Source organism: Prionailurus bengalensis, chromosome C2, assembly GCF_016509475.1.
Source record: "Prionailurus bengalensis isolate Pbe53 chromosome C2, Fcat_Pben_1.1_paternal_pri, whole genome shotgun sequence".
Taxonomy (NCBI): Eukaryota; Metazoa; Chordata; class Mammalia; order Carnivora; family Felidae; genus Prionailurus; species Prionailurus bengalensis.
In genome coordinates this window covers 3,336,420-3,477,367 of record NC_057350.1, presented here as the reverse complement: position 1 = coordinate 3,477,367, position 140,948 = coordinate 3,336,420, and the positions used below count along the sequence as shown (strand labels likewise).

At 56.2% G+C, this 140,948-nt stretch overlaps 1 protein-coding gene across 2 annotated transcripts; it reads left to right on the top strand.

Annotated features, from left to right (window-relative positions):
• The first annotated feature begins 37,390 nt into the window (after nucleotides 1-37,390).
• PDE9A (phosphodiesterase 9A) lies at nucleotides 37,391-126,679 on the top strand. 2 transcript variants are annotated; one of them, XM_043593526.1, is made up of 19 exons: nucleotides 37,391-37,667; nucleotides 66,003-66,073; nucleotides 67,687-67,764; nucleotides 71,969-72,012; nucleotides 99,767-99,821; nucleotides 101,095-101,165; nucleotides 104,695-104,779; nucleotides 110,671-110,752; nucleotides 112,536-112,610; nucleotides 115,216-115,302; nucleotides 115,764-115,868; nucleotides 116,188-116,270; nucleotides 117,405-117,561; nucleotides 119,765-119,878; nucleotides 121,768-121,872; nucleotides 122,538-122,666; nucleotides 123,811-123,906; nucleotides 125,344-125,458; nucleotides 126,531-126,679. In XM_043593526.1, the coding sequence occupies exons 1-18, from the start codon at nucleotides 37,599-37,601 to the stop codon at nucleotides 125,440-125,442; spliced, it is 1,605 nt and encodes a 534-aa protein (XP_043449461.1). In that variant the 5' UTR covers nucleotides 37,391-37,598; the 3' UTR covers nucleotides 125,443-125,458; nucleotides 126,531-126,679. The 2 variants fall into 2 exon arrangements, with proteins under 2 accessions (XP_043449461.1, XP_043449462.1); XM_043593527.1 differs by lacking the exons at nucleotides 37,391-37,667; nucleotides 66,003-66,073; nucleotides 67,687-67,764; nucleotides 71,969-72,012 and adding an exon at nucleotides 90,357-90,594.
• The last annotated feature ends 14,269 nt before the right edge of the window (nucleotides 126,680-140,948 follow it).

Genomic DNA, 140,948 nt, shown 5'->3' with positions numbered 1-140,948 from the left:
AGTCCTCTTGTTTGACAATTCTATGGTTTTCGGTTCTGCACAGACACCCTAAAGACATACGGCCCAGTCGCGCAAACCACTGGCCTCCTAAAATCAGCACCATTTAGACAGGATGGTAAGTGGTCACAACGCCAGAGAGAAGATCTCTCCCATCTTGACCTCTCCTATCCTTGCCCTAATTTCTCTGGATTAGTAATGCCCACCATCTGTGGGCACTCTCCTTCCCAGCCAGGCCCTGTGTTTATCCTCAGGGTCCCCATGCCTCTCGTGTACCATTGCTGGCCCTCAAATGGCGTTGGAATTGTTTGTGTTAGTCTGTGTCCACATTAGATGGCGACCTCTACGGGGACAAGCTGTGGTCAGTGCCCAGCACACACTGACCTTCCAAAGAGCATTGCCGATTGAATGAGTGAGTGGACCAATGGGGCCTTCACCTGTCAGTCCCCATCCTTCCCAAGGATGTTGCATACAGGTAGGTCTTAGATGCAGGACTTAGCAGGTATAACATGCTCACTGCTGTTGAATTTGAAGATATGACATCCCTCAGCTCCCTTGTTCCTACTTCCAGTGACTGAGTTTGGTAAAGGACGGATCGCCGCCATGTTGAAAACTCCAACTGACATTTGTCTCTCTCCTCGGGTCATCCCGGGGCGGCAGGAACCTTTCAGCCGCTGGTGAGGTGTGCCTCCCGTCAGCCTCACGGAGGCTGGTGGCATCTTCCACATCCCAGACACTGGTGACATGATTCGTTCATTCTTCAAAAAAGAAACACGGAGTTCCTGTCAGGAGTCTGATGCCACGTCGGATGCCATGGAGATTTCTGAGATGGGTAAGATGTAGTCTGGCGCTGGAGGCGTGTGCAGTGCGCTAAGGGGGTGAAATGTGATCGAAGTCGGGGACACCGGCAGAGACAAGTCCAGAGGCTACAAACCCGCTCCGTCGGTACCACTGAGTCACGATAATTTCAGCTCAGCTCGCTGTGATTCGGGGCCATGTCGCCTTCACTTCCAGCCCAAGCCATGCTTCCAAGTGTGGGGGTCTTAAAAATACTGATTATTCTATTTCAATTAAGCTTCTGTCATCTGCATTTCCATTTTGGGACAAGCTGCCACTCACCGCTTCCCTGAAACGCATGCGGATGCGCTCAGGCTAATTTAGGGGCGGCTGGATAATGAGTCACGTTGGAGAGGAGCTAATGAGAGCTGTCTGCTTTGAGATGCTCCCGAGAAGGGATTGGCCCAGTTAGTGTTTGTCAACTTTACAACCTCCCTGCAGGGCAATCACCCAACCTTCCATGTGGTTGGTCTTCAGCCCAGATAATCCTATGCCCTGGGTTTCAGCATCCACCCAGGGTGAGCCTTTTGCAAGACAGATTCCCGGGCCCGCCCTCCGAGATTCTGGGTCCTTTGGTCTAGAGTGCGGCCTGGGCATCAGCATTTTAAAATACTCCCCGGTAGATATCCACGGGCACCCAGAGTTGAGAATCATCGCTCTTCTGGAAGACCCTATGCTGGGGACCCTGAGCCCAAACAAATTGTCTTCTCCTGGACTCAGCTTACACCCAGGTCTGGAGCACATGTCTCAAAACATCTTCGCTTGAATTAAAATATTGACTTCTTCGGAAATTCTTTTATTTTTTTAATGTTTATTTATTTTGTGAGACACAGAGAGCAGGGAAAGGACAGAGGGAGAGGGAGAGAGAGAGAGAGAATCCCAAGCAGGCTCCATGCTGTCAGCACAGAGCCCTACACAGGGCTCGAACTCACGAACCGTGAGATCATGCCCTGAGTCTAAATCAAGAGTTGGAAGCTTAACCCACTGAGTCCCCCAGATGCCCCTCTTTCAAACTTCTCGAACTAACTTAGCTTATTTCCCTTGAGGAGCTATTACTTCTTTCCGGAAACCATATAGTGAAATGGCTGTTTCTCATATCGACAGACATATAAGGTGAAATTTTGTATAAAACAGATACCCTTACCACACATGAGATTAACCAAGGCCTTTGGCACCTAGTGATGTTTTCAACATCTGCAGAACAAGGAACCTGAAACCTCTCTCTCCCACAGAACGGGATGCACAATAAGGAGATGTAGGAGTTGTGCCCCATGGCACCCTATAAAACCTCGTCCCGAGACCAGCCCAGCCTCAGCCACAGAGCACAGAAACCACTACGCCTTTGATGGCCAAAGCCTTCCAAACACACACGATGGGAGACCTTGAAGCGAAAAGTGGAGTTGGATGGTCTGGATGTGGAGTCAGACTGTGGATTCCATTTGGAACGTCACTGATGTCCCCACCTTGGCCATTTTTGGTGCTAAGGCTGCAGTGTGCCTTTCTGTCCCAGCATGGCTTCTCCACACCCTGAATTGATTGTTTCCATTTTTTCTTGTTTTCGCTGATGACACTCATGAATAACTGGCCGTCCTTTGTGATGACTGTGGCCCTGGGCACAGATTGACCCCGAGGGAGAGGAAAGCTGAGCCGCGTGGTGTCTAGCAGGGTCCCCAGCACAGACACCCTGGTGTTACCCCATTTCCCAAGGTCACCCCCACCTCCCTTGTCATTAGCCTCCCCGCACAGAACACGACCTCAAAGGAAGAGAATTGATGGGGCCTTTTGATCCTGAAACAAATATCCCTCCCTCAGGTTGACTGTCATCCTGGCGTCGGGCACCAGCCCCCGCTGGCTCCTGTGCCCTGGGGCCCTCAGAGAGTTGTTGCCCGCTGATAGCCCCACATGCTCCCAGATTTGACATCTGGATAGGGTGCCTCTGACACGTGCCCTGCAGGGCGCTGGCATCCTGGTCTCTTCTGGTCACTGTTAGCGCTTTGTCTGTACCTCAACTGTCACCTGGTGCGGGAGGCCAGCCCCTAACTCCTCCTTCTTCAGGGAGCACCTATTAAGCTCCGATTTCCTACAAGTATGCACTACGAAATGCCACCTTCCTCCCCTGCTCCCGCTCTGCCATAGCAATACAGCCAGGCCTACTGCATAGACCCGGCTAGGTTGTGCCTCACACAAGGGTGCTGACCAAATGGGCAAGGAGGGTCCTACAGACAAGCAGCTCATCTCATAGCACTGTCACCAAATCTGTGAATGGGCACCCATTGGTCCCCATAGGGAAGGGACACCTTTTGGTGTCCATAGGGAAAGGGTACCCATTGGTCCCCGTAGGGAAGGGGCACCCTTCAGTCTCCATTGGGAAGGGGCACCTTTTGGTCTCCATTGGGAAGGGGCACCCATTGGTCTCCATAGGGAAAGGGTACCCATTGGTCCCTGTAGGGAAGGGGTACCCTTTAGTCTCCATTGGGAAGGGGCACCCATTTGTCTCCATAGGGACGGGGCACTTTTTGGTCTCCACAGGGAAAGGGTACCCATTGGTCCCCATAGGGAAGGGGCACCCTTCAGTCTCCATTGGGAAGGGGCACCCATTTGTCTCCATAGGGACGGGGCACTTTTTGGTCTCCATAGGGAAAGGGTACCCACTGGTCCCCATAGGGAAGGGGCACCCTTTAGTCTCCATTAGGAAGGGGCACCTTTTGGTCTCCATTGGGAAGGGGCACCCATTGGTCTCCATAGGGAAAAGGTACCCATTGGTCCTCATAGGGAAGGGGCACACTTTAGTCTCCATTGGGGAGGGGCACCTTTTGGTCTCCATTGGGAAGGGGCACCCATTGGTCTCCATAGGGAAAGGGTACCCATTGGTCCCCGTAGGGAAGGGGCACACTTTAGTCTCCATTGGGCAGGGGCACTTTTTGGTCTCCACAGGGAAAGGGTACCCATTGGTCCCCGTAGGGAAAGGGCACCCTTCAGTCTCCATTGGGAAGGGGCACCTTTTGGTCTCCATTGGGAAGGGGCACCCATTGGTCTCCATAGGGAAAGGGTACCCATTGGTCCCCGTAGGGAAGGGGTACCCTTTAGTTTCCATTGGGAAGGGGCACCTTTTGTTCTCCATTGGGAAGGGGCACTTTTTGGTCTCCACAGGGAAAGGGTACCCATTGGTCCCCATAGGGAAGGGGCACCCTTCAGTCTCCATTGGGAAGGGGCACCCATTTGTCTCCATAGGGACGGGGCACTTTTTGGTCTCCATAGGGAAAGGGTACCCACTGGTCCCCATAGGGAAGGGGCACCCTTTAGTCTCCATTAGGAAGGGGCACCTTTTGGTCTCCATTGGGAAGAGGCACCCATTGGTCTCCATAGGGACGGGGCACTTTTTGGTCTCCATAGGGAAAGGGTACCCACTGGTCCCCATAGGGAAGGGGCACCCTTTAGTCTCCATTAGGAAGGGGCACCTTTTGGTCTCCATTGGGAAGAGGCACCCATTGGTCTCCATAGGGACGGGGCACTTTTTGGTCTCCATAGGGAAAGGGTACCCACTGGTCCCCATAGGGAAGGGGCACCCTTTAGTCTCCATTAGGAAGGGGCACCTTTTGGTCTCCATTGGGAAGAGGCACCCATTGGTCTCCATAGGGAAGGGGCACTTTTTGGTCTCCATTGCTGAGACTAGGAACCTGAGACTAAGTGATGTTAAATGACTCCCTGGTGCATATCTGCGTGCTGGTTCATGTCGCAGCAACGTCTGGGCAAGCATGTGAACGCAATCGTGAATTGACACGTACACGTTTCAAGAAACAAGGGGTCCACCACACCATCTTCTCCCAATCCCGTGGGTCAGCTGGGAGGACCACTCCCCTTCCCTTACAGCCCCACTGCCTGAGTGCGGGATGCTGGTGCCAGCTTAACAGCACGGAGTGGATGGATCCTGGGCTCAGGCTCAGTGAGCAGGAAGGGCCTCTCCCACCGGCTTCAAGGCCACTGTCAGGGCTAATGCTGTGCGTCCACTGCCTCGGGCCAGGGGGTACTCAGAGGTATTTGGTTCAACATCGTTCTGGGTGTGTCTGCAAAGGTGTTTCTGGATGAGATATGCATTCGAACTGGTGAACTGAGTAAAGCAGGGGGACCCCTCCCCAGCATTGGGGGGCCCGTCCAGCCTGTTGGAGCCTGAAGGGAGAGCAAAGGGCGGAGAGGGCAGACTTGCCGTCCGCTTGGCTGTTGAAGCAGAGACATCGGACTTCCTGGCTTTGTACTAGGTCTCACACCACCTGGACCTCAGGCCTTTGGACTCAAACTGGATCTCACCACCGGCCTCCTGTGTCTCCAGGCTACAGACACAGGTTCAGGGACTTCTCATCCTCGTGATCACGGGCACAGATTCCTTATCATAAACACATATCATCTGTCCTTCTGGAGAGCCCTGACGAATCCGCCCGCCTGCCCGGACTCCGTTCTATGTGCCTTTGACCCAGACCTGCCCCGCACCCTGTGGGGTGGGCCCCACACAGGGCGGTGTTGGAGAAGCCTGTCTGCCTCTCTTACTCCACGAGGAAGAACAGAAGAGAGCTCCCCAGGAAGCAAGTGTCAAACCGGCTTCTGCTCATGAATGTAAGATTGCCAGGCCCGGGAGCGGCGGGAGCGGCTCCCTTCTCCCATCTGGTGCCCGTGTCACATTCACAGAACAAGCCAACCGCGGATGGAAATGCCCGGCAGGAGAACTGCCCATCTTGGGGGCCATCAGGACAGGAACCCCGGGGCACACGAGTGCCCCGAATTTGCATCTCTGTCACGGTTGACGCACTTACCTCTCTGAACCGCGGGGGTCATCACGGCTGATGGAGGTCGTGGCGGCCAGAGTGTGGTTGGACAGGAGACATCCAAGGTTGGACGGGAGACAGCCCTGGGCAGTGAGGCCCTCACTGCCCTGTCCAGAAGGATCGGGTCCCCTTTTAATTTTTCCCCCTTTTGGTATGTGGGTCTTTGGGCAGTGAATTATTTTATGCTGGGTTTTGACCTCTGCATGAAAGACTGAGAAACAGGTTTTTTAATGTCTGTGTATTTTTGTGGGAGAGAGAGAGGCAGAGCACGAGCAGGGGAGGGGCAGAGAGAGAGGGAGACACAGAATCCGAAGCGGGCTCCGGGCTCTGAGCGGTCAGCACAGAGCCCGACGCGGGGCTCGAACCCACGAACCGTGAGATCACGGCCTGAGCCGAAGTCGGACGCTCAAGCGACTGAGCCACCCAGGCGCCCCACAACAGGTTTTTTAAATGCTGAGTTGGAGTTGGTTGGTTGGGTTTGAAGATACGGCCCTGTGTTGAGGAGGGAGATCTGTACCAAGTGGCTCGGCCTCCTTGGGGAATGCTTTGTCTTAAACCCACCCTCCCCCTCCTGCGTAAGCTCCAGCCTGTGCTCGGATCACCTTGTTTTCCAAGGACTTGAACGGCTGTGCTGTTCTCCCTTAACAAAGGGGGCGAGGGCCCAGTGTCTGTGGATTCCAGGCACCTGCGCTCTCCTTTCTCTGAGACAGGGAACCTTGTAGACGCTTCCGTCGGGCCCTCGACAAACGTCCCCTTCCCTCTGGCACTCTGACGGCACCCCAACACGGCCACGTAACGAAAGAAGGGTCGACGACAGCACCTGACGCCCTCCTAGCCCCTCACGAAGACCTTTGCACCGGCTCAGACCGTGCGATCCGCCAGCAGCCGGATGTTTCTACGCAACGGTTGCTGCCTGATCCGGTCTCAGGCTTCTCTCCGGGTCTCTCTGGGTGAGACCTGGCCCTCTCCCAGATCCTGCAGGTGTACCCTCAAAACAGCCCACCCTGAACCCGCCTGCCCTTGTGCCCTGGCGTGCCCAGAGCACCTGCAAGCTCATGCCTCTACCCCCGGCCATGTTCCCTTCCAGTGCTTATTGCCTTGGCCATCTTACAGAGCCAGGCACCGGTAGGATCACCCAGGGGTCAAATCTCACTTCCCACGTGGGAGCTGTATCCCTTTGGGCAGTTCTTTAACCACCTTGGCCTCAGTTTCCCTTATTGTGAAAGAAGAGTAAATAAGGATGATGTTTTAAAAGGTACACGACTGAGGGGCGCCTGGGTGGCGCAGTCGGTTAAGCCTCCGACTTCAGCCAGGTCACGATCTCGCGGTCCGTGAGTTCGAGCCCCGCGTCGGGCTCTGGGCTGATGGCTCAGAGCCTGGAGCCTGTTTCCGATTCTGTGTCTCCCTCTCTCTCTCTGCCCCTCCCCCGTTCATGCTCTGTCTCTCTCTGTCCCAAAAATAAATACACGTTGAAAAAAAAATTAAAAAAAAAAAAAAAGGTACACGACTGAGAACAAACTGAGGGTTGATGGGGAGTGGGAGGGAGGGGTGGGTGGGGGATGGGTAGTGAGGAGGGCACCTGTTGGGATGAGCACTGGGTGTCGTATGGAAACCAATTTGACAATAAACTTCATATATTGAAAAAAAATAAAAAAAATTAAAAAAATTAAAAAAATAAAAAAAAATAAAAGGTACACGAAACCCCTGACACTTCCAGGTATACAATAGGTACTCGATAAATGTTTTTCTTCTCCACTACCTCCCCTCTCTGCTGTGCCCGTGAATCTTCCTAAACTACCAGCCGGCTGTGAACTGAATTCTGTCCCCCCAGTCCCCCCACCAAACTCATAGGTTAAAGTCTTAACCGCAGGGTGGGCGCATTTGGAGAAAGGAAGCAATAAGGTTAAATGGGGTCCTAAGCGTGGGGCCCTGATCCCGCAGGACTAGCGTCCTTGTGAGAGTCGAGCAGAGCGAGCTCGGTCCCTCCCCCACCCCTACCGCAGTGCACGTGCTGAGGAAAGGCCACGTGCGGACGTCTGCAAGCGGAGAGTGAGCTCTCGCCAAGGACCAACTTGCCTTGGGCAAGTTAACCTTGGACGTCCGGCCTCCGGAACAGTGAGGAAATAAACTTCTACTGCTTACGTTGCCCTGTCTGTGGGATTTTGTTGTGCCTCCCCGAGCAGACTGAGACACCCTGACCACATTAGCCTCTTCCTGCCGATGGTTTCTCCCAAGTGGTGAAGTCGGGCCCTGGGCCGGCAGTGAAGGCCTTGCCTGGAGGCTGACCGAGCCCCTGTCCCCCCAGAACCTAGAGTCCGACGGTGGATGTTCCGGAAGAAATGCAGGAGGAGGGCGAGCCGTGAAGGACAAGCTTCAGCAAGAGGTCTTTCGGTCTCCCTTTGTTTATCAAAAGCAAGCCTGGGGTGTTGACTTTACCTTTATACAGACACGGCGGCCCTGTATCATCGGGCCAGCCTGTGTCCTCTTACAGGTGGTTTCTGAAAGGCTGACAGTCAACCCTCTCCCTGTGTTTAAAAGGTCCCTGCAAGCAGTGCGACCTTTACGGTCACAGTATAGAGGCAGCTGCTACTGGGAATCTATGAAGCCCAAGCATCGTTCAGAAAGGGAGATGCATGAGGGTGCCTGGGTGGCTCAGTCGCTTGAGTGTCTGACTTTGGCTCCGGTCATGGTCTCACAGACCATGAGTTCGAGCCCCGCGTTGGGCTCTGTGCTGATGTCTCGGAGCCTGGAGCCTGCTTGGGATTCTGTGTCCCCCTCTCTGTCTCTGCCCCACCCCAGCTTGCTCTCTGTCTCTCAAAAATAAACATTTTAAAAATAAAATAAAATTGGGGTGCCTGGGTGGCTCAGGCGCTTCAGCGTCCGACTTCGGCTCGGGTCATGGTCTCACAAATCATGAGTTCGAGCCCCGCACCGGGTTCTGTGCTGACAGCTCAGAGCCTAGAGCCTGTTTCGGATTCTGTGTCTCCCTCTCTCTCTGCCCCTCCCCTGCTCATGCTCTGTCTCTCTGTCTCTCAATAACAAATAAACTTAAAAAAAATTTTTTTTAATAAAAATTTAAAAATAATAAATAAAATAAAATAAAATAAAATAAGGGATCTTTTTTACGACACCACCCCTCTTATAGACTACAAGCTCAATATGTCCAAATGCAGTGAGCATCCTTATCGTCACGGAGACATGACCTTCTGTCCCCAAAGTGGTTTGGGAATATGCCACTGCTTCCTTGGTGGCCTTCTAGGGGTTCGCCTCTTAGGACTTTTCACAGCTGAAACGTTTGGAATCATGTACAGGAATTTTAAGAAACTCAAACTCATAGTCCATATGTTCACGTTAAAGAATTTACGGATATTTGGGGTTTGCCGTGTTCATAATTGCAATACAAGGGCTGCCTGGCTTATTTTGTTCAGTTAAAATAGAAGTGACTGATTAGGCAGAAATTTTACTAAATTTATTCCAGCATGGGAACAATCAAGAGAACTTGAGAATCTCCACGTCTACAAGGTTAATTTCTTACCTAATTAGATCAGCAGGTAAGTTTGGCTTGTTTGTTAATCAAATAGCTGAAGCAAGAAAAGCCACTTTGCTAAACCGACACGTGCATTCAGAGGTGTTTGACGTCAGTTCATATTAAACAAGGGCCTAGTTAAAGGAATTACTTCCAAACTTATCAGCTGAACTTAGATATAAGGATATAAGCTATTTAAATTCCGAAAGATAGAAGCTAGTTATTCAAATTCTCCACTTTGATAAGATGAAGATTTTTTTTTTTTTCAACGAAAGCCAGTTTCTGAATTATGTTTTCTGTATAAAAGCCAGCCTCGGGAGTGCCAAATCCCTCACATTTAACACAAGACGGAACATGCAGGAAGGAGCCAGCCACGCACTGAACTGTGAACGCGCTCGGACCAGGAGCCCTCGACAAGAGCTGATGCGGACTGGGGGGCCCGGCTGGGGGCTTTTCATCGGGACTCAGTGAGTGCGTTTGCCGCCAGCCCAGCTCCCCGGGCCTCCTCAGCCCCTCCCGCTCATGGGCCCTTTCCTGGCACCCGGCCTGCCACCCACCTGCGGCCCCCCAGCTTGAGCACCCCCGTCTCCCCATCCTGCTGCCCCGCCCCACGCTGTACCTCTCCCCTGCCCGTGCTTGGGAATCGCACACTTTTCCTCCAGTCCTCACTGTGGTCAAACGCAGAATCCGAGGCTGAGCAGGAGGAGGCCACCCATCTTCCCTGTCCACCAGGTGGCCGAGGCAAGGCAGGGGAGGGGAGGGGGGGCCTGAGCTGGGATCTTGCACCGCGGGACATCGGCTGCACCTGCTGGAGAAGCACCGGAGGGCCCCCCACCCCCCGGGGAAAGCAGGGTCACCAGTTGCTGTCCAGGGTCCAGGCTGAGACCCGAGGGAGGGAGGCCCGAGTCAGCCAGGCCCAGGGGCCCGCAAGCAGCACTCCTCCCCCTCCTCCTCCTCCCCCTCCTCCCTCTCTTCCCCCTCCTCCTTCCCCCTCCTCCTTCCCCCCTACTCCCCCTCACTCTCCTCTCCTCACTCTTCCACCTCCCCCTCCCTCCTCCCCCTCTCTCCTCCCCCTCCTCCTTCTCCCTTGCTCCTCCTCCTCCTCCTCCTCTCCCTCCTCCCTTGCCTTCCTGGTGGCAGTGTCAGGAACCTGAGTTCAAGCTCCAGCCACACCCAGCTCCCCGCACGCCCCCACCCATCCCCAGTTTCATGTCCTCTCTTCTTTTAACTCCTTATTGAAGTCTAACCTGCATAAAGCTAATGCACAACTCCGAAGAATCTAGTTTTATGAACTCGCCCCATGAACGCACCTGTCAACCCCGCCGCCCGCGGTGCCACGGGCCGGTCCTTAATGCCGCCGGTCACGGGTGCCTTGGCGGCTCCCCGCTCGGGGCTAAGATGGACGTGGCACTGTGAACGGTGTCCACGTCTTCGGCTCCCACGCGAGCGCAGCTTCCGTGGGTTTATAAGGTATCGGGGGGAGGGACGGCTGAGTCCTAGGGGCTCCCGGGCTCGCTGCGTGCCGTTGGCCCGTGTTCCAGAGCCACGTGGCAGCTTACGCGCCCCCCACCAGCCGTGCGGGAAGGTTCTGGTTGCTCCTTGCCCTCATACCCACCCTGAGGGCGCATTCCAGACCTAGGCTGGGCGCCTCTGCTGACTAATGAAGGTGGGCATCTAGAGAATCCGGTGCGGTCCTCCCCACGAGTGACCCCTGGCGCGGGGATCCCCGCTCCCAGACGACGGGTCACCGTGGCGCTCAGCGGGGGCTTGGAGGTCCCACCCCTTCCCGAGGTCTTGGCGGCCAGAGGGACTTCCGGCTCCCGGTTTAGCGGTCCAGAAAGCGGGGGAAGCGGGGAAACACCCGGATGTGTCGAAGGAGACCGCAGGCAGGGCACCAGCACGGTGTGGCGGGTGGCGCGTCCTCAGGGAGCGGCGGCTGCTGTTTCCCGCGGATCAGCCAGGCTCTGGACGCCAGCCGACCCTGGCCGAGCTGATCAGAAACGGAGGTGTTGAAGGGAGGTCGGGGGACGTGCTCCGTCTGCAGGAAGACGGCAGAACCGGGCAAGCGTCCGGCAAGAGCCAGAGCCCCACACGTGGTCTGCCGAGGACGCTGCAGCGGATGCCCCCGCGGGCCTGGACACGGCCCCCCAAGCTCCTGCCTCCTCCTCCAGGAAGGCTTCCCCTCATCCCTGCTTCTGGCCTGCACTGGGCACCCAAGGTCTAGGTGAGGGCCCCTTCGTGGCCGACCTGCCGTCACGTGGCCCCAGCTTCCCTGCGAGGAAAGGGGCTCAGGGGCTGATCTTCCCGGAGGCGATAGAAGTTCCACCACCCCAACACGTGTGGAGCCCTTAGGCTTTTGCGAAATATTTTCGCCAAAGCAGGCAACGGAACAGAACGCTATACGCAAGTTTTAAATGTGCAGATGGCGATAACTGAAACGGGAAAGAAGCGAAGCCTTAGCTCTGTGTGTGTAATACTCCGCGGCCGGAAAAGCAGGGGCCGGCCCGGCAGGTGGGGGCAGTGGGAGAGGAAGCCCTCACACCGGGCCTGCCTCTAACGGGCTTTGCAAAAAGCAGCGGGACCCGCAGTCCCGAGAACACGCCTCAGTGCCCAGCACTTAGGGTTACGGCTCAGCCCCACCCAACGACAGTCGCCCACCCGACCCTGCACCGCACGCACGCCCAGGCTGGGTTGTTGGGTTTTCTGTGTTTTTTTGTTTTTTTTTTAGCTTATTTATTTAAGAGACAGAGAGAACCAGCAGGGGAGGGGCAGAGAGAGAAGGAGAGAGAGAATCCCAAGCAGACCTGACACGGGACTCGATCCCACGAACTGTGAGATCGTGACCCGAGCCGACACCAAGAGTCAGACGCTCAACTGACGGAGCCACCCAGGTGCCCCCTCTGCTCTGTCTTCATGTGACATTCTCCCTGTGTGTCTGTGTCCCCTCCTTATAATGACACCTGCCATGGGATGTGAGGGCCACCCTAAATCCAGGATGATCCCATGCGAGATCTCTAACTGAATGACATCTGCAAAGACGCTTTTGCAAATAGGGCCATTGGGGTTCACGCAGAAGCTTGGCTTCCACCAGAGTCAGGGAGCCTCAGAACAGGTCACCACAGCGGGGTCCCCAGGCCCACCTACAATACTTCACTTTCTAGGATCTTTTCCTGCTGACGCCTGGAGCCCAGTTTGTGAAATCAGAAAGGAGGCATTTGCCCGCTCTTCACAAATCCAGCAGAGAAGCAGCTCAAAGTTGAAAGCTGTTCAGATTATATTCTCTCAGCGCGTTTTCGTGTAAAATGGCGTATGTGTTCCTTCCCCACCGAGGGCCGCGAAGTGACACGCGGTCTGTCCCAGGCGCCCTCATCTATGTGATGCTCTGAGGGAAAGACGTCACTGGTCCCCCAGGAAGCCAGGCCCAGGCGGCCGGCCAAAAGGATGCTTTGGGGGAAGAGCCCACACTCGGGGGCTTGGCTCTTGCCTGTCTGGGCCACCGTCAGGGCCTCGGCCATGGTGATTTGATGTGGAACCCACCCAGCCCCACATGGGAATCAGATGGGCAGCTGGGCTGGTTTCCCACGGCCTCTGAGGCCCCTGACCGTGGTGAGATCCTGATTCCTGCCAAGCTGGGAAGCCTTCATGAGATGTGCCTGCCATGAAAGACACCAAAACCGTGAGAGAACTCCAAACTATGAACAGCAGCGGCCGAAAGTCTAATCCGAATGATACCTCAGTGCCGGCCCATCCCCCTTTGCCTTCATCCCTTGGGGGCCACCAGCCCGGCCACTGGCCGCCCCCCACCTGCCTTTGATACCTGAGCAGTGCTGTGCCAACCTGGAGTAGACCTGAGACAAAAGGAAGCATATGGACCCCATACGCATGTTTTTTGGAGTTGTAGCTGGTTGTTTTTCCCCAGAGCGCTAAAGCAGTCGAAAAATAACGAAAAGCTGAAAAGTAGGTGTATTAAAAGTCACAACCCGACTGGTGTATTGAGATTGAAACAGAATTTGGGGCGTCTGGGGCGCCTCGGCTCAGGTCATGATCTCACCGTTTGTGAGTTTGAGCCCCGTGTGTTGACAGCTCAGAGCCTGGAGCCTGCTTTCGATTCTGTGTCTCCCTCTCTCTCTGTCCCTCCCCCACCCATGCTCTGTCTCTCTCTGTCTCAGAAATAAGTAAGCATTAAAAAAAATTTAGATTGAAACAGAATTTATTATAAGTCTATTTCAAATCAAGTTAATTAAAAATGATTTAAGATTACCGCTTAGCTAAGAGAAATCGTCAAACCGGGAAATTCTTCCCATTAAACATCAGATTAGCAAACACGTCCACTTTGGATATATTATTGATGCGTTTGCTTCGGGAAAGCCAAGTGCAGTGCACTGAATGGTGGTCTCATCCCCCGAAAAGATAGGTCTACCTGGAACCTATGAATATGACCTTATTTGGAAAAAGGGTCTTGGGGGGGTGTGATTAAATTACAGGTCTGGAAATGAGAGCATCCTGCATCACGCTGGGCCCTAAATCCAAAACAAGTGGCTTAGAAGAGAAGAGAAGGGGTGGGACACGCAGGGAGGACAGTGACGTGGAGAAGGAGGCACACAGCCACAAGCTGAGGGCCACCAGGAACTGCCAGCACCCAGCCAGCAGCTGGGACAGAGGTTGGAGCAGACTGTCCCTCAGAGCCCGGAGCGGCACCCAGCCCTGCTGACACCTTGATTTCGGACTCTCCCTCCAGAGCCTGGAGAGAATATATTTATCTTGTTTTAAGCCACCTAGCTTGTCACAGAAGCCCCAGGAGAGTAATACACCAGGGGTTCCTTTTATCCCCCTCCCCCGGCTCCAATATGGTATGCTGGTACACCAGGTTTTATTTAAAACTTCAATACTTTGTTTATTATGGATTTTTTTTTCAACGTTTATTTATTTTTGGGACAGAGAGAGACAGAGCATGAACGGGGGAGGGGCAGAGAGAGAGGGAGACACAGAATCGGAAACAGGCTCCAGGCTCTGAGCCATCAGCCCAGAGCCCGACGCGGGGCTCGAACTCACGGACCGCGAGATCGTGACCTGGCTGAAGTCGGACGCCTAACCGACTGCGCCACCCAGGCGCCCCTATTATGGATTTTTGTGCATTTTAATTTTTAAAATATCTTGCCTTGGGGCAGCTGGGTGGCTCGGTCGGTGAAGCGTCCGACTCTTGATTTTGGCTCAGGTCATGACCTCACGGTTCATGAGATCTGTCCCTCTCTCTCTGACCCTCTCTGACTCTCTCTCTCTCTCTCAAAATAAATGAATAAACAAACATTTAAAAGCAAGTAAGTAAAATACATTGCCTCTTTTACATGGATCCAATGAGCAAGCACGAGGCTGGTTGAAGAAGGAGATCAAATTAGCTGATATCCATAAGATGGGTCACCCATGAGCCCTGAATATTGGGATGCCCCCACATCCCCCGGTGGATACTTATGTTGGATACAAATATCTTCACACTCTGCCCTTTCTGCAAGGTCCACACATATCTCCCCAGGACGCACTTCGTCATCAGGTTTCTATTTGCATTCTTTCCACATCTCTGGAAGACTGGCCAACTTTTTGCCACTCCGCGCGAGCCAACAGAGACCTGTCACCTTCAGTGAGCTCTACATCTCATGAAGTAGGCAACTAAATGTGTTTCATGTGTTTTGTGGTGTTCCGTCCACCAGGAAGATTTCCATCATCATTGTCTTTTTTTTTTTTAATTTAAATGCAAGTTAGTTTACATATAGCATGATAATTTCAGAAATAGAATTTGGTGATTCATCACTTACCTCCAACACCCCGTGCTCATCCCAACAAGTGCCCTCCTTAAGGCCCATCATCTATTTAGCCCACCCCACCACCCAACACCCCTCCAGTAACCCTGTTTCTTCTCTGTATTCAAGAGTCTCTTATGTTTTGTCTCCCTCTCTGTTTTCATATTATTTTTGCTTCCCTACCCTTATGTTCATCTGTTTCGTATCTTAAAGTCTGAATGAAGTCATATGATATTTGTCTTTCTCTGACTAATTTCACTTAGCATAATGCCCTCCAGTTCCATCCACATAGTTGCAAATGGCAAGATTTCATTCTTTTTCAACATTGAGTGATATTCCATTCCACTGTGTGTGTGTGTGTGTGTGTGTACATATATCCCATCTTTGATGGACATTTGAGCTCTCTCCCATACTTTGGCTATTGTCAATGGCGCTGCTATAAACATTGGGGTGCATGTGCCCCTTCGAATCAGCACACCTGTATCCCTTGCATAAATACCTAGTAGTGCTATTACAGGGTTGTAGGGTAATTCTATTCTAATGTTTTGAGGAACCTCCATACTATTTTCCAGAGTGGCTGCACCACTTTGTATTCCCACCAGCAGTGCAAAAGAGTTCCCCATTCTCCACCTCCTTGTCAACTTCTGTTGTTGCCTGAGTGGTTTATTTTAGCCATTCTGACAGGTGTGAGGTGGTATCTCATTGTGGTTTTGATTTGTATTTCCCGGATGATGAGTGATGTGGAGCATTTTTTCATGTATCTGTTAGCCATCTGGATATCTTCTTTGGAGAAGTGTCTATTCATGTCTTTTGCCCATTTCTTCACTGGATTATTTGTTTTTTGGGTGTTGTGTTTGATAAGTTCTTTATAGATTTTGGATACTAGCCCTTTATCTGATATGTCGTTTGCAAATATCTTCTCCCATTCTGGCGGTTGCCTTTTAGTTTTGCTGATGGTTTCCTTCACTGTGCAGAAGCTGTTTATCTTGAGGTCCCAATAGTTCATGTTGGCTTTTGTTTACCTTGCCTGCAGAGACATATCAAGTAAGAAGTTTCAGAGGTTGTTGCCTGTTTTCTCCTCTAGGATTTTGATGGCTTCCTATCTTACGTTTAGGTGTTCCATCCATTTTGAGTTTATTTTTGTGCATGGTGTACAGAAGTGGTCCAAGCTCACTCTTCTGCACCTTCATCATTGTCTTTTAAGGCTGTGCCTTGGTTGCACCACATTGCCACTATTCCCAGCTGGTGCCAGCACCACTTGCAGACCCTCTCTTGGCCAGGCCCTTGCTGCTCCTTCTCCACTGACTGGCCATAGGAAACACCCCTGGTGGCCACAGGTGTGGGCCAAGGGAAAGGTGATGAAGGGACGCATGGATCCCATAGAGTCCGAGCTCTCTGCCATGCAGTTTATATATGCCTTGTGGTCTACTCATGCCCAGGGTCTCCCATGAAAACTTCCATTTTGTAATGGAATTCTGTTGTGTGTATCCAATTTCACGGTTGGGCCACATGACCAGCTGGTGAGCTTCTCTTTCAGGGGCAGCAGCACTTGCTGGCCACAAAATGCGTTGCCGTTGGAGGCGGTGTAGTACAAGTGGGTGGCTGGGACTTCCTGCAGAGCAAGACTGGTAATGCTCAGAAGCACTGGGGGCGGGGCTTGGTGTAACCGGCCAGCCACCAGGTAGTCAGCTTGTCCCAGTGGGGAAAATGGGGGACACCACCCTGGTCTCAGGTCAGCACTCAGCAGGTGGTAGGAACCAGGTCAGCTTTGGGGAGAGGAGAACCATGTGGCTGAGCCCCCGTGCGTGTCCCCCAATCTGCCATGTAAATGGAGACTGTTAACGATTCTCATTACGGATCAGAACACAAAAGAAGGCATTTTCCAGGCAACGGAGACAAGTCTGGTGCCAGTAGCTATGCTGATTCTTCCAGTAAAGATACATCTGAACCGTGGTCATCATCACCTCTAATCAAGTTCGTGAAAACATACTATCATGCTCTAGGATCCATCTAACTTTTGTACCAGCTAAGCAGGTATATTAAATGGGCTCGTGGTACGAATCTTCACCCTGGAATCTCCCAAGTCTGCTGGTGCCCCAACTTTTCAGGTTCTCAGGGATACAGTTTTGGGTTTGAGTCATTATTTCCCAGGGGTATGGTGTAGAGGGTATGGTGCCCTTCTACCAACACAGACATTTGGCCAGTTGCTAAATACTTGGACCGAATGTCTGTGCCCCACCCCCACTACCCCAAATTCATATGTTGAAGTCCTAAGCCCCCAGTGCAATGGTATTTGGGGGTGGGGCCTTTAAGAAATAATTAGGTTTAGATGAGGACATGAAGATGGGCCCTCATGGTGGGGTTGGTGTCTTTATAAGAGGAAGAGACACCAGAACTGGTTCTCTCTCTGCCATGTGAGGACACAGTGAGAAGGCAGCCATCCCTGCAAGCCAAGGAGAGAGGCCTCACCAGACTGAATCTGTAGGCACCCAGATCTCAGACTTCCAGCCTCCAGAACTGCGGGAAATAAATGTCCATTGTTTACGCCACCCAGTCTGTAGTATTTATTAGGGCAGCCCAAGCTAAGAAATTAAGCATATTTATTTCTACTACTATATATTCTGGGTCTGGGGAAATAATCAGGAATGGATCTGTAAGTCCACTGGACTCCGTGTGAGGTGAACTTGGACCAAGACTCCATGATCGCCGTGCCAAAATCTTCCACTTTTATTAGTGGACCACAGTGTCCCTTGGGGATCAGTGTATGTTCCGTATCGATATCTAATTACACCCAGAGGGTTGGCCGATGCCCTAGCCCCAGGACATGGGCACTGCTAGGGAAGGCTTGAGGAAAGGGCCACAATACACACCTGTGCCTCATTGCAACACACCTTCTTCAAAGGAAGACAGCCTCTCCATCAGGGCAGGCACCCAGATCTGTGAACTGACTTTAGGTCCAGATTGGGTAATGGGTCACGCATCCCTACTATGGTTATTTAAGTTGGATCTCTGCCAGTCAATTTAGAATTTGAATTTTCCATAAACAGATTGAGATAGATAGACAGATGATATAGATGATAGATTAGATAGGTAGATAGATGATTGATAGATAGATAGGTAGATAGATAGAGAATAGATAGAAGATAGAATTTCCCTCCTTAAACACATACCTCTTGAGAGAGGCTGTTCACCTGTTCCATTTCTAGTAATTCCGTGATCAGTTAGCCACTGCTGCACATCCTACTTGTCCAAACACTCTAATGACTACCCTTCCTATTTGGATATGGAAGTGGAGCCCACTTGTATCTGATGGGTAAGCACTTGGCCTCTGCCCCTCCAGGACCCTTCTCAGAAATGCAGAGTCACAGGCTCACCCGGCCCTTCTGTAGGCCATCACTGAGTCCAGGCTCTGATGAGCAATCCAGTAGAGCACTGGTGAAGACAATACATTTAACCACATGTAACCAGTGGTTCCAGCCCTGGCTGCCCATTAGATTCTCCTGGGGAATGTTTACAACTCCTAATGCCCTACCACTCCAGATCATTACATCAGAGGCTCTAGAGGTGACACTCAGGCTCTGCAGATGATTGCCGTCCGCCCCTGCCCCAGGTCAGTGGGTTGGGTGAGCCTTTGTAAGCCTCATATCCCCACTGGACCTTACACCATCAGAGTCCCCTCACACCTGCTCCCTTGGTTCCTGCTGATCATCTGTCACAGTCCTGACCCGCTCCGTGGGTAGGCTGCCTCTTCCCTCCCCAGCAGGACTGTGTTGAGCTTGCCTCTCTGCTGCTCAACCCGCCGTCCGGAGCCCAGTGGTAGCACCAGGAGCTTGTTAGGACCAGCCTCCCAGGCCCTGACCTGGACCTGCTGAGTTGAATCTGCATTTTAACATGACCCCCTGAGGATTCACACACACGTTGAAGCATGAGACAGGAGAGCTGACCCCACTTTCATTTGCACCTGGTGGGAATGGAGGTGTTTGGAGTGGGGAGAAGGAACAAGGAGACTCAGCATCAGCTCAGGGGGCACATGGCCCAATCTAGTCTTGAAAGGTTTTGGAGCAGAGCAGGGCTGGTGTCCTTGGACAAGGGAGGGGATTGCCTCAAGGGGGAAACGGGGTTCAGGGAACCTGGAAGTTCAACATTTTCAGCTCTTACGTGTCTTCATCCCATGTGTTGGGGTCCCTCTCTTTGCCCATCAGGGCCCTTATCTCATGCGTGTCCAGTAATCTAAGTTTTTCCTTTCTCTAGGGAGGTAGGACGAAGCCAGGAGATTAAACTCTCCTCAGTCATCACTGTTGCCCTAACAGGGGCTTCTGTCCCAGTGCTTTGCCCTCCCCACGTCCTCCAGTCCATGCTGACACCAGTGATTATCAGAATCACCAAGAGGCCACTGTGCCTGTGTTTACCTATGTCATTTCCCTTGGCAAGGGGACTGCTCCTGGGTTCCTCGAATATATGACCAACCCATTCCCAGATCCCACTTTGAGGATCTGTTTTCTAGGCCCCTACTTGTACTAACTATATTAGCAGTCAAGATCCCAACAGGAACCAACTCCAGAATCAAGGTAATTTGGGGGTTATTTGGAAAAGGACTATTTATAAAGGTGTGGGCAGGCCAGGAGGTAACCTGGAGCTGTTATCACCCTGTCTCAAAGGGGTCATAAGGAGGGGGCAAGCATTTAGCAGGAGCCTGAAAGAAGACAGCCATGTATAGTAGGACACCTTGAGCCAAGTAGTGACCTTCAGTCATGGGAAACAGCAGCCTGATGAGAGCAATGTCACACAGACCAAGGCCTTGACCTCTTCCTCCAACTCTGAGCTTCTGGAAGGACTCCCTGTTGGCTGAACCCCACCAGAAGCCAGGAGAGAAAGGGGCCTGGTGTGTTCACATGGGTCAGCCCCAGGACAGGTGAAGAAAAGGGACAGAGAGTGGACTCAGAAGGCATTGTCCTGTAGCACCATGCTGCAGACTTGCAGGTCTTTGTGACACTCAGTATCATCACCAGGCTGTTGTCTCCAGATTGTTACCATAGTTCTTCTCCCTGCTGGAAAGCTCTGGCTCCTGCCTGCTCCAGGCCAGCTCCATCTTCACTTGGGCTCAAGCCAGCTGCCATCTCCTCAGACGGTCTCTTGACCCTCTACAAACCACAGGGGTCCCCACTCTCTAAAAGGTAAGCCTCCTACTGGCACTGTGTCTCCCACAAAGTAAGTACTCCATGAATATGTGTCCACTTATCTACAGGACTTCTGTGATTGAATGTGCTGACATTTGCCCAACCCAAACCAAACATCTGTATTTATTAATTCATCCACCCATACATCTGTGATCCATGATTCAGGCATCCATGCATCCATCCATAGATATAACCAAGTATCCATCCATCCATCCATCCATGCATTCATCCAAGGACCCATCCACATATCTAAGTGTCCATGATCTATCCATTATCCATCCATCCATCCACTCGTCCAAGCATCCATACAGCTATCCATCCATCTCACCATCCATCCACCCATCCACCTATCCACCCACCCATCCATCCATCTATCCATCCATCCACCTAACCATTCACTCATCCATCCATCCATCCATTCACCTACCCACCCACCCACCCATCCATCCACCCACCCACCCATCCATCCACCCACCTATCCATCCATCCATCCATCCATCCATCCATCCATTCACCTATCCACCCACCCACCCATCCATCCATTCATCCATCCACCCATCCATTCATCCATCCATCCATCCATCCATCCACCCATCCATTCTTCCATCCATCCATCCAACCATCCATTCATCCATCTATCCATCCACCCACCTAACCATTCACTCATCCATCCATCCATTCACCCATCCACCTACCCACCCACCCACCTATCCATCCATCCATCCACCCATCCACCCATGCACCCATCTACCCATCAAGCCACCCATCCATTCATCCATCCATCCATCCATCCATCCACCCATCCATTCATCCATCCATCCATCCAACCATCCATTCATCCATCTATCCATCCACCCACCTAACCATTCACTCATCCATCCATCCATTCACCCATCCACATACCCACCCACCCACCTATCCATCCATCCATCCACCCATCCACCCATGCACCCATGCACCCATCTACCCATCAAGCCACCCATCCATTCATCCATCCATCCATCCATCCACCCATCCATTCATCCATCCATCCATCCAACCATCCATTCATCCATCTATCCATCCACCCACCTAACCATTCACTCATCCATCCATCCATTCACCCATCCACATACCACCCACCCACCTATCCATCCATCCATCCACCCATCCACCCATGCACCCATGCACCCATCTACCCATCCAGCCACCCATCCATTCATCCATCCTTCCATCCATCCATCCATCCATCCATCCGTCCATCCATCCATCCGTCTATCCATCCAACCACCCACCCATCTATCTATCCATCCACCCACCCATCCACCCATCCATTCATCCATCCACCCATCTACTCATTTAAGATATATTCTCTTATCTCTTTCAGCACCACCATCACTTTACCAGGTGCCTGTGGCTAGTGACATGAACCTCTTTAACTTCTCTGACTTCTTTTCTTGGAGGTTGTGTGAAGAAACACACAAAGTGACACTGAGATGCAGATACCCTGGAGAAAGCTTTGCCTCTTAGGTCACCATAGCCCATCTCCACACTAAGGCAAAGTAGCTCTCTCTCTGACCAAGGGTCCAGGATGAACACTTTCACACCCACCATGGGATGGGCAGGCAGGGAAGCCCTAACTGGTTGTGGCAGTTTTTCTTATTCTCCACCCCCAGTTAAAGCAAAGAATAGAAGGCAGAGAGCTCTGGGGCATATCGTCTGGGTTTTATTTGTTCACTTAAAGATAGCTTTTTTTTTTCCTGTCTCCATGAGGCAGCTAAGTAGATTTAACAATGATTCATTAAAGTTCTGTCTACAGAACATCAAATCTGTCAGTGGAAAGGTTTACATTGTCAAATTACTAGATATTTATTCCACAGAGTAACTAACTTTTCCACTGAAGCAATGGTTTTCTTGTTCTGTAATACTCATACCTTAATAATGTGCTATTACATAACATATTAATAACATTCTGCAAACACCATAACTCAGTTAAGGAGCATTTCTAAATAAGCCTTGCATGACTTCCCAAAGATGTTTGCCTTTTCTAGTTAGATGGCATTTCATGCACCATTTTCTTTCTCAAAGCTGGAAAATGAGCGGAAAGCCAGGATATAAGCCACCTTATGGAACAGGGCAAATGACGTCATTTGTTGGTAACGTGGGATGTGCATTATTATTACCATACCCATGTGCCTAATAACGGCATCCCTTAAAGGAATCAATCTGGGTTACAAAACGATAAAAATGAATGTTTCCAGACTCCTGAAGGACTGTGTGTTTTCTTAAGCCACCGTTAAGAGGTTTTCATGGAGTAGGTCATGGAGGGTGTATGTGTTTTCTAGGCGGGGTGAGATTAATCAGCATGCGCCAGAAGGCAGATACATGTCGACTCCCCATTGGTGCTAAATGGGCTTGGGAATAGGATCTTCCGGTACATGCACACATGTACACACACACACACACACACAGGAAAGCTGCCTCTAATGGCCCACGTCTCCTTCCCAGAACCATCAATCTCTGAGCTCTGTGATCTCACTTGCAAATTCTGTTAAGAAGCAATGTCTCATCCTCATGATGGGGAAAGGAGCATGTGACAACAAGGGGATGCCATGTTTCAGCTCTGTAACAGAGAGGTGTAGGGGAACGCAGAGGACAGCTTGCTTCACTGGGCAATCTGCAAATGATAGCTTGTATGTCAACAGAAAACCAATACTGAGGGTTAATTTCTACAAGGACGTCCCATATGCCCTGAAGGTTAGTGTTGGGCTATTTTGGGGGGGAGGGGGAGAGAGAGAATCCCAGACGGCTCTGCACTGTCAGCACAGAGCCCGACGTGGGGCTTGAACCCATGAACCGTGAGATCATGACCTAAACTGCAATCAAGAGTCGGATGCTCAACTAAGACCCTCAGGTGTCCTGTTGGGCTATTTCTGAGCAAAGTCCTGAAGCTGGCTCTGCTGACCTACAAAGCACAGAGACTGCCTCTTGGCCGCAGCTGCCCCCCACAGAGGGCCGACCACAGCCCACAGGGTAGCCTTCTCCAAGCTCGAGGCCCAGCGGGTCCCAGGAGGACAAAGTGACAGCAAGGGCTTTAGCACCGGCCTGCGGGAGACCTGCCCCAGGAGCAGACCCCGCCCCACATACTTTTATAAAGCTGTGGGTTTCACCAGGTGGGCTCCGAAGGGCCCCGCTTAGGCTAGCTGGGGCTGGCCTGGGGACGCAGGAGGGGCAGGTCACTTTGGATGAAGGGCAAGGTGAAGGCTACCTTTCAACAGTGAGCTCTGACGTTGCCATTTCAACCTTGGGCCTCCCACCAAGAGGTCCGCTGCTTCGTTCTGAATCAGTGCGCGTTCCTTCTCGGCCAGCATCGTCTTCATTTTTATACCTGCCTGGGTGTGAGGCCTTCCCTGGCTGGTCTGGCAGGTCCCTTCCCAGCGTGTCTATTCCCTCACTAGCCTTTGATGGGAGCCACTTGCCGCCCGCACAGGAAGCTCTCACGAGAACATCCTTCCTACTGTCTCTGTCTTTCCACAGACTCCGAGTCCTGCCCCAGCCTGGGCAGGAGAAGGGCACCCGTCCAGGCCCTGCATCGCACGCGGTGCAGACAAAGAGCTGCACGGCCCCTGAGCTCCACAGAAGAAGGCTAACTCCCCAGACACTGCCGGGCAGGGAGCCTGGGGCGGTCCCGGAGCCGGGCAGCTCAAGCCATGTGCTGGGTCACCCTGGCAGCCTGCCCAGCTGGACACTGCAGGGTCAGATGTCCCCCTCCTCACCTCTGCATCCGGGTGGCCCGGCCCTGAGATCCCGCCCACCCCAACAGCAGGACCCGTGGATCCCGGACTTGAACAATTAAGCAAAGGATGAAGGGCAGCGGGAGCCAGATTTCCCACCATGGCCGGTGGGGAGGGGACAGAAGCAAAAGGAGGGGCCGGAAAGATCCCTTTGTGTGGTAATGGGTTAAAATTGAAGATGCCAGTATGGTCGCATCTGATGCAATATAGATACAGAGGCTGTGAGTCTGTGCCTACACACGGGTCAGTATATCCACATATACTTTCTTGCTCTGTCAGTTGAGGCAGCCCAGAAGCAGTGAGCCCACCCAGCCCGGGTGTTGGTCTCATACACCATCCTCCAGTCCGAGGCCCCAGGGCTCCCGGGGAAATGGCTGATCCAGGACTAGGGCAGGAATTACACGAGATAAGCCGAGTATCTTGCAGCTGTAGAAAGTAAGGAATTAGGAAGGAAAGAAGGAGGGAGGGAGGGGAGGGAAGGAAGGAAGGAAGGAAGGAGAGAAAGAGGGGGAAAGAAAGAAAGAAAGAAAGAAAGAAAGAAAGAAAGAAAGAATAAGGAAGGAAAAAAAGAAATTCAGAAGGGAAAGAGGGAGGAAGGGAGGGAGGAAGAGCCCACATACAGGAATGTCAAAGGGACCCAGGAGCCTATTGGAGGAGCTCCCAGTGACCAAGACTGGGACAGTTGGAGCAAGAAAATAAACAGTGGGTTATAACCCAGAGAAGAAACTGAATATCCAAGAGCCCGTACAGAGAAAACAAATGGTTGAATAAACAAATACGTAGGGGGAGAGCAGGCCAATTTCCCACGCAGAAGAATTCAGAACCCCTTCTGTGAATGGACGGGGGCCACGCCTCACTCTCCTCCCGCGCAGACTGGGCTCAGTGACCTCCCCCCAAAGAGGACACTGTGGGAGGGCACGATGGGGTGGCTTTGCAGGGAAGCCGCCTGACAGACATGTCCCAGCCCGGGGATCGGGCTCGGTGCCGACAGTGACGGGGCGTGTTGACAGCACGCGCCCTGGTCACGACACGGTCGAAATGGCTCTTAACCTCTGTGGCCTTCCTCCCCCTGCGCACACCCCAGTCTCATCATGAGAAAAACACCAGCCAGATCTCAGCGGAGGGGCGGCACAGCTGACGAGGGCTTCTTAAAACTGACAAGGTCGTCGACAGCCGGGAAGGTCTGAGACACCGTCACAGCCCAGAGGTGCCTCAGGAGACCTGATGACCGAATGTAAGGGGACTTCCTGGGTGGGATCCCGGAACAGACCAAGGATATTAGGGAAACAAAATAAGACAAAAACGAAACAAGAAACCCTGACCAAGGCTTGGACTTGCCACAAGAATACAGTTATCAAGGGGGTGCCTGGGGGGGCTCAGTCGTTTGAGCGACCGACTTCGGCTCAGGTCAGGATCTCACGGTTCGTGGGATCCAGCCCCACACCGGGCTCTGTGCTGACAGCTCGGAGCCTGCTTGGGATTCTCTCTCTTGTCTCTCTCTAGCCCTCCCGCAGTCGTCATCTCTCTCCCTCAAAATAAACAAACTTAAAAAAAAATGTTTTTTTAAAGAATACGGCATCCATAGCCGCTCACTGTGACAAGTGTAGCTCACGAAGAGAGGGCACTCCCAACGGGGACACGGTGCAGGGTATACGAGAGCTTTCTGTAGGACCTTTGCAAGTTTTCTGTAAGCCTGGAGCAGTTCCACCATAAAACCTTGGTTTTATAAACGTCATGAACTGTTCAGCCTGTGACTCACGGGTCGTATTGCCTGGGCAGTGACCCAGACACCTCGGCCCCTGCTGCAGTGACTCACGCTGGGCCCCGTGTGGCCCTCCGGGTTCCCTCCGGGACGCTGCTCACCCAGCGTCCAGGAAGGTACCCTCTGCTCGGGTCACAGGGCCGACAGGACGGGGGCTCCGGGCCGCCAGCCAGCCCTGGCAGGGGCCTCAGGGGGAAGGGGCGTTGGGCGGAGGGGAGACAGATGGATAGACAGACACAGATTGAGATCCGGATCAGGGCAAATCCAAGCGTCCTGATACCCCTGGATGTAAGGAAGCCCTGCTCCGCGCCTCGGATCTGACGTTTTACCCTGCGTGCCGTCCTGTGCTTTAGAACAGGGAGAAATCCGGAAAGCCATGTCTCGCATCGTCGAAAAATTGGAATTTTTATGGGGCACGTCCAGAGGAGAAGCTCAGACCGTGTGCCGAAGCACCGAGCTTTCGTCTACACGGTGGCTGGACCCCCTTGAGTCCCCCTGGCGTGTTATGCGGCTGAGGACTGGCCGGCCCTCGGAGGGCACCGCGGAGTTTGCTGCTAGGCTACTCTGTGCTCGAGGGGAAGGAGGGGCAGGAAGTAGATTCTCCTGCAGAGGACACCGACGACACCCCAGGCGTGTCCTGTGACCACAGTTACAGAACTCCTCCTGTTCAAATGCCACCGAAATGCGGACGGCTGGTCGCCAGGGAGATGGCCTTTGGGAAGGGTGGCTCTGTGCACACAGGCGTCCCAGCGGGGCTCTGGCCGATGCGTCAGCGGGATGGGCTCCTTTCCTGGAAGGCGGAAGGCGTTGGGGGGGATGGGAAGCCCTTGCCGGGCCCCAGGTGATTCTCATTAAGGACGGAAGTGACCCCGGGGGCGGGGGGGCCACCCTCCCAGCAGCCACACTTCGCTGGGCGTTAGAAATTTTCTGTCGTGTTCAACTTGCTCTCAAGGGGCCTCTTTAGCAACCCTTAAACCTCCGCTGCCCCGAGGGGGACAAAACCACCACTGCCATGGCAACCGTGATCTCGTGCCTGTCATACAGCAACCGAGCCTCACAGGGCTTCCACACAGCGGTGTCAATTCTATCCACATACATTAGAAAGCACGGGGCGCCTGGCATCCGACCTCGGCTGAGGTCATGATCTCGCGGTTCGTGGGTTCGAGCCCCGCGTCGGGCTCTGTGCTGCCAGCTCAGCCTGGAGCCCGCTTCGGATTCTGTGTCTCCCTCTTTCGCTCTCTCTCTCTCTGCCCCTCCCCTGCTTGTGCTCTTTCTCTCTCTCCCTGTCTCTCAAAAATAAATAAACACTAAAAAAATATTTGAGAGAAAGAGAAAGAAAGAAAGAAAGAAAGAAAGAAAGAAAGAAAAGAAGGAAGGAAGGAGAGGAGGAGGGAAGGAGGGAGGGAGGGAAGGAAGGAGGGAGGGAGGGAAGAAGAGAAGGAGGGAGGGAGGGAGGGAAGGAAGCATAAAGAGTCAGGACGGGGAAGAAGAAAGGCACGGATAGTCATGCCAGGTGCTGTATGTATACACCTCTACCATTTAATCTTTGCAAAGGCCCTGTGGGCCCATTTTACAGAGCGGAAAACTGAGGCTTAGCAATTCAGCCAGTGTTGCCCAGCAAGGAAGAGCTGGACTCCTGGTCCCAGGACCCGCGGCCCTGGTCAGCCCGGCCTCCTCGCACACGTCACTTGCATCCATGTCAGCCAGCTCTCGCCGCAGCTTTTGATCCTCCGGTGGCTTCCGTCACACCTGGAATAGAGCCCCAAATCCTGCCAAGCCGGCCTCTCTGACCCCTGCCCGCTCCTCTGCCTCCCCCGCCCGACCCGTCTCCCCACCCCAGCGCTGGCTGCGTCTGGCTTCTCCTCGTCTGGCTCTCCTTTCCGACGAGTCTCCTTCACTTGACTCAGTGTCTGCTCAAATGTCACCTCCTCCGTGATGACTTCCCTGACCACAATATCTACAATGTCAGCCTAAGAAACTCTCTATCCTCTTTCTCTGCTTTATTTGTCACGTTACGGGTCTTATCTCTGTCCTGGTGTTGTACATCTATTTATACGACGTCTTGTATGGTGTTTCCTCCATTGCCTATCTCCCCGCCAGAATACAAGTCCTGGGGCAGGGGGGTGTTTGTGGTCGGTTTCCCCACCAGAATATACGTCTCAAGTTGGTGGAACTGTGCGCGCCTTATTTACTGATAGAGCTTTCCTCCAGCCGCCCCGGAGAGAGGGGCTTAGACTGTGCGTGTGTGCGGGGGGGGGGGGGGGGGGGGGGGGGGGGGGGGGGGGGGGAGGCGGGCGGCAACGGTGTGTCTGCTTTTGTTTTATATCCTCCTCTCTGTCTGCCTCCGAGCTCATCAGAGAGCAGAACCAGCCCCACAAATCTTTGCCCCAAGCCTGCTCCAGGCTCCCAGCTCCCTGCCCTTGGCCCCGTGCTTCACCTCGACCGATGCTCGGTGAGCTTTATTTGCTGTCGTCTGAACCGGGCTGGACCCAGAGGTCGGAAGGCCTGATGGATCCCGTCAGTTCACCTGCTTCACGCTTGGCCTTCGTGAGGTTCCGGTCAGAAACAGGCCATGAGAGACGCCGGTAAACCCTTTTGATTCCCCCCGTCTCCCACCTCGCCTAATTTCGTAGTGGAAGCTTCTTGGAAAATCTCCAGGCTTATCTGGTCCACTGATCAAGAAAAATACTCTCCTTCACTTAAGGGTGTCATGATGGTGGTAAGAATAAGCCAGGGGCCCGGCAGCCAGGGGGAGGAAGGAAGGAAGGAAGGTAAGAAGGAAATCCACTGGTGTGGCGGGGGGGTGCGGAGGGTGGAGGGGGGCGGGAGGGCAAGTTAAGGGAGCTGTAGAACCAAGCAGGGGTGGGGGGTGTCCAGGGGGTGATAAAGCTGTCCTCTGGCAGCCATAACCCAGCCCAGCTGCAGTCTGGAGAGACGGACTGGAGGCACCTTTCTGAGGGGGGGCGGCCCAAGGCGCACGAGCCGACGCCGGGAACTTCACCCGGTCCCGGGCTCTCAGACCCAGATGATTTAAATGAACAAATACCAGTAACAGCTCAGTTGCTAAGAAAGAAAACAAAAAAAGGAACGGGCTTTTCCTACTGTTAAGATCTCTCTTTGCCATCACGCTACCGTTTGCAAACTCTAGTCTGGCACCTGTTGGCGGAGGGGCGCGTTGGGTTTCTGCGCTTGCGTTTGGCGGAAGCTCGAGAAGACACCGGCAGGGAGGAGCCGCGTCCCCCACCTGCCGGGAGGATTCGGAGGCCCCTCCCGTTGGCCTCATACACCTCTGGTTTGGGTCCCGTGGGAGAGAGAGGGCGGCTCTCGGGTCAGGGGACAGGGAACCTCCAGCTCCTGTGGACAGGCGGGCACTTAGGAAATTAACCACAAATGCACAAGAGGCGTGGCCAGGGCGGGACTTGGAGTTCACGGAAGAGGTTCTTGCACTAAAATGCGTACCGGCTCTGACCCCTTAGAACTCGCATTGGGCGGATCTTTAAGGTACCCCAAGGCGTTGTGGAAGCCATCCAAAATCACAAGCCTCGCGCTCAAGGACCACCCAGGAGGAATCCCATTGAGCCGGAGTGCTAGGGTCTGTGGACACACACCGTCGGTAAATAACCAAGGACAGGTCTGCATAACAATGACTCTGGGCCCTATTTCTGGAAATGACGTCATCGGCCTGCCGTGGATCCCACCCACGGCCACCGGGTCAGCCTGGGCCGGGAGGTCATTTGGGTTCTCGGACCAGCCTGGATCCTGACTTAAAATTCTGCAGGTGCCCCACACGGTCACCGAGGGAGCTGCCGCACGCAGGGGGCGCGAAGGACCCACTCGGTGGCCCAGCACGGTCTCCAGCACCTGCCCAGGGGCCCGGATAGAAAGAAGCCAGCGTGCTGGGCGGGTGTCTGGGGCAGCCATGTCCCCACTTGCCAAAGATCCTGGGGTGACGGGGGCCGAAATGAGGGCAGGGTGGGTTGGCAACATTGGACCCCCCCCAGGTGACCCCGGGCCGGCGTGCACGAGCCCCCACTCGGCCCACCTTCACACACCCGGAACCTCCTCTCGTTTTCAACGACGAGCCTGGTCTGTGCCCTTCTGGCAGTTAACACAGCTCTGGGAACCAGAACGCGCTCTCCACTCTGCCCCCGACCCGATCACACGGAACACGGTCCAGAGAGACTGGGGGTCGCCTCACAGGCCGGCAGCCCCCGACCCAGGGCACGTGTCAGTCAGTCACACTCACCTCCGACCTCGGAGCTCCTCGCAGAGAACGGCCTGAGACGCCAGCCAAGGTCCCTCGAAAGGGTTTGCAACTCGAAAACGCACAGCAGTCCAAAGGGTGGGTGGCGGCCGCGGTCAGCACTGGTCTGTGCGACAGGTCGGGGAGCATGAAGCCTCGGTGGAAAGTTGGGGGGGTCTGCCCGGCAGACCTGCGCAGGGACAGGTGAGGGTGCCCCAGAGAGCCCACCGTCAGCTGTCAGCTGACCAGGCCCCGGGGCTGCAGTGCACGACTCCTGAGCTCCCGGTGTGCCCCTGTCCAGCTCCGCAGGGCAGACGGGAACCAAGTTCACCCCGAGGCTGGAGGGCGAAAGACGCCCTTGCAGGGTCAGCACGAGGCAGCCTTTCCGTCCTCGGAAACGTCACCGTAGCCAAGGCGTCGAGGATGCACGGTTGGCTCCCAGGACCCTCTTAACGTCCATTAAGGGCAAGGCCAAAAATTCAGCACAGGCCACGTGCAGAAGGAAGGCTGGCCTCTGAATCACACACGGCCACTCGTTCCTTAACGGGGCGCAGTTTGTCCACTCAGCCCCAGGGGGAGGGCCGGCCCCCATCGGGAAGACCCCCCACAACTCAGTCTTCCCTCCTGACGTCATAATTCAGCGGAGAAGACGGTGGTAGTCACCACACCCAGCACAACGCGGCTTATTCCTGACACGACAACCACACGGCCCTGTGCTCCTACTGTGCGCCAGGCCCTGGGCCCGCGGACTCCCACGCGTCGGCCTGTGCTCCCGACTAGTCTCCAGAGGGCTCCGGGCCGGGTCGTCCTCCCCATTTGATCGGTGAGGATCCCGAGGCACAGGGAGGGCACGTAAATTGTCCAGGGCCACATGTGGGATCGCAGAGGTGTGGTGGGTCTCAGGGCCCCAGGGCAGGAGCTCCTTGCCTGGCTCCCGAGGTCAGGGGGTTCAGGGAAGTTGGCACCGTGTAGGTGACCCCTTAATGGAACTTGAAAAAGAGGTGATCAAGGGGAGGAGACAGGGAGGGACGTTCTTCTCGATGAAATGAGGCGCAAAGTCACAGATGCGACAGTGAGTTTCTGGTGTCTCCTTGGTGTGGACGGACAAGGACAGGGCAGACAGATGCCAGGGACGATACCACACTGGGAGGTGAGGAAACGTCCCCAAAGAGGCCAGTCAGGGAAGTGACAGGGCCAGACTGGCCCAGTAGGAAGGTCCTGGGGACACGTGCTCCAGAAGCATGACAGGGGCTGGGGAAGCAGGATCCCCGGGAGGAAGCCGCTAAAACGGACCAAGAGAGGGGCACCTGGGTGGCTCAGTCGGTTAAGTGTCTGACTCTGGATTTCGGCTCAGGCGATGATCTCAAGGTGCGTGAGATCGAGCCCCGGGTCCAGCTTTGTGCTGACAGCACAGAGCCTGCTTGGAATCCTCTTTCTCTCTCTGTCTCTGCCCCTCCTGCTCTCTCTCTCTCTCAAAATAAATAAACTTTTTTTAAAAAGAAGGAAAATGGACCGAGAGAGAGAAAGAAAGAGGGCCCGGGCCAGCCAGCTTCCCACGGAGGCCATCACTGTCCACGAGGAGCGGGGGAGGAGGGAGGCCCACTGAGGGCCCAGGGAAGCAGGGTATCTCCACACCGCACGGTAAACCAAGGGTCCCATGGCACAACATTTGTAAATGGGATGTGTCCTCTCCTATCCAGCCACTGCTAAGACGGCGGGAGGGGACCCGTCAGTCTCGCTCTACACAGTCACCTGATGCTCCCCCTTTGCCCAATTTTATGGCAACAATAACATCACAGAATGTAAAAGTGTTTTGAAAAAGGCAATGCCCAGGGGCACCTGGGTGGCTCAGTCGGTTAAGCATCCGGCTTTGACTCACATCCATGATCTCACAGTTCAGGAGTTCGAGCCCCACGGCGGATTGTCTCTCTCTGCCCCTCCCCCACTCACGACGTCTCTCTCCAAATAAATAAATAAACTTTAAAAGGAGAGGGAGAAAGAAAAGAAAAAAAAATGCCTAGAACCCTACCCCCTGAACACACAAGCATTTCTTACTCCCTTTCCGAACCAGTTCAGCTCTGTGGTGGTTTTCGCAGAGCAACCCCGGTGTGCCAACTGTGCAGCCCGGGATGGTCCTCTCCCCGGCAGGTGTCCAGCTTATGCATGTGGCTCGTGTCCCACGGACGGATGGTATGTGGGAATGAGCAGCCTGCGTGCAAACGCCTCTGCGGATCCTGCCGCATCGCTGAAGGTTCTGCGCGTGACCTTTCCCTGGGTCTCCACACGCTCGTCATGATTTACCCTGTTGGATTCCCCTCGGCAAATGTGCCACAATTAGTTAGCCTGTGCCAATCTTTGGAAATGCAGGTCATTTCTTTCTTTCTTCTTTTTAAAATTTTTTTATTATAGATGGTACTTCCTTTCCAAGCTGAAAGGAAACCCAGAGTGCCCCCCAGAAGACTAAGAAGGGCCTTGATTCTTTACACACCTAAGAAGCACATTATAAAGACACCATGAATAAAGCTGAGAGATAAGCCAGCAACTCGGAGGAAATATTTGTAAAATACACGATGGCCGATGAGCTGCTATCCTTTGCACACAAGGAGCCGGTTAAAAAAAATCAATAATAAGGGATGCCTGGGTGGCTCAGTCTGACTTCGGCTCAGGTCATGATCTTGCAGTTCATGGGTTCGAGCCCCCCCACCGTCGGGCTCCGTGCTGACAGCTCGGAGCCTGGAGCCTGCTTCGGATTCTGTGCCTCCCTCTCTCTGCCCCTCCCCTGCTCATGCTCTGTCTCTCTCTCTCTCTCTAAAAAAGGAATAACCTTAAAAAGAATGTATTTTAATCAATAATAAAAAGATTTTTTTAATAAAACAAAGGGCAAAGCAAATGGATTTGCCACAGAAACACAAACGGCCCACAGTCCGGAGAGACGTCTCCCCTCGCTCGTAAGCACAGACATGCAAGTCGAAACAAGACGTCTCTTCCCTCTTCAGACTGGAAAACAAACAGGATTAAGTCGATCTTATTTTGCGGAGAGTGTGGCGACACGGCACCCCCGCTTTCTGACGGCGGGCACGTACGTCAGCCGCACCGTCACAGACGGCAATCAAGCAAAATAAAAAATTGAGCTGTGCACACACTCCCACCCAGAAGTCTGACTTCCAAGAATGAGTCGCACAGAATAACAGCACAACTACCCAGGGATACACAGCGGGTTCTTTTTGCACCACGGGCAACCACGATGTGCTGGGAAGATCTCCAGGCCCGTCCCGTGGAAAACCGGCGAACGAGGGAAGAGAAACGAACGTACGTGTGTCAGGGACCCGCGGGGCGCGGGTTCGGAAGAGGGGACGTCCCCACCTCCGGATCCGGATGGGACTTTGCCTCTTCCACTGCACCGTTTGAAGCATTTACAACCGGTCATAATTCTGTAATCGCCAAAGCCATAAAAAGAAACAAGCTGATGTGGGTATAAATCAAACGCCAGGAACGCTGGCACCCGGATGGCTGCTGCCTGCACGTGTCTCCTCCCTTTGCCCCGGAGCTCGGGGCAGGCCGGTTCTCAAACTCTTGGCGCATCCTGCCGAACGGCTCTCCGCGACGGTGAGAGCCGTTTGTGGGGTATTCGGTGCGTTATGTACGTGTGAAGCAGGCGGGTCCCTCCGAGAGGCTGGCGGTGCGGCTGTCAGAGTGTGACGCGCCTGATCTCTGGGCAGTTCATCCGTTTCCCTGCCCCACGGTGCTCCCACAGTCCAGGGTGCTCCAATCCCCCTTCATAAGGCCGCTTATGTGTATGGGGGGCACTAATACACTCCGCTTGTTCAACGTGCTCATTCGGCGCCCCCCCCCCCACCCATGGTTCGGAAAAAGAGTTGGCAGAGGAGGCGGTTGGATCCTTTTCAGAATGGTTATTACCAACACCAGGTAGACCCAAGAAAGAACAGGCAGGCGGTGTCCTCAGGGCACAGCAGCCCGCTGACCCATTTCCCCGCCCCGCCTCCCAGTCCCAGTCCAGGCGCTCCGCCAGGAGCCAGCGCTGGGCGCTGCTGGCCACAGGGGAAGACGCCGTGCCTGGCCCGGCCACTCCGGACACGCGTCTCCCTCTGCGGTTGGATGCATCCTCTAGACTTTTCCCGAGTGCCCGAACCCCCTTCCTCATCTCTGCATCCTTGCTGGAGACTGCCCACCCTGAAGGGACAGGGCAGACCCTCTCTCCTCCCCGTGTGGCTTCGTCTCCTTGAGCCGGAGATGAACAGCTGTGGGACCCAGGGACCGGGGCCCGGCCTCTCCAGCCCCGGTCTCGGCTCCGTCCCTGTCATCTCCATTTTGGCCCTGATGCCTTACTCTGGCGTCTCCCTCGGCACAGTCCTTGTGGCAGATTAAAAGGTAGGTTCCGCGCACAGGAACGAGCTTGAGTGTGGTACCCGAAGAAATGTGGTCGACGTGCGGGCCAGAGACAGAGGCTGGACCCAGCCGTGGCTCTCAGACGCGAGGGGGGACTTTGCGCCTCTGGGGGCTCCTCTTCCCCCTTCCCCGTGAGAGTCGGGCAGGATCTGGCACTCGGACCGCCCAGACAATCATAAGCTTCCTTCCCTGGGACTCCCCCTGGGACTAGGCGAATGCAGCGGCCAAGTTCCTATAATGCTCTTGGGGCTCCTGCCCCCCGCCCCCAGCCCACCTGGCAGAGGCAGGCGGTTTCTTTCGTTTTTGTCTCGATTCTGGGAACTTACGTTGGCTGCATTCCTGGTGGCCAAGCCAGGGTCGGGAACACAGGTCAAGGACACCGGGGCGACGCTTGGGCTGATTTGGTGCACAGGGGGGAGAGCTGGCCCCTCCGAGCCTACCCCAGGGGCCGTCCAGGATGAAGGAGCGTGAATTTAGGCAGGGCCACGTTATATAAAAGGGAAGGAGAGCAAAAAGCAGAAATAATGCCAACCTAAGCAATGAGCAGAAAGGAAAGATCTGAGCAACCTCCCAAGTGGTTACAGGTTCCGGCCACTTCTCACGGCCCTGGTCCAACCACCAGTGTTCTTAGCAAACGCTAAGAACCGTAGGGGTGGGTTCTCGGCTCTCCCTGCCACAGCCCTGCTGGCCAGCAGCGGGATGATCCTGTCCAAACACCAACACTCGAGTAGACCACATCCCGTGGGGCTGGCCAAGGAGAGTGCCACCGGGTCACTTGCACGGTCCACGTGGGGGCCCGCCGCCCCCTCGTCTCTGGGACCTCACTTCCCACTCCAGGCCCCCTCTGTCCACTCCCTCCCGCCCACCGGCCGCACTGGCGTGGAGGCTCTCCACCCTTCGCTAGAAGGTTCTTTCCTTCTGGCTCCCCGATGCCTGTGTGCTGTCTACGTCAGCTCCCCACATGCCCCAGTTTGTATCTCCTTCCCCCGTGACTTCTCTCCTTCTCACTCATCATGACCCCACAGGCCACAGGTCACATTTGTCTGTCCCGTCTCGTCTGTGTCCCAGCGAAACGCCAGCTCCTCCAGGCCCAAGACCGTGTTTCTTCTCTCCTGACCGCCAGCTCCTAGAGACGCAGCGACGCACAGTGAAGACAGTGCTGGCTAGATCCGCCGGCCCGCTCGGGAATAAGGTGACGGCGGGTAATCCTCTTGGGCCCCCAACGGCAGCAGGCTCCCTGAACGAGAATGTGTGTGCAGGGCCGGTCCAGGAAACACTGAGGAGAGTGATTATTATTCTGAATCCAGACCCAGCCAGCCAGTGTGAGGACACCCCCCCCCCCCTCGCCCGGGACGCCGGGAGCAGTCACAGAGCCCCACGTTCCGATCTGGGACCCAGAGCTCCGTGGAGAGCCGCACACGGCCTTTCCGGGGCGCCAGAGGGAGATGATTGGAGAGGGTCAGACCAGATGACTGTAAGACACAGAGAATAAACAAGCACCGGGCTAATGAGCCATCTGCTGGGTGGTGAGATTCCCACACCACACAGCGCACCAGCCCCACGGACCCATCGCTGGCTTAGCCCAAACAGCATCAGAACATTCGACAACAAAACTGAACCATGACAACAGTGCTTGCTCCAATTTTCTGGGGGCACGTGATCACAACTGTGAGTCAGGTGACCGACGACAGCCACCCAAACGAGGCCACCCCCGCACCAAAGTTCCCTTGCTGCCCTCTATCTCCCCCTAGTCACTTCTGAATCGAGTCTCGTGTGCCCAGGCTCTGACGTGGCCCCTTCGCTGGGCTGGAGGCCAAGGCAACGCTACGGGGACATGAAGCCACACGTGCCCGACTGTCCAAAGGCTGAGTGAAGACCACTTTGCCTAAAGACGATGAGCCCCACCTTCCCCGGGGCTCCAGCCTGGCCAGTGCTCCGCGTGGCTGGGGTGGGGGGGCTCTGGAAAGCCTGGGCACCAGGTGAAAACCGGGTGGCCAGAGAAGGCAAAGGAGGTGACCGTTGGCAGTGGTCAGGCTGGCTCGGGCCGGCGTGGAGGGCGGGAGGAGCCTGTGTGCACCGGGCCCTCTCAAAAAGCAACACCCGGTTTTCACCAGCCTTCCCCCCATCGGGTTCCCACTGGGAGATCCCAGAGAACTGGGAGCCACAAAGGAGCCCCCACTGTGGTCTGCAGATCTCTCGCTGCCTGAAATCCCTTCTCTTTCCCTCCTGCCTTTTCCACACTCCCTGTAGCCACGAACCAGGTGTGGGGAGGGTGGGCAGAACAGCGCGGAAACCAGCACAGAGCCGGTGGCTGGGTAATCCTCACTCTGGCTCCAGTAAGGACAGAAATAAAATTGCCATTTCAGCTCTGGGTGCAGCTGGGAGAGGCTGTCAGTCCCGAGGATGTACGGAAAACTTAGGCGAGGGATGTGCATGAATGAGAAGCAACTTTTCTCATTTCCTCGTCAAATTAGGCGAGGATAGCAATCGCAGCAGGGGGAGGCTGAACCCAGGGGAGCTGCCCGATGTGAAATGGGGCCCGGGGTTGGCTAATGACTGCAGGTAGCCTGGGGCGGGGGGGGGGGGATGCCCCCAGTCCCTGATGTGTTTGATTAGCCACCTGGGGCAAAGGAGTCACTATGGGCAACTGTCCGTGTGGGGAGGTGACCAGCCTGCAGCCAGAGGGGGTCGCTATGGGATTTTCTGGCCGGCGGAGGGGTGACCAGCCGGCAGCTAGAGGGGGTTACTGTGGGAATCTGGTCACATGGGGAGATGACCAGCCTGCAGCCAGAGGGGTCACTCGCTATGGGCACCTGTCCAGAGGTCACTTGGAGATAGGCTTCTCTCTTGGCCTGGTCCCCAAGGAGGCTGGAGTCAAGCGGAAGAAGAGGGGGTGTGCCCTAATGTGGGAAGGGAGGGAAGAGGGAGGAGGGAAGAGGTGGGAGGAGGAGGGAGGGAAGGGGAGGAATCGGGAGGGAGGGGGAGGGGGAGGAGGGAGAGAGGAGGTGGGAGGGAAACGGGGGAAGGAGGAGGGGGCGGAGGGAGGAGGGGGGAGGCCGAGGCCGGAGGCGGAGCACGAGCCTAGACGCGCCCGCCAGAGGCGGCGGCAGAGCCCGCACCGGTGCGGCGCGGCGCTCTGGTTGGCTGGTCTCCTCCTCCCTCCCGCCGCCGCCCCCTCCTCCCTCCCACTCCCCGCCCTCCCCGCGGCGGCTGGCGTCGAGAAAGTACAGTAAAAAGTCCAAGTGCAGCCGCTCGGCGCACAAGATGGGGTCCGGCTCCTCCAGCTACCGGCCCAAGGCCATCTACTTGGACATCGATGGGCGCATTCAGAAGGTAGCCTCCTCCCCGCCCTTGCAGCCCCCGCTGGGTGCCCCCACCCCTGTGCTCCGTCCGCGCCCCCCACCCCCCCTCCCCTCGTCAGCACCGTGGCCCCGCGATCCCGGGCAGTGGCCCCTCCCCGGGTGAAGGGCGACGCGCGGGGGGAGGGGGGGTCGCCGCGGCGGGTGGGGGACCGTCTCGTCTGTGCGTCCGCGCGTGGTGGGTCCGGGCTGCAGCCTCTGACAACTTGGGCTGGGGGACGGCGGGGCCCTGCGGAGCTGGCATCCCCACGCCTCGGGCCCCGTGGAAAGGGGACGACCCACGCGGGGGTATTTTTTCCGCCTCATGGGCAGAGCTTTCTCTGTAATAGATCTCATCTGGTTGAGTTTGCATGTTCAGAGGGCTGATACGTTAAGCCTTTCATTTCGCTCGAAACGACCCCCAAGCAGACACCGCGGAGCCAGTGGGCAGCGATGGGCAGCCCTGGGGGATGTGGTCCCCGCGCAGAGATGGTGACCGTGGCACTGAGGGTGACCGAGTATGCCGCCTCCCCCTCCCCCCACCCCCCCCCCCCAGCCAGGAGCAGTGCCTCCTGCCCAGTGGGGAGCAGGTGCGGAGGGGGGATGGGGGTCTTAGAGAGAAGCGACCCTCGTACCTGCCCCCACTCCCTCCGTGTCCCCTCCCAGGCAGGCGGTCAGCTCTGACCGCAAAGGGGGCTCCCTGAGGCTGCTCATCCCCCCCACCCCCCCACAAAGCGACAGGCTCTGTGGTCCCTCTGCCCTTCTCTGGAGACATGAAGCCCTCCAGATGTCCAGTGACCCTAACCAACTTGAGTCTCATAGGAGAGGCTTCTGGGACAGACCCCCCCCCCTTTGTCCCGGGCCCCTCCCTTTCTAAACCCCTGGCCTGAGCCCAGAGAGTCCTGGACCCGTGCCTCTGATTGGCAGAGAGGGACAATAAGAAAGCTGGCTTGGAGGGGGGATTTTCAGCTCTTCCTGAAGGCCCCGGGGGAGGGGGGGAAGCCACCGTGAGGCAATGACTCCCATTCTTCAGCTGCACATTTCACGGAAGCCCCCGTAGCTGCTGTCTCTCCCCTTCTCTTCTCCAGGACCCCCCACCCCCACCCCTGCCAGGAAGCCAGGGGAGGGTGTCCCCGCCAGTCACAGAGTAGGCAGGGGGCAGGAGAGGGTCTCTCCGAGAGATCTGGAGTGCCTCTACCAGCTTGCCAACAAGCCACCCTACCCTCACTGCCACTGTCCCCATGTCCGTCCCGGGGACGTGAGAACCCACCCTTCCCCCACCCCAGCCCGCCCTGGTCGAATCAGAGAGCAGGGAACAGGAAGCATCTGCAAGGGCAGGCTGGCAACCCTCTCGTTTCATGAGTGCTGGGCAGGTGGTCAGGACGGGCCTCCGGCCCCCCGACTTCCAGGACTGGGCGTTTGCCGGACCGCTCAGGAGCCTCAACGGCCTCCTCAGAGGAAGAAACGGCCCCGCGTCAGGTGCACGCACACGCAGCCCCACACACGCACTTACACGCGTGCACGCGTGCTTCCACGCACAATGTGCGCACGAAACCATGCGCGCACACAGCACACACGTGCACAAACACAAACCCGCACACCCGCCTGCACACACACGAGCACACGCTCTCCCGCCCTGCCGGATGAGACTTCTCTGAGGCCGGCCCCCTCGATCTTTCGAAAGAGGTGAGATGAGACCCTGCCGCCGGGTCAGCACTGACAGCTTCTCCCCCAGAGCTTCCCAAAGGTCTCCCCGAGAAGCTGGATCGGAAGCGGGTGAAAGGCGGAAGGCAGGTGTCGGAGGGTGCGAGGGGAGGGCTGAGTCTGGGGGCTCCGCCGGCGGTGCGGGCAGGCTGGCATGTAGGAGCAGACGCACCTGGGGTGCTGGCGACTTCCAGAAGGCAGCCCTTGAAGGCACACCCGCCCTCAGGAGCGGGGAGGCCGCGGCCGGCCTCCGAGGGGCCCGATCTGCTTCCCCGGGGCGGCTCCACCCCTTCCCGTGGTTCTGAGCAAGTCCCCCCGCGGCGGAGCTGGCCTCCGCATCCGAAAAGTGGGACAATCGCATCTGCTTTAGAGACTGGCCTGGGAAGCAGCAAGAGCGGGCGACCAGAGCGCCTGGGGCTGCGGGACCAGGGTGGGCATCGGGCGCCCACCCCCGGCTCCGGCCACGAACGGCCTCTGGCCGCGGCGCGCAGGGGAGGGGAAGTGCGGGCAGGCGTCTGCAGCGCCTGTTACTGTTCCTCGACCTTGCTCGGAGCGCTCTGCCTTTGCCCTTGACGCTGTTGGAGGCTCGGCTGGACTTGCAGCCCTGGGCAGAGCCACGCATTTGGGGTTTCCAGGCACGTGCCAGAAAATGACAATGGGCCACTCACCGCACGCCCAGCAGCACCGTGGGGACGTCAGACGTGTCTGCCGAGAGCGCTTCCAGCGGTGTTTTCTGTGGCTGCGCCCTCCTTCCTTAAGGTCACAGGCGCCCGGTTGATTGTGAAAGGTCCCCGCGTGCTGGCCGTGCTCTGTCTCCCTTTAACCCAGCAGAGCCCTTGTCCCCCACCGAAGGCCGTGGACACAGACCCCACGTTGCTTCCAAGGGGAAAGCGTGATGGGGGGACGGGGGAGGGGTTGAGGCGCGTGTCTTCTGGCGTTTGCGCTGCTTTGCCCCCCTGGTCATCAGTCCCGTGGCTCCGCCTTATTTCTGCCCTGTGCTCCGCGACTCACCCGGCTCTTGGTCACTGCACGCTCCCCCCAGAGAGGGCACAGATGGAGGGGAAGAACGCCCTCAGCAGTGACCCTCGCAGATAGAACCGGGTCCAACAGAGCTTAGGGGGATCGTCCGGAGTTGTCCGAAGGGAGGCCGCCTTCCCCGTCCTGGGGTGATGAGGCCGGGGCGTCTCAGGTGCCCGGTGACACCATTGCAGCCATCGGACAGTTGGTTCAGTGCTTTTTGACATGAAGGCAACTCCAGACGCGCACGTCACATACAGTCCCCGGGGCATACAGTGTGACAGCAGCAGTGGGAACTGGGGGGATCCTCGGACCGCCTCGGGGAATCGATCTTTCGCCTGCGAGCTTCCCGTCAGAGGCTGTGCACAGTGGGCTCGGAGGGCACAGGTGGCTCTGCTTGGGGCCCGCGCCCCTCCGGCCCCCCCCCCACATACACACAAAGACAGCACACGGAGCCAGGCCGACCGTGGGCCACACTCTCAGAGCCTCCCCCCTCCGTCCACATGGCCTGGGCGCGGTCCTTAACCTCTGCGCAAGGTGCGCGAACTGCCAGGGCTGCTTGACGTAGAATCAACGGGACAAGGCGAGTCACTTAGCCCGCTGTCCGGACGAGCTGTTGAACAGCTACCGTGTGCTGAGAGCTGGGTCCGGCGTGACCGTGACACCCACGATGCCGTTCCCCCCCGTGATGGCCTCACAAATAGGCAACCACAGCTGCCACAGGGTGCCCCGGGACGGACAGAAGGACACGGGGGCGGGGCAGGACGTGGGGGGCTTAATGGATACGTTCCCTTCCTTGGTTTAGACTGGCTGGGGTCGGGGGGCGTTTCGCAGACTGGGAAGCCTCAGGATGACCCGGATGGGGAGCCGCTGGTTGGCTAAGGGGACGGCCTCACTCACCTCCACACACCTGTCCCCATCACCTCTCCTCCCCTGCACCAGATGAAGCCGTCCCCTGCTCGTGTCGAAGGGGGAGCGGTGTCCTCAATCCTGGATGGCTGGGAACCCCTGCTCCAGAGGACTCTTCTCTAGAAGCTAATGCTGCTTGTCTTTGCCCAGACGGTTGGCTTTTTTCTCTCCTCTGCGGCCCCGGGCCTCAGTACCTCTGCCTCTGCACTCATCTACCGCGCCCACGGAGAAAGGGTGCGCTCAGCTGGGATGTCCAGGGGATGGCAGGATGATACAGGTGACGTTGGGGAGGTTGAGGGGCCCCTGCCTGGTGGCACATCCAGGCATGGGTTTGATGACCTTACGGAGAAGAGTGAGGCGTTCATGTGACCCTTCAGCCTGGCCTTGGGCTTGGGCTGGTAAGAAGCCTCATGTGGACAAGAGTGGGCCTCCCGGAGCTCCCGAGGATAGAAGGGGCCACCTCTGCTGGTGCATTGCCCTGGGCTGGTGGCTCCCTCAGGGACAGTCCCCTGCCGATGGCACCCTGCCCGGCCCGCCCTCAGCCCCCACTCCGAGCCATTGCATTCTTGTCCCAGCCTCCCCGCAGCTGGGACCCCAGCCTCGCTCTGAACCTGGAGCCCAGGTCCCCAGACGCAAAGGGCCGCTTGACTTGGTGAAGCTGTGTCTACTCTAAAACGAGGGAACAAATGAGAAAGCCCGAAAGCGGAGAGCGGTGTTGGAAAGTTCTTCTAGTATCTGTGAAAGACTGTGCTGGGCTCACCGATTGCTGGTCGCCCCACCCGCTGACTGCGGTCCCTCCGCCCCAGTGCACCCGGCTGTCCTCCCTTCTCACCAGGAGCCGTGGTCCCCGGAGCCTGGGCCTGCAGTGCCTGGGTCCCGTTGAGTCCCTGCGGCTTCCTCTGCGGCCAGGCCTCCAACAGCCCTGCCCGCCGTCCCTCTCCCCGCCGCCTGCCCCCCTGTGCCCGCCACCCGCCCTGCTCCAGCCCTGCACCCTCCAAGGGACTGCAGGCTCCTCTGCCTTCCTTTCTTGCCTTGGGCACAAACAGCTACTGCACTCCTTTAGGGCAACCCCACCTTCTCTTTTGCGAAACGTGGAGCTGCCCCCCCGCCCCCCCCCCCGCATGTGGTCAGCACGGCCAGGCCCGGAGACCCCCTTTGGGGTATCTCCCCCCTTCCTGGAAAATATGTCTGTCTTGCCACCTGGTAGAGCCTGGTGAAATTGTCCTTTGGAATCTGAGATGCGTGCACCTGCCCTGCCCACGTGCAGAGCCGACGACGGAGGGGCCTCCGCTCCGTTTGCGCAGGACCGCGTCCACTGGCCGCGCGACCCGTCGCGAGTTCTCGGGGCCTGGGCACCGCTGTTACCCCTGCACGACCGCCAGGTGACGGCGACTCCCCGTGGCCATCCTCCAGCGCAGTCTGCTTCTCTTCCTTTAAGTGTTTGTAACTTACGATATTTAAGTGGATACTTGAAATGGTAACATAAGCTAATCGCCAAGTTCGGAGACGCCCAGGTTCGGAGAGGGTCTCCAGCTGGAGATGGTCCGGTAGTGAGGGGGGAGGAGGCGTTTTGCCTCCAGCTCTGTCCCCCTGGGCTTGCGATGACCCCTCTGTCTCCAGCTGGGTGGGAGCTGGGAGGGGGGATGTAACAAGAACTGGGGTGTCCGGTCTCTTACTGGACAAGTAGATCGACCAGACACCTCTCGGAGAGGAGGCCTGTCCAATCCTGTCTAGCCTGAGGGCACCGACGAGTCAGGGAACCACTGGTCTCCCTCCCCCTTCCCATTCGCCATGGCCCGAAGGTCTCTTAAACAGAAGGACGCGGAGATCTCTCAGACGGCCTGCAGCTCACCCTGTCTTGGAGGGGTGACCGCACAGAGTGGCGAGGACCACGGGCCCCGCAGACCCGGCTCTGTAGCTTGACCGCCAGGAAGCCCGAGGGAAGTCGCCTTCTCCTTGCTACAGTGGGCACGGCAGAGGCGCCCCCATGGGGTGACCGCGGATGGCACCAAGTGACAGGCAGAGTGCCCAGGGCGGAGCCGGCCCCCCAGGGAGGCTCACGTCCTGTCCTGATAGCAGCCCCCGGCCCGGCACCCCCTCCCCCGCCACCCCCTGCCCCTCCCTCTGCCCTGGGAGACCGCGGCAGGAGCCGAAGCAGCACTCTTGTCACTTGTCCGCATCTCTGTGAGGCCACCGCGAGCCTGAACTCAGCCCCCAGGACCCCGGGTGCCTGCTGGAAACACGACCCCTGGAGCCCCGAACGGCCTGGGCCAGCGGCCTCCCCGTGGCCTGAAACACGTGCGGAGCACAGCTCTGGTCTTCAGGGAAGGAAAGCAAGAGCAGAGGAAGGGCTTGGTGTCCCATCAGACAGCTCACGTGACTTGCAAATGAAAGACGAATCAGGGACGCGGCCGAGCCGCCTATGTCAGTGCCGTTGACGGGGAGCCCAGGGCCCAGCCCGGCGGTGGGACGGCAGGGACCGGGGGGGGGGGGGGGGCACAGGCAGCCGTGGCTCCCTGGAGGCTGGGTCCCCACACCCTGGCTTTGCCTCCTGGGAGTGGTGGGCACGTCCCCAAGGCCCTTCCCCCAGCAAAAGGCACAGGCCGAGCCGCCTACATCCAGCCCCCGCTTCCTCGGCTGCGGATGACCCAGCGGCAGCACTACTGGGAACTGGGCCAGGTCTTTGGCTGGAAGGGATAAGAGAGTCCCCGGAAGATGCGGAGGGCCCCCCAAGTATCCACCTCGACAGCAGCCCGCCAGCTGATCTTGACCCTAGGAAGGATGTCCCCGCGCATCCTAACTCCCCCCTCGGGCACGCGGACTACCAGCTGAGAGGCGGCTGCCTCGAGGCACGTCCAGGCCCAACATTCCCATCCGCCGCGGAGGCACGAGCTCCAGGCTCGAAGCCGGCGCGGTTTGCAAGTTAGCGACCCCGGCCCCGAACTGGAGCTGGACCCACAGCCTCTTACTCGGCTCCCGGGGCCGTCTCCTCCCGCTTGGTGGTCGAGCGTCTGCGTTCCCAGGGTTCCGGATCTTTCTGAGCAAAAAATATCCTAAGCGCGCACGTCAAGAGCCACCTGCGGGAGCGCGAGGAGCACGCGGCGTCTCTCCCCGGGTGTGTTGGGCACGCGGCCACGTGGCGGGAGATGGCCCCAGACGGTTGCAACCTCAAAAAAACAAATGTCTGTAGTTGACGGTGTGGTTCGCTTGCCTTGAGCGCACCCTCCCTGTCCTCCCGTCCCCCCTCGCCCCCACCGCGGTACCACGCCTGCCCCCCGAATCCCCAAGCTGATTGCCCGAGGGGAGCGTTTGCCTGAACAGAAGCAGTACCCCTAAAAACACAGTCTAGAGCATTAAAGTAGAGCCAGAAAGTCTCATCGAGTTAGCTTTAGGTGCCCTGCGTGACTTTTTTTTTTTTAATTATAGCAAAATACATATAAAATTGGGGGCGCCTGGGTGGCTCAGTCGGTTAAGCGTCCGACGCTTGATCTCGGCTCAGGTCACGATCCCAGCGTTTGTGGGATCGAGCCCTGCATCAGGCTCTGCGCTCACAGCACAGAGCCTGCTTGGGACTCTTGCACACATGCGCACCCTCTCAAAATAAATAAGTCAACTTAAGAAAATAATGTATAGGGGCGCCTGGGTGGCTCAGTCGGTTAAGCGGCCGACTCCAGCTCAGGTCACGATCTCGCGGTCCGGGAGTTCGAGCCCCGTGTCGGGCTCTGGGCTGATGGCTCAGAGCCTGGAGCCTGTTTCAGATTCTGTGTCTCCCTCTCTCTCTGCCCCTCCCCCGTTCATGCTCTGTCTCTGTCTCAAAAATAAATAAACGTTAAAGAAAATAATGTATAAAATTCACAATCTTAACCACTCCTGGCTGTGGAGCTCTGGGGCATGAAACAGATTCACAGTCAGGTCACCAGCATCCCCACCGACCATCCTCCCCGACTGAAACTGTGTCCCCAGTGCATGCCGCTTCCCCAGCCCCCGGCGCCCACCCTCTGCTCCGTCTCCGTGGACCTGACTCTCCGGGCCCCTCGGACGAATGGAATCAGTCCTTGTCCCTCTGTGCCTGGCGTGTTTCCCTGAGCACGATGTCCTCGGGGTCCGTCCACGTTGTGGCATGGGTCCGCTTCCTGACTCCTTAAGACTGAATAACATCCCCCTGTGTGTATGGCCCACGTTCTGTCTCTTGGTTCCACTCTCGGTGAACCTGCTCAGCGTGCAAAGCGCGGGCCGTGCTGTGGTGGCACTCTTACTGTCTTTTCTGAGAAGCGTTGTCCTCCCCAAAGCCCTCCGCCGTTTCCTGGCCGCAGTGGCGTTAATCGAGGACGTGGTGTGTGGTGTGGCCGTGACCACACCACACGGGGACGGTAAACAGTTCGGGGAGGGTGGGCGCTTCCCAGATTCAGTGACGCTCTGTCCACGTACCGACAGCATGATGTCACAGTCCAGAGCCCGGATTCTGGGGCACGCAGGCAAGTTCCTTACGTGCCTCGGTGGCTCCATCCGTGAAGGGGGGGTGGAGGGAGCGTCTCCCTCGGGGGTCGTTCGGATGAGACACAGGACCGTGTGTCCAGTGCCGAAGCGGGGCCAGTCCGTGGTGAGTGCCGCGTAGAGCCCTCGCCGCTTGTATTGATCTGTTGAGAGTTTATCTATTCACGCTGCGGACGGAAGGCAGTCAGATGCCCGTGTCTTGTTGGGAGGGCCTCGCCGAGACCCCCGGCTTCCCGCTGCGGGGCGGCAGGTGGCTCCCGGGCAGCTGGCCGTCAGTCCCCGCGCCCGGCCCGTGTCCAGGCGCGCTCTGTGACATGCAGAGATGCTTCTCGCCCAGGGACACCGTGCTTCCCGGGGCAGCCCTACGTCCACCCTCCTGCCCCCCAGCCTTCTCACCGAAGAGAGGACCCACACTTGCCTTTCCTTTCTCTTCTCGCCGGTTCAGAGGTGGGGCCACGGGGACTGTGGAGAGGGGGGAGGGCGGGCGGGGTGGCCGCTGACCCTGCCACGCCCGCTGCGCAGGATGAGCGGGGACAGCCTGCCCCCACCCCCGGCCGCATTAGGGCTCCAGGCTCAAGCTGCATTGGTTTTGCCGGAAGGGGTGTGGGTGCCGCAAACACTCAACAGTAATTGTGCTGTTGAAGCGAGCGGGCCTCGGGCTCACGGTGTGTGGCTGGTCGCTGCCCGGGCTGCCCGCGGGGGGCTGCTGGCCACACCTCCCCCCATGGGCCCTTGGCCCCCCATGTGCAGCCCGGGGGAGCACCTCAGCCCTGGGAGAGATGGGAGGTGCTTCGGGGAAACAAAGTCAGAGCCTACCCGTGCAGTGGCGGGAGTTAGCGGGACCTGGTACGTTCCCCGCTCCGTTTAGCCCAGAACACGGCCGTGAGGAAAACTGCCACCCTGTCCTGCAATCGGCACCACCAAAGGGACGGTCGGGGTAACGGGCATGGTGTCCAGATGGAGTCTGGTCACCCTGGAGGCCAGTCGCCCACTGGGCCGATTTGTTTTGTAAGCAGAACGGTTAACGGAGCCCTGGAGCCCGGTGATTCAGGCTCTTTATCCTCCCAGCTTCTGCCTTCCGGGTGTTTTTTTTTTTTTAAACTTTTATAGTCTTACAAATGCCAGAGAGAGAGGCAGCACCCAGTACCGCTGACATTATCCTCTAGAATCTTCAGTAACGTTGAATTTACATTCGCAAGAGGGGCTAACCCCCGGGTGCTTATGGAAAGGCTGGCTGTCCACCGAAGCCGCTGGGTGCTGGGCGTGGCTGGGGAGCTGAGCCATTTCCAAAGTGTTGGGGGGAGACCCCCAAAATGATGTCTTTGCCCAGAGTTGCGTTATATAAACTTCACACAGAGAACGGTTAAGATGTGAGCAGTGCTTAAAGGTTCATACATCCCCTCAGATCTCTAGAAGCTTCTGAAGCCTGAGACATCACTGCGGAGAACAGAAAATCCGGAGCTCAGAACAGACACCAGAAGGGCTGGGAAACAGGACTCCAGAGATGGCCGTGGCCTGCGGAGCCCTTAGGACTTTAGACTCGGCCCTCGAGCCGCCAGGGTGCAGAGCTGTGGTCCCATCCCAGCGTGAATTTGATCCCATTTCGTGGGTGTTGTTTGGAAGGCTGAGCCCTAAGCAGCAGAGGAGGGAGGTGGCCTCCGTGCCCCCCGACCTGGCAAAGCCAGCCCAGAAAATTCCAAGGAGCCGGGGTCCAGAGAGGAGCTTCCCCTAGCAGAGGAGTGAGTAGGGAAGTGTAGGAGCAGTGAATTCCCCGCCCCCGCAAATATTTCTGGAAGCAGTGTGGGGTGGCCCAGGGCTGAGCAGGTGAAGGAGGTGGGCATCAGCGTCGGGGTGCTGCATGGACACGTGGGCAGGTATTATGAAGGTCGGCGGGAGGTAGGGGGAGGCGCTGAGAAGCGACAGGTGGGTGGGGAGAGGGCTTTCTTGGAGTCAGAATCAGACCTGCCCCCCAGGTGCTGCCTGTGTTAGAGCCCTAATCAGTGTCACCAGTGCTAACGCCGTGGCCCTGAACGAGCCTGGAGGGCTGTGGCTGGGCGCGCCGGCTCCCACGGGCTCCTGTCCTGAAGGTGTAGACGCGTCACAGGCCACCCCACACCCTGCGCCCCACCTCTTGCCCGGAGCACCCTGTTTCTTCCAGCTAGCTTCCTGGCCTGCAGCTTCCCCCCGCCCCAGGGCTTCCCCTGAAGCCCGGGGCCTCCCCAGGGATGGGGACCCTGGGTCTCCTGGGTGTTGGTGCGGGAGCAGCCGAGGCCGCAGGCTGGAGGCAGAGCCCCTGACCCCCCGGTGTGGGTTTCTGATTCGGCCTCAGCCCCTGCAGTGAGCCCTCTGTGCGTCCTCCAGAGGGATCCAGGAGCAGGCAGCTTGAGAGGACGCCCTGGAGCGAGGCGGGTCCAGGCAGCAAACGGACCCCTCCTAAGGGCCAGGCTCTCCTTCTGGAAGAAAGAGTCGGGGAGCTGGCGGCTTTCACGCGGCTGCTGTGAGCCCCAGGCATCAAACTAAACAGTGAGCCACGTGCGGGCCTTCGGAGACACGGCCCCCGGCTGAGGTTCCATCGCGGTGACAGGCCACCCCCAGAGTCCCATGGCGTTGAGCAGAAACCCTGACCTTTGCAGGGACGTGTGGCAACCACCCAGGAGGCACGGGGCGTTTCAGCCTGGCGGGTGGAGGCCAGCCTCTGAAGACAAGAAGCAGGGCCGGGGGGCCACTCCAGCCACCTCGGCGGCAGGCACGCAGCCCACTGGGACCAGCGCGAGGACCCTGGTGCCCACACCCAGAGTCCCTTGTTTTCTGGCAGGAAAACCATCCTCGATTTTTCTAATGAAATCTTAAGGTCATGAAAAGGAAAGGGAAAAGAGGAGACCCCGGACGCAGGAAGGAGGGACTCCTCCCCCGTGCAGATGAGGGCCTCTGGATCCCTCCGCGCCGGGTGGCCACCCAGCTGCCCACTTTCTCCCACGTCTCCGATTTCCATGCCCTTGGCCTCGGCTCACCAGGGTGGCTGGGTGAGGGCGTCTGGCCCCGCCTGCCCGCGCTGTCCCCTCCCTATGCCGCTGCCCGCGTCATCCTCAGCTCGTGACTGATGCCGGATGAGCTGTCCCCATCCTAACCTCCAGTCCTTCTGGGAGTATTACAGTTATTTCAAAGAGGATTTAAAGTTATATTTGGAGGAGCGTCATGAAAAAGAACTTTGAATAAAAACATGCCCCTGCCTCCGTTTGCCTGCCTTCCGCGCTGGCAACAGAGTGGCCTTGTAGAGGGAGTGGTGTGGTGCAGGACGGTCCCCGTGGCGTCACTGGCGGGAGGGAGCGGGGTTTGCCCGAGGCCGGCCCCCCGGAAGGTGGACGGGAGGACGGAAAAATGTGACCCGCTTCTCCGGGTCGTCCTGGGCTGCCTCTGCTCACGGAAGCTGTGGGTTCTAGATTCCATGCGAGTTCGGGCCATCGTGTGTCTCGAGGCGGCCAGAGGTGGTGAGTGATTTCTGGGGTTCCGTGCAAATACTTGGATAAGGAGAGAATGATGGTGCGCGGATTCCTCTCAAGAGAAGTCGCGGTCCCCTGGTGTGATGCCCGGGAAGGAGGCTGGAGCAGGAAGGGGCGTGAGCCTTCCGCCTTGACGGGTTCTCCTCAAAGGGCTGCAGGACCCGGATCCCCAGGGTTTGCGCCCCGCTCCTGACCTCAGAGCCAACACCTGCCATTCGGCCAAGGCCTCTGGGACACCGTGCAGGACCCGCTTCCCGGAACAGCCCCTCCGCCCGTGCACTTCTGCCTCCCCCCCCCCCCCCCCCCCCCCCCGATTTCGTTCCTGCTGGGACAGACGATGGAAGTGATGCCGCTCGCTTTCCAAGGTGCCGGAGCTCCGGGTCTCCCTGGGGAGGGTTTTCCTGACTCCCAGGCTAGGTCTGGTTGCCACAGGGCTTCCCCACGTCTTTTCACCCTGCCCCGCCACCCCCTCGCCCCTCCCGGATGCGGCTGAGGGCTGCAGGCTTGGGGGTCTCCCGTGGGTGGCCCTTCTCGCGGCCCCTCCCCCCGGGCACGAAGGAGCCCGGGGCCCAGGACGGTCTCGCTGGCCGCACTCAGCCTCCTGATACAGCCGAGCCCAACAGAGCCCTGGGGGACAAGGGTGCAGGTCGGGCAGGAGAGCCAGGCAGGGGCCCAGGGAGGGGACACGGGACGGTCGGGCACCCTTGAATGGGACCCAAGAAGTAAAGCAATTGTCCACCGGAGAGACACCTTCAGAAATGTCCCCACACAAAACAGTCCTTGGAAGGGGACTCCACCCCCACACATTTCTTACCCGTTGGGCTGTCTGCTCTTTGCATTTTCCGTCCCCTGTGGTCCATTATTTATCACGGCGGAGACTGGCCTCAGACACCAGAAGTAGAAAACGAAACAGAGCAAGCCGGAGAGTGACACGAGGGGTGAATGGATCGGCCATGACAAATGGGTTCAGCGCGGAGGGGGCCGTGGGCCCTCGCAGACACAGGCGCAGGGAGAGGGGCCCTGAAATCCTGCCGAGCCCAGGCCCGGAGCCCGAGCTGGAGGGCTGTTTAGACGGTCTGGGCGGCCGTGTCCTGCTGATGAACATTGTCAACCAGGACAGGAGTTCCCATGGATCCCCAGGCTGCTCTTGTCCGGCCTCCCCACCCAGGCCCACATCGGCCCCTCCAGGAGGGGAGGGGCGGGGGGACAAGGTGATGGGTCCCCTCTCTGGAATCCGGCCCCCCCGGCCCCTCCTGGGGTGTGCCCCCAGTCATATCCGCACCCCGTGCCTCACACAGCCTCAAGGATTCCTATTCTCTGCAAAGAGAGTCCAGTCTTAGAATGGAGGCCAAGGACACAACGGCTCCTGGGACGACACCAGCGCATTCCCACTGTCAGCGTCACTGAAAACAGCACCAATTTATTCTCTCGCGGTTCTGGAGGCCAAAGTCCAGGATCAGCACCATGGGACCCCCATCAAGATGCTGGCAGAGCTCCCCCCCCCCACCCCCAGAGGCTCTAGGGGGAAGCATTCTTTGCTGCTTCCTACTTCGGGGGGCTGTCAGCACACTTTGGCTCGTGGCCACACACTCCAGCACCTTCCGAACTCTCTGTCTTCACATCACTCCTCCTCCTGTGTCACCTCTCCCTCTCTGCGGCCTCGCGATTCGGGGGTTTCCCGTACGGCCCATCCAGAGAATCCGGCTAATCTCTTCCCAGGATCCTCAATCTTACCGCGTCTGCTGAGGCTTTGCCTCGGAGGGCGGAGAAGGACACCACAGGGCTCTTAGCCGCCCAGTTGTACGTGTTTCCGGCCTCGGATTAAACCACAGGCCCTTGTCTCCAAGGCTCCTCACATAACGGCTGTTCCCCAAAGCTGGCGGGATCATCGGTCTGGAGACCGGACGGGGCGCAGTGGGGCGGTCACACCTTCCCTGCACCTGCGGCCCGGTGCATCGTGCTCCTTGTGGCCTCCCGTCCCTCAAGGCCGGCCCTCCTTCACAGATGGGTCACATCTGCCTTTATTTGTGCGTGTGATGACGTCACTGCCTCCCCTGCCTGCCGGCTGCCCGCACACTCCAAGCAGGGTCCTACATTTCCGTCTACTCTACTCCCACACCAAATTTTGCTGTTCATTTTCACGGAGTTAACTCATGCCGTGCTGAGCAAACGTGCCTCCAGACCCGTTCACTTAACAGACGAGAGGGCCCCCCGTGCGTGCACGGGAGCCGAGAGGAGATGCCTGGTGGGCCGTTGGCCGTGCGCCCGCCCCCCAGCCCCCTCCGCCACCGTGGCCCCGCTTGCTTATCCGGCAGCCCTGGGATCAACAGACTGCAGTTCGCATCTGGCACAGACACGCGTGCAGCTGTAGGATCCTGACCCTCGGATTCCACGCCTGTGCCACGGGGATAGTCCCTGCCCAGCACACATCCGTCTCGCGCCCACAACGTAGCAGGGATTTGCAAGTATCTTACAAGGGCGACCAGTGTCTCGACTTCCCCGTGTTGCAGAGGACGACAGCGTGCCCACCAACCTCAGGGCGCGTCAGAGGCAGAGCTGGGGCCGAACCAGGAAGGCTGGCTTCAGGTTCCGCGCGCCACAGCACAGACCTCAGGGAAAGGTCTACCCATGGGGTGCGAGGGTCACTCCAGCCCTCGGGCTCGGTGCGGCGACCGCCCCGTGGGGGCCTCCCGGCACCTCGAGGCAGGTGGAGCTGTGTTACCCTCACTGTGAGGATGAGAGGACCCTGCAGGGGCAGGGAGGGTGGCATTTGGGGGATTCCCCTTGTGTTTGCTCCCAGCTAGCCCTCCCACGATTCGGGGAGACTTTGTGCCGCGTCCGAGGGCGGTCGTCAGTAGTTCTGGGTGTCCTTCGTCACCCTGAGCCGTCGCGTCCTCACCCCTCCCCGCCGACCATCGCCCCTCTGCCGGACACTCACGCACGCCCTTCCCCTCCATCGCCGCTCCCTCGCTGTGTGACTCTGGAAAAGTTCCTGACGCTCTCTGAGCCTTCCCATCTACAAAACGGGAAGAAGGATACCCACCCTCAAGCGTACTTTAAGGATCAAAGGTCATGAGCGTTCTTCACCAAATCGCGCAGGGAAAGGAAAGGGGACCGTGTCTCACACACTCACACACGTGTTTGTTTTCAATTCGGGATCCAAAGCTGGCCCACACATTGTACTTGTTTGCGGTCTCCCTAAGCCTCTTCCTGTCCGCGTGTTTCGTGCCCTTTACGTTCCTTGCCATTTATTTGGAGATGAACGCTTGCTACTTCTGATCCTTAAAGACACAGACACGGATACAGGCCCGGGTACAGACCCAGATATAGAAATACAGATGCACCTGCAGCTATGACGCCCCGAAGGATGATAAGGCAGATTGTTGTTAGTTTTCCTTCCGTGTGAATATCGCCCCGTGGCTGTCTTGAACCGTAAGAAAGGATCCCGTAGGTTAGGGATCCACACCGACGTGCATACAGATGAAGCCATATGTCTACCCTGGGTTTTCAGTCACCCCGCGGGGGAGATGTCGGGGTGCAGGTGACTCGGGCTGGGCCTGTGCTGGTGGCCGTGGGGGTCGGGGGCCGCGGTGGGGCCCCGCTGTCGTGCACGCTCGAACGTTTCCAGAGCACAAAACTTCTCTTCTGTAGAGGAATGGATGTAATGAGTCTGACACAGACTTATAAATGGTAGTTTCTGCTGTTACTTTATATTCTCTTCAAACGCAGTGACCAGAAAAATACCTCCTAACTTGGAAAGGGAAGCGAGGCCTGATAGAGAGTTTATTTTAGCGGATTGCCTGACAGTTAACTGTAATCCACTCTGTGGCATCATCCTTAAGGGTTCGAAAACAAGGGCCAACACAGTGAATGTTGTGCTCACATTTACATGACTGTAAAATTTGTAATTAGAGGTGAATTGCAGACAGATTGCAGACAGAGATAGACGGAGAGAGAGGTAGACGGCCCACACGCTTCCTCGGCGACACGTGTTTATTTCTTGCGTATTTAAAAACATAAAATGTGGGATTGTGGTCTTGGTCTCTTTTTAGCCTGTTCTCTATATTAAACACTTGTAATTCTTGGGCACTAAAAAGCCGGTGGAAATTCGTCTTTTAATTCCCTCAAAGATAGAAAAGTTGTGAGTCCAGGGATGGGCCGTGATTTGGCCGCTTTGTGGGCTGTGCGGGTTGGGCTCTAACTCCTGGAGCTGGGGCATGAGATCCGGGAGTCAGACTGAAATACCCTGGTTTGCTTTGAAGGCAGACAAAGCCTTATAAAAGCTTCTAGAAGCGGATGTAAACCTGAGTAGGTTCTAGGAACTACAGAAAATAAGTCACAGTTTGATAGACGAAAGATAAGGAATTTGAATTGGTTTCTTTTCCTCTGGGAGAGGAGCCTAAGTCAATATGCCATCAGAAGTACCGATATTTGAAAACAAGGCAAACGGAGGACGTATACGCCATTATGGGCAAGTGACAGTGGCAGAGGCCAAGAGACCACTCCTGCTTCCGTGCAGACCGCCCCTAGAGGTCTCCGTTCAGGAACAGCACGCGGCCCTGGGTTCAGAGCCAGGCGGGCCCAAGTTTGCATTTGGGACCACGCTGGCCAGGCCAGCTTCTTCTCTCTCTGTGGCTCGGAGCCCTCATCTGTGACAGGGGTGATGATGATGTCCCAGGGTCACTGGGCTCAGATTCTGGCTCAAGAAGAGTCGTGATCCTGTCAGGTCGTGGTGACGGTGGTGGTGGTGAAGATGTGATGACAGAGGTCAAGGTGGAGGTGATGGCGGAGGTGACAGTCGAGGTGACGGTGGTGGCTCTGGCATCATCAGGGGTGTGACACAAACCAGCGGAGGCAGATTTCAGCCCCAGCTCATTTGCAGAGGCCAACGCTTGGGCGCCAGTGCTCCCGGACCTGATGGGCAGATCCTGTGCTCCGTGGGAGGCAAAGAACCGCCCACAATTCTGCCCTCGGGGACCTCATCTTCCGAAGACTTTCTTCCCGTTTAACGAAGACAAAACGAACCCGGACCAGAGCCCAGCAAAGTCTTCTCAACTCCTGCTTGGTGATTCGGTGAACTAATCCACACACATCTGCGTCGATCTGACCCCAGGTTTCACTGCACTGTGGGTGTAGTTGCATGTGGTTAATGAGCAGCACAGGGACACCAGAGCGATGGAACCTGCTCTGTGACAGCTTTCCCAAGATAACACGTCCTTTCGCGCCACACTCTGCTGAAACACCCAGGAACGCCGACACGTCGAGGTCGAAGCTGTGTGCCCTTGCTGCCTCTTGCTTGTGAAAATGGCCCTTCACGAGGGGTCAAGGAGGAGCCTCCCCAGCCCCATCCCCAGGGAAGGGTTTCAGAGGGCCCCTCCTGTGATCACAGCGGCCACATAACTTGGCACTTAGTGCACACCAAGCTCTCCGTGTGTCATGATGAACCTTCCTGACATCCCAGAGGCACAGGAAAACTACTTTCCTCACTCTGCGGGAGAGTCAGAGCCTCAGAGCGGTGAAGAAATCTGCCCTGGGTTGAGCCGGTGAGAGGAGAGGCTGGAGGTGAACTCACGTCTGTGGCTCCTCCCTGCTCACCCCTCTGCCCTGCATGGGCCTGGAGCAGTGCACAACACCAGCGTCCAGCCAGGGGTAATCCAAGGGATGTGAGACAGCTAAAATGGCCCACACTCCAGGCAAACCAGGACCTGCCGGTTCAGACCAAGCCAGCTGAGAGCAGCCGCTCACCCAGCTGACTACTCGTGGCCAGACCCACTCACTCTGCCCTGATGGCCAAAGAGTTAGTGCTGTGATTTGCACAGTGCTAACAACCCATCTGGTCCCCCCCCACACACACACAAAATTTTACACACAATCCTAATATGTGAAGCTTATATAAAGTTAAGTGACATGTGTTAGTATCCATTTGTCCTGTAAGTTCACATCTACAGCACGCAGTAAAGAATGAATGGGAACAGAGGGGGTCCCTGCGTGAGCACGGGGGTTAGAATCGGGAGCTCGGGGCGGCATCCACCAGCTAACGGCCTCAGGGTCAGTTAACGTCACTGGCCCCAGATTTACTGGCCCCCAAGACACTCCCTGAGGAGCGCACCCTGGCCCACACTGTCCTGCGGACGTGAGCAGGGCTGTGTGGCCCCGTGACTCGGGGGCCAGGACTCGGCCTTAGGACAGCGGTCACGGGCGGCCTCGTGGGGGCCAACCCAGCGGACCTGACCCCAAAGATAACGTGTCCCCCCCTCAGATCGTTGACACTTAGGTTATTACAGCCGAGGGTTTGCCTTGTAATTACATCTAAAGGAGTTTGAGGCGACCTACTGGAAGGAAGGAAATCTGAATCAGGGGTTGCCAAGACCCCGTCCTGCGCCCCCGTGCCCCAGGGCGGCTCTGGTCAACCAGAATGCGCGCTTCAGAAGTCAGCCGCTTCCCGGCCTGAGCCGGTCTCGGCCCATCTGTTGGTCTGGACTCTGCAGTCCCCTGAGCCTCATTGCAGCTTCCTCAGCAGGAGGCCCCGGGCCTCCACACCCTTCCTGGTCCCTGGTCAGCAGGGCCCTGAAGATGCATGGGTCTGAGGGGCGTTCCAGTAAGGTCTGGAGCCTAGGAATTCTTTAACAGGGAGTCCCAGCCCGTGGGGGAGCACCTGGCTGCGTCTCCAGCACTCAGAGCACCTGCTGGGGACGGGAGCACCACCACCCCCCCCCCCCCGCCTCCCCCTTCCGGTTCCCTGACTCGGGTTTCCTCCGGGTCCCAGTGCCCCGTGGGGTCCCTCCAGGCCCCAGTTTTCTTTCTCACCTCATTCTGCCCCAGGAGGCACGTGGCCTCGTTCTCTGCCCCGGATTCTTGCTCTGCCTTCCCCCCAACGCCTTCTCTGGGTCCCCCCACCCCCCGCCGGCTCTGCACCCTGCCCCCCATGTTCCCCTGGTGCCTCCCTCTCACGCTGGTTCCCACACTCCTTGCTGAGTGCTATTTAAATTCTGGGTTTTGTCCTCTGGTTAATTTCCTCATCTGCTTGGCGTAATGCCAAAGAATATTCTTTCCGAATAAAAAATGGTAAAGGCCGTTATTTGTCTCCTAAGAATTCTATGTAAATGCAGTACAGCACGTGCCCTCGGGGGGGAATGTTCATAAAGCTACTTCTGTTATCAGTTACTAACCTCAGCTTCCAGATCTAGATAACTCTTGCTTGTGAAAGCCCTGCAGAGTCGCTGTAGAATATTTGGAAAACGCAGAGCATATAAAAAGAAAAGAACCCATCGTGCCACCAGACGTTTCGGGACCTCTCCTGAGGCTGTGTTCTCGTGTGTGTGTGTGTGTGCGTGTGTGGCTCTTTTTTGTTTACATAATTCCTTACCCTGATCATTTCACTCAGCATTACGTCAGCTGTACTTTCCGATAGAACGTGAAGTCGTCTTCAGAAACATGATCTTAGTGCCAACATAATGTTCCGTCCTGGAGACTGGCTCAAATGGAGTCATTTCGTCGTTTATGTGATATTTCTCCTAATCCCGTTTCTCTGCAATAAATAACAGGAGAGGAGCCTCCCTGGCCGTGGCTCTTTGCTTGCAAAGCGGCCGCGCAGGTCAGGGCTTTGGCTCGCCGTAGGCGTGAGCTCACTCGTGAAAAGGGCCCGAACGGTGTTAGAAGGGCACTTTATAAATGCTCTTATTATTATGTTCGCTGTTATTGTTTCCCTAAGAGCGGTTCCTGGAAACGGCTTTCTGGGTCGGAGGGCACGCGTTTGCCAAACCCCTTTCCCCCAGGGCCGTGTGGGTGCACATTCCAGACGGGGCGCCCCCTCGCGACCCCCGGCCAGAGCTACCGCACAAAACCTCTTGATAGGTAGACACACAGTTGTAGCAGAGAATACAGAGAGGGGCGCCTGGGTGGCTCAGCCCTTGGAGCATCTGACCCTTGGCTTTGGCTCAGGTCATGATCTCACGGTTCGTGGGTTCGAGTCCCGCACCGGGCTCTGTGCTGACGGTGCGGTGCCTGCTCGAGATTCTCTCTCTCCCTCTCTCTCTCTCTCTGCCCGTCCCCTGCTCCCTCTCTCTCTCTCTTTCTCAAAATAAAGAAATACACTTAAAAAAAACCAGAGGGAAACCCAGTTTCCCTCGTGGCAACTTCTTGCAAAATTATAGGAGTGTCACAACCAGGACGTGGACGCTGAGTTGACCCAACACCTCACTCAGATTTCGCCCGCTTTATCGTGCTTGTTTGCGTGTGCGTATTGAGTTGTATACGTGTTTGTCAAACGTACAGATTCTCATTGCCACGCCCCCTCCCCGATCGCCCCTTTTGAGACCCCACCCCCCACTCATCCTCCCCTCTCCTGCCGCCACCCACCCAGTCCCCAACTCCTGGCTGACGCTAATCTGTCCTCCGTGTCTAAAGTTTTGTCATCTCAGGGGTGTCATCTGAATGGAATCACACAGTATGGAACCTTCGGGGATTGGCTTTTACTCACTTGGCACGAATCCCTCCGGATTCATCCGGTCGTTGTGCGGACCCGTAATTTGTTTCTGTTTCTTGCTAAGCGGTGTTCCGTGGTGTGGACGGACCCCAGCGTGCTGGCGTTCACCCGTTGAAGGGCGCGTTCGTCGCTTCCAGATTTTGGCCGTCTACCACTGTTTCACCATTGTCAATTTGGTTATTTCCTCCTATTTTCTTGGAGGCCGATATGGCTATTTTTAGAAGTCCGTACCGTTGTTTTGGTGGAGTACAGATTTCTCATGTCAGCGGGACATTTATAATTAATGAACATCATCATCAATTACAAGAGTAAATACAAGTTAACACTGAGATTTAAAATGCCCCGGGGGGCTGAGATCAACAGCCAGTGTGAACAGAGCGAGGAGGAGTGCGGGGGGCGGGGGGGGGGGGGGGGGAGGGGTGCCAGAAGCGAGCGTCCCAGAAGCATCCATCCAGTTCTGATTAACCAGAGGAGGCCACACGGAACATTCCCTGTGTGGAGAAGCAGAGCTCACCCGTTGCTCCACGGGAAGGGGGACTTGGTGGAAGAGGAAAGCGTCTTCCCCCCCTATGCTGGGACCCCAGCAATGTGGTGTCCGTGGCTCAGTATCCTCAGCGGAAGCCCGTAAAATCCCTTGGGGGGCAACACTGCAGGAGAATCGTAATGAGGACAATTTTGCCTGCGATTCGTTACCCCCAGGTTCTAAGCAGCTCTGTGAAAACTGTTGCTAAGGCAATTGAGTAAAAAATTTCACAGGCGCCATACACGGGAACAGCAAGACAATGAACGTGATTGCATGTTTTACAACAGCCAACCCCGAAAGCACGACATATCTGACACCGAGAGTTTTTTGATGATTTTCAGGGGTTCCGGGGACGTTTTCCGTGCCTTTGAAAGGCGACTAACTGGTTTGCCAGCTTCATGAGACTGCCCGCGCCCCGATCGGGATGGTGGCCGGCCTCGCGGAGGAGATCCCCGGGGACGCTCAGCTCCCTCGGGAGGCCACCCCCGCCACCCCCACCCTGCCCGGTCCCTGGTCCCCTCCCGACACAGATTGAACTTTTCTTCTGCGATAGTGGAGGTCGCCGTCTTTCCCAGGCTGCAAAACTCAGCCCAAACCCACGCAGCCACTTGGTTATTCTACTTGTCCGGACGGGCAGCATTTCGTAATGCAAAACCACAGATACCTGCGCAGGAAACCCAGCTTCTAGTGGTCGCTGACTTCGTGCCAGTCCACCCGAGAATGTGACAAGCCCGGCAAGAGTCGTTCTCAGCAGCTGCGGGGAAGCGCCTCGGCCGGGCCCCCGCCTCCCCGAGCGGGTGCGGGACACCCGGAAGGGCGCGGCGCGGGGCCTGGGGGGCACCCCCAGGCCTGAGCCCTCGGCGGCCCTCCTACCTGCCCGAGCGCCCGACGGCTCCCAAGAGGGGGTCACTTCCTCGGAGACGGTGCCAGCCACAGCTGGCAGAGCAAGGCCCGCGGGCAGGACGCCACAAGTCACGTGTGTGAAGGCCACGAAGACGCCGTCAGCCCGCTTCTGCGCACCTGCCCCCTCCGGAGCACAAGCGCCCACCCGCCCTGCGGCCCTCCCGGGGCAGCCGGGCTGGTTCTGGGCACCGGGACCGCGGGGCCCAGCCCGGGGCTGTGCACCCCCCCACGCTTTGTAAAGGAGAGCGGATGGTGGACATTAAGGCCAGCTTTCCTCAAACATTGCTTTGTCTGGGAATCGCACGTGAATGTGTCATGAGGCATGATACATCCTTCAATGGTCCCCGGTATCTGGCCAACGTGGGATGCAGCACCCCCCCACCCCCCGCCACGGCATTTCCTGAGCGTCCGCCACCCGCTAGACCCACCCCAGGCTCTGGGCACAGCAGAGCGGGACACGGACGGTGTGGCGGCCACGGCCACCTGTGGTCAGGGCTGGGGTGGATGTGGAAGCGGGGGCCGGGCCTGCCTTGACACGGCCAGATGCGGAGCAGGGCTGGGAGCCCGGGGAGGGGTGGGGACGTGCGGGGACCGGGGCGCACACCAGCCACCGCCTCCCTCCGCTGGAGTAGGAGCTTCGTAAAGCCTGTGAGTCACAGCCTGGCCGCTGCCCGCGCCATGCACACTGCTGCCGACTTGAAGAATTGGCCACCAAAAGTGTCTCGCCAGGCCAGTCCCTCCATACTGTTGGGCGTAACACCACACCTCTCAGGTTCACGGAGCCAGGTGTGGTGACGCAGGAGTGGTCCGGGTGAGAGGTGACAGCCGGAAACGGGAGGGGGACACGAAGGAACACTGGCAGCTTGCCACTGGCCGAGGATGAGGAAGCCCAAACTGCCAGGCCCTCTGAGTAGGGGAAAGAACCTTCCGGAAAAGGTCCGGGCTGCCCCCATCTGTGGGTGAACGCCTCATCACCTCTGCTGGTCTCGCCGAAGCCTGGAGCCCCCACCGCACCCCGTCCCCGTGTCACTGCTGGCCCGCGTCCTGTTTCCCAGTCAGTGCACCCGTCGAAATCCTGTTTCTGCTCCAGAGCATCCCAGGCGGCTCGTCACTGTCACTGGGGTCTCCTCTCCTCGCGAGATGCCCGCCCACATCCTCACCTCACGCTTCCTGCCGGATACACAGCTTCATCGCTCCGTGGAAGGTCCTGGTTGAAAGCTCCCGGAGGGGACTTGGGAACAGCGCTGTCCTGCGCGTGGGTTTGCAGGCAGACCACACACAGAGTGCCCTCCGGGAGCCGCGGTTCAGCCACGATCAAATCTTCACCCACCTAGCGTTGTAGTGGGGAACTCGTTTGCCTGGAGCTGGCGCTGTGGCCTGGAGTCCCCTTCCCCCCCCTGCCTTTGGCAGGCAAGCAGCGCAGTGTGTGGCTGGAAGCCGGGACCTCGAGGGGCCCTCCCCGCACTCTCCCTCCACAAGCCTCTGAAAGGGGAGCCCGGGGAGAGCGGGGAAAACACAGACCAGGGCCCTCCGTGAACAGAATCACATTCTGGGAAGAGGCCTCTGGACCCAGAATCAGAGAGAAGCCACACCCCGTCCTCTAGAACCGGCCCATCCTGTGTCTGTAACCCGCAGACCACCCGGACGCGGGTTTGGCGGCCGATGGCCACCCTCTCTGCAGCCACCAGCCCTGCTCCTCTAAGTACATCGGTCAAGGTGCTTTTGATACTTGGAAACAGAAGTGGGGTTATGTCAGTTCAAGAGGCTCAGGGTTCGTGGTGGACGGATGTGAGGAGGTGCATACGGGCGGGTCCCGATCTGGGGCTGCGGGAAATGTGCTGGGCAGCTAGCGGGTGGGGATGCCCTGCGCTCTGACGGGTGTGCATTGGCCACTGCCGTCCCTGTGCCTTGAACCTGAGTCCCCGCCTGTAAGGACAGGCCCGGAGGACACCTGTCAGGAAGGAGCCCCGCTCAGCCAACCTGGCCAGAGCCCCGGGTCTCAGCCCTGGGCGGCCCGATAGGAATGGGTCAAGGCTGGTCCCAACTGTGAGCTGAGCCAGAAAGTCCAGTCAACCTGGGCTCCAGTGACACCTGCCTCTCTTCCTCGTCCTGACCGACTTGATCAGTGCCACAAAGCAGCAGGACCGTCCTGCTGTGAGCTTGGGGATCCCCCTCCCAACCCCTGCTTCCGTCTTTGCCTTTCTGGAGTCAAGCGTTGCTCCCTCCCCAAGAAACAGTGAAGCAGAGAACTGGGTTTGATGTTCCTTCTTCAAGCCCTGGAAATCCCACAGGCTGTAAATTTGAAGTCCTACGAAAACAAAACTGGGTGCCGAACAAAATGGAGCGGGAGGTCATCCGGTGCGTTTGGCAACGCGGAGCCCCCGGGAGACCGGCACCCAGAAGTGCGGGATTCCAGAGCCACCAGGAACCGTGAGGTCCGTGCGCAGTGGAGACGGCTGGCGTTGGGGTTGTGTGGAAACACGGTGTCCGAATGATGCCTTCAGCCACCCGCCCTCCCGTGTCGCTCCTCACGGACCCGAGAGCAGGTGCACCTGATGCGATCGGTGCCATCTGCAGAATGGCAAACCGAGGCTCCAAGGTTACCGTCTTCCCGGTGAGGGGTGGGGAGGGCGAGAGAGGAGCCGGTGGGCAGAGGGAGTAGCCGGTGGGGACAAGCCCTGCCCTGCCCTGCCCTGCCCTGTCGCTGGAAGGGGGCTGGTGTGAATGCAGGCACCGAATGACACCCACGACCTGGGAGTCTGGGTGCTGCGGCCAGGTGTGTGCACGGGGCGGGGCGGCCCTGGACGCGTTCCGACCGCCACTGGCTGGCGGGGCCTGAGGGGGCCTCTTTGGCTTTGATCCCGGCATGGGGCTGGGCTTGTGGCCCCCGTGCCCCTCATCGGTTACGCAGCAGCAGGAAGGTTCTAGACACGGAAGCTCCCGCTGGCATCACGGGCCCCAGCTGAACAAGAAGATTAGCATCCAGCAGGCGAGAGATGGGTCCTCGTGTGTTTCTCGTGTCTCGCTCTAACATCACGGTGCTGCCAGTCAAACCGCGTGAAAGGGTCTACTTACGAGCGTCGGTCGCTGCCTCGAGCCGGACGGAAATACGAAATCTGTGTTTTTCTGCGGGCTTGCTCCCCGTACATCTCCCGTTTACATTTCCTGTTTCCAGCACTCTTTCTTGGCTGCACAAAAGGGCAAAGATTTGCAGAATGATACGGCGCGGGAACCAAAAGCCACGGGGCCCCCTGGCAAGGCTTCCCGGGGCGGGGGGGGGGGGGGCAGTCTCCCGAGCCAAACAAGCGTCTCCCACAGCCAGGAGCACCTGACCTCAGCTGGGGAGCCTCTCCTGCCACCAGCGAAGAACCCCCGTCCCAGCCCTGCCACCATCAGGCACGCCCGTCGCTGTGCCCCAGCCCCTCACCTGCTCGTGGCGTATTCGGTCAGGGGAAAGCCTGGCTATCACACACGTGTAAGACGGCCCCACATCCAAGACGTCATTAGCTGAAGGGGGGGGGGGACTAAGAAGATGTCACAACCAGCACAAAAGGGAAATCCAAGGACCATACGCCTGCGTGTGGTAATCTTTTTTTTTTTAATGTTTATTTATTTTTGAGGGAAGGACAGAGCGTGAGTTGGGGAGGGGCAGAGAGAGGGAGACCCAGAATCGGAAGCAGGCTCCAGGCTCCGAGCTGTCAGCACAGAGCCCGACGCGGGGCTCGAACTCACGAACCGTGAGATCACGGCCTGAGCCGGAGTCGGACGCTTAGCCCACTGAGCCGCCCAGGCGCCCCTTGCGTGCGGTAATCTTGAAGCAGAATCACAAGTGGACGCGGCGTGACCTTCCAGTGGAGACACCCAGCGTCATCTGTTTTCTTTACCCCGGATTTCCTTCCGGCCTCCTGGCCTATTGTCAAAAATCACCTCGACGGGGGGTTATTCTGGGTCTGGAGCAAGGCTGGCCTCGCTCGGTGTGGCCGGGTGGCTTCCACGGGGCAGCAGGCGGGCCGGGGCGCCTCGTGAGCCTGCCTGACCTCGTCTCAGCGGGAGACCCCATACGTGCATTTTTTCAAGCTTCTGTTATTAGCTGTCCCGAGGCTGGGCAGGCGAGCAGGACAGTGTCTCTCTTCCAGCGGCCACAGGCGGCACTTAGATGCCGGTGAAGCCTCTGCAGACAAGCACAGGACACGCCCCCCTGGACCGCGTTCCCGTCCACCGATTGTGGGCTGAGTGAGCCCATGAAGCTGTCTGTGTCCCAGCTAAAAAGAGTCACGGTCTGAACGCTGTCTGAGCGAGGCCGTCAGAAGCCCGTCCCCGGGAGTCTGCCCCTTGGCGTGGAGGTAGTTTTCGTCCCGTTCTCTGGGGCTCCGAGGTGGCCCTTCCGGGCGGAATCGCAGCCTGGCCTCTGGCTGATGCAGAGACACGGCATAGACGTGACTCTGCCCAGTTCTGCCCGTTCCCACAGAAGAGAAATTTGAAGCGCAGAGAAGCTTGCCCAGGGTCGGAGAGGTCAGAGGCAGCGCGTCAGCGTCCCCCAGGCGCCCCGGTTCCCACGCTGTCACCCCAACCGCTGCAACAGGAAATCCCCGCCCGCGGGCCGGCTGTGCTGGGCAGGGTCAGAGGAGCCCTCCCCGTCTCAACGGGCCGCGTTCATGCATCTTCGGGGACACTGCTGTCCACGCCCCTCCTCAGTCCAGCCTCCAGGAGCCCACGGCGGAAGCTGGCTTTCCAGAAGAAGCCGGAGAGAAAGAATCTCGGAGACTGCCCCTGCCTGTGAACGCTGCAGGCTGGCACAGGGCCCCTACCCGCTGTGGGGAGCCGCCGTGCACATGAGCCACGTGGGAGGCGACCTCTATGAAGGAGTCGCGTCTGCCCTGACAACACGGTGCCCTTCTCCTGGTCTGAGGCAGCCCACCCAGCCCACCCAGGTCCCCGGGAGGGACCTTGCTGCGGTCAGGCAGGGAGGGAGGAGCACGGGGCTCACGGCAGCCGGGAGACCCCCGGCTCCTAACCCGCAGTTCCCGGGGCCCAGCCCAGACCCTCTGCCCCAGAATCCTCGTGCCGGGGCCCAGACATCGGCATTCTTCCGCCGAACACACCCTTGGAGGAACATCTCGTCAGCAGGGCCAGGGGGGGAAGTGACTCTCCGTTCCCCTCTGCGAACGCCCTCGCCTGCCTCCTTTGTGCACCCCTGCCCTTCACCGGGGCCTGGAAGAAAGCCCCCAGTCAACCTCACAGAGGTTCAGGACGAGAACGTCAGAAGTGGTGCTGTGCCGGTGGGCGAATCGCCAGGACCCCAGACCCGGCCCTGCCGCCCCTGCCCGCTCACGGCACGGCCAAAAAAGCCGAGGCATAGACTGTGGCGCTCGGGCCTGCGCCGGGGTCACTGGGGATGCGCCGTCGTGAAAATGCGGGCCTGGCACACGTCAGATAAAGGCGAGGCTCCTCTCCCGGGGGCGGGGAGGCTTCGTAATGCAGCCAGCAGTGGGGGGAGGGGCATCCAGAAGGCAGGGGTGGCGCCGATCGGAGGGCCCGGGGAGGGGCGCCACGGCCTGGAGCGAAGCGGGGGTGGCCCCCGGTGAGGCCCCAGGCCGGAACCCCCCCGCAGCCAGCTAGGACGCGGGCACACGGGCAGCCAGAGTCCCTGCTGCACAGGAGAGTGGCACGGCCGTGTCCGAGTCCCAAGGCTGGGAGCTGGGGCAGGACCAGGAGCGGGGACAGTGCGGGGGCCACTGCAGGTCGCCAGGCTGAGCCAGGGCGGCGGCCACCAGCGCGGGGCGGGCCACCAGCGCCGTGACTGCGGGTGCAGATAGGCCGGCGGGGAGAGGGCGCGCTGGCTGGGCCTCAGCGTGGCCAGGCCAGCAGCGCACGGCGAGTGGCGTTGGTCACAGAAAGGCGAGGTGCACGGGGGAGAGTATTCACTGTGTCCTGTAAAGAGAGACCCAGAGGGTCTTAGAAGAGAAAGTGGTGCTCTGGGCACCGGAAGATGCCCACCCATCCCAGGGCTGCTTCTCGCCACGCAGGGATGAGGGGAGGGGCGGTCAGCCAGGGACAATGTGGAAGGAAACGTCCAGTGGGTGGAGACGGGGGCTTTGCCGTGGACTGTCCACACCCCGTCAGCCACGGAGATCGGCCGCTCCCGGGGAGGGATTCAGAGCAGCGACTCACAGTCGGGACCCCTTGGACGGAAGACGCTGATGCAAACGTGTCCCCCCCCCCCCCCGTTCCTGGGGCGGGACCCCCCGGGCGCTGTGCACCTGCCTGCGTGCTACGTGTTTTGCTGTGGAGACCGCTGGTTGGCCGGTTCGCTTTGGCTTTTCCCGTGGTGATGCCCCCTTGGGTTTAGTCCTACAGCCTCAGCCCCCCGAAGTCCACAAGGGCAACCATTTTTTTATCTAAGTTAATCGCCTTTAACAAGCTTTTTTCCATAACAGTCTCCAGGAGTCATCGGAGACTCCCCGCAATGCCGTGTCACGAAACCGAGGGGGTCAGCCTGTGCGTCAGACGTCACCGATGGTGACCGTCACCCGCAGGTGTGCGCCACGGGTGAGAGCTTTACCTCTCGCGACATTTTCCAAGACACAAAGAAAAACTGAAGTTTTCACAGTCCGCGTGGATGGGCTGGATGAAAACACATTCTTACAGCATTCCCGTGCCCACAGTTCTATTGTCTCTTTTTACGGTGAACCTGCTGGCTGGGCGGGAGGCAGGGCTGGAGGCACCTGACGTCGCCATGGAAACCGGCACCCCGCCCCGCCCGCCCGTCACCTCCCTGTTGCTTGTGTCTTACAGGTGGTTTTCAGCAAATACTGCAACTCCAGTGACATCATGGATCTGTTCTGCATTGCCACCGGCCTGCCTCGGTGAGTGATCCGGACGCCCCACTGCCGGCCAGGCCTCGCCAGGCCAGTGCACCTTGAGGGGAAGGCGCCTGGGAAGGAAGGGCGAGCCGCCAAGGCTGAGGACGACAGGTGCACCAGGGCCCGGTGGGCTCGGTTCACACGTGGGAGCCCTTTCGGGTCCGTGAATGAGACCCCGCGGGCCTGGGCCACGGCCTGTGTTCATGGAGGAAACCGCTGGGCAGAATTAGGCAGAAACCACCGTCTTCCAAAGGGTTTTTTTCCTTTTATTTATTTGCTTTCCAAGAAAGGCCAAGGGAGGGTGGTTGTGTTTTGGCTTTAACACAGGTGAGATTCTTCTGTCTCGGGACGGGGTCTGGTGGCCACGGGGCAACGTTTGGGAAGACGGGTTGAGAGTAGTTGAAAAGGCCAGTGACCCCCTCCCAGAATCATCACAATTCCAGAAGCGCTGTTTCCCCCAATCAACAGTCTGAGTGCAGTCTTTCTCCTGACTTTTTTTTTTAATATTTATTTATTTGGGGGGAGAGCGCAGGCAGGAGAAGGGCAGAGAGAGGGGGACACAGGATCCGAGGCGGGCTTTGCTCTGACGGTCTGACAGCAACGAGCCCAACGTGGGGCTCAGGCTCATGAACGGTGAGATCGTGACCTGAGCCGAAGTCGGACGCTCATCCGGCTGAGCCACCCAGGCGCCCCTCTCTCCTAACTTTCCGATTGTAAAGAGTGGTCAGGAGTGGCCGTGGCGTGGCATCTCACTCCAGAGCTGTGGCCCCGGTCACGGGCCGGGACGGAACACCAGGAGCGTCTCACAGACAGGGGAGGAAATTGCGTGCCTGGAATGACAACGAATGGCAGTTTTTAGCTGCAAAACTGGCCCACAGTCCCGGGCATCTTTCCCTGACCATTCTGCTGAACAATACACGTGTATAATTCTTGAGGACAACCCGGGATCTGGGCATCACCCCCCACAACCCCGTGCACGCCACAGAAGGGCAGAGAAGCTTAAATAACATGGCCAAGGCCACACGGCTTAGGCGAGACCCCAGGGACGAGAGGTCGGGAGAAGATTCAGCTCACCCACTCGAAACTGCTTCGTAGGAGAGCGTGCCCCGCTTACACGGGCCCCCACAGGGCGGTCGGGGAGCAAACCGAACTCGTCATTGGCCAACATAAACGCTCCTTGCTGTCTGGCTGCCGTCTCCTGGATCTCCCGACTCCGTAACCTACACTTCCTCCGATTCCCATTTTAAATTACTTAAAAACGGGGGCACCTGGGTGGCTCGGTCGGTGAAGCAGCTGACTCTTGATTTTGGCTCAGGTCACGATCTCACGGTTTGTGCGACGGAGCCCCGTGTTGGGCTCTGCGCAGACAGTGCGGAGCCTGCTTGGGATTCTCTCTGTTCCTCCCCACCTTGTGCTCTCTCTCTCTCTCAAAATAAAATAAACTTTAACAAAAATTATTTTAAGTTACTTAAGAAAGGACAAGGTAAACCCCACTTGGAATTACGCACGGCCGCTTGCGTGTTACAAACGCAAGTGTCGTGTCTGGGAGCCGGGCTGGCCCCGGGACCCCTGTTGCCCTTTTGCGCGTGGGGACGCTGACACGGTGTATCTTCCAGGAACACAACCATCTCTCTGCTGACCGCGGATGACGCCATGGTGTCCATCGACCCCACCATGCCTGCCAATTCAGAACGGTAAGCGGCAGCCGGCCGGCCTCGGCAGCTCGGGGTTCTGGGGGCGTCTCTGACGCTTCTCTACACGCGCGGGAGGGGCTCTAGGTTGTCCTTGCAATTTGCTGCTGTAGGAAAATCCGAATTTAAGCCAAAGATGGGGTAGGGGTGGGGCGGGGGGCGAGGGAAGCTTGTTCCTTTGCAGACCAGTCCCTCCCCAAGACAGTCACATTTGCAACAGTGCTCAGGAGGGCTCGCTCTCAACAAGAGTCCTCTGAGGAGCCACGGATGGGGAAACTGAGGCACGGAAGGCAGGTGAGGAGCAGTGAAGCCAGGTCCTGGGGCCCTGCGCTGACGGCCCCACTGTCTGCCTCCAGAAGGTTCCCTGACCACAGCCCCAGGGGTGTTGTGTTCACACTGGAGCAAGATCTGATGGTGGCCCGGTGCTGCCTGCCCAGACCAATGTGCACAGGAGGTGGGGGGGGGGGGTGGCCTGGGGGCCTGAGGAGCGGTTGCGGGTGACCTGGAAAGTGAAAGGGACATTTGCAAACATGAACATCATAAAATCGTCCAAGCCCGCCATGTGGTGGGAAGAAGGACAAGGCCTCTGGGCAGGGGCCCCTTCCCTCCCTGAGCAGCCCCCTGGCCCAGCCACCTACCGAGTCCCCGGGGCCTCCACTCTGTGTCTGCATCTGGGCAAGGTGGGCGAGCAGGGTCCACGGGGGATGCCCCTCAAGACACCCCCCCCCCCGCCGCCCCTCTCCCGCTCCTGCTTCCCACTGAACATCTGCTCCGAGGGACATTTGTCACTCCGGCCATTGGGCTGTCCCACCTGATGACTGAGCCCTGCCGGCCATTCCCAACCTGAAGGAGAAAGCATGCCCCAGGCGGGCCCCACTTGTGCCCCAGCAGCTGGAGGGCCCACGGTGCTTAGTGACAGTTGGAAACATTTGGGCTCCATGTGATGGGGTGGTCTGAGACCCTCACTGGAGGCCCCCAGAAGGATCCCCCCACCCAAGGTGTGTGCACACCTGAGCACCCAGAGGTGCCCCGGGCTGGGTGCCGGGTCCCCCAGGCCCTGCCCAGGGCGCAGACCCTCCCCCGCACAGCTTAAGGCTTCAGTGCAAGGAGCCACACGAAGCCGCTGGGAGGCACAAAGTCCTCGACCGTCCTCGTAGCCACACCGTCTCTCAGGCTCGGTGAGCCGTGGTGGGCGCTGTCCTTCTCCACGCACCCAGTTGCCTCCGCCAGGCCTCCCCTCCACCGTGCCCATCGGTCTTCCCAAATTCCGCCCGTCGGGAGCTTCTGCCCCACACCCTCGGGCTCTGATTGCCAGCCGCGGGCTCCCCGGAAAGAGCGGCGCCAACCTGCTCCCCAAAGACTCCAGCGTGAGTCCCGTAAATCACGGCACACGCTCGGCCAGATCGCGCTTCAGGAGCTGAGTCTTGAGCGACCTGTCACCCCCGACGTCCACAGACTAGACTGACCTTGGGGTGGGGGGGAGGCGTTCCACTCAAAGCAGCACAAGCTGGTCTCTGAGCGAAACGGCATTTCTCCTCAACAGCGGTTTGTCCGTAGCTTGTCTGTCTGTACTTGGTGGCTTCCGAATGTCTGCTTTGTACTTTATTCTGCACCAGTGGCTCTCGGCAGGGGAGGCGTTGTTCCCCTGGGGACACTGGCCAGTGTCTGGAGACACTGTGGCTGTCACAACTGGGGCGGTGGGCGGAGAGTAGGGCTGCTGCTACCCATCCCACTGTGTGCAGGATGGCCCTACCATGCTCAGGATGGTCCCACTGTGTGCGGGACGGTCCCACTGTGCACGGGACAGTCCCACTGTGTGGATGGTCCCACTGTGCACAGGATGGTCATACTATGCACAGGACAGACCTACTGTGCGCAGGATGGCCCTACTATGCGCAGGGTGGCTTCCATGCAGAGACCCACTGCCTGAAACACCAGAGGAGCCGAACTTAAGAAGCCCGGGTTTCTGTGCTCTCTGGCATTTTCTTTCCAGAGCTACCCGTCCTGCTCACAGGTCACCAGCCCCCCACCAGCTGCACAGGAGACTTCCCGTCCTCCCTCCCCTCCCTGCCCACCCCTCAGGTCCTCACGCTCTGGATCTGGGCTGGGGCCCCAGAATTTGCTGTTCTCTCGGCTCCCAGGTGGAGGTGGCGATGCTGGGTGGATGCCACTTCCCAGGTCCCATCCCAGGGGCCCCCAGACCCCGCCTGCCCCAGGTCTCTCCAGGCCACTTCTCCAGTTGCCTGGGGGTCCAGTGCCGCTAACCCAGTGACTTGCAGCCCTCCCGCTGATCAAAACCACCAGAGAGCATCGCAAAGGCCCTGAGGCCCAGACCCCGCTAGGACCCGCCCAGTAAATGTGAATTTTTGAGGGATTTTTTCAGTGTCACCAGGTGATTCCAGTATACAGCCCTGGGGGAGAGCCACTGGTATAGAGTGTGGAAAACGTAAGAGACCGCCCTCGACCCCAGGTCGGTGCTCACCAGAAAGCCGTGTCCACCAGACACAGGGCTTTCCTCTCTGGGAAAGTGCTGGAATCTTGTTTCTGCCCAGCAAACAGTGGCCAAGTAGGCCGTGCATGTGGTCAGGCTGTCTCTCCAGCGTCTTCCACTTCTGAAGACATTCGCAGCCGCTCGTCGCCTGCTTGCTTCCCCAGCCTCAGACTCAGGAGCCATCTCACGGGACAGGGCTGGTGCTGGTGCTCCTGTGATTGTCAGCTTTCCAGGGTCTCTTCTCCAGATTCCGAGGGCTCGTGACTGGCCACCTGGCTACTGATGAGAAGCGGGGTCCCGGTGGCCCTCAGGCCGATACTTTTGGGCTCATTTCAAAGCAAATATCGTAATCGTCTGAGTCTTCCTTCAAAATACGTTTCCCCTTAATGCCTTCTTTAGATGCTCCCAGCCAGCCTTTGCTTTGGACTGTCCTACCCCTCCTCCGGGCTTTGCGATGCACAGACGCCTGGTCTCTGCCTCCAGGTGCCCCTCAGCCGAGCCCCGTGCACCTTCCAGGAGACTCGGCCCCAAAGACAGCTTCATCGCAGTGCTCCCGGCACGGCCTGCTTCGGGGCCTGTTGGCCACAGGACATTGTCCAGATGCCTCCAGTGCATCCTCAGCCCCCTGTTGACTGGGGCCAGAGAATTTCTAGAGCTTAGCCATTCAAGCAGTGCAGGAACACCTGGCCCTCTAATGCGTATTTGAACGCGGAACGTTACCTCCGTGAGGACAGGAGCATTTTTGTCTTTGTCACCTGTACCTGACCTGTGAGCCCTCCGGGAACAATTTATTGAGTAACGACCTGAACACAGGACACGGGACGATATCCCCACGGGCTAGTAAGGTTTCATGTGGTACGTTTGTTCCTAAATTCTTGCGCTGAGTCAAGGTCATGTGATGGCCTGTGAAGATCAAGGATCACGCGTGGGCCTGTTAACCGGTCTTGCCAGGACTCCTTCCAAGGCTGTGACCGTCCATACTCCCCCAGTGATGCTTTTTCACCTGCTTCCCTGTGTCCTTGCAGCCTGCCTGTCACAAGGTTTTGCAATTTTGCTTAAAAAAACAAAAAACAAAACACAAAACCAAAAACCCAAACAGCCTCTCTCTTGAGGTTCCTCTTTAAAAAACTATTATGAGCTATTGCCTATGCTTTTGAACTATTTTCTGTTGGCTCAGTCGTCTTTCCCTCCCCCCGTCCCTTGCTGTAAGTCCTGGTGTGTCAGGGGCAAACCTTCTGTGTCCATCCCCTCGGGGCCTCGTGATGACCGGGGATGGCGTCACCAAGATGCCCGTGCGTGTTCACCCGGGCGGCTGACACCACCCGCTCTCGTGCACTTGGGAGATGTGGCCGTCGGGAGCTCGGACCGGGCCAGGGGCAGAGCGCCTTCCCTGTGCGAGTCAGGTGCTGGCACGGACGTGGGCACAGGAGCCCTTCCCGGCGGGATCCCGCACCCGAGCGTCAGTGGTCCCGATCGCCAAGTTTGTTGAATTCACCACACGTGAACATCAGAGAGGAAGTTCATCATTTAAATGATATGTTTAAAGTGTTCGGAATTCTTCCGAACGAGGAAGCTCAGAACAGCCAGAGAAACTAATTTCAGAAAAAAACCCTAATCCGCTGGATTCCAATTTCTCCCGAGTGCTTATCTCCCGTACCAGGCGTGCTGGGAGCACCTCGGATGGCATCTCACAGAGAACTGTCTTCTGTCTTGCAGCACCCCGTACAAAGTGAGACCGGTGGCCATCAAGCAGCTGTCTGGTAAGGCCCTGCTATCATTTTTAAAATTAAGAGAAAAAAAAGAAGGCTCCAGGCTGCCCCTGTGATTGAATATATATTAGGTAAGCATTTGAACGTAAACCCTGTGCTGTTACCGAATCTGAAGCCCTGTGTTACGCTCCACCCTTGACGACCCCTCGGGGGCCTCCCTCCCAGGCCGTCCCCACGGAGTTAGCAGACCCTGGGTGACAGTCCGCCCCTGTCTTCCTGGGCGCGGAGTCTGGCCTGCGCGCTCAGACCCATGAGCCGCCAAGTCCGCACGTCAGGCCGTGGGCCGTCCGCGGCCCCCAGCCCCCAGCCCCCGGGACGCCGGGTGCGGTCAGTGGTGTTACGGTGGTAAATTCCCATTTCCTTCTGGATCTTTTCTCTCTCGTATTTACGTATGATTCATGCAGAATACAATGTTCCCATTTAAGTGCATATTTTGATGAGCTTTGAAAAATGCATACCCCCTTGTAACCGTTCCCGAAACCAAGACGCGGAACATTTACGTCACCCGAAAAGGTTCCCTTGTGTCCCTTCCCAGTTAACCGCCCCCCCACCCCTGCCCATGACCCCTGGCCTCTGTCAGCAACCCACCTGCTTTCTGACCCCGTAGATTTAGCTTTTCGAGAGCTTTGTATAAAAGAGATTACATAGGATGCCTCCTGCTTTTTGACTCGGCCTAACGGCTTTGAGACTTGTGTGTGTGTCAGCTGCCCCAGTGGTTCATTCCTTTGTATCGCTGGGTAGTGTTCCCTGGTGTGGCTGGACCCCAGGGTGGTTCCCCACCCATCTGTTGAAGGACAGCGGGTTATTCCCACTCTGGGGGCTTTTAGGGTCAGGCCGCCATGAGCATTCAGGTGGATGCCTTCGTGGGGACGGACGTTTTCATTTCTCTCGGATCGAACGGGACCACTAGGTCGTAGCGTTAAGTAATTCGCCGAAGAGCCTGCCATCGGTTTTTCCAAAGTGGCGGCACCGCCTGACCCTCCCACCCACCAGGGGTGAGCAGTCCCCGGCCGCGCTCGGAGTCGTCAGTTAATCATTCTAATGGGTGTGGTGTGATATTGCGTGTGGTTGGACTTTATGCTTCCCCAGTGACTAATGATGGCGAATGTATTTACTAACCGGTCATAAATCTTCTGTCATGATCCGTCGTGGTAGGTGACTGCTTTCCTTATTATTGAACAGTGCGTGTCCCTGATTTATTGGAGACCCACACCCTTAGGCAGACCCGTATCATAAATATTTTCTCCCAGCCTGGAACTCGCTCCTTCGCTTTCTTAGCCGTATCTTTCAATGAGGAGAAGTGTTCCATTCTGATTCGGCCCGGATTATCAATTTTGATCTTTTTATGGTTTGTGCTTTTCGGTACCCTCCCCGAGAAATCCTCGTTCGTCCCCTCCCTGTGAGGTTTTCTGCCGTTCTCTCTCCCGAAGGTTTTGTATTTTTAGTTTGTCCCTTTAGGGCTGTGATCCCTTGCAAGATGACTTTTGCGTATGGCCTGAGACAGAAGTCGAGGTTTATTTTCCTTTTTAAAGTGTAAAGTTAATTTAATTTTGATTTTTATAAGGTTGATGGCCACAGAATAGAATTTTGAAGCCACCCATCCCATGCAGGCCGGGATGAGGCACTTATGTGTCTGCACCTTGTCTCATCTTTAAGGTGACAGTTGTCAGGGCACCTGGGTGCTGGGCAGCTCAGTTGGTTAAGCATCCGGCTTCAGCTCAGGGCATGATTTCACAGTTTGTGGGTTCGAGCCCTGCATCGGGCTCTGTGCTGACGGCTCGGAGCCTGGAGCCTGCTTTGGATTCTGTGTCTCTCTCTTTGCCCCTCCCTTGCTCGTTCTCTCTCTTTCTCTCTCCTTCTCTCTCAAAAATAAATAAGTATTTAAAAAATAAAAAACAGGAAATCTTCTGGATCTAAGGGGAAGAGTTTTCAGACTTGCCACCAAAAATCACATCCATCAAAGGAAAAATTGATAGAGGTGCCCGGTTGGTTCAGTCAGTTAAGCATCTGACTTCGGCTGAGGTCATGATCTCACGGTTCGTGGGTTCAAGCCCCGCGTCGGGCTCTGTGCTGACAGCTCGGAGCCTGGAGCCTGCTTCGGATTCTGTGTCTCCCTCTCTCTCTCTGCCCCTCCCCGGCTCATGCTCTGTCTCTCAAAAGTAAAAAAATGTTCAAAAAATTTTTTAAGTGACAGCGTTTACATGTGGGCACTGATTGCTTTAAATTTTTTTAATGCTTGGGGCATCTGGGTGGTTCAGTCCGTTAAGCGTCTGACTCTTGGTTTCGGCTCAGGTCATGATCTCTCAGTTCATGAGTTCAAGCCCCACTCGGGGCTCTGTGCCGATAATGCCGAGCCTGCTTGGGATTCTCTGTCTCCCTCGTTCTCTGCCCCTCCCCCACTTGCACTCTTTCTCTCAAAATAAATAAATAAACTGAAAATAAAATAAATGTTTTGAATGCTTCAGTAGCTCTTTGAAAACTCTTAATTCAATTCTCTTGATAGTAGATGTTAGAATAAAATAGGAGTTCTAACTTTTTCTAGAAGGAAACTTCCTTTTTTAAAACAAAAAGCAATCGAGCCCTTGACTTGATAATGAATGTGACTTTTTTTTTATTAACTCAACCCCACCCTTTATTCGGATTTCACCAGTTTTTCTCTGGATGTCCGTCTTCTGTCCAGCATCCAAGCCACGGTGCCGTCTGTGTCACACTGGCCCTTGGGTCTTCTCCATTGGCCCCGTCTGACAGGGCCGTCTGACTCAGACACTTTGGAGAGTCTATAGAATGTCCCCCAGGCTGGGTTTGTCTGAGGTTTTCTTCAAGATCAGCCAAAGGGTATGGATCTGGGGAAAGAATGAGGGGGCCCACGATAGCCCTTTGAATCCCTGGCTTCCCCACTGCCGAGCTGCTGTTGTCCCCTTCCTTACTCTGCTCTTTGGAAGGACGTCGCTCAGTCTAGCCCACCTTCACGCGGGGCGGGAAAGGACTGAGATTCATTCTCTCTGCATGGATATCCATTTGTTCCAGAACGTTTGTGGAAAAGACAGTCCTTTCCCCCCATCGAGCTATCATGACATCTTTTGTTGTTCCGGGTTCCTTGTATTTTCAAATAAATTTTAGTATCAGTCTGTCAGTTGCCATGAAAAAAAAAAATTCTTTCAGTGGGACTTTGAAATTGTACTAAATACACAGAACAAGTTGAAAAGAGTTACTGTCTACATTGCTGAGTCTTCTGATTCATGAATGTGGTATCTCTCGATTTATTTGGGTTTCTTTTAATGTTTCACAATAACATAGTTGTCAACGTAAAGTTCTTAAATCTGTGTTAATAAATTTATCACTAAGTGTTTAATATTTTAATGTTACTGTCAATGGATTTTTATTTCAACTCCCAGCAGTTTTTTGTTTATAAGAAATATAATTGGGAGCGCCTGGGTGGCTCAGTCGGTTGAGCGTCCGACTTCGGCTCAGGTCATGATCTCGCAGTTCGTGAGTTTGAGCCCCGCGTCGGGCTCCACGCTGACAGCTCAGAGCCTGGAGCCTGCTTTGGATTCTGTGTCTCCTTCTCTCTCTGCTCCTCCCCTGCTCACGTGCTGTCCCTCTCTCAAAAATATATAAAGATTAAAAAAAACAATTAAAAAATATATATAATTGGTTTTGTGTATTGATTTAGCTAAGCTCATTCAGTACACCTAGTACCTTTTTGCCGATTTCCTATGATTGTCGACATCTGCAGATAGAGAATTGCTTCTTCCTTTCAGACTGGATGTCTTTTGTCTCTGTTCTCTTTCTTGCCTTGCTGCTCCTGCTGGGATGTCTAATAGGAGAGAAGCACATGGTGTGAGAATGCATATTCTTGCTCTGTTCTCATCTTAGAGACAAAGTGAAGCTTTTCACCATCGGTTATGATGTCAGCTATAGGGTTTTTCTGTAGATGCCCTTTCTCGGGTTGAGGGTTTTGTGGGGTTTTTTTCCCCTTAATTCCTAATTGGTTGAGAGTTTTGATCATAAATTAGTGTTGGATTTTGTCAAATACTTTTTCTGCCTCTATTGAGATGATCACGTTTTTTACTCCTCTGTTCTGTTACTGGTGGACGTACTGATTGATTGTAAAACTTTAACCTTGAATTCCTAGTGTAAACTCCATTTGGCCACGGTCTACTATCTTTTTGCTTTGGATTCAATTTAAATACGTTTTGTGAAAGGTTTTTGTTATCTGTATCAGCAAGGATTCCATAGTTTTACTTTCGTACAGTATGTTCATCTGGTTTTCGCATTAGGGTGATGCCGGCCTCGTGGGAAGTGGGGAGGTGCTCCGCCCTCCTGCTTTCTGGAAGTTTGTACAGAGATGGCACTATTTCTGCCTTAAATGTGTCCTAGAATTCACCAGGGAATCCTCTGTGCTTCGAGTTTCTTTGTTGGAAGGTTTTAAATTATGAATCCGGTGTCTTTAAGAGACAAGTATGCCCAGGTTTTCTGTGTACTTGGAATGAACTTCAGGAAGTGGTACCCATTCGAGCAGAGATTTCATCTAAGAATTCTTAGATGTTGGCAGGATGGAGTCTGGGAAGTGCTGGTCATCCCCTTTATGTCCATGGCATTGGCATGAACTCTGCTTTTCCATCCGAGATACCCAGAAGGTAGACCTTCTCCGTTCTCGAGTCAGTCTGATTTATACATTTTCTTGATTCCTTTTTCCAAGAGCCAGCTTTGAGCTTCATTGGTTTTCTCCATTATTTGGTTCCTCTTTCACTGATTTGTCCTCTCATCCTTTTGATTTCCTTTCCTTCCTACCCACTCCACATCTAGTTTGCTCCTCTTTTTCCAGCTTCTGAAGGCGGAAGCTTAGATCATTAATTTTAGATCTTTCTCTTTTTTCTATAATAATTCGAAGCTAACGATAGCCCTCTAAATATAAGTTAGCGGTATCTCATAGATGTCGATGCGTTTTCGTTTTTATTCAGCTCACAATATTTTCTAATTTACCTTGGGGTTCCTGCTTGGATCTATTTGTTATTTAGAAGCGTGTTGTTTAATTTGCAGATGGTTGTGTATTTTCCAGTTACCTTTCTGTTACTGATGTCTCAGTTCATTCCACCGCGGTTAAAAGTGGACCCTTGGGGCGCCTGGGTGGCTCAGTCGGTGAAGCGTCCGATCTCGGCTCAGGTCATGATCTCACAGCTTGTGAGTTCGAGCCCCGCGTTGGGCTCTGTGCTGACAGCTCAGAGCCTGGAGCCTCTTCAGATTCTGTGTCTTTCTCTCTCTGCCCCTGCCCCGCTCACACTCTGTCTCTGTCTCTCAAAGATAAATAAACATTAAAAAAAAAATTGTTTTTAAGTGGACCCTGGATGGCTTCTGTCTTTTCTAATGTATTGGAATGCATGGTGTGGCTTGGGGATTGTTCCGTATACACCTGAGGAGCATGTGAACCCTGCTGTTACGGAGCGGAATATGCCACCAATATCAGTTAGGTCGAGTGAGTTGATAGGGTAGTTCAAGTTTCCTCCGCCTTCATTTTCTGTCTATTTGTTCCATCAATTGCTGAAAGCAGGGCGTTGAAATATACAAATGCCTTGTAGATGTATCCATTGCTTTTCTCAGTCTGTCAGGTTTGCTGCATGTGTTTCCCTTCCTGTTATTGGGTGCGTACTTGTTTAGGATTGTTCTGTACTCTTGATGGATCGATCCCTTTATCCTTCCAAAAATGTGGCCTTTGTCCTTGGTACTATTCTTTGAATGTCCTCCTTGTCTCATATTAATGCAGCCACCCCAGCTTCCTTAGGCTTTAGTGCTCACATATTATACCCTTTCTATCTTTTTATTTTACTGTGTCTGTGCCTCTGTATTTGAAGCAGGTTTCTTATTGGCAACATTTATCAATCTTGGCAATTTCCGCCTTTCAACTGGAGCCGTGAAACCATTTACATTCAAAGTAATCATAGATACAGCAGGGTTATCCTGCTGCTACCTTGCCACTCCTTTTGGCTTATCTCATTCATTATTTTTTTAATTTTTTTCTCTCTTTTCCTATGTCTTCTGGATACTGACCATCTTTTCTCCACTCTTGGTCTCTAAACTGTACTTCTTTGTCTCTTCTCGGCTGCCCTTGGTTTCACAATCGGTATCACCGACGTATCACAGTCTTCCTTTAAATTGTGTCCTGCCACTTCTTGAAGGAGTGGGGTCTCAGAGCCGTGTGCTTGTGTGTGCCCCCACCCTGTGCTCTATGTCATACATTTTACTTGTGTGCTACATATGTTTTTAGGCCCATAATCCACTGTTACTCATTTTTTGCTTTCAACAGTCAATTATATTTCTTTGTATAAATCCACATTTGCTTTTTTTTTTTTTTTTTGCTATATTGTTGATCATCTGGATTTCGTTTTCTCCCATTAAAGAGTGTGGGTTCTGTCCTGGCAGGCAGTTCAGTTACTTACAATTCAGTTTGATGCCTTTGAGACCTGCCTTTAGGCTTTGCCAGGATGGTTGTAGTGGACCAGGATCCAGGGATAGTTCAGTCCTACTGCTAAGGCGTGATGCCTCCAGGGTGTCCCTTGAACTCCTGGAGATAAGGTTGGGGGTGTCAGGGGCTCATCATGTGGGACTTTGAAGGCCCATCAGGAGGCTGTAATTCCCGTAGGCAGAGAGGAGCATGGAGGCAGCGGGGGTGGTGAGGAGTGGCCAGATTCTGGTATGCTCTCTTTTTTTTACTATTAGTGTTTATTTTTGAGAGAGAGAAAGAGAGTTGTGAGCGAGGGAGGGGCAGAGAGAGAGAGGGAGACACAGAATCCAAAGCAGGCTCCCGGCTGCAAGCCGTCAGCACAGAGCCCGACGGGGGGCTTGAAGTCACGGACCGCGAGACCGTGACCTGAACCGACGTCAGACGCTTAACCGACTGAGCCCCCCAGACGCCCCCAGATTCTGGCGTGTTCTGAGGGAAGAGCCCTGCTTATTTCCTGAGTGGACATGGGACATCAAAGAGGAGTCAGAGGAGCCCACAGAGTCACTGAGGGGATGGAACGGCACCCCCCACGTGGGAACAGGCTGAGGGCATCTGGCACACGGGAAGAGAAGGTGGCTCACGTTGGGACATCTCCGCACGGTGTGGCTGTGGGCACCAGTGTTGAGTAGATGTGACTAGAGCCTGCGGCTCCCCCGTCCCCCAGCCCTCACTGGGGATGTGCCGTGGCCCTGCCAGTGATGGTGCTGGCAGTGTTTGCAGCCCGGGCTCCGTGAGCTCACCAGGGAGGCAGGGAGCTAGCACGAGGGACCCAGGATGGGGCCCCGGGACACCACACTCGGGCACAGGATTCCATCGGAAGAAGGACGCTGGCCGCTTGTCACCATCCCGAGTGGAGGGGCCAGAATAATGAAGCCTTTGAGGAATAACGAAGCAAAAAACAGGCCGAGTGCGCAGCCGCCCGGACAGGAATGAGCTTCGGGAAGGAAGCCTGGGGGGCGTGGCAGGCGTGCCCAGGTGTTTACAAGATTGTCTCTGGAGGAAGAATAAGGAGGGATTTTTGTGTAACTTCGGGGCCCAACTTGGACCCGTGGAAGTGGGTCTGTGCTCCTTAAGGGAAAGAACTTAGCAAAAGCTGGAGTGCACCTGACCGTGTGGGGACTCACTCAGCCTCCCGCGGGAGCTGGCACAAAGGCATGTGTTCTCTGCAGTGACGGCGAGCGGTGTCCTCCAAACGTGCGCATCCCCCAGCACCGTGAACACCCGCGCGGGGCGGTCCGCGCTCGCCGTCTGCACACTGATGGGCAGGCTCACACCCTGGTGCACGAGGACCCCTTGTCTACAAATGCACAGTATCCTGGGTTTTCCTCTGGGAAAAGAGTTGGTATCAGGTAGACCCCCGTGGTCCGAGCCTTCCTGAGACAGGTCAGGGAATGGCGCTGTGTCTTTCCGTCTGGAGCTTTTTCTGCGAATGGGAACTCTCGGCTCTCGGCAGGAAATGCCCCTCCTTCGCCCACGCACCGGCGCCCAGCCCGGCCTTGCTTCCAGAGCCTCTCAGCCTCTCCCAGGGTCAGTCGTCAGCCCCGGCCTTGCCGCCCTGAGTGTGGCGGGAAGGAGCCCCAGCTGCCCGTGAATCAACAGGCCACAGTCACAATGGCAGGAAAAAGGTCAGGAAAGGAAGTAGAAGCCTGGGGTCCAGACTTCCATGCAGCTGCTGAGGCCCCTGGCCTGGCCTTTCCTGGGGGTCGCCGTCCTTCCCGCTGGCCCCACGTTTTGGTCAACGCTCCTACCTGGTCCTGGGGGAGCCCTGGTCTCTCAGGGCGGCGACAGCTACGTGTTGAGAGCCACGCTTCTCCAGGGGAGCGTCTTCAACTTTAGGACTGACAGCAGGTCCCCCCGTTCCCTGCCCATCCCTAGGACCAGGACACATCGCACCGCCCGGCTGCACCTCTGCTGGCCTCTCATCCGGCGGGCCGGTGGGGGCGCCCCGTGGGGGCTGCCCCTGAGGCTGGCTTTCATTTCTGTCCCCCTGGGCAGAGATCAGGGGTGACTCCAGGCCTGGCCTCCAAGAGCTTCCTTGTCCTTGTTCCCAAGGACAGACAGAGAAAGTGAGCTGTAAAGACACATCAGAAGCACCCCCACGGAGCCTGCCTGTGGTTTTGCAAGTCACAGGTGACAGGTCGCTGGGGGGAGTGACAGGTGCTGGTCGTGCCTTGAACGTGGCCCAGAATTCCAGCAGGCCACACGCAGCCCTGTCCACAGGGCGTTCTCCTGCCCTTTTCCCTCCCCAGTTTAGTGCGAGATTCAGGGAGTCCCTGCCAGAAGGGCCCGTCTGGATGTCCCCACGTGTGCTTGTCTGCTCGGGTCTCTCCAAGACACCCAGCGCCCCAGACTTGCTCGCCACCACTTAGGGAACAGGAGGCACAGTGCCTGGGACTCACCCTGGCTGAGTGGTGGCTTGCTGAAATCCCAACACCGCAGAGCACTGCGGTGATGGACCCCGGAGCTGTTCTTCCAGGAGGGGACCAAGTGTATGCAAGGGCACCGCGGTCCAAATGCGGAACTCACACTGGATTCCGAAGACTCCGTACGGATAAAAGAACGTGCAACACCTCGCTACTCGTTCTCCGATTGCACGTTTTCCTTGTGAGATAGAAACACGGAATGCGCCGTTTTCACGTGACAGATTCCATGGTTTCGAGTACATTCATTTTGTTTTGTGCAACCACCACCACTGTCTAGATCCGGAACATTTCCGTCACCCCGCAAAAAACTCCCGTGCCTATCGGCAGTTACGCCCATTGACTTCATCCCACCCCAACCCCCCCAACCCCCCCCCCCCGCCTCCGCCCGGTCCCTGGCAACCACCGTTGCTATGGAGATGCCTGTTCGGGATGCCTCCTGTGACGGAGTGCGCGGCCTTGTGCGTCTGGCTTCTTCCCCTGAGCAGCGTCGTCGGGCTCCTCGGTGTCGTGCTGCGCTCCAGTTCCCGGAGGAGCCACGTTCTCGCGAGACGTTGGGCCGCGTTTTTTCATCAGCTGACGGCATCGGGGTGGGTTCCACTTAGGGCTGTTGCGAGTGACGCTGCAGGGAACGTGGGCGTGCACGTTTTCATGGGATGCACGTTGAGATGAGATATATTGGGTCAAATAAAATACTGGCATTTTTTCAAAGTCCAGCCGGTGCCCAGCAGCGCAGAGCGGAGGCCGCTGGTGCCACGGGCGCCCACGGCGTCCTCCCACCCAAGCTCCCGGCCTGCCTGTGGACCTCCCGTGCACAGGGCCCACCAGAAGTGGGGAGGGCTTGCCGCCCCGGGAGCAGTCCCCGCCTCGAGAGGGGGCCAAGGGACAAATGCACCTCGGCGCCCTTGCCGGTGCTGGGAGACCCTCTGAGGTGGCCGTCACGGTTGCCCAGGGGACCCCGTGACAGGCCTGTGCTGACTTGCCCTCCATGCACTCTCTTCTGTCCCTTGCCTCGGTCCCACATGCCCTCCAGGGCTTGCTGGGGTCCCTGCTGCAGCCATCTCCCCATCTGTGGGTCGACTTCCAGGCGCCAACCTGAGAGCTGTCCCCAGTCCCTTGTCAGTCGGGTGAAATGGCCTCAGGACGGTTTCCTACCACACGGCGCCTCAGTTTCCCTGCAGAACAGGGAACCCACCCCGTGGGTTCTTGGGAGGACAGATGACAGAATTCATGCACAGTGTTTAGCCCGGCGCCTGGCATGTGGTAGGTGCTCAGTTAACGGTAGCTGTCGTCGGTAATGACCCAGGGGCTGCAGTCACGCCTCTCTGGCACTGCTGACGTTTCCTAGGACAGGAACGGCCCTGGGGTCGAAAACGGCACAGGTCGCTGGCTGCTGTCCCCTGCGAGTCTGGTGCATGCCTGGAGATAAGCACAGCGTTGCTGATGAGACAATAATGCTCTTCGTAGTATTTTCCATCCTTAGCTCCGCTTCCGCCTGAAGAGCCTCCCGATCACGGCCTCGGTCACCCTGACGTGCGCCACTCCTGAGACACAAAGGATAACCAGCCCTGCTGCCCTGCCGCCTCCAAGGGGCTTACCCCACTCCCTCGGGGTCCTCACGGGATTGCACGACCCGGTCCCACCAGCAAAGGCAGTGGCACCTAGCACGTCGCTGCCAGACACGCGGGCATCGCACAGTCATTCGGGGCCTTGGGGACCTGTGTCCTGCCCCCAGAATTTGGTGACGCAGAAATGGCGGGGTCCGAACATTACCTTGAGGACCTCAGGGAGGCTGCCGCTCCGAGCGCTGTCTGCCTCTGGGCACGCGTGAGGACCTGGCAAAGCCACATACGCCCGCATCCCGTGTGGCTGAGACACGCGCACGCCCGAAGCGCACAGTTTGATGAGCTCGATGACAGCACCCACGCGTGTAACCCCCATCCCACTGAGATGAAGAGCAGTTCTGTCACTCTGAAAAGTCCTCCGTGCCTGCTTTCAAGTCAGTGCCCGCTCGGGAGACCGCTGTTCCGACTTCCATCAGCACAGACCACGTGGTCCTGGTCCTGGAGTTTCTCGGGAGCGCAGTCATTACATAGATGCTGTTCCGTATGGGGGACTCTGTCGGTGTCATGTTTTTTAGACGCGTGCATGTTTTTAAGACGCATGCGTGTAGTTTATTAACTTCCATGTTGCAGAGTAGTGTTCCACTGTGAGTTCCCCGCCGCTGGCTGTCCTGTTGAGGGACGCTGGGTGATTTCAGCATGCACCGCTGTAAAAATCGTACAGATCTTACCGTAGGCATCCCTGTCCGTTATCTTGGGCCATAACCATGAGCGATGTCGCTGGTTCATATGGTAAATGGATGCTTGGCTTTATAAGAAACTGGCCAACTGTTTGCCCCAGTGGTCGTGCCGCATTACATCCCACCAGCCGTGTGTAGGTGAGCTGGGAGCTCCACGTACAACCCAACACAACGTCTCAGCTTTTAAGTTTTTAGACATCAAGTAGGTATAACATCATATTTCATCATGGTCTTTTTGGTTTTGTTTATTTTTTTAATGTTTATTTATTTTTGAGAGAGAGAGTCAGGAAGGGGCAGAGAGAGAGGAGGACACAGAATCCAAAACAGGCTCCAGGCTCTGAGCGGTCAGCACAGAGCCCGACACGGAGCTCAAACCCACGAACCTCAAGATCTTGATCTGAGCCAAAGTCGGACACTTAACTGACTGAGCCACCCAGGTGCCTTTCATCATGGTCTTAATTCACATTTCTCAGATGACTTAATGACTGTTGAGCATGTTTTTACATGCTTATTGGCTGTTTGAACATCTTACTTTGTGAAGTGTCTGTTCTATGTGTTTTGCTCATTTTGTAAACAAGTGTGTGTCTTTTTGTTTTTGTTGTTTTTATCACTGGTTTGTAGGAAACTCTCCATATTCTGGATATAATTCATCTGTCAGATATATGTATGTCAAATATTTTTTCCCACTTCATGTCTTGCCTTTTTAATTTTCTTAATGAGGGCATTTGATGAGCAGAAATTTTTAACCTGATAAAGTCTAATTTAACAAGTTTTTCTTGTATATATTGTATTTTCTGTGTCTTCCCTACGAAACTTTCTCCTACCCCCAGGTAGAAGAGATAAGATAAATTTTTAGGAGATTTGAGAGTGATAGCTATTATATTTTGGTCTATGATCCATTAAAAATTTTTTTAATGTTTATTTATTTTAGAGACAGAGAGACAGAGCACAAGCAGGGGAGGGGCAGAGAGAGCTGGAGACAGAATCTGAAGCCAGTTGCAGGCTCTGAGCTGTCAGCACAGAGCCTGACGCGGGGCTCCAACCCACGAACCGTGATATCATGACCTGAGCCAAAGTCAAACACTTCACCGACTGAGCCACTCAGGAGCCCCAATCTGTGATCCAATTTAAATTAATTTTGTGTGTGGTGTGAGGTAGGGATCGACCTTTTTTTTTTTTTCCCTGTATGTATATTCAGTCATCATAGCACCACTTGTTAAAAAGACTTCCCTTTTTCCATTGAATCACTTAGACACTTTTCTAGAAAATTATTTGTCTCCATGCATGGGCCTCTTTGTAGTCTTTCTGTTCTGTTTCATCCACCTGTGTGTCTATCTAGACACCAATAACACACTGGTTTAACTGCTAGGGCTTGAAACCAGGGAGCCTTCCACATTTGTGTTTCTTTTACAGTTATTTTGGTTATATGGGCCTTTTTCTTTTCCCTACAAATTTCAGAATTAAGAATCAACATCTCAGTTTCTTTTTTAAAAAGCAATCTATGACTTTGATTGGGATTGCGTTCAATACAGAGGCTAGTTTGGGAAAGCTAACATCTTACCAATACTGAGTCTTCTAACCCATGAACATGGTACACCCTCCACTTACTCAGGTTTTCCTTAACTTGCCTCAGCAAAGTTTTGTAGCTTTCAAGATGAAAGTCCTGCATATCTTTTGTTAAACCTATTCCATGGCATTTTCTGTTTTCCAGTGTAATTGCCCAGGGGACCTGAATTTAGTTTTCCATTTGTTTTCTGCTCATTATTCTAAAAATACAGCAGATTTTCGTATATTGACCTAGTATCTTCTGACGTTGCTTAATTCATTTCTTAGCTCGGGTAGTTATTTTCTAGATTCCTAGGATTTTCCATAAAAACAATCATATCTTCTGATAATAGAGACACTTTGACCTCTGTTTGTTTTCTATCTCTTTCACTTGTCTTGTGGCCCGATACAATTAAGTAAAAATGAGGGCAGGCACCCTTCCTTTATCCCAGCCTTAGGAGAAATGCGTTCACTCTCTCCACCAAGTGTGACATGAGCCACAGGTGTGTTGTAAATGCCTCTTATGCGGTTGAACACGTCTTCTTCCCCTAGGTGCTAATAAACATTTTCCATCAAATGTTCTTTGACAAAATTCTTGGTAAACTGCATCAGGTGTTATATATTTGCATCTGTTGAGATGGGTTGCGGCAATCTTTTTATTCCTGGGTTTCTAATGTTTTTTTTTTTTTTATCATAAACAGGTTTTAGATTTTGTCACATACTCTTTCTTCATCTAGTGGATGATCATATGATTTTTCTCCTTTATTCCGTTCAGATAGCGAATTACGTTGACTGATTTTTAAACGTTAAAACAACTTTGTTTTTCCATGATTGCTGCACTTGTATTCCTTGAAAAATACTTAGGAGTGAGTTTTTTAAAAGTATACAGGATCTCTACCCTGATGTAACATGTATTCTCTTTTACGTATTGCTAAATTTGATTTCCTAATAATATTAATAATTGTTAAGGATTTTTGTGTTAACGTTCAAATGGGATATAGGTCTGTAACTTTTTTCTTGTAATGGCTTTGTTATGTTTATATATGGTTATAAAGGCCTTATAAAACATGTTGAGAAGGGCACCTGGGTGGCTCAGTCAGTTAAGCGTCTGACTTGAGCTCAGGTCATGATCTCACAGCTCATGAGTTCAAGTCCCATGTCAGGCTCTGTACTGACAGCTCAGAGCCTGGAGCCTGCTTCAGATTCTGTGTCTCCCTCTCTCTCTGCCCCTGCCCTGCTTACACTCTGTCTCTCTCTTTCTCTCTGTCTCTCAAAAATAAGTAAACATTAAAAAAAATTGGGGTGGGGGCACCATGTGACTCAATCGGTTAAGTGTCCGACTTCATCTCAGGTCATGATCTCGTGGTTTGTGAGTTTGAGCCCCGCGTCGGGCTCTGTGCTGACAGCTCAGAGCCTGGAGCCTGTTTCGGATTCTGTGTCTCCCTCTCTTTCTGCCCCTCCCCCACTCACACTCTGTCTCTCTTTCAAAAATAAAATAACGTAAAGAATTGCACGCTCTTCTAACTGAGCCAGCCAGTCGCCCCTAAAAGTAATTTTTTATGGTTACCTACATGTATGTCATTTCGGGTGCTTGTATTTACCCCTGTAGATTCCAACTTCTAACTGGTGTTTTAGGCCTTCAGCCTGAAGAATTTCTTTTTTCTTTTAACATTTCTTGCAATGCAGAACTGCTAATGACTGACTCTGTCAGCTTTTACTTATCCAAACATATTTCTGTTTTGCCTTCCTGTTGAAAGATGGTTTCTCAGGGTATAAATTCTGCATACATGGTTTGGTTTTGGTCTTGTATTTTGAGGGAAGTTCAAAGATGTTGGATCCTTTTTTTCTGCCTTCGTCGTTTCTGACGAGAACTCAGCTTTTCCTTTATCATTATTCCCCTGCAAAGAACGTGTCCTTTTTTTTGGCTACTTTCAAGGTGTTTTTCCTTTGTCTTTGGATTGCGGCAGTTTGATTATGATGCACCCGGCCCCGGTATTTTTGTTTGTTTGTTTGTCCTACCTAGTATTTATTGAGTATCCATGGTCTGTAAACTCGGGTTTTCTCCAAATTTGTGAAATGTTCAGTTTTATTTCTTGGAATGCATTCTACGTGGCATTCTATCTCACCTTTCCTTCGGAGATTCTAATTGCACGTATGTTAGGAATTTGCTATTATCCCTCAAGTGGTTGGCTCTGGGTGTTTTTTTAAATGTCTTTTCTTTGCTGCTCTTCAGGTTGCATAATTTCTGTTCATCAGTCCTCAAGTTTCCTGACTCTTCTGTTCACTCAAACTGCTGTAAGCCCATCCATGAATGTTTGGAGATATACTTTTAAGTTCTACAGTTTTCATAGGATTCCTCGTCATAGATTTCTGTCTTGAGAGTCTCTATTCGGTACTATCCACTAACATCCTTTTCTCACAGTCCTTGGACATGACTATAATTTTGCTTCATTAAAAGTTTGGTCTGCTAATTTCAACATACGCATCATCTTGGGCTTCTGGGGGGCGATTTTTCTTCTTGACTGCATATCACATTTTCCTGTCTCTTTGCATGTCTCTTTTTTAGTGTAGACTTACACTACGAATAATACATTGCAGAGACTCTGGATTTTGTTATCTTCCTCTGAAGAGTGTTTGTTTTTGTTCGAGCTGGCAGCTAAATTGTTGAGTGATCACTTTGGTTTGGGGGGAGTTGTTTTGGTTTTTTTAAGTTTATCTATTTTGAGAGAGAGAGAGAGAGAGAGAGAGAGAGAGAAGCCTGGACTCAGACTCCAAGCTTTGTCTCCCATATGGGAGCACTGATATAGACATATCAGTGCTAAGCTCTCTCACCCTACTAGGCACATAAATGTGTAATTCAGAGATGGATTAGGGAAGGAACAGGGAGTTCTTACAGAACTGGTCACTCCCAACCACAGACTTCCTTCTTTGAGAGTTATCCCTTTCATTTCCACTTTCTCTCTGACAATCCTAGGCTCTGCCCTCTGAACCCTCAACCCCGTGAACCTGCAGCTTTCTGCTTACATTCTAGCCACCCCACACTGCAAGCTCACTCCACAAAAGAACTTAGGAACCGTCTTCCTTCCTTCTCTAGCAGCCCAGCCATGGGGATGTACCATAGTTTATCCAGCTAGTCCCCCATCATGGATATTTATGTCGCTTCCCATCTTGGGCTGTTACAAACAGTAAGTTAGCCATTTTCCATTCCTCTTGCTACAGCCCCTACAACCGTGTGCGACGTGTTCGAGTCCATAGATGGAGCGAAACCTTTAGTCTGTCAGTCTTTATAATCTTTAATAGATTTTTGCAAAAGCCTTGTCTTTTCTACTATAACCAATTCATTTATTGGACCAGAGTTTCTCCTGCAGAATTCTCCCCAAAATTAATCTTGTGACATTGTTTTGATATGTGCAGGTTATCATACGGTGGACAGAGTCCCAGCAACATGTACAGTCCACTGCTTGTTGCCAACTTCAAATCCCTCTGGGGCATCCTCACTAGAATATCATACCCACACCCTTCTACCTCAGAAACACAGCGCACCTCATCAACCATGGGGGAGGGTGTTTCTGAGAGAGGAGAAGTGTGTGCGGAGTATATTTCCCGCATGGGTGAGCGCCATCCCGCCCCGTCTTCACAGCCCTAAATGGAAACATGACCCAGGTAGGGCAGGATGAGTTTGGCCACATCATGACTCAAGCTGCTCGCTTTTATCACCCAGCCACATCGGGTTACCCAGAGGATTAAATGACCGATCTGTGCAAACCACGTAGGACAGTGCCTGGGCCACAGGAAGAGCTCAGTACAGATTGTTGTGGTTGCTGCAGTCTATAAAACAATAAAGGAAAATTGCACTGCTGGCTGCCCCAGAGGGAACTCCCCTCACGGGTAAGTTGTCTTGCAAACCAAGCCTAAGGAGGAGAGAGGGGCAGAGAGAGAAATCGTGTCCAGACATCTGGGATCAAATTAAACTATGCAGAACACCAAGTCCCCCTCTCCAAAACCGGAAGGGGAAAAGGTCCACCCTGTTCCTGCCCCTGAGGTGCCATGGGTCCCTAACGACCCTGCACGTAGCCCGGGCAAGACGGTAACAAGATACGCTCCAGAGTTTCAGATGTGGTCATCAGAGTCCTTCGGGCCACCTTGCTTTCTGTTACATCTGACGGCTAACAGGAGACAGAGGAATCACTCAAGGTCACCACCAGTCACAGGGAAGTGTCCCTTTGGCTGCTGATAAACATGAGTGATTTCTCGGTCGGACAGACCCTGGAAAGGGCACCTGTGCCTTTAAGAAGCAAGGTGAGTTCACTGTTAATCATATATCTTTACTGTGCTCCTGGGTTATTAGGGAAACATCCTCATTCTGCATGTCTGTTTTATGATGTCCATAAACACTGAATTGCCGACGGCTGTGCCCTGGGCCAGAATGTCCTCTGCCAGCTAGAAGGGCTGGGGGAGGGACACCAGAGCAGGGGTGAGTTCACCCCTCTGCTTCCCTGGAGAAGGGTGGTGACGCTCCGAGAAGGAGGGACGGGGCAGGGGATGGGCAGGGGCGGGCGGGGACTCCCCTTCCCTGTCCCCCGAGGCAGAGCCCTGGGCAAGAGGGACAGAAATGTGCACCTTCACTTCAGGGCCTCGGGGCGTCTCTTTGGTTTTTCCCCAGCACGAAGTAAGATACCCTTTTCTGAAGGGAGAGCACGAGAGTCTTGTTTTGTAAATGCTCTGGGAGAATGTCTCCAGTCCGTGTTTCTGGAAGGATGCTCAGCGTCTCACCCCACTGCTCCCGGGTGAGACTGACGAGGGGAAACACCGCTCCCGCGTCACAGGAGCCGCTGGAGCACGGCAGTGGCATCGTGCGACACCGGCCCGCTCATCCGAGAGATGGTTCTGGCCCGAACTCGCAAGCACCCCACACGTGCCGGGGGTCAGTGGCGGGGCCGAGGTCCCCGCGCCGCCTGCCCTCGGATTGCGGGTTTGGGGGCCGGCGTCCTAGGGCGCGATTTGCGGTCACTTGCCCAGGGGAGAAAGGCACAGGTGCAGACCGGCTCAGGTGTGTGAGGGAGGACGAAAGCCCGGCCGTCACCGTTATTCTGTTCAGGACAAGATGGAGAAGCGCCCCGGCCAGCTCGCTGCCGATCGGGTTAGCGCATCGTGTAAACCACCCCTTAGAGGAGGAATTATCGGTTGGGCTGTGCTGTCGATCAGTTAAGCCAGATTTCCATGTCGTTCCGTGGGGGGGGGGGGGGGGGGGGGGGGGGGGGGGGGGGGGGGGGGGGGGGGGGAGACTCGGGATTTATCTGAAACAAGTAAACAATTCCTGGAAGGACTGGGAGAGGCAGGGGCGGGTTCCGAGAACCGTGTGCAGCGGCCGAGGCGTCGTCGGGCAGCGGGCGGACTCTGCCCTGGTCACTCGCGGGAGCCGCTGGGTAAACGGCGTGGGGGAGGGTGCCCGGCCTGCCCCCGGGCGTCCCCTTGGCTCTGTCCCGGGGGCCGGGTCCTGGGGCCACTCGAGCGCAGATCGGGGCCTGAGGCTGCGCTGATCTGACAGCGTCCTGGCAGCCGGACCCGGCCTCCGCCAACCTCCGGGGTTGCCCTGGAACCAAACCAGAGTCGGCCGTGGGAGACAGTCTGCCAGCCACGGCACGTCCCCGCCGGCGCCGGCCGCCTGGGAAGCCCCCGGACACGCGCCCACGACGCCCTGAAGGCAGCCCAGACCTGGCGAGGCGACGGGGAGCCTGCCGAAGCCTGTGTCCTGAGCGCTGGCCGTCGGGGCAGCCAGATCCTTTGCCTGTGCTGGAGCCACGGTGAGCTGGGAGCAGCGGTCTCCGCACGGCGAGCAGGCTGCCCGCGACTCTCAGCTGGCTCTCCCCAGCCTCCGTCGCCTGGGGCGGCGGTGGTTCATCCGGGCCTCCCGTCCCCTCGGAGCCTCCTTTCCACACCCCCGTTTTCCAGCCCCGAAGTGCCCGGCCGTCCGCGTCGCTGCTGGTTGCTCTCAAAGCGATTCAGAAATTCTCAAAGCTGGGGCCCCTGGGTGGCTCCGTGGGTCGAGCACCCGGCTCTTGACTTCGGCTCAGGTCATGATCCCGTGGTTCGTGGGATCGCGCCCCGCGTCAGGCTCTGTGCTGACAGCTCGGAACCTGGAGCCTGCTTCCGATTCTGTGTCTCCCTCTCTCTGCCCTCCCCCGCTCATGCTCTGTCTCCCTCTCTCTCTCAAAAATAAACGTTAAGAAAAGTTTTTTTTCAAAAAAAGAATTTCTCAAAGCAAAAGACCTAAATATGCTTTAATTTTTAAAATTCAATATGTGCCATGCCACATTTAGGAGAAAGAGGTAAGTTTCCTATATAGTGTCAGATTTTTCTGAGTCCCAACCGGGAAGGTTGGGAATAACTGACATTTGTGATTGAAACTGCTTGCTGCTCCCCCTGATCCAGGGGTTTAGAGCCATCAGAGGGTTCCAAAGTTGCCAACGGAATGCAGGCAGGATGTGCCCCCCATCCGGAGCTCAGCCTGTCCCCAGGGGCTCACCAGGACAGGCACTGAAAGGAAGAAAGGGTGTCCAGGAGGGCTCGTGGCTGTCAAGGACCCGCAGTGATTTAATGACAACGGCATCCGATGGCTCCCGCAGGCAGCGCTTACCGTGGGCCCGGCGCTGGCCTGAGGACTTCCCACACACGAAATCACAGTTCATTTTCAGTTCTGAAATCCACCGGGAGGAAACGCTGGCCCGCTGTAGGAGTCCCAGCGAGCCTGGTGGAGAGGGGAGGCATCCACTTCCTGATCAGGGCTGTTTGTGGATGTGCGGGTGTGGTTGGCCTTTGCGCACATGCATTTTTGCCTCCTTCCCCTTGCAAAGAATGCAGGCCATGTGAGTATCTAAAGCACGCGGGAGCCACGGTGCCGTGGCGTGATGGTGCCCGGCGGCTGTAATCACCCGGAGCTTGGCCTCCTCTCGGGCCCCCTCTGAGAACAGCAGACGTAGAGGCCTGAGTTGGGCTGACGCATAGCTGTTAACAGAGACCAGAACACCCGTGTCCCCCCTGGGACTGAACGAGAGATGAGAAGGTGCAGGATGAGGGGACAAACATCTTTACTAGTGCTTTTGGGCTGGACATTTGATTTAGGCATTAAAATCCAGAAATGCTCAAAGGATACGATGTCGAGAGTCCAAAGGAAACAGGAAAATTGCTCCTTAACTTTTCTATTCCATTCTATCATATTTTTTTTATCAAGCTTTTTATTTTATTTTTTTTTTTTTTGAGAGAGAGTGTGTGTGGGTGTGTGCATTTGATCAAGGGAGGGACAAAGGGAGAGAGAGAAAGAGAGAGAGAGAGAGAGAGAGAGAGAGAGAGAGAGAGAGAATCTTAAGCAGACTCCACGCTGAGCGCGGGGCTCAGTCTCAAACCTTGAGCTCGTGACCTGAGCCGAAATCGAGAGTCAGATGCTTAACCGACTGAGCCACCCAGGCTCCCCTTAGCTTTTTATTTTATTTTAATTTTCCTTAATGTTTATTTATTTTGAGACAGTGTGAGAGACAGAGCACAAGTGGGGGAGGGGCAGACAGAGGGAGACACAGAATCCGAAGCAGGCTCCAGGCTCTGAGCCATTAGCACAGAGCCCAATGCGGGGCTCGAATTCACAAACCGCGAGAACATGACCTGAGCCAAAGTCAGATGCTTAACTGACTGAGCCACCCAGGCACCCCAGCTTTTTATTTTTAAATAATTATAGAATAGTACACAGTTGTAAGGAAAGGTACAAGAGAGCCCACGTATCTCTTACGCATTTTCCCCTGCGGTAACATTTTTGAAAACACAGTAAGATGTCACAGCCGCGCCCCATCGATACAGTCCAGATGCACAACATTTCATCCCCACCAAGATTCTTCCTCCTTAACCCCTGACAATCACGGTGTTCCCCATGTCCGTGGTGTTGCCATTTCAAGAGCATTCTATAAATGTAGTCATTCGATAGGTACCTCTGGGGATTGGCTTCTTTTACTCAACATAATTCTCTAGAGGTCCATCCGGGTGGTTGTGCGGATCACTAGTGTGTTCAGTTGTTTCTCATAACCCAGTTTGGGGCTGTTACAAGCAAAGCTGCCGGGACCGTCGTGTGCAGGTTTTCGTGTGGCTGTAAATTTTCATTTCTCTGCCCCGGGGAGCAGTTGCTCAATTGTACGGTGCATGCATGTTTAGTTTTTTCAGGAAGCTGCCAAACCATTTCCCAGAGCGGTTGCACCGTTTTGCATTCCCTTCAGCAAGGTGTGAGTAATCCGTTTCTCCCCATCGTTACCAACACTTGGGGTTGTCATCGTTTTTTTTGTTTTTTCTTTTTTAGCCTTTTTGACAAGTACGCCGTGACATTTCACTGTGGTTTTCATTTGCGTTTCCTAATGGCTAACGACGCCTACGCTTGTGCTCCCTCTGTGTTTGCTTCAGGAAAACGTCTGCTGGTGTCTCCTGCCCGTTTCAGATCGGGCTGTTCCGTTTTTGACCGTTAAGGGGTTTTGAGGGGAGGGGGTTGTCTGCAAAGTTTATCTCACAGGGCTTACGTGGAGTTTTGATGGCTCTTTTCACGTTCTGCATTCAAGTCTCTGTCGAGTGGACTTGGCGAGTCTCTGTCGAGTGGACAGACTGTAGCCTGTCCTTTCGTTGTCGGTTTCCCAGTCCCGCTCATGGCCAGAGCTTTACTTCTTTTTTTTACCTCTTTTATTTTATTTTATTTTATTTTATTTTATTTTATTTACTTTTAGTGTGTATTTATTTTTGAGACAGAGAGGCAGAGTGTGTGGGGGGAAGGGGCAGAGAGAGAGGGAGACACAGAATCCAAAGCAGGCTCCAGGCTCTGAGCTGTCAGCCCGACGCGGGGCTTGAACTCATGCACCGCGAGATCGTGACCTGAGCCGAAGTCAGACGCTTAACTGACCGAGCCACCCAGGCGCCCCAAAGAACTTTGCTTCTGATGAGGATCACTTTGTCCATTTTCCCTTTTATGGATCGTATTTGAAGCGTCAAGTCTGAGAACTCTGCCTCCCTCAGGAACCTGGAGATTTTCTCTATTTTTTTTCTAACAGCTTTATAGTTTTGTATGTTCCATCCACGGTCCATTTCACGTTAATTTTTACATCAACTGTGAGGTTTTTAGATCGAGTCTCATTTCTCTGCCTGTGAGCGTTCAACTGCTCCAGCACCATTTGTTGAAAAGACGGTCTTCCCTGCGTCGGATTGCTTTTACAAGCTGGTCAGAATCAGTTGGGCATATTTGTGTGGGTATAACTCTGGGTTCTCTGCTCTGTTGCACCGATATCTGCGTCTGCCCCTCCGCTTGTACCACACGGCCGTGATTAGTGTCACCGTACACGGAGCATACCTCGTTTTCTTGTGCTCCATTTCATTGTGCTTTGCAGATACTCTTTTTTTTTTTTTTTTTTTTTACAAATTGAAGGTTTGCCTCAAGCAAGTCTGGTGGCACCACTTTTCCAACAGCCTTTGCTCACTGCGTGTCTCTGTCACGTTTCAGTCATTCTTGGAATAGCTCGGGCTCTTCCATTTTTATTGTATTTGAACGGCTGCCATCTCATGATAAAATTGTAACGGATGAGGAGTTGCTTGTTAGGGATGAGCAAAGAAAGTGGTTTCCCGAGGTGACATCTACTCTTGGTGAAGATGCTGCGAAGATTGTTGTCAACAAAGGATTCAGAATAGTACCGAAAAGTCATTGAAAAAGTAGCAGCAAGGTATAAGAGGACTAACTCCAGTTTTGAAAGGAGTCCTACTGTGGGCAAAATGCTTTCAGACTGCATTGCCTATCAAGAGAAACCTTCGCGAAAGAAAGACCCACAGCGTGATCAGTCAGCGATCGTCCATATTGAGGCAGGACCCTCCATCAGCAAAAGGATTGGGACTCACCCAAAGCTTAGACGATAGTTAGCCTTTTTTAACAAAAAAGTACTTTTGGAATGAGGTATGTACATGTTTTGGACATAATGTTATTACACACCTAACACACTGCAGTGCAATACAAACATAACTTTTACACACTAGAAAACCAGACAGTTCATTCGGACTCAGTTTATCGTGATGTTCAAGTTCATTGAACCCAAACCTACGATATCTCTGAGGTCTGCCTGTCATAGGTCTTAAACTCAGATAGACTGATTCAGTACACTTTATCTTCTTTTTAAAAACAGTTTTAACTCTTCTAATTCCTTTGCATTTTCACATAAAAGTCAGAATCAGGGCGCCCGGGTGGCTCATTCAGTTAAGCGTCTGACTCTTGATTTCGGCTCAGGTCATGATCTCACAGTTCCTGGGATCAAGCCCCACATCGGCTTCCGCATTGGCATCGAGGAACCTGCTTGGGATTCTCTCTCCCTCTCTCTCTCTGCTCCTCCTCCACTCACACACTCCTTCTCTCCTTCTCTCTCTCTCTCTCTGTCCCTCTCTCTCTCAAAATAAATAAATAAATTTTTAAAAAGAATAATTGTGTCTGTTTCTACAAAAATCTTGCTGGAGTTTTGACAAGAATTATGTTAAACCCATTTATGAGTTTGGGGAAAATTGACATCTTTACTATATGGAACCTTCCGAACCATGAACATGGTATGTCTCTCCCTTTATTTAGATCTTTTTTTATTTCTTTCATCAGTGTTTTGTAGTTTTCATCATACAACTTCTGCATATGTTCTGTTATATTTATACACAAGTTTTGGGTGTTTTTTTCTTTAGTGTTTATACAGTGGTATGGTGATTCTAATTTTGGTGTCTATGTGGTCATTGCTATGCATGTAAATACAATTTTGTATATTTATCTCCTATTCTGTGACCTTGCTGAACTCATTTATTAGTTCTAAGAGAGTTTTTTGTAAATGCCTTGGAATTTCTGGTGTAGACAGTCATGTCATTGGCAAATGGGGACAGCTTCGTTTCTTCATTTCTGATCTGCTTTGCTTTTTCTTGCCTTGTTGCACTGGCTAGAACTTTTAGCACTGTGTTTAATAACAATAGTGAGAGTAATTCCTGCCGTGTCACAGTTTAAGCAAGAAGCAGTCTTTCACCATTAAGTGTAATGTCAGCTGTAGGTTTTTGGTAGCTGTTGTTTACCAACTTAAAGTTCTCCTCTATCCCTGCTTTTCTGAGGTTTTTTGTTTTTTGTTTTTGTTTTTTTTTAATTTTTTTTTTTAATTTTTTTTTCAACATTTATTTATTTTTGGGACAGAGAGAGACAGAGCATGAACGGGGGAGGGGCAGAGAGAGAGAGGGAGACACAGAATCGGAAACAGGCTCCAGGCTCTGAGCCATCAGCCCAGAGCCCGACGCGGGGCTCGAACTCACGGACCGCGAGATCGTGACCTGGCTGAAGTCGGACGCTTAACCGACTGTGCCACCCAGGCGCCCCTTTTTTTTAATGTTTATGTATTTTTGAGAGAGAGAAAGGGAAAGAAGGAGAGGGCCCAAAAGAGAGGGAGACACAGAATCAGAAGCAGGCTCCAGGCTCTGAGCAGTCAGCACAGAGCCCGATGCAGGGCTGGAATCCACAAACTGTCAGATCATGACCTGAGCCAAAGTCGGACGCTTTACCGACTGGGCCACCCAGGTGCCCCTTATGAGAGTTTTATCAAAGGAACAGATGTTAAATAGTTTTTCAAATGTTTTTTTATGAATTGATAGATCATGTGTTTTTTTTTTTTTCTTTAGCTGTTAATAGATTGCTTTCATTGATTTTCAAATATCAAACCAGGCTTGCATCCCTGGAATCAACCCCATTTGTTCTTAATGTATAATCCTTTCTATATTTTGTTGAATTCTAATTGCTAATATTGTGTTAAGGTTTTTTGCATCTATATTCATGAGGAATATTGGTCTGTAGTTTTCTTTTGTTCGGTTGTCTTTTTCTGGATTTGGTATCAGGTTCATACTAGCTTCATAAAATGAATTGGGAAATGTTCCCTCCTCTTCTATTTTCTGGAAGAAATTGTTTAGAAATGTGTTCATTCCGGGGCACCTGGGTGGCTCAGTTGGTTAAGCGTCCAACTTCAGCTCAGGTCATGATCTCATGGTTCATGAGTCTGAGCCCCACATCAGTGCTGGCAGCTCAGAGCCTGGAGCCTGCTTCCGATTCTGTGTCTCCCTCTTTCTCTGCCCCTCCTCTGCTCACTCTCTCTCTCTCTCTCTCTCTCAAAAATAATAAATATTAAAAAAAATTAGAAATGTGTTAATTCTTCTTCAAATGTTTGGTAGAATTCTCCAGTGAAACCATCTGCCCCTGGAAATTTCTTTGGGTAGAGTTTTAAAAGTAGAAATTCACTTTCCTTAATAGTTATAGGCTGTTCAAATTACCTGTTTTATATTGGGTGAGTATAGTCATTCATGCTTGTTAAAGAGTTGCTTCATTTTCCTCTAAGATTTCAAATTTGTGTGTGTCGAGTCCCTTATCCTTCAGGATTTGTAGCCATATCCCCTCCTCTTCCTAATATTGCAAATCCGCGTCTTCTCTGTGTGTTATTTTTGTCAATCTTGCTAGAGATTTGGCAACTTGTTGATACTTTTAAATAACCAGCGCTTGGCTTCATTGATTTTCTGCCTTGTTTTACTAGTTGGTTTTTTCGCCACTGATTTCTTTTATTACTTCCTTTCTTCTGCTGTTGTGGTGGGTTTATTTTGCCCTTCTTTTTCTAGGCCGTTGGATTAGAGTCGAGTCTTTCCTCTCTTCTAATGTAAGCATTTAGTGCTATAAATGTCCCTCTCAGCACTGCATTAGCTATGTCTCACAGCTAAATTTGGATACATATTGCATTTGCATTTTCATTCAGTTCAAGGTCTCTTTTGTTTCCTTTGAGACTTCCTCGTTGACCCCTGAATTACTTAGGAGCATATTGTTTCATTTCCAAGTGTTTGAAGATTCTCCTACGATTTCTGTTACCGACGTCTGGCTGGATTCTCTTATGGTCAGAGACCATACTCTACATGGTTTCAATTCTTTTAAATATTTTGAGGTTTCTGTGTGGTCTGTCTTAGTCTGTGCTTCCTAGGTGTCTGAAAAAAAACACGTGTTCTGCTGTTGTTAGGCGGTGTGGTCTATAAATATCGATTGGTTGATAGACTTCTAAATTTATCTCAAGACCTCGAGATCATTAACCCTCGAAGGCTCTGTGCGACACCATTTTCGCCAAAGATTTTGGAGTAAGTGATTAAAAATCCCGCTGAGTCCACCAAGGAGGCCTGTGAAGCTTTCTCACCGGTGGCTCTTGCTGGTAGAGTCGCTGTGTCTCTCCCCTGGGGTAGGAGTAGGCTCCCTGAAGGACAGGGCCCCGGATCAGCCAGCAGCTCCACCAAGGGCTCTCTTAAAGTTTCCTGGATGACGTTTTCACTCCTCTAACAGTGTCTTTTTTTTTTTTTTTTTTTTTTTTTTGAGACAGAGAGAGACAGAGCATGAGCAGGGGAGGGGCAGAGAGAGAGGGAGACAGAGAATCCAAAGCAGGCTCCAGGCTCTGAGCCATCAGCACAGAGCCCGATGCGGGGCTCAAACTCACAAACCGTGAGATCGTGACCTGAGCTGAAGTCGGACGCTTAACCGACTGAGCCACCCAGGCGCCCCATACAGTTTCAAAAGATTTAACGAAACATCGTTTTTCTTCTTCTCATCGGGTCTCAGAATGCTAATGCCACAGAGAACCTTGGTCCATCACCCTTGCATTTGGCAGGTGGAGGGATGAGAGGTCTCAAGAGGCTAATCTAGATTGTTTTTTAAATGCTTTTCGTGAAATTAACGTGCGTTCATTGTAGAAATATATTAGATCTAGAGAAACAAAAGGAAGAAAAAAGTGCACCTATAATCTCACAACCAACGTGTCTCCTCCCAATGTCTCCAAAAATGAGAGCACACGTTTGCATTACTGGTTTGCAATGTCTCTCTCTCTTTTTCTTTAACCACAGACGCGAACGTTTTCCAAAATATTATTTCTGACAGGAGACTTTATTTCCACAGGACAGATGGGCCATCATTTACTTAATGTCCATTTGATGGGCACTTGGACCTTTAGAGGCCCCGCTAAGTTCAGTAACACTGTGATGAACGCCTTCTGTGTACATGCGTATGTTCCTTCCTAAAAATGGAGACCGCAGATCAGAACGTGGGAACGGGAGCTTTTTTTTTTTTTTTTTTTTTGTGGCTTTCGCGCCCCACTGCCAAACCGGATAATTGAGATCTCGTGTTTGTCTGGGCAGGTTTGGTTTGCTTTTCGTTCGTTTTGGTTTTAGGCATAGAGCCAGCAGAGATTTCGTGGCTCAGGAGTAAGTCCTGTGCGGGTTCTCGGCGTTTTAGGGCGTGGACGAACGGCCACCCGAGGCCAAGGCGGGCGAGCTGTCCCCCTTCCCAGGAGAGAGAGTGCTGGAAAGAACAGTGCCGTGAGCGTCTGTGCCTTCCTATGAGGCATCTGGCGCTGAGCCCAGTCAGGAAACAGGAAAACTGGCAGGTTGTATTCAGCCCGGGACCGGGACCTTGTAAAACCATCACGCGGCCCAGGTTTACGTGCAGGAACAAACTCGCTCACCCTGGCCCACTTCCTCTCGCCAGGACCCGCCATGAGAACGCCGTGTTTTGCGTTTGGAGCCTTGAACTCGCTTCGTCCTAGTAATTGGCACTAAGTGAAAACTTCCCGTATTTAGAGACCCAGTCCTGCCTGCTTTTTATGACTCGTGCTGACTCCGGCAGGACCAGCTCTGCCGAGAGGCCACTTACACGCAGGTTGGCGGGAGCAGGACAGGAGGGAAGAGCCTCTGAAGGTGGACGGGAAGACCCCAGGCCCTGGGGAGGCCCCGCGTGCTGACCGTGGGCCGGAGCGTTCCCCCCGCCCAGGTAGCCCAGGCCGCTCCCTGCCCCGGTGTCACCGTCACCCGCCACGACATCCCAATTCAGGCCACAGCGGTCCACGGACTTCTCCCTTTCTCCATCTGCCTTTCTCTTTTGGTCTGCAGAAAAAGAAGAATTAATCCAGAGCATGCTGACCCAGGTCGTAGAGCAGTTCTCAAGGTACAGAATCTTCTAGACACATAGTCTCTGCGGAGGTACGCTTTTCTGCTCACGGCAACGGTGGGGCCTCGCTTGGAGGCCGCGCTGGCCGGCAAGGCTCCGGCACGTCGCTCACCCGGAGGGGCGGCCTTCCAGGGGGAGTCCTTGCATGACCCCCTGTAGCTGAGCCAGTGCGGGTGGGACCCAGGAAGCGCTCGCCTTATACCGAAGAGCAGGGCCGCTGGGCGCTGGGAGCAGGAGAGCTCACGCTGCCGACAGGTCTCTCCACCGGCTCTCCTGGGCTTCAGAGGTCAACCTACAAGAACTGACACCATTTTTGTTTTATTCGCTTATTTTTAATTTTTTTTAATGTTTATTTTTGAGGGAGAGAGAGATGGAGTGTGAGTGGGGGGTGGGGGGGAGGGGGCAGAGAGAGGGAGACACAGAACCCGAGGCAGGCTCCAGGCTCCGTGCTGTGAGCCCAGAGCCCGACGCGGGGCTCGAACCCACAAACTGCGAGATCACGACCTGAGCCTAAATTGGACACTTAACCGACCGAGCCACCCCGGCGTCCCTTATTTATTTATTTTTAAATGTTTTATTTATTTTGAGAGAGCACAGGGAAGGGGCAGAGAGAGGGGGAGAAAGAGAACCCCAAGAGAGTCCACGCTGCCAGCACAGAGCCTGACGTGGGGCTCGAGCCCACGAACCGTGAGATCATGACCTGAGCTGAAATCCGGCGTCGGGCGCTTGACCAACTGAGCCACTCGGACACCCTGAATTGACACCACTTTGAAAATGGGCCTGAAAACAAGCATTGCCACGGAGACCCTGTGTAGACGTGGGCTTCCTTCCGCTCTGAGTTGTCCTGCCCGTCCCGAAGCGATGCCTTCTGCCCTTGGTTATTTCGAGGTGGCATCTTGCCGTCTGGGGGCATGTGGGTGACACGCCCTCAAAGCCCAGGCATTGCGGGCTGGGCCCGGAAGGGACGCGGCGGGTTTGCGAAGGGGTCTGTGCCCGGCCAAGCAGGGTGCAGGGCGAGGGCCGTCCCCATCCAGGTGTGGGGACGTGAACACATCCCGTGCCTTCCGTCACGGAAGGACGTCAGCCGAGGGCGTCTTCCCCCCTCCGCCCGACCCTCAGACACCTTGAGCTCCTGGAAAGCAGCCCCTCGCCCCCCTGTGCCCCCTACAGGGGTGAGCCTGCCCGCGGGAGGGGTTCGGCAGGTGACCGCCAGGCCCATCGTAATTCTGAAGAGTTTAAGACTTATGTGTTGACTCGTTTTCATTCCTAGAGCGTTTAAGATCAACGAACTCAAAGCCGAAGTCGCGAATCACCTGGCCGTGCTCGAGAAGCGCGTCGAACGTGAGTGAGCTCCCTGCTTCTCTCTCCTTGTCCTTTAACCTCTGCTTAAATTAGCCGCCTAACGGCCGGTGGTGAGCGGCGAGGGGAGCGAGGCGAGGCTGGAGGTGAGCCCCCGTGTCTTTGGTGCCCGGGCGAGAACAGTGAGCACTTCCTGTCGGAACACGTGACACGGTCCGCGTGCGCAGCGGCTCGGGCCACGGTCCGTGTCCAGCAGCGGTGCATGGCAGCGTGTCTGGGTCTGAAAGGGGCAGAACGAAACCGCGGAGTCCCCCAGACCAGCCCCCCGGAGACGAACTTGTGCTGAACATCTTTGTGCCTCTCTTTACGCAAACGAGGCCTGCCGACGCCCTCCCTGACGTCACGATTGGTTCTGGACCACGGGTACCAAATCATCACCTCCTGCTCCCCAGTCACCACCAAGGCAGCGGAAAAACTACCAGGAAGCACAGGAGAGTGGGTTCGGGGCTTGACCCAGGGGCCAGGGTGCCCAGGCCTGCACCAGACCCCGCACACCGGGAGAGCCGGCCCCGTGACACAAGGTTTATTAATGTCAGGTCGCGCCAACGACCCAGAAGGCTCGAAGCTAAAAACCCAGGCTTTTCCCCGTGCCACTCGGGACGTGTGCTTTATGCACATTCCGTACCAAAGCCGTTGGGGGGAAACGTTGAAATGCAGCTCCAGTCATATGTGTCTTTAAGGAACTTTCGTTAGCTCTGGAGCCGAAGGAGGGCCCTGCCTCCCCGGCCTGTGCTGTTGCCTCTGCCCCGTGAGACCCCTTCCCTCCATGCCGGCACCCCTCCCAGAAAATCGTCCCCAGAGGCTCTCCTTCGAGGCGCCCTGTGACTCGCAGAGGCGCCCTGGGGCTCCTGGAGGGGGTGGCCAGGCTTGCAGGAGGTGCTAACCACGAGTCAGGCAGCTGTGACCAGCCGGGGGCCAAAGCCGCTCCTCGTGGGTGGACTCCAGCATCCCTTCATGCTCTAGCTTGGGGTTCCGCTCTGTGCCCACCTATTGAAAGCGTGAGGGCGGACGGGTGAGGCCACACCGTCGAGGCCGGACATCCAGCCTCACTCGAGAGCCGTTGCCGGAGTGAGTACGGGACTTTTAAGGGGTCCTGCACCGGGCCCTCTCCCTCCTGTGCAGTGGGGGCAAAGTGAAGCTGGGACAGGCCAACCGGGTGAGCGGTGGAAGGTTCCAGAGGCAGCCCGGAAAGGACAGGGGCAGCAGACACGGGCGTGCTGATGCTGAGGGCCAGGCCCCCTCCTCCCGTGTCCTGCCTTTAATCCCACGACCTGTTCTCCGCCCATTGATCAATGCACAACTTTGCCGTCTTGTCACTCACTCTCCATTTCCTTGGCAACCAGGCTCTTCATAAACGCAATCACCGTAAATTCTGAACCTCTGGGACTCAGATTAGTGATATTGTACTGTCCCCCCCCCAAAAGGCTTCATTTGAGCATCACTCCCAGTAAATGGCCCGGAAACCTGATCCACGTGAACCAACATCCAATAATCGAACATTACGCCCCCACTGAGAGCTGCTAACGCGGGGCACGCCTTTAACTTACTCACAACGGTAAATAAGCAAGTGAGAAAACAGAACAAGCCGTATGATCCCAATTTTGTCTTTTTAAAACTCCGGATGGACAGATAGCCGTGTCGATGCACGGGGCTGAGAGAGAAACACCTGGAAAGGCGCACGTCAACAGATATTAAGCGGGTTGTTCTCGGGGCCCGTAGGACCACAGATAAATTTTAAAACATTCTTTGAGATGCTCCGTATTTCCCCCATTTTCTACAATAGTCAAATGTAACCGTATCGAGAACATAGTAAGGGGAACCCGGGACTGTAAGTGGCAGGGTGCCACCACCCTGTTTGGACACCCCACTGCATGGCTGTTCACTTGGGGATCAAAGTCTGTGCAACATGCAGGAACTCTTCTCCAGATCTGTTCACTTTCGGGAATTTCCTGCCACACGTCGCTGGGACGTGGCTTCCCCGAGGCTGAGCCTCCTGCGGTGTGGCCCAGGGCCTGGACGCGGTGCTCTGGGAGGTCCGGATGCAAACCGGAAGGGGTGCGCGCTGGCCTGCTTTGCCCAGAGGAGGACCCGCGGCTTCCGTCCACTTCCCAGTAGGGTCCCTGATGCGAGAAAGCGCTAAGAACGCCCCACTCCCAAAGGAGGGTGTGGGCTCTCGGTGAGAGAGTGGACCGTCCTCCAGCTCGGACTCTCTGCATCTCCCCACCTGGCTGCTGCCACCCAGCCCCTTGCACTGACGGCCCCGGGCCTCGGTCCTGCATCTCTGGGCCTCGGTCCCGTGTCCCCAGCCCTTGGTCCTGTGTCTTCAGGCTTCGGTCCTGCATCCCCAGACCTCAGTCCTACATCTCTGGGCCTCGGTCCCGTGTCCTCGGACTTCGGTCCCATGTCCCCCGGCTTCGGTTCCCTGTCGTCTTGGTGGAGCTTCGCACAACATCCCCCAAGTGGCACAAGTCGCCGGAACCAGACCCGAATATCAGATCCTCCAGATTCCCACCACTCTGGGCAGAAAGAAGCCATACTTTCATGTAGCCTTGCCCCTGCGTGGCTCCTGGCCCCGGAAGCGTCTAGAAAACTGCCCGGGGATGCTCAGGGCTCCGGCAGGCTCTCTCCCCACACTTGTTTCAGAACGGCTCCGGAGGCCGTGGGACGGAATTGTCTCCCCCCGTTGTGTGCTTAGGCGCTCAGATCACGTTTGAGGAAGAGGGGAATAGATAGCATCGTGGGTCCCGTCTTTTTGCAGAGAAACCGAGGTGCGATTACAGAGTAACGAGGCTAGTCTTTTCTGTTGCTCGCGAACTGATCTGATCTGAGCGGCTTTCGGAAGGGAAGCCGCCTGCTTCGTGGCAGCCTTTCTGGGCTAAAGGTGCACCTGCCAGAGCAAACGTCTCAAAGGTGAACGCTCCCGGGGAGGCACGAGCTCCAGTTCCTTCCGGATCTTTCTCTGGTGCCCCGTGGTGTCCGGACGTGGCAGGCACTCCCGTGTGGCGGGGCTGCGGGAATGTGAGCCGGCCCGGCTCTGCTAACCCACGACCTGTCCTGTTTGCCTGCCCCAGCCCCCGCCCCCACACGTCCACACCCCTTCCTGGCTAACGGCTCCGGCGGGACCTGAGAACTCGGAGGTTTTCTGCTAATACGAGCTCATCCTTGCCGGGAAGGCTGTGGTTTTCCCTGCTGAGCCTCTTGCTGGGTTTTAATGCGCGGCGGCCACATTTCCTCCCCTTGTCTTTTTAGGACAAGAGATTTCTTTGTCCCCGGTCCTCAGCTGGGGAGGGGAGAGAAAGTGGGGGGGGGTGGGGAATGGGTGCAGGAAAACTCAGGACTTGGGGGAGGGGAGCGGCGGTCGCCGTGGCCGAGCTGCACCGCCGCAGGCCGCAGCGGGGACCAGTGCAGGAGCCCGAGCCAGCCGTCCTCACCGCGCAGGGCCAGCCCCGGTTACAGCCTTGCGAGGTCCTCCACGTGTCTCCATGGTAACCCCTGTGTCTCCTTGTCCCAGTGGAAGGCCTGAAAGTGGTGGAGATCGAGAAATGCAAGAGCGACATCAAGAAGATGCGGGACGAGCTGGCGGCCCGAAGCAGCAGGTGAGGTCAGGCCTGGGAAGGGCTGCCCTGGCCGGGCCCCCCGAGGGGGCTCCGGGCTTCGCTCTCCCGCAGAGCCCGACGGCGGGGCCCCGACCCAGCACGGGCTGCGGCGGGCGCGGTTTGGCTGGGGAGTGCTTGTCGGTTGCGCGGCCTCCTTGTCGTCGAAGAGGGTCCACGTCCAAGGCGGGTGGAGGCGACGACATTTCACGGAAAGGAGGAAGAATCCGCCCGCAGATCAAAGCCTCAGGATTAACTTACCCAGCTCGAGAGAAGCTGGAGAGAGGTTGGCATCGGTTTTTGAAGCAAGGGCCCGGTTAAGAGGAACGGGCGTGAGGCTCACAGGGGAGGGCGTCCTGGTGCCCAGAGGCCGTGCTCCTGGGTGGACGTCCCCCCCCACCCCCCGCCCCGGCACAGAGCAGGGAGAAAGGCCACAAGGCCTCAGGCCGTTCTGGACACAGAAATCACTCTCCCCCGGGGAGCCGAAATTCGTGGGAAAAAACACCCCGGACTTCATGCCGCCCCTTCGAAAGCAGGTTTTTGTCCAGCAGGACCCTCTCCCGAAGCTGTGAGCACAGCAAGTGTTTGAGCTGGCGGCAGAGATGAGGAGGAGGGGGGGCGGGCACGTCGAGCACTTGCTGTGTGGGGACCTCACACCTGCCGGCCCCGCGAGATGGCCCCCAGCCCCCCTGCCCCCCCACGGCCACTCCCGGGAGGGGACTCCCAGGAGGGGGCACAGCCGGGCCTCAGCGGGGCTGAGGGGGAGACAGGGAACCTAAGAATCGCCCCGCACACACACCGGGTCGTCTTACGACGACTCATCTGCCACTTTGAAGATCGTTCCCTGATTTTAAAACACTGAGGGCGACCGGCTCAGCGAGGGAGGCCGGCTATGCAGAAGGGTCTCTGAGGGCAGGAGGTAAAGGGGAAGGAGATGGTCCCGGCAAGGTTCCGTGAGATGCAGAGGGGCCGGCCGGCCTCGGGGGGGCTCGGGGAACAGCCTGATGGGCTCAAAGCCACGTTAGTGTGGTCCTCCAGGGACCAGGCCCTGTCCGTATCACACCCACGTGACGCCTGATTTGGATCTGGGGATGTCTCAGCCCATTTGATTTGGGGACGTCAGGGCGAAGGCGTTTGTGAAAATGCACAGAAAATTGGGAGTCAATGATTCATCTTCGACATCCCCTCAGTGAGAGGCTAGCACCCTCGTGTGACTGGGTGAGGGCCCTGGACTGGGCCGGGGACGGGGCTGGGAAGGATGCTCAGACCCACCCCGGCTGTGGTCACGGAGTCGCCCTCGGGCTCAGGATCCACACGGCCCGGCTCAGCCCCGGGGCCGCCCTCGTGTGCCCCAGCCGCCCTCCGCCTTGGGGCCAGGTGCAGGCGGGCTGATCTGCCGGGGACGGTGGCTCCGGCGCCCCCAGCGTTACCAGCCTCATCCGGCAGCTTCCAGGAAAGGGAACTAAGACTGGAGCTTGGCTTCGGTCTGAAACGAAGGAATCTGAACTGGCCTCCTGGCTTCAGCGGCTCGTCTGTACCGCGGGCCGAGGAACCTCACCACCTGGGCGGGAATGATGCCCCGAGCTCCCTTCCCGCCTCTGTGGGCGCCGCGTCACTCACTAACGTGCCCACGGAGCCCGCGGAACACCCACGGGACACATTTCTGAGGCAGCCTCTTGTCCCTTCTCAAATGACCACATCCTACCACCTGCCCGAAGCAGCCGGGGTGAGTCGCGAGCCCCACCCTTGCTGGTCCCGTCCCTGCCGTGTCCCAGGCACCCCCCGGCCCCCACCTCCCCCCATCCCGTGGAAGCGAGGCGTGTGCCAGCCTGGCGTCCTGCAGGTCAGGCTGCAAGGGGACACTAACGTGGCCCAAGTGGCCTCGCGTGCCTGTGGCGGCCATAACAAAGCACCACAATCGGGGGGCTTTCTCACGCTAGAAATCTGTTCTCTCAAAGTTCTGATGGCAGACGTCAGAGAGGGAGGTGTCGAGGAGGCCATGCTCCCTCTGACGGCTCCAGGGAGGGTCTGTTCCAGGCCCCTCTCGGAAGCTTCTGGAGGTCGTCGGCAGTGCTTGGGGCTCCTCGGCTTGTAGCTGCATCATGCAGTCTGTGGTCTTCACTCGGCCTTCTCCCTGTGTGTCTCTGGGTCCAGATGTCCCTCTTTACAAGGACACCGGCCGCATCTTAACTAATCACACCTGCAGCGACCCTGTTTCCAAAGGAAGTCCCGCTCGCGGGTGCTGGGGCGTTAGGACTTCAAATGATCACTTTGGGGACGTGGTCCAACCGCAACGCGGCACACGGGGACGATACGCCCGATTTCAGAGCCCACGGGAAGAAGCCCACCCGGGAGCCGAGAGGCAAAACGTCACCCACAGGCACCCATCTGGCCAAGTGGGCTAAGCTGAGGCGTGGTGGGTGCCTGGGCTCATCCCCGGAACGGAGCTCTCTTCCTCACCGCCCAAAAAGTCCATTTTTAGAGCTCCCGATGCCATGATCCAAAGAGAAGCCTTCCCGGTGCCCTAACTGCTTCGAGAGGCGATATTCTCAGCAGACGGTTTTCACAGCATCCCACGTAGGTGAGAGACGGGTAAATGTGACTCTTCAGTCACAAACAGAGGGGGGTAAAAATCTCCAACATCGCTGACACGTTTAGAAAAAAGAACCCCGGGGGCCTGGGCTCGGGCCTCACCCGCAGCCACGCCGCCCACCCCGGGCCCTGGTCCGGGAGCCCGGCAGCCCCTTCCGTGCCACACGCTAACGGCCCTCTTGCCCTTGCTTCGCGGAGAAGGGAAGCTGGGAAACAATCAGCCGCTCGCACTCCCCCTTCTGTCTCTGTTGGCTGCAAGGTCCCGTTGTAATGGTGCAAGGACGTCGCGCAGCATTTAGCGTCCCTGGGACCAGGCTCCCCGACACCTAGCTTCGCCTCACTGCGGGGAGAGAAGGGCGCCCCGGACAGCTCTTTCCAGTGATACCCCCCCGCGAGGTGGCGACCGAGCCTCTCCAGAAGGCGGAGGGGACATAGGCGGCGGGCAGGGGTGAGCCCAGCCCCGTACCCGCAGGGATGACTAATGACCCACATTCGCCAGCACGTGAGCCCAGCCCAGCGGGGCCTCGGCACCAGGGGCCCCGCTCTGGGAGCAGGGGTGGGGTAGCGCCGTGGGCAGGCTCCCAGACGCCCCCGGAACAGGCCACACGCCTCCCAGACCCACGCCCTGGGCTTCTCCTGGTCCAGGTTCCTGCTCACATTCAGGGCAGGGCCAGGCCTAGCTGAGCACAGAGAGGAGTGTGCTGCTTCACCCCGGGGCCGGGGAAGGGCTGCGAGGGCCTGGGGTGGCATCCGAGGGCTCCGGGGTCCGCGGCCCCCACTTGCATCAGAAACAAAGGGCCTCGTCCGCCGGATGAGCCACAGGGGAGGGGAGGCCGGGGGCCCCTGGAAATGAAAGCAAAAATAAGCCCCAAATAGAATGAAAGGAAAAGGCAGCGTGCCAGCTGCTCCGTGGCTGGAGGAGGCTGGTTCCCATGGCAACGGGCACAGAGGGGAGGGCCCAGGTGGGGAGGCCCCGGGAGAGTCGCCAGGCGCCCAGCAGACGCCCCCGGCACCGGGAGGGTCACGGAAGCTTGCCTCGTGCGACCACCCTCCTGGGACACACACAAGGCCTACCTAGCTGGTTTAGTTTAAGAGAGAGAGAGAGAGAGAATGAGCAGGGGAGGGGCAGAGACGGAGGGAGGGAGAGAGAATCCAAAGTGGGCTCCACGCTTTCGTGCAGAGCCCGACGCGGGACTCGAAATTCACAAGCTGTGAGACCATGACCTGAGCCGAAATCAGGAGGCAGCAGCTCGACCGACCGAGCCACCCGGGTGCCCCAGTGCCGTCTCCTTTCTCAAGGGCACAGACCACGCTTGCCACTTCTCAGAAACGTGTAGGCTGCAATTTCTCGTTCGCGGGCGACCGCGGGAATCATCCGGTCGGTGTCTTCTGTGGGTTCGTCGGTGACTCTTTGGCTAAATCTGTGTGAAAACCCCCTCCCCACACGGAGTCGGGTGGGTTTTGTGAGCATCCGGGGGAGGGAAAGAGCACGACACCATTTCATTCTGAAGGCGCCTGTTCCAGAAGGAAAACAGGCTTGTTACTCTGAGCACAGCCCCCAGGTAAAAGCTCCAGACTGAACGGATGAGGGGGCGAATCCCCGGCAATGGCCACGGCTGGCGAGGCCCCCGCCTAAAACCTGGATGCCGGGCCGCCCAGATCCTCTGGGTATAAGTACCTCCTTTCGAAAAGAAATACTGTGTTGTAATCTTTTTTCACTTACAACACCGTGAGCAATAAACAGATCGAATTTTAACCAACGGGCGCCTGGGGGGCTCGGTCGGCTGAGCGTCCGACTTCGGCCCAGGTCACGATCTCACGGTCCGTGAGTTCGAGCCCCGCGTCGGGCTCCGTGGAGCCTGCTTTGGACTCTGTGTCTCCCTCTCTCTCTCTCAAAAATAAATAAACATTAAAAAAAAAATTTTTTTTTTTTAATTTCTTTAACCAACTTCATCCAGCTCATCCGTTTGTCCAGGAGGCCACAGTCCCCTCATTGTCCGTCCACAAACGTGGTCTTTTGCCCTCGAACCTCGGCGGATTCTTTTTGCGTTACCTTTCAGTGCATACCGAATGCAACCTTTCTTTCTCCTCTCTCCCCTAAACTCTCCTTACTTCACATAATGCTCATAATTACCTAAAGAACACGTAATTGTCCGTCGTGGTTTAAGCCCTTTCCCACATTTCAGTGGCTTCCGGTTTGGGGTTGTGTTTTCGTAACGACAGATAACGTTGCAGTGAATACCTTTGCGCACAGGGATGGCTGCTTGCATCCAATTCTTTTCGGAAGATAAATTCCCCAGGGTAGACACACGGGCTTCATGGACATGAATTTCTCTGTGGCTCTTACTATGTGGTACTAAATTGCTCTCCCAGAAGGTGGACTTTATTTACAAAGTTTGCCAAGTCCGAGGATAGAGAGCGTGTTCGCCTTCCGAGAAGGTGGGGAGGGGGCCACGTGCAGCCCCCCCGGGGTACGGCCAGGTCCACACTCTCTGCCCTGACGGTGGGAGGAGGCTTTCCCTGCAGAGCACCCCCCGTTTGGTGTGTTCTGTCCGCGTGGAGAATATACCTCGATACTGAGGGACGAAGGGAGGCAGATAGCAAACGCATCTCCCGACGGTAGGCGCTGGGGGAAACCGGAAACGTCCTGCACGTCCGTGCTGGGAGACTGGCTTGGTAACACAGCCACATCCGGAAGCACTGGGCAAGGATCTGCCTTGTCCCGCAGCCCCGCTCTGTGGGGCGCCATGCAGTGAGTGTGGGATATATGAGGTGAAAAAAAAAACAAGTTGCAAAAGAGGAAGTTCGGTACAATTCCATTTGGGTTTAAAAAAAAAAAAAATACAAGGCGCTATTCCTGTGTGTCCATACCTAGGAAAATTCTGGAAGGATACGCCAAACTTAACTGAATGCATTTCCAGGGTGTGAGGTTTAGGGGAAAGAAATAGGTAAAGGGGGGGGGGGGGCAGGGGACTTGCTTTCTTTTTTTTTACACCTTACCTACTTCCTTGTTTGAATTTTGTAGAATCCAAGGGTCTTACCTGCGTCATTAAAAGATATTTAGGAACCTGTTTAAAATGAAGCTGATGTGTTTTCTGAGAGCCCCAATATCATCTCAGGAGGTCCAGGCAGGGTCCCTGGGGGTTAGCAATGAGATGTCGCCGGATTTAGGATTTACTGTCCCGCAGCAAGTAAGGCCAAGGGGTCTGTGGGGTTGGGGTCGGGGTTGCTCCGAGGAGGTGCCCCAGTGGACACCCCGCTAAGTGGCGATGCCAGAGCTAACCCCGACTTTTCCCCTTTAGGACCAGCTGTCCCTGTAAGTACAATTTTGTGGATGCCAACAAGAAGATGACGCCCCGGCGTGATGTCCCCACTTACCCCAAGGTGAGAGGAGGTGCTGGCTCTGACGAGACCGCGGCTGTGCATCCCTGGCCAGGGCACCGGGCCCCGAGCCCTCAGCCACCCCGACTTGCCGGCCAGGCCCCCTCTGGCTGCGCCTTCGCAAACCCAGCTCCCATGCGGCGCCGGGCTGTGGGACGCCCTTGCTGTCCTCGGGCAGGGTAGTGTTTTGTCTGCTCTGTGTCTGCCACAGGAGCCCCGGGCCCGGCCTCCTGTGCCAGCAGGTGAGGCACAGCCCCCGCCCCGTCCGCCCGTCGCCGACGAGGTGAATGTGTCCGCACTCCCATGTTACTGCAAGGAGCTTTAATGTTTTAATTTTTTTTTAATGTGTATTTATTTTTGAGAGAGGGAGAGACAGAGCACGAGCAGGGGAGGGGCAGAGAAAGAAGGAGGCACAGAATCCAAAGCAAGGTCCGGGCTCCGAGCTGTCAGCACAGAGCCTGACACGGGGCTCGAACCTGGAACCGTGAGATGATGACCCGAGCCGAAGTCGGACGCTCAACCGACTGAGCCGCCCAGGGGCCCCTGGAGCTTTAATTTTTAACTAAATTGCCTCAGATCTGCCTGGTTGGATCTCCCGTCCCCGAATAATACGTAGTGATTACGAGAAGTTTCGCTCTCTAGTCTCAGATCTCTGTTACAGGAACCCAGGCCCTGGTGACAGGAGCAGTGCCCTGGGAGTTGAGGGGGGTCTTCAAACACCACAGAGAAGGGTCCTGTGGCGTCAGGCGCCATCTCAACAGTCCCTTCAGCTGAGTTGGCAAAACCCTGGCCCGACTGACCGCACGCTCTTGCGCTAAGATTCAGGCTTCCGCGTGCTGGCGCTGAGACCGGTGTCCCGGGTCCCCAGGGAGTCATGAGACCCAGCCGGTGCCCAAACTGAAAGGTGTCTCTCCTCTGTAGCAACTCCCTTTAAAAAAAAGAACAAACCAGGGGCGCCCGGGGGGCTCAGTCGGTTGAACGTCCGACTTCCGCTCAGGTCACGTAGTCACACTGCGTGGGTTCGAGCCCCGCGTCGGGCTCTGGGCTGACGGCTCGGAGCCTGGAGCCTTCTTCCGATTCTGTGTCTCCCTCTCTCTCTGCCCCACACCCCCCCCTCCCCCACTCACACTCTTTCTCTCTCTCAAAAATAAACATTAAAAAAAAAAAAAAAAAAGACCTAAGGCAAGGTTATATCTAATCCCGGAACCCTGTCATCATGGGGTTCCTCCCTCTACGATCACAGCCTCAATCTCCTACGACAGTTTGACCCGAGCTCTGGTCTCCCCTCTGCCCACACCCCTCAGCGAGCTGTGCTGCATTAGCGTATGGCCAAAGCAGGGACAGGTTCCCTCAAAAAAGAAACTCCGAATAGCTTCTTAGCCAGGATTTGAATGTGCGCCACGTTCCCTGGACTTCACTTTAGTGTATTTTTTTCAAGTCCGGTGTATTGAGAGGTAATTGACACGTAGTGAAGTTTCCCTCCTGTGGGTGCAGAGTACTGCGAATTTGGAAAACCTCAGGTGACCTCCAGCAGTACCAAGGGGCGGCACATCTCTGTCACCCCACGACCTTCCTCGTGCCCTCCCCCTGCCCTGGCGGCCACTGATGGGGTTTCTGCCCCTGGAGGTTGGCGCTCCCCAGAATTCTGGTAGAATGTGGCCCTGGAGCCTGTGCACAGGCGTCCTTGAAAGGGGACAGGAGGAAGTGGGAGAAACATCCCCCAGCCCGCGTGCGGCCGGTGGCCTTTGTCTCAGCCCAGAGGCTGACGGTCCCCTGTCCTTCCCAGTACCTGCTCTCTCCAGAGACCATCGAAGCGCTCCGGAAGCCCACCTTTGACGTCTGGCTCTGGGAGCCCAACGAGGTGAGTGAGGGGCCCCCGTGCCAGCGTCACGGGCACCCCAGATCTCTTCCTCCTCTCTGGTCTTTGTTTTTTAACTCGATTCTCCAGGTTTTACTCCAAACTGACTCTGGGCAGGCCCAGGAGGGCCCCAGAGACAGGACTCAGCGAGGGGGGTGTCGGAGCAGAGGCGTGGGCGGTCAAGGGCAGGAGGGCTGGGCCGTGGCGCCCCTGGCTCCCCACCCCCCAAGCACCCTCCCGGGCGGCTGCCGTGCCCACCAAGGAGAAGCCCGGGAGGCGTCCCCCACAGCCAGCGGAGTGGGACGCAGGACGCGGAGTCCCTTTGCACAGCGAGAAGGATCTTTACGTTGTCCGTTTTGCTGAGAAAACACTAAGATGGAGACTTCCCGTTTGTTTGTTTAGTCTAATAATATCAGTTGTACCCCTCCCTTTGTGAACCCCAAGAAAACAAAAGCCGTTCATCATGGACACCGGGCCCAGCAGCTCTACGGACAAATTGTCCGGCTTTCTGGCAACACAGACGTGTAGACAAGCTGCCCCCGGCAAGCCCACCGCCTGGACAGCAGGTCCGCTGACGCGGGAACTTTGCAGGGGCTTTGCGCCCTGAGCGGGCGCCGTCTGTGTCTCCAGGGCCTGGGCTCTCGTGCTGTCGTCCTTGCCGACACAGGAGAGGCCTCCGCCCCGCCGCGTGCTGACCCGGGTCCCAGGGGTCGTCCCATAGCCAACACTGAGCCAGACGACACGCGGCCACCGAGGAACATGCGGACCGGAGCGTCCGTTTGGAGGGGCAGGAGGCTGGCCTTGCCCGCGAGGTCGGTGCGTGACCGGCAGTGACCGGGAGGGTGGGAGGTGGCGTGGCCAGCAAACAGCAGTTGGGTCTTGAGGACGAGAGTCGGGACTAAGGTCTGAACGGGGGGCCCAGGCTGGGCCGGGCCCGCCGGGTGGCGAGTGGACTCAGCGGGGTGCCTCCACGTGCACAGATTCCCGCTTCCCGCGGGTGGGCAGGAGCCCTGCCGGAGCACTTCTAGAAGAGCCGACGCTCCCGGAAGTCATTCTGGCCCCGGCCCACCGGGAGCGAGAGCAAAGCCGGGGCCCCCGGTGGCAAAGCGCCCACGTGGACACGGGCACTCGCCGCCCGTCTCTTACGGAATCTCACCGAGCGCAGGGCTCCCTGTGGCCACGGAGGCCACGCCGCCTCGTGGGGAGATTGAAGGATTCACGCATCCACGATGGGAAGGCCGCCCGCCCGCCCTCCCACGGGCAGACCCGTCAGGGGCCCTGGACCCCTGCCGCTCTCCAGTTTCCAAAACCTGACGCCCTGGACGTTATCCTTTCTGCATCCATCCCGTCCCCTCCAGGAAGACCGGTGCGTGGTCAGCTTCCAGGACGTTCCAGGACGTTGCCGGCTCTCCCAGGATCGCGTAGCCGGGAAGATGGCTTATGGGGTGGCACGCCCTGTGTCAGCTCGGGCAGCCACGACTCAAACCACATCCTGGAGGCTGCAGGTCCGAGATCCAGGCGTGGGCAGGGCCGGTGTCTCCCACGTCCCCACGTGGTCGTCCCTCTGTGCGTGTCTGTGTCCTGACCTCTTCTCGTGGGGACACAGGTCCTGGTGGATCAGAGCCACCGCAGTGACCTCATTTAACCTGGATGACCTCTCTGAAGGCCTGCTCTCTGCACAGTCACGTAGGGGGTTAGAGCTTCCGTTGACTGATTTGGGGGCCACGGTTCAGTCCATAACACGCCCGTTTGGGAGGAGGTGGTCACGCCGTGACCACAGACAGCCAGGGAGCGTGGCCGTGCAGGCCCCAGGTGGCTGGCCGATGGCATGGCGGCAGGGCACAATGTCACGCCCCGGGCCGCCAGGCGATGCCGAGAGATCCCTGCCTTGTGCATGGCCAGTCACCCTGGGAGACCTGCCTCCCGGAAATCAGAGCCCGTTTTATCAGACTCCCACTTTGTAAAAATCACTTAATCTTTCTTCCCTGGTTTAATGAGCTCCAGAGCTCTGAGCTGTATTGAAATAGATCGCCACAATGATAGCACATCCTCTTTGGGACTGAAAACAAATCTACTTCAACCTGAGATTTCTACAGAAGACAGCTCAGTGAAGTGAAGTGAATTCGGGGCGGGAAGCTCACCTTCCAGACCCTGTAATTAACGCATTAAAATGTGTGTGGGGTCCCAGCGGGCCCCCGAAGGGCAAAATGGAGCATGTGTGGGATGCAGGCCGTCAAGGCTCAGCCTCTGTGTCCGCACCTGCTCTGGGGTCTGCGTCCGGGGGATCTGTGCCCCGGCCTGTGATGCCCTTCGGGAGACGGTTTCTCGTGTGCCGAAGTTCACCGCGTCGCCGCTGACACGGTCATCTGGGGGCGCTCCCTCTCACCCGATCGCTGTCCTTCTAGGGGTCCTGAGACAACAGCCCCCCACCCGGCCCCAGTCAACACGGCTCCTCCCTCCGGGCCTCCCGGGAGGGGAGAGCTCATCCTGTAGGGACAGGCCCGGAGAGGCTGCCGGCTGGCCCTGCACTTGTCCCCGGGGCTCCGGAGGGGCCGTGCCAGGCTGGCTCGCTTGTGCCGCTGACCGCCTGCTTCCCCTGTGCCTCCAGATGCTGAGCTGCCTGGAGCACATGTACCACGACCTGGGCCTGGTCCGAGACTTCTCCATCCACCCCGTCACGCTCAGGAGATGGCTGGTGAGTGCGGGCCCCTCACGTCCCTCTTGAACAACACAGTGCCTTCCGGTTACTCGGGAACAGACCGGCCAGGCACCTTCCTGGACGGACGGAGGCGACGTTCCCAGGAGTTTTGTGAGAACAGGCGGCCAGTGTCCGTCTGTCTCCTGCCAGAATACTCAGTCCCCCTAAACCCCTGCTCTGGCGGCGAGAGTGAGAACCAGGGAGGGGCCGGTGAAGCAGCCTGTGAGGGTGAGTGTGCAGGTGTGTGTGTGTGAGTGCGTGTGCACAGAGCAGAGTGCGTGTACGTGTATGAGTGTGTGAATGTGTGTTTCACAGTAGATTTTTTTTTTTAATAAAAGATTGCTCGGAACGAAGTAGGAAAACCTTAAACATCAAATATGGCGAAATCGGGGGAAAGGTGTGCAGGGCGGGGAGGGCGGGCAGCTGCGTGCCAGCAGCCGGGGCCTCTGTCTCTCCAGCTCTGCGTGCACGACAACTACAGAAACAACCCTTTCCACAACTTCCGGCATTGCTTCTGCGTGACCCAGATGATGTACAGCATGATCTGGCTCTGCCGGCTCCAGGTGCGTCTCTGGGGGGCTCCTGCTGGGGGCGGGGGCACCTCGCTCACGGACGCCGCCCCCACCGGGGGCACGGGCTCCCCCACCCTCCCAGGGAAGCCACCTCGCCCCTTACTGTCCTCAGGCGAGCCGGTGGCTCTGTGCGGGCGAGCAGGGGCGGGGCACCGGGCAGGTGTGGGCCCGCCCTCCCGGCCCCACCCCAGAGAGCGGGCCGGTCCTCCCCATAGGCCAGCTGCTAGGGGACTTCGTCCTACCCGCGTCCCGCCTCTCCCTCCCCATTCCAGCCCCCTCCTCACCCCCTCCCGCCCTCTCTCTAATCCAGGAGAAATTTTCCCAAATGGATATCTTGATTCTAATGACGGCAGCCATCTGTCACGATTTGGATCACCCAGGGTACAACAACACGTACGTGCACGACTTTTCTGTCTCTCGTTTCTTCCTTCTCAAGGGCTCTCTGGTTGTCAGAGGTGACCTCTTCAGCTTCACGCACCGACCAGTTCTGAGGTGGGGCTGCGGCAAAGGCCTCACCAGCACCCCCGGCTCAGATGCTTAGGACACGGCTCCCACGTTGGGACTTTGTCCAGGGCCTCGGGCCCCCCCGGGGCAGACCCTTCCAGGTCGCCAAACCCCGAGGGGCCGCCGCCCTCCTTTGCGGTCCTGCCCCAGACCCTGCACGTCCCTCTGCACAGGCAGAGCCGTGGTGGTGCCCAAACTCCCCTCCGCCCGAAGCCGGGGGCAGTACCCGCACAGGATGCCCATTCTCCGGATCTCACTCCGCAGCCCGTGTCCAGCAGCAACGGGGCAGAGACTAGGACTGAGGGAGAGGAGTGCAGGCCAGCAGGGGGCGGGGAGGCGCCTGCCACAGGCCGTGGGGGGCCAGGAGGACAGGCCAAGCTTGGCCGAATCGGTGATCCGCTCCCACCCCTGGGGTGGTGGGGGGCAGAGGCACAGAGTCCACCCCGTGTAGCCATCAGGCCCGGGCCGCGTGGCGCCCGTTCGCATCCCTAGTGAGGCACCTGTCCTTTCGGTCAGATGCGTCTGTGCGGTGACATCACATATGGCCGGGAACTCGCCGGCGGCTTTCATGGCAGGCCTCCGTCAGGACGGGAGTGGGCTCCACGGTGCGGACGTCCGTGTTCCTCAGAGGAGGCCGGCACCATGAGCGCCCGTCCCCCCATTTCACACTCAAGACGATGTGCACAGCACAGGCCTTAACCGCAGCCTCTGACCTCAGAACACATCTTGGTTCTTCTCCCAAACGTCTGCCTTTTGCATACGCCGATGTTTGCAAGGGGCCCGAACAGATTCCCTTCGGGGCGGCATGACTGGGAGAAGTCGAGGTGTGTTGGTGGTGTCTACTCGGCGGGATTCTAAGACCTCGAGGGTGTCTCGTTAAAGGGGCGGCAGAGTCAGAGAGCCCAGGGGAGCAGGTCCCCGGCACCTGCAGGGCACGCCCGGCTTGCCTTCCAGCCTCTGCGGGCACCGCCGCGTCCGAGCGCAGGTGCCCGAGGCTCCGTGTGCTCTCTCCCGCGATGCCAGGTACCAGATCAACGCCCGCACGGAGCTGGCCGTCCGTTACAATGACATCTCGCCCCTGGAGAACCACCACTGTGCCGTGGCCTTTCAGATCCTCGCCCAGCCCGAGTGCAACATCTTCACCAACGTGCAGCCGGACGGGTTCAAGCAGATCAGACAGGTGTGCAGGGGCCCTCTGACCGCAGAGTGGGAGGCAGTGAGCACAACCACGGAGTAGAGCCCCTCCTGCCAGCGGCCGAGGCCCCAGAAGCCCCTGGTCCCACCAGGGATCCTGGAGAACCCATCCCCCACTCCTCACCCACCAAGGCCAGTGGCATTCCGGGAAGAGGTGCGCCCTCAGCATAAACACACGGGACCCCACTGACCTGCATTTCACATCCAGTGTTTCACCCGAAGCCTTTAAGACCCGTCCTTTCTCCAGCTTGCAGCCCGGGAGAGTGGGGGTTACAGAGGTGAGGGGCACCGTGGGAACGTGCGGGCCCTGGACAGATGCACCTGCTGAGTCCAACCTAGCCGACTGTTTCCCCTGCCCCCCAGCTGCCTCCCCCTGCCCCACCCTCACCCGGTCGGCCCCACCGCCCACTTCACATAAAGACCCTGGGGAGGCCTCTGTCGCCCTCCTGTCCTGAGACAGACGTCCACCTCGCTGGAGGTAATGCCCCCTCCCACGCAGGAGGTCCCACGCTGAGCACAGCTCTGTGCGCCACCCTCTGATGTTTTCAGGGGAGGGAAGATACCAGAATGATTTCTTGGAAGAGTGTATGGGTTGAATGGTAGCCAAAAAAAAAAATTGTATGTTCACTTCCTAACCCCCAGAACCTTTTGTATGTGACTTTATTTGGAAGAGTCTTTGCAGTGGTGATTAAGTTAAGATCTCTGCGTGAGATTAGCTGGTGCTACCCAGGTGGGCCTAAAGCCAGTGACAGGTGTCCTTAGAAGAGACAGAGGAAGAGACAGATACATGGAAGGGAAATTGGCCTAAAGACGGAGGCACAGGCCGGAGTGACCCGGGGCCACAGGAGCAGGAAAAGTCAGGAAGGACGTTTTCCCGGTGCCTTCAGACTTCTGGCCTCCAGACTGGGAGAGAATGCCCCGCTGTGGTTCCCCATCACCTGGCACGCGGCACTCATGTGGCAGCCCCAGGACATGCGCACAGGGAGCCACCCTCGCGGTGAGGCACCCTACTCTGCTGTCCCACGGATGACAGCCTCACCCACCGGGTGCCCAGGGGCCTCGCTTCAAGGTGCACCTGCTAAAGACGCTGGGACCCGGGCTGTCCCTCCTGGAGGTCTGACGGGCTGCACTTCATCAGAGAACACCGTCCCTCCATCTGCCGTGGAAGCTCAGAGCCGAGGCCAGTGCCGAAGGACAGTCCCCATCGAGTCGCCAATTTCCGGCCCAACCATGTCCCCTTTATCTATGGGCTTTCTGGCCTCTCTTCCATGTTCTGGAGCCGCCGGCCGGGGACACCGCGAGCTGTTGGGATGAGCCCTGACGCGTCTTCCTCTCCAGCGTGGGAAGGGGCGAGTCGTAGAGAGTCCCCGAGGGCTGCCGGTGAGGAGCTCCTGTTGGGAGCGACCTGGAGAAGCGAAGCAGCCGGGTCCCCTTGATGTGTGCCCTGCCCTCCTACCCCGGGAGCAGTCAGAGCAGCGTCCCCGAGCAGGGGACCCGCCTCCCTCACGCTGCCCGCCATGGGGACGCACGAGGCTTGTCAAACGTCAGACATGAGACTTTCCTGACCGTGAAATCATTCAGCCCGATTTTTAATAATATTTTGTCATCGAGTACCTTGCTTACCAAGGTAGGAAGGTATTTGTAGTTAGAGAATCATCGCATTCTCGCTTATGAATGCGTTAGCAGAATGACGCTGTCAAATGCAAGCGGGCTTTGACCACCCCTGCGCAGTGTGCGCCCAGAGTCACGTACAGATGAGACGCGACAGGGGCAAGAGACTTCTGGAAGGTCGGCCATTGACCTCTGGCAACGGGACGTGAAAGGAACGGCCGTGGATCTGGATTCCTGAATTGAGGGGAAGTATCCGTCCTCAGTCGAAACCGACTGTCATCACCGGGAAGCCCAGCGCCGAGCCGGCCACCTGCAAGCCGACGGGCCTGCCCCGTCCTGGACTCGGCCCTCGGGGCCCATTTGCAGCGCACGGGTGGGCTCGAACCCCCAGCCTCCACTCGCCAGCTGCGGCCCGGGAGGCTCCCCGGCCTCTCGTCTTACAAATGAGGACGGTGTTGTGCAGACGCACACGTAGAGTCGGCCCCGGGACCCCGGGGAAGGGCCGTGTGCCCAGCCGGCGCTCGCTGGGTCCTTGCCGGGATTCCGCCCGGGGCTAACGCTTTGCTCTCACTTTCCAGGGGATGATCACTCTGATTCTAGCCACTGACATGGCAAGACACGCAGAAATTATGGATTCTTTCAAAGAAAAAATGGAGAATTTTGACTACAGCAACGAACAGCATGTGACCCTCGTAAGTAGATCGCTACACCCGTTTTGGGGGCCCTGGTGCACGCGTCCTACGCTCCGGCCCAGACTGGACACCGAGACCCCAAAACCCTGAACCTTGCCCTGCAGCGTCCAGCTCTCCCCGGGCAGCCCCCAGCGGGCCTGTCTTCCGGTCGAAGGCAGCTTTTGTGCTTCCTGTGCCGCCTTCTGATTTGAAGGTGGTACGTGGGGGAAAGCAATCCGTCCTGCTCAGTCCCGAGAATAAAGTTGGCTCTCCCACGAAGGCGGTGCCCCAGAAAACACTCCAATTACCAGCTTCCGGGCGGGCACCCCAATTACCAGCTTCTGGGCGCAGCACCCCTCCCGGCCCGGCCCGGCCCTCCACAAGCAGGGCCAGCTGTGCAGAGAAGGGCAGGGAGCCTCACCGTGAGGAGGGCCCGCCTGGGTCTGCACCCCACCTGCCCTTCATAAGAGAAACACGTGGAAACACCCTTCCCCATCTTCGGAGAAAAGGGTTCTGCTGAGCCTTGTCTGGGCGTTAGGCCTGCTTTCCGGCCTTCTCTCTCTCTCTCTCTGGCTCTCTTTTTTAAAACCGATGGTCACTTTCTGTCCCTGGAAGCTGATGAACAAGGAAGTCCTCTGAGATCTGGCCGCCCGTCTGACGTCACGTCCCCAAAACTGATTCGTAGCTAATACACAAGGTGTGCAGGGAAGGACCTCACGTTCTGCAGAAGTTACACGGCAGGAGAAAATGTCCCCTGGGGCCAGGGCCTCCCGAGGCATCGCTTCTTGGGGACGGGGCGCAGGGAGATGCAGTCATGTGGGAGCCGGGCCCCTGCTCCCGAAAACCAGCGGGTGTGGGAGGGGCCGCCTGGCCCTATGGCAGGGTGAGGGCGGTGCGTCTGGAGACAGAGGGATGAGTAGACGTGCCCCCTTTGCCTCCGTTTTCCCTCGGAAACGTAAGGAAAGACCCTGGAGGGCAGAGGCCACAGGTTGCTGCCAGTGTCGAGACCGTGAGCACACAGAGTCACAGAGTGACCATCACCCCTTTACTCCCTTCCTTCAACCGTCCAAGCACGGGGGGGTGGGGAAGAGGCCCCGGGTCCCCGGGGTTCCATCCACCCCCACACCGGGCGAGGGGTGGCGGCCCGCAGCACAGACCAGGGGGTCTTGCCCTGGCCGGGGAGCCCCCAGATCTCCACTTGTTCGTGCACAAGGGCTGGGGGAGGTAGAGGGGAGGAGGCCCCCAGGAGGAGGCCCGAATGCTGACGAGCTCCGCGCGGTCGGGCCTGGGGGCCTGGAAGCTTCCTGCCGCCCGGCAGCACCCAGCCTGTGCCCCGGGCCCGGCGTCGGGCCGCTGCCCTGAGAGGCCTGCCGGGCAGAGCCCTGTGATGGCCTGTGTTCTGGAGTCACCTGAGCGGAGACAAGGAAGGCCGGGATCGACTCCCGGGGACTGACAAGGGGACAGGGACAGGGGCAGCCGAGTCAGCCCAGGTTCAGCTGAGGCTGTGCCAGGGTTTGAGCCGAGCAGAGCCTTGCCGAGTCGCCTTGCCCACCTGCGCCTGCCGGGAGGCCGGGGCGCGCCCGGGGCCCGCAGCCCCGAGCTGATGTGCCCGGGAGCACCGCCTGCTGAGTCAGCGTCACACCCTGAGCGCCGGCCCACACATCGGTGACTCCCGGGGCCCAGGACATCAGTGACTCCCGGGGACGGTCGTGTGCCGGCCCCGAAGGCACCCGCCTTCGGGCGCAGGGGCAAACGCCCTGGCCCGACCGGTCTCCTGAAGTGCCCACTGGGCGCGCAAACCTCACCAGACTCAGAGGGCTGGTCTCCGGGGAGGACGAAGTCCAGACCCAAACGGCAGCAGGGGGACGTACTCCGGGCCCCGCTGCCTGATCCCCCCCTCTGTCTTCCAGCTGAAGATGATTCTGATAAAATGCTGTGATATCTCCAACGAGGTGCGTCCGATGGCAGTTGCAGAACCTTGGGTGGACCGCTTGTTGGAAGAGTATTTCATGCAGGTGAGAGCGTCCCGGTGCCACCAAACCCCCTGCAGGGGCCCCGTGTTGGAAAGGGGGATGGGCGTGCCCGGGGGACAAGTGCACGGGAGCGGACGGTCTCCGGCCCCCAGAGAGCCTCACGGCAGGTGCACATCCGAGAGGAAAGACGGCCACAGCCTGCAAAGTAGCGTCGACAGCTGCCACCGGGGACCACGAAAGAGCAGTGAATGGGGGCGGCAGCGTCGGGCAAGTGGCCTGAAAGGGAAGAGGCAGAGGCAGGAGGGGAGGCTCCCCCGGGACGGGCGACACCAAGCAGGTCGGCCTACGCTTTGAGGCCCGGGGAGGCCCTCAGACAGAAGACCAACCAGCCCACGCGGGAGGTGCCGGAAGGGCCAGTAGGGCGCTCGCAACGGCAGCGCGGTGGACCCCGGGTTCAGAGCCGAGAGCCGAGAGCTGCCCGGCGACTCACCCCCCACCCTCCACCCTGTCCCTCCGCCCTGTCGTCACGGCGCGGCCCTGCCTGCCCAGCTCCCGCCACCCGTCCTGGTGGCTGTGAACGTCCCCACGATGGAGCGTGCTGGCTGGCGGTGGCACGTTAACCTGCCTTCCGGCCTCTGAGGCCGGTGACCCTCGGGGCCCCCCAGATTCCGCGCTTTCCAACGTTTTGGGCTGTTGCCTCCCTGTAGAGCGACCGCGAGAAGTCGGAAGGCCTTCCCGTGGCCCCTTTCATGGACCGGGACAAAGTGACCAAAGCCACGGCCCAAATTGGGTTCATCAAGTTTGTCCTGATCCCCATGTTCGAAACGGTGACCAAGGTGAGTGACCATCACCGCATGCTGAATGACGTCACGCTGAGAAGCACACACGTGCACACACGCACCAGCGTGCTGTAGCTGCCTGCTCAGTGCCCCCCTCCAGCACGCCCAGAACACCCTCTCGGCCCCCGCGTCGTGTCCCTCCCGGTCTTCCGGCCTCCCTGCCCCCTGGGGCCCCCCTCTGCCCTCCACTGCCAGGGCACCTCTGCTGACCTGCCCCATCCACGGGCACACGGCCATCCCCAGGCAGATTTCAGCAAGGAGACTATCTCTGCCTCTCTCCCGAACCTTCCATGGCTCCCCACTGCCCACAACGCAGGGAAAACTGCCCGCCTCGTTACACACAGTCCCCCACCCTCCCTAGCACTCCGGTCGTGCAGGACGGCCCCCAGTTCCTGGTCCTCCCCTTTCTTCAGACCACCTCTGACTGTGTCCCTTCAGCTGGCCTTGGCCCCGTCCCACCCGCCAGCCTTCCAGAACCACCTCAGCGCACCCTTCCCTAAACCCCATTCACTCCCGCTTCTCTGGGGCCTCGGCCTTCCCGCACATTCCTTCACGGACTTCTGGGCCTTCGCCACGGCCAGCGGGGACAGGGGCACAGCGCTGCCACATCGGGCCTGCCCCCCTCCGGCAGCAGGATCGGGATGTGACTGGGGAGGCACGGAAGGCATCCCGGGGCCCAGAGCTACGTGCGCAGGGTTCCGTGGGGCCGGGATGGCAGGATGGCCCGAGTGAAGGCGGACGGCCAAGGCCCTGCCGTGGGAATGGCCTGTCTCCTCCAGCCACCGCGGCTGGGCAGAGACCAGAGGCGAGGCTGGCGTGTGGAACATGGACGCTGGGGGACGGGCAGGTGGAGGGCGGGTCCGTGCGAAGGGACAGGGCAGAAACAGAGCAGGACCCGGAGGTGGGTGGGCAGGGGCAGGTGGGAGGGTCTCCAGGAGGGTCTGCAGGAGCCACTGACCGGACGGCCTCAGAACCCGGGTCGGCGTGGATCCTGCTGCGGGCGGGACCCCAGAGCTCCACGGGGTGCGGGGGACTGACTCACTGCCTGAGCCGCTGAGCCACGCAGGACCCGACACCTGGCCTCCCGGACGCCGCGGCCGCGTGGAAAGACAGCCTGAACGCATCTGCTTGTCCCTCCCAGCTCTTCCCTGTGGTCGAGGAGCTCATGCTGCGGCCCCTCTGGGAATCCAGAGACCGTTACGAGGAACTGAAACAAAGAGATGACTCCGTGAAAGAGGTAAAGCGAGCCGGGCAGGAAACGCGGTCCTCCCCGGGGACGGGCCGAGCCGGGCACCCCTGCAGGGGCCGCTGCGGACCCATTTCCACCACCACCCCCCGAAGTCCAGACCCGGGCAAACCGGGGAGCGTCTGCTCTCAGCAAAACCAAACGGCCCCCGATGGCCCGCGCCCCTCGGAGGGGCCACGTCGTCCCCAAAACCTGTGCTGCAATCGGGTGGGCCAGGGCGTCGCGGCATCTCAGACCCCCTCGGAGCCGCGCCCTGGCCCCTTGCGGGTCCCCGTCCTCCAGCCCTGGGGCTGGCCTTGCTGAGCGAGAGTGTGGTGGAAGGAGGCGCTCCCCGCGGCACAGGAAAAGCATCCTGGAGCTCTCACACACGGCGGGGTCGGGGAGACGGGGCATGGCCCCAGGTCGCTGTCAGGACGGGACCGTTCGCAGGGAAGGTCCAGCTCACGTGGGCAGAACCGGCACAGACGCTTTCTGCAAGGCGTGCGAGTGGGCTGACCGCCCCAGGGTCTCCGCGTGCGCACGTCTCTGCTTCGGGGACCCCCGCGGGCCTCCCTGCGTGACGTCCAGCCACCAGGGTGTGCCTCCCCTCAGCCCCCCGCCGCCTCCTCTCCGGTGTCCCTGCTGCCTCTCGCTTTGTCCTGGTCTGGCCTCCACCAGCGTCACGCACCCCGTCCCGTGCCGTCCCCCGCTCACTTCAGTCGGGGCTCCCTGGTCATGGCGTCCCCCCACCTTGCCCCCGGGAACCCCCGAGCCCCACTGAGCGCTGAGCGGTTTCCCAGGCGCCCCGTGTTGCCCTCGCCACCCCCCGAAACTGCTCTGTGTGTGACGCTGGGCACGTGTCAGTGCCTACTGGTCGATGGGTGTCCCACGACTGGCCTCGCTAGAGGGATCCCTCCACTACAAGGTCCCCGAGAGGTCCTGAGACTCCAGAGGCTAAGAGCAAATGGTACAGAGAGCGATGTCAGAGCAGGTGTGCCCGGCGGGGCCCCGGCAGGATCGCTAAAGCATACTCCAGCCGTCGCTATGAAGGTCCCAGGCCCCGCCGCCCAGTGGGGGCCCCCGGGACCTCCAGGATGCTTCCCTACCCCCAGAAAGGACAGACCCCACCCCCCAGAAGAGAAAGGGTGGACGGGCTCCGTGCTCCCTTCCGCCAGGCCACCGGGCTCGGCAGACACCGTGAGTGCATTGTCCAAGCTCTGGACGCTGGCCGAGAAGGGGAGGCCTCCCACAGCTAGGGAGGTGGCTCGCTCGCACAGCCGTGTCTGCGACGTGCAGCTGCGTGTGTTTCGGCACACCGCGGCCGAGGACCTCTGCCTCAGTTACACACCTTAGCGTCTCAGTCAACAGGAAGCACTTTAGCAGACAGTCAGGTCCTCACGGTCTCCTGGGACCTGATCGTTGCCTTCTGTATACCTGTCCCGGTTACAGAGGGAGACGGAGAGCTTGACGGCGGGGGGCACCGACATGTCGTCGTCGAGAGAGAACAGAGATGTGAGAAACAGAGAAGAGGGTGCTATTCTGAACTGACGTCTCGATGCACATGGTAACTCAGAGCCTAAAACGGGGTGGCACTGAAAATCTCTGGGAGGGGGGAAGGAAAGAAGGTGGGGGCAGAAATCTGAAAGACAGATGGGTTTTTTCAAGTTTTTGGAACATTTTTTATTTATTTGGAAAGTGAGAGAGGGCATGCACACAAGCAGGGGCGGGGCAGAGAGAGAGGGAGACAGAGACTCCCAAGCAGGCTCAACGCTGCCAGCACGGAGCCCGATGCAGGGCTCGAACTCACGAACCGTGAGATCACGACCTGAGCCGAAATCAAGAGTCGGACGCTCAACTGACTGAGCCACCCGGGCGCCCCTGAAAGACGGATGGTTTTTCAGTAAAGTGAGACTTTTATTCCTGGCCTATAATTCTTAGAATTAGGCTCTGAAAGAAGGGGGCTCACGCTTGGGTTGATAGCCAAAGATCAGTAATTAGCCTATGTGCCGCTTATAAGGAAAAGCACGTTTTAAAATCTTTCCAAACATAAAGCATTTGCGTCTGTCGCCGTGAGCGTTTCCTGTGCCCCTGACGCAAGCTGTCCATGTCAAAGGGAAACCAAGCTCATTCGGCCTCCGCGTGGTAAGGTCGTGGCACACGCACGTCTGAAGGACCCCTGGAGAGATTCTCGGGACAAAGCTTTCCAGGGCACGGGGTGTGGGAACCTGTGTCTTGTTTGGTGCAGAGGGGCAGTGGCCAGCTCTGGCATCCGAGAAACTGAGCGCAGCCAAGTACAAGCTGAGAGACCCACACAGGCGTCTCAGCCTCTCTGAGCCTCAGAGCCCTCATCTCCGGCCTCGAGATAATCACACCATCATTACCCCTTCCATGAGCAACATGCCGGTCCATCAGAAGCGCTCGGGAAACACTGGCTTGGCGTGTTTCGGTCACACCCTATTTTTTAGTGGGTCAGGAGAAGGATCAAAATCGTTTCATTTGGCCTAAATGTGCTCAGCCGTGTGTCCAGTCCTTAAACATCCCGTGCGTCCTCCCGTGACGATGTTGATCGTGTTGATTGTGGGGGGTTTCAGCCCCCACGAAAACAAACCAGTAGGTCTTTTCCCTCTTCCGAGCAGACGGAGCCTGGAGGAGGCAGGACGATGCGGGCCGTGGTTCTGGAACAGGCTGGCCGAGCCTCGCGAGCCGTCCGCGCGGGGGAGAAGTTCATTCCGAGCGCCTGACTCCACGAGACCACGTTTTCTAAGAACTGTTTTGTTCACCGATACAAAAAAAAAAAAAAAAGGAAAACGGAATTCATGATGCTGTACAGAATTTTTATTTTTAAACTGTCTTTTAAATAATATATTCTTATACAGAAACGGGTACTGTACTTTTTCTTTGTAGTGTTGTGTATCCGGGGGCTGCGTGTGGCAGTCCCCAGAGCCCCCGAGCTCTCACGGGGGGACAGGAACTGTGCTTTGCTCGCAGATGTGTCTGCGCGGTGTGATGTGACGCTCCCTCCCGTGTAAATTCAGAATTAAATGCCAGGCGGTGCCCGGAGCACAAGGACGTGCACGTGTCCTGTTTGTGAGCAGCGAGGGGGCGTTGGTGGCTGTGTGTGGGGAGGTGGGAACGTGCCACTTCAGTCAGCAGACTGTGCACACCACGTCTCAGGGGAGGACAGCTGTCCTTTCTTCCTGCCTTTGCTTTTGGGACCAGCACTGGGAACAATCTGGGGGGCCCCGTGCCCATAAAGGGAGACCCGACCCCGGCTGGCGGGCGGTCACGCTCTCCCTCGGCCCCGCTGCGTGCGTTTAGACCCCATGACGCTTCCCAGGGCCACTGGCTCCTTCCCTGCACCCCCTCGGGACAGAAGAGGCTCCTCTCGGATGAACTGACCTGTCAGGCCGCCCGCCTAATCTGAGCTCTGCGGACATTTCACCCGCTGCCGCGGAGTCTCCTCGGAGCACGCCTTGGTGAATTCCAGAATATTGCTTTCCACCTCTGAATAATTCATCTGTGGGCTGTGACATTTTCCGTCACTTCTTGAATCCAGTTCCGTATGAACGGCGACCCCGGTTCTATTGCTCTTCGCGGTTCTGTTTTTCATGTTAATCCCACTAAAGCCCGTGCACATGGCCACGACACGCGCAAACCCAGCAGGTGTCCCCGATGCAGGTCTCCCCCATGCCTGCGTGGCGCCCTGCACTGAAGTCCGTGACCCGCTCCTCCCAGCGAGCCAGCCTCTGACAAGTGCCCCCCACCTGCCCGCCCGTGAGCCCGCCTTCTGGCCAGTTCCCTCCACGCTCCCACCCCCGTGAGCCAGCCTCTACCCAGTTCCTTCACCTGCTCCCCCAGCGGGGCAGCCTTCTGGCCACCTGCTAACTTGTGCTCCACACCCACTTGCCACACTCTGCCCCCTTGTCAAAGTTCACACAGCGACCTCTGAGTTCAACACTTGGGCACACACACACACAGGTCCACACGCGTCTGCGTGAGCATACCCATGCCGACATACAGAGAAGCATGTCCACACACGCTCACACTTGCATGAACAGGTGCACAGGGCTGCACACGTGTGCTTGCCCACCGGGTTGTACGTAGACACGTGCCGATGCACGCCCACACACACAAATACACAACACGCTCGCGTGCACGTATCCACATAATCACACGGACGGCTGCAGACACACACACGCATACACACTCCCGCACACTTTGTCTGCATCATGGGGTTGCGGTCCCACCAAGTCCTGGAACGAGGAAATCCACAACTAGGAGGGGCCTGTAAGGAGAGGACGTCGGTGACAGTCCCCCTCCTTGTGGGACAGCCTGGGTTCCCAGCGGAAAGCTTAGACACGGGGACAAAAGCATCAGCATCAGCATGAAGGAGAAAATGCTCAGAGCCACGCTGCCCATCAAAGACACGCGGTGCCCGGCACAGTCCAAACGTGACACGGGCGGCCGCCCCCACGGCCCCACACACGGCACACGGCAGCAAGACACCGGCACCTTCCTGCAAACCCCCTACGCCCCCATCACCCTGTGTTCACACGAGGGGACAAGAACACGCTGTTTTCCGTGGTCTTCCTCTCCCAACTTTGTAGCGATTCAGGGAATGATGCGTGGGGTCAAACCCCGGCTCCGACGGAACCCCCCCAAACCCCGCTCCCAAATGTCCTGCCCGAGCCGGGCCCTGACGAGGCGCTGGGCAGGAGGCTCCCGCCACACCCCTTCTCCCCCTGCTGAGGACACAGCAGCCTCTTGTGGCCCCAGCGCTGAGCCCCGGGAGAAGGAGACAGGAAGGGAGGAGCATCCATCACTCCCACCCGGGATGGTGCCCCCGGGCCCGACGCCCCCACACCGCCTGTCTCTCTGCCTGTCGCGTGTCGGACCACGGGTACCATCTGCGGCTTCCTCTGCTTGTACTGTCCGAGGCCAGCGGGATAGTCCTCGCGTGCTGGCATCTTTAGCCAAATCACATCGTGAAACCAGTTCCACTGAACGGATGGACATTAAACGAATGAACATGAAACACGCAAAATACCTCATCTCGGCCGAACAGCCGTGGGCGGGAACCGCTGGCTTCCGGTTGCCTCTGCCCCACGTGGCCAGCCGGATGCCACGAGGCCACCCGCCACGTCCCCCGCAGGAGACGCCCTATCCGGCTCGGGCTCCAAGGGCAGCCGCGGCGCCAGGCCCCGCCACCCCCACCCCGGGAAGGGCCGAAGAGGGACAGTGAGTCGGGTGCGTGTTCCAGACGAGAGGCTTTGCTCTGGCTCCCTGCTCTCCCAGTATCACCGCTGGGGAGTTTGTAAAGTTCAAATCAAAAGAATTCAACTGTGGTTTCTCTAAGGGGCGGATAAAAGTGTTCCTCTCGGGGTGCCTGGGTGGCACAGTCGGTTAAGCGTCCGACTTCAGCCAGGTCACGATCTCGCGGTCCGTGAGTTTGAGCCCCGCGTCGGGCTCTGGGCTGATGGCTCAGAGCCTGGAGCCTGTTTCCGATTCTGTGTCTCCCTCTCTCTCTGCCCCTCCCCCATTCATGCTCTGTCTCTCTCTGTCCCAAAAATAAATAAACGTTGAAAAAAAAAATTTTTTTAAAAAAGTGTTGCTCTGGATTTTGGGGGGCCATTCTCTGTCAGGAGCCCAGAGGAGCTGTATGAGGCTGCTGGGACTCACAGTGAATCCACGCAGGGTCCCCACGTTCCCCCAGGCTCGCCGTCAGCCTGTGTCCAGCCGGGCGATCGACGGAGTGAGCCCGGCAAAGATCGGACAGTGTGCCTGAGGCCCTGCAGCAAGGACGGGAGGCAGGCTTGTGAGCTTGGGGTGTGCGGCGAGTGTGTGGACGGCGAGCCTGGGGCAAGGCGGGGCCTCCTGGAGTGTGGCTGTGCAGAAGGGCCACACAGGGAGGCCGGAGGCCGGTGAGGGAGATACCCCGCGCCATCCAGGAAGAGAGGGAGGTGGGGTCCGAGGGGCCGCGCAGGCCCTCCCTAGGCCCAGCTGGACATGGTGAGAACAAGGGGGGCGATGCCCACCCGGGGTCCCCACCGAGCGGGCTTGACCAGCCGGTGACTGGGCCCATCTGGGCCCCAGCCCTTCCCTGGCTCGGATGCCCGGCTCCCGGTTCAGGTGACTGGAATGGTTTAGAAAGGCAGACGCCGACACAAAATGATCTCCCAGGACCCCACCCACGTTGGGGGCAGCCCTGGTGACGTACACGTTATGAACTCAGACATCTGCCAACTGATGAGCGAGTCTGCGTTCGTTTGTGGTCGCTGACCGAGAAATCGTGTAAGGGGAAAAAACAGACAGCAAAATGTGTGTGTGTGTGTGTGTGTGTGTGTGTGCACATGTGGTGGGGTCAAGGATACTCAGGCAGGTGCCAGGGGTATAGGCACATACCCCTCCTGGCACATAGGCCCCGCTCCCGGCTGGAGAGGGAAGCTGGAAAGATGGGAAGATGGGGGCACCGAGTCCAGGCCTGACAAACGAGGAATGTGTGCGCTTTGTTCAGGGGGAAAAGGACAGGTGTGGCTGCATCACCCCAATCTCTGCTGCCACGTGGCCCTCCTCCCTGTGTGTCTGTGTCCAGATGTGCTTCTGCTATGGGGACATCAGTCACTGCATCAGGGCCCCGCCCACCTCAGGGCGACCTCATCCTAACTTATTATTCTGCAAAGACCCTATTTCCAGAGAAATTCACGTTCACAGGTGCAAGGGGTTCCGCTCTTTCCCGGGGGGCTGGGGGGCACAGTTCAACCCCCTACGCGCTCAGTCTTAGCTTTCCCGTCCGTCCATCTCTGCCCCTCCAGCGGCCGTGCGTGCCGAGCCGTCAGCATGAGGTCTGGCTCTCAGCTCTCCCTCGACAGCAGGCCCCTCGGGAGCCCGCCTCTCTCTCTGAGGGTTGAGGCGTCACTGCTGAGGCCCCGGGCAGGGCGGGGGCTCAGCTCTTTGGGGATCCGAGGAAGGCAGAGGGCAGGTACCCGTGAGGCGAGAGAACGGCAGACTCAGAGTCCAGTGCAGACACAGGAAGGGACAGCAGGGTCTCTGCGGGAGGACCAGGGCACCGGGCGCAGGGGGACTCACAGGGGACGGCTGACAGCAAGGGGTTAGGAGAGGTTGACAGGAAGGTACAGACCCAGGAGGACAAAGTGTGACCATCTGCCCGGGGAAAGCTCAAACGTCTGGCTACAAATGGGAAGTGTATCAGTCAGCTCTTGCTGCATAACAAACCGCCCTGAAACTTAGGGACTAGAAACCACATCGCTTTTCACTCCTTGTGGCTCTGGGGGTTGAGGGGCAAGATTTGTGGTCTGGCCTTGCTCAGCTGGAGCCGGTGGGTCTAAAGGGCCTTGGCCACATGTCTGTGGAGCTGTTTGGTACCAGCCAGAGTTCCAGTCCCAGGCTGTGTCGCTGTGCAGCAGGCCACGTGGTTCATCCTCAGGGTGGCAAAGTGATCCCAGTGGCAAGAGCGCCTAAGCCCCAGTGCCCGGGCACTTTTCACGCCTTGCCACACACACGGCTGTTACGTTACGTCCGTCGGGCCACAGCAAGTCACGTGGTCAAGCTCGGGTGTAAGGGGGGCAGGGACAGACTCCACTTCACGACAGAGGGACACACGGTTTGCCATCTACCAGAGTGAGGAGGCCCGTGGTCTAAGCACACAACTGGCACCCACGCCCCAGTTTTAGCCTCTTCTGCCCGCTCCGTTTCGGGAGTGACGGCTCCCCGCGGACCCCGTGTCACTGAAAAGTACCTCGGCATCCCGATGCTGCGATCGTTGGACTCCCACTGAAAGGGTGTGGCTTGGAAGCTCTTGAACGCTTCCGTGTGGTCCTTGGAGGGCTTCCCAGACGTGCCGTGCGGTCTCCACTCGGTTTTCCCACCAGCTCTGGCCGCCGTCTGTTCTGACCGCGAAGTCGGGGACAGCATCACGCCCCACTTTCAGGGCCACGTGCCGCAGCCCAAAGGGGGTTTTCCTGCCCCTGGCGTTGTTTCGTTTCACCAGATTCTCTGCACGGGACTCACTGCACCAAGCCATCAGAGGTACCTAATAAAACCTAAAGAATTTTTAACCGTTAACCTTGCAGCAAAAGCATCTAATGAAGGGACTCTAACAACAAGTGCAACCTTTTACTCTGAGCCCCCAAGAGCTCACGGAAGGTGCCACATTTGGCCTTTCAAGTGACGGGAGAGCAGGAACGCTCAATTTTCTGAGACATTCAGAGGAGGCTGGGGTTTCCAGGCAACTCTGAGGAAGGTGGGACCAGCGTCTCACGAGTGGAGGAGACTGCAGATAGGCCAGGGCACGCCCACAGGGCGCCACCAGCCGAGGCCGGAGCCAACGACTGCGTGCTTCGAGGACACTTCACGTCGTTGTAAAATGCTCATTAGGCGATGCCAAACTGGGCAAAGTGGATGCAAAATGGTTTGTACGGTCTGATCCCGATTTTGCTGAAGAAAAGTGTTAACAACGGCTATATTACGGTGGGTTGTTTCCGCGTAAAATGAAAACCGATGTTTTTCCAGCTTATTTTCCTCATCTTTTACAAAGAAAACGTATCACTTTTCAATCAGAAGATACAACCGCGAGCAATACTATCTTTGGATGGGGTAGCTTGGCCAGTGGCCTGAGGCTCAGAGGTCGGACCAGGTCGCAGCCCAGAGGATGTAAATGCTGGAGCCCAGCGCCTGTGCGCAGAGCCCGGTCCAGGCGAAGAGGACGCGTCTCCGCGCCGCCAATCAGGTGGTAAGATTTTTCTTTCTGCTAATTGTCCGAGAAACGCCACCCCCGGAACGGTAAAGGCAGCCCCGGCCAGGGGCGCTCAGCCCAGCCCCACCCCGGGACCCCAGGCCCTCTGAAGTCCTAACGTTCCACGCTGGGGCCGAGGACACCCGGGAACAAGAAGCCAGGCATGGGGGCACCTGGGGGGCTCACTCAGTCGGTTAAGCATCCGACTCTTGATTTCAGCTCAGGTCATGATCCCAGGGTCGTTCAGCTCTGCGCTGACAGCACGGAGCCTGCTTGGGATTCTCTGCCTCTCTCTCTGCCCCTCCCCTGCTCGTTCTCTCTCTGTCTCTCTCTCTCAAAATAAATAAATAAACATTAAAAAAAAAAGAAAGAAAGAAAGAAAAAGCATCAGCCAAGGCATGCCACGGCCCCCACACACTAGACCAGCCGCCTCTGGTAGGATTTCGCAAAACCCCTCGGGGAAAAGCACGCCGTGTTTTCTCGATCCGCTGTGAGGGGACACTGTCCACCATTTCCACTAAGTAGGTGCTGAATGTATCTGTCTTTAGGAAAATAACGCCTGTTCGTGTTCAGAAATGAAAGAGGATAAGGAGGGAGGCCACGGGAGGATGTCAGCACCACTGCAGAAGGGAAAGGGGGTTCTTTTCTCCTGGTCATTAAGGGTCATTTAAGGGGCAAAAGGAGGCAGTTCTGTTAGCAGTGGAGAAACCGAGTCAGGGATGATGGCAGGGGACAGAGGCTTGCCTGGGTCAGCACCAGGCGGGGCCTCCTACCTCCCCCTCCCCCGGCCTGATGAGCGAGGGGCTGGTGGGGCCACGCAGCACCCTGGGGCAGGTGCGCGGTGACACAAGCCCACGAGGTCCCTGAATCTTCGACGATTGGCGGTGGCCTCCTTGCTGAGAAGCCTGGTCTCCTGGTCGGTGAGTCACCATTACCGCCCGCTGTGCTCACAAGGACAGCAATGAGGGACCCCGGCCCCCAGGGCAACTCATTGCTTCTAGCAGGCTTCTTGGGAGCTAGAGAGAGCCCCCCCACTCCAGGTGGGTCTGTCCCTCCCGGGCCATTTCTCGCTGTGACTCTGGGCACGGCACTGTAGCCTCTAGGGGCATCCATGGCGGTAGGCCAGGCCTCCACGATCCCCTCCAGTGGGATCCTCCGTGGTTCTTGTAAATTCCCCACAGGAAGGTCCATGCAGGAGACCCTCCTCAGCAAGGCTGGGGGCTGGGCGACCAATATGGCTGCAGACTGCGTCCCTCACACCCTGTATCCCCTCAGCTCACAGGCTGCCCCCCCAGGACACCCCCACCCCACAGGCGGCCCCTGCCCCAGACCCCCTACCCCACTCACAGGCTGCCCTCCCGGGACACCCCCAGCTCACAAACTGCCCTTCCCAGGACACCCCACTCCCCAGCTCACAGGCTGCCCCCACCATCCCCAAATCTTGGGAAGCACCAAAGTCAACAAGTGAACTGTTTTCTCTGCAGTGACCCTGTCAGACTCCCATTCCCACGGCCAAGTCTGACTCCAGCCTGAATTGCTGAGGGCAGGACTGGGTCAGCGGGTGCCCAGAAAGGCAAAAGGGATTCAGGAGTGGTTTGTGAGAGTCCTCCCCGCACGGGGATGTCCGGGAAACGTGGGAAAGTCTAATAGTCTAATACATTCACTTCTCTTCAACATGCTTTACGTTATAACCAAGAAAGTGACCATTTTGACGTGAAACTCTTAATTTTGAGACAACTGTAGATTCCTGCGCAGTCGCAAGAAAGATTGGAGAGCGAGCCCGCATGCCCTTTACCCAGATCCCCAGTGGTGACACCTTGCAGAACTCCAGTGCGCGGTCACGTCCGGGATGGTGATGCTGGGGTCACAGTGTGGGTACCGGGCGTTCCATCACGCGGGGGTCCCCCTGCCGCCCCCTTCCAGCCCACCCACTGTCCTTCCACCGGCCCCCGCAGTCCCTAACCTCTTCTCCATCTCTGTAATTTTGTGATTTGCTGAATGTGACATGAATGCGGTCACGCAGTGCCATTCTGTGGAGGTTCATCCAGGTTGTTGTATCAGGAATGCATTCCTTTTTCCTGCCGAGTAGTGTTCCGCAGTGTGGACGGATCGCCGTTTGCTGAATCATTTACCGGCTGAAGGATGCAGGCTGATGCCAGCTCGGTGCCGTGACGAATAAAGCTGTGCACACTCGCCCACCGGCTGTGTGTAACTGTGACTCTTCCCATCTCTCTGGGCTGGGTGCCAGGAAGGTGATACTGGGTCACAGGGCAGTTGGGTGTTTCTTCTTTCAAGAAACGGCCAAGCCATTTCCCAGAACGGCCCTACCACTTTCCGGTCCCACCAGCAATGCACGAGTGATCCAATTCTTCCCCGTTTTCGTTAGCATGTGGCACTGTCACTACCTCATTTTAGCCACTCTGACAGGTGCATGCCAAAACCCAGCAGGGCTTTGATTTGTGTTTCCTCCATGGCTAAGATGCTGAACCTCCGGGAAGACGAACTCTAGTATCCTCGGTAAGATGTGTGTTCCTGTCTTTCACCCACTTTCAAATCTGGGGGGTGTTGGGAGGGTTGTTTTTTTTTTTTTTTTTTTTTTTTTTACTCTTTTCACCGTTGACTTTGAGAGCGCTTTGTATATTCCAGACACCGCTCCTCTGTCAGACGTGCGGCTTGTGACGCTTTTCTCCCAGGCTGTGACTTGTGTTTTTTATCTTCTTCACAGCGGTTTTCACAGAGCAAATATGTTTTGCAAATCGGACGGAGTCTGATTCTTGAATGTTGCCTCTTACCCATCTGCCTTTTGGTGTCAAGTCTAAGAACTCTGTGCCTAGTCCTGGACCCTGAAGATCTTGTGGGTTTTTTTTCTTCCAAAAGTCTCATAGTTTTACGTTTTAATCCACGATCCAACTTTTTGCGTGAAGAGGTCTGTGTTTTCGCCTCGGGATGTCCGGGGCTCCGGCACCCTCTGTGGACAGGACTGTCCCTGGTCCGCTGACCTGTGTTTGCACCATTGTCCACAAACTGCTGGCCGTGTTTGTGTGGGCTTCTGTCTGGGTTCTCCGTTCCGTCCCGCGGATCTCTGTGTCTGTCCCTCCGCCAACACCACGCCGTCTTAATTGCTGTAACTGCATAATAACTTGAAATCAGACACGCTGATTCCTGTCGTTTATCTTCAGGTTCAGAGGTGTTTAGCTACTCCAGTCTCTTTGCCTTTCCATAAGTGTCACAATCATTTTATCCGCACCCTGGGATTCGGACAGGCACGCATTAAACATGTTATTGCACATAGGGAAGAACCAACATCCCTACTATGCAGATTCTTCCCGTCCATCACCGTGGCGTGCCCTTCCTTTTTTTAGATCTTCGTGTACTCCCTTCAGCCGTGCTTTGTGATTTTGAGGATACACATTCGGTTTGGTGAGATTACGCCTGCGTATTTCTTTTTTGTTTTGGGTGACTATGAATGTTACTGTATTTTTAACTTCAGTGTCCAAGTGTTGTTAATCTATAAAAATGCAATTGCTTTTAATATCATTTCTTGTCAAATTGGCTAACATACAGCGTGTACAACGCGCTCTTGGTTTTGGGGGTAGATTCCTGTGGTTCAACACCCAGTGCTCATCCCAACAGGTGCCCTCCTCGATGCCCATCTCCCATTTTCCCCTCTCCCCCACCCCACCCCCCAACAACCCTCAGTCTGTCCTCTGTATTTAAGAGTCTCTTATGGTTTGCCTCCCTCTCTATATCTATTTTTTTCCCCTTCTGGTCTTTCCCCTCATGGTCTTCTGTTAAGTTTCTCAACTTCCACATATGAGTGAAAACATATGATATCAGTCTTTCTCTGACTTATCTCACTTAGCGTAATATCCTCCAGTTCCATCCATGTTGCTGCAAATGGCCAGATCTCACTCTTTCTCATGGCCAACAGACACATGAAAAGATGCTCAATGTCACTCATCATCAGAGAAATACAAATCAAAAATCACACTCAGATACCACCTCATGCCAGTCAGAGTGGCTAAAACTACAGTTGCTTTTTAGGGGCATCTGGGTGGCTCAGTCGGCTGAACATCTGACTCTTGATTTGGGCTCAGGTCATGATCTCTTGGTTCGTGGGATTGCACCCCGAGTCGAGCTCTGTGCTGACAGTGTGGACCTGGCTTGGGATTCTTTCTCTCTCTCTGCCCCTCCCCACCACTCACTCTCTCTCTCTCTCTCTCTCTCTCTCTCTCTCTCTCTCTCTCTCAAAATAAAGGAACTAAAAAAACTGCTTTTTATGTATTAATCTTGTATCCTGTGACCTTGACTCATTCGTGTACTAGTTCTAGGAGGTTTTTGTAGATGTCTGAGGACTTTCCACGTAGACCATCAAAGTCATCAGCGAACAGGAACATTTGAACAGTTTTTGCTTCCTTTCTGAACGGAATGCCTTTTATTTGCTTTTTATTTTGAGAAACATAGCCTTTGTTGAACATGGTGCTGGGTCTCTTTTCACAGGAGAAGGTATTAACACACAAGCACCTACGCACTGAAGCAATTCTGGCTTTCTTGGATCAGTAAAATCAGGGAAATCGCATGCGGTGACCCTGGGCTGGGATTCTGGTCTTTGTCGGAAGCACAAAGGTAAGTGTGATGCTGAGTAGGAGGGGAGACAGCAGAGTTTCTGGGCTTCTGTCTCAAGGTGGGAGAAGCGTGTCGATGCAGCTCGTGGCCGGGCTCCTGCCTCTCCGTGTGTCTCTCTCTCCACACATGCTTTGCGGGGTGGGGGTCTGACTTGTACCGTCAAGTTCTTGGTGTCCCGGCTTCACGCAGAAGAAGAAAATAGTTTCGTTTGTACAAGTGTTCTGTGTACAAGTACTCGTGATGTGGGGGCGTATCATTGTTAGCTGGCTTTTGTGTGTCGGCTTTGTATCAATAATGCAGAAGAAGAGCCAGTCTGGTGTGGGAGGGCTGGAGGAGCAAACAGTTCCAAGAGGAGACCTCTGCCCCCACCCAACATGCTCATCTTGGGAAATGAGTCCCCAGAGCTCCCCATGGTGGAGGCTCGGTGCTGGGGACAGAGGGGCAGCACTGCGGGTGGCAGGGAGTTCAGGGGTGGGGCCAGGGACTGGGGGGCTAGCATGGCCAGAGTCCTCTGAGGCAAGGCGGCTGTGGAGGGGACAGTAGGGCTCTGGATGCAGGAGGCCCAAGGGCTTGCTGGCCAGGCCCAGGGTCAGGTTCTGGAGGGAGGCTCTCCAGGGTGAGACCACAGGACAGGGCCCATGCCCATCTGACTCGTGGAAGAAGGCCTCTCTGACTTGGCCCATGAGGGATGGGCACAGCCCCACTCCTGCCCCAGTCAGCATCCTAGGGCTTCAGTGTGAAGCAGTGAGGTAGCAGATGCCGGGCTTTGAGGGTGTGCTCACGAGCCCCATGCTGTCAGCACTCCCACTGTTGGCCATGGTCATCTGGCCAGAGGACCTGTCAGATGAAGCACTCGGTGACCAGGCCAGCTCTGCAGGAGGCACCCAGGGGACCCCACACTGTTCTGTCCTTTGTTGTGTCCCAGAAGAGGCTGGCACAGTGGCTGCCACAGGGGCGCATGGTGTGCCACTTGGAAGCGAGACTCTCTCTTTCCTTTTCTTGCCTTATTGCATTGTCAGAATGCCCAAAACCACGTTGAGTAACAGTGGTGAGAAGAGACATCCATGCCTTGTTCCCAATATTAGGGAAAAAGCATTCAGTCTTTCAGTGTTAAGCATAACTTCTGTAGACACTCTTGATCAGCTTCAAGAAGCTCCTCTCCATTCCTGTTTCTCTGACAGCTTTTATCAAGAACGGCTGTTCTATTTTGTCAAACGTTTCTTCTACATCAATTCATATGACCTTATGGGTTTTTTCTTCTTTAGTCTGTTAAAGTGGTGGATTATGTTGATCACTTTTTGAATATTAAACCAGCCTTGCATCCCTGGAATAAACTCCACTTGGCCATGGTGGTTAATTCTTTTTATATATTGCTGAATTTTATTTGCTAATATTTTAAGAACTTTTGTAATATCCTAAGGGATATTGGTCTAGTTTTCCTTTTTTTGTACTGTCTGGTTTTTGTCATAAAGGTGATACTAACTTCATAAGATGTATTGGGAAGAGCTGCCTTCTCTTCTATTTTCTGCTGGTGACTGTGCAGAATTGGTGTTAATTCTCCTATAAAAGCCTGGAAGAATTCTTCATTGAAAACATCTGGGTCTGGGAATTTCTTTGGGGGGGAAATATTTTAAGTACTGATTCAACTTCCTTAATGGTTACAGAGCTATGCAAAGTATATATTTCATAATGGGTGAGTTTGCTAGTTTGTGCTTTTCAGACAACTGATCTGTTTCATGGAAGTTGTAAACTTTGCGTGTGTAGAGTTGAAGTGTTCTCTTATGATCCTTTTGATGTCTGCAGGGTCTCTAGTGATATCTCCCCTTCTGTTCCTGGTTTGGGTAATCTGTGTCTTTTCTCTGTGTCTTCAGCCTTGCTAGAGGTTTTGTTTCGTTGACCTTCTCTGTTGTCTCTGTTTTCAATTTCATTGATGCCTTCTCTTTCTTGTGTCCCTCCTTCTGCTTGTTTTGGGTTTATTTTGCCCTTCTTTTTGAGGGGGGAGCCCGAACTATTGATTTGGGATTTTCCTTCTCTTCTAATGTAAGCATTTAGTGCGATAAATTTCTCTCTTGACCTTGCTTTGATGTGTTATCTTTTCGTTTTCATTCAATCTGATGTATTTTTTATTTCCCTTGAGAGCTTCCTCCGTGATCCATGGATCATGTGCGCCAATCCCAATTGTTTGTGGAGGTGGTCCTGTTGGCTTTCTGTTACTGATCCCTAGTTCGATTGTGCTGTGGTCAAAAAAACACACTCTGTGTGATTTCATCTGTTATTTGTTAAGGTGTGTTTTATGCTTCATGATGCCATCTATCTTGGGATACATTCCATGAACACTTGAGAAGCGTGTGTTCTGTGCTGTTGTTGGGGGAAGTGGTCTATGAATGCTGAGTAGACCCTCTTGGTTGGTGGTAGCATCGAGTTCTTCTTGTGGTTTCTGTTGGTGGTAGTGGTGGGTTTCTTAGAGAGAGAGAGTGTGTGTGTGAGCTGGGGAGGAGAGGGGCAGAGGCAGAGAGAGAGAGAATCCCAAGCAGGCTCCAAACATGGGGCTCAATCCCACAACCCCGGGATCATAACCTGAGGGCAACCAAGAGTTGGAGGGCAACCAAGTCATGGCATCCCTTGTTTTATGTCTAGCCACAAACTGGCTGAGCTCTTTCACTGAAGGCCACAGCTGCTGCCAGCCTTCTGCCATGTGGCCACGCTCTCTGGACCCTAGAAACAGTTTCCTCCCTCACCCTTGCAGACCAGATCCTTTCCAGATGCCGAGCACTGTTCTCGTGAGCCCTAGGATACTGGGTTCTCTAACTCTGCCCCACCCCACCGCACTGTCACTTTCCTCGGTGACCCAGTTTTCTGTGCCATCTGTTTCCTGCTGTGGCCTCATCACATGAGACATATCTCAGAGGGCTACTGCTATTACCCCAGACTCCTACGGTGGATAATCCCACCAAAAAATGAGCTCATGGAGTGAAATAGTTAGGTTTGGGCTGCAATAAAATGCATAAGAGACTTGCATTTCCACTCAGAATGCCAAAAGCTGCAAAGAACATCCTTCCCACGCTACAACGGTGAAAGTCAGATGATGAGTCACAAAGGAACAAAGTAAACTGAATTCCAAAAAGGAATGAGCCCCTTCAAGGAGAGAGAGAGAGAGACGGAGAAAGGGCACCAACTGTTTCATCTTTGATGGGACGCGGAGGACGTGACCACCGCACAAAATGGACAAGAAAAACTCAGTTAATTTGAAGAAGTTCTTAAAGGCTAGTAAGAATGGCAGCTGGTTAAGAGATGGGGTCCTGTACAGAGAGCTCTCTGGGTGACACAGGTGTACACGGAGGGACCAGCAGCTCCTTAGGCTCCCCATTCTTCCCAGACTCACACCAGCAAAAGTCTTCAGCTGAGGGAAAGGCATCAAACAATCACACCCCTGAGGCAGAAGCAGAGACCCAGTGGTCTCGGGAGGCTCCGTGGGGCCATCCTGCAGGGACAGCTGAAAGCTGAGGGGGCCAGGAAGCCTGAGAAGGACCCTCCCCTCCAGCACTGCACCCCAGTGTAACTGCAGGGCCACTGCAACCCACAGCCTGAGGGGCTTGAAGTCTGCACCGAGGTAACCATGGCAACAACAAACCCCAACTGGCCGGGCCCCTGACCAGATAGAGGCCCGCGGGAGACG

Coding starts and splice junctions, on each gene's coding strand:
- PDE9A (XM_043593526.1), top strand. CDS start 37,599: ATGGGGTCCGGCTCCTCCAGCTACCGGCCCAAGGCCATCTACTTGGAC. Junction 99,822..101,094: donor GTCGTAGAGCAGTTCTCAAG/GTACAGAATCTT, acceptor TTTCATTCCTAG/AGCGTTTAAGATCAACGAAC. Junction 115,303..115,763: donor TCACGCTCAGGAGATGGCTG/GTGAGTGCGGGC, acceptor CTGTCTCTCCAG/CTCTGCGTGCACGACAACTA.